The 138,790-nt window shown below is 35.6% G+C and overlaps 7 protein-coding genes, 1 long non-coding RNA gene and 1 other non-coding gene across 11 annotated transcripts; 5 read left to right on the top strand and 4 right to left on the bottom strand.

Annotated features, from left to right (window-relative positions):
- The first annotated feature begins 33,937 nt into the window (after window positions 1–33,937).
- LOC122274767 (RNA demethylase ALKBH10B) lies at window positions 33,938–41,595 on the top strand. The gene is made up of 7 exons (XM_043083789.1): window positions 33,938–34,641; window positions 38,565–38,695; window positions 38,837–38,954; window positions 39,483–39,599; window positions 39,733–39,848; window positions 40,025–40,179; window positions 40,669–41,595. The coding sequence occupies exons 1-7, from the start codon at window positions 34,113–34,115 to the stop codon at window positions 41,147–41,149; spliced, it is 1,647 nt and encodes a 548-aa protein (XP_042939723.1). The 5' UTR covers window positions 33,938–34,112; the 3' UTR covers window positions 41,150–41,595.
- A 22,180-nt stretch (window positions 41,596–63,775) lies between these two features.
- LOC122319023 (BSD domain-containing protein 1) lies at window positions 63,776–65,637 on the bottom strand. The gene has a single exon (XM_043136878.1). It carries the CDS (start codon window positions 65,467–65,469, stop codon window positions 64,003–64,005), a length of 1,467 nt encoding a protein of 488 aa, XP_042992812.1. The 5' UTR covers window positions 65,470–65,637; the 3' UTR covers window positions 63,776–64,002.
- Window positions 65,638–83,168: 17,531 nt separating this feature from the next.
- Window positions 83,169–87,749, top strand: LOC122318856 (exosome complex component RRP4 homolog). Its single transcript, XM_043136551.1, has 7 exons — window positions 83,169–83,457; window positions 83,611–83,712; window positions 83,814–83,859; window positions 84,561–84,650; window positions 86,391–86,456; window positions 86,542–86,607; window positions 87,038–87,749. The coding sequence occupies exons 1-7, from the start codon at window positions 83,303–83,305 to the stop codon at window positions 87,494–87,496; spliced, it is 984 nt and encodes a 327-aa protein (XP_042992485.1). The 5' UTR covers window positions 83,169–83,302; the 3' UTR covers window positions 87,497–87,749.
- A 1,002-nt stretch (window positions 87,750–88,751) lies between these two features.
- On the bottom strand, window positions 88,752–94,239 carry LOC122318857 (auxin-binding protein T85). The gene is made up of 5 exons (XM_043136552.1): window positions 94,081–94,239; window positions 93,068–93,174; window positions 92,568–92,771; window positions 91,639–91,706; window positions 88,752–89,060 (listed from the first exon to the last, which is right to left on the bottom strand). Exons 1-5 carry the CDS (start codon window positions 94,160–94,162, stop codon window positions 88,955–88,957), a joined length of 567 nt encoding a protein of 188 aa, XP_042992486.1. The 5' UTR covers window positions 94,163–94,239; the 3' UTR covers window positions 88,752–88,954.
- A 3,318-nt stretch (window positions 94,240–97,557) lies between these two features.
- Window positions 97,558–101,480, top strand: LOC122318172 (transcription termination factor MTERF4, chloroplastic). The gene is made up of 3 exons (XM_043135353.1): window positions 97,558–97,765; window positions 98,679–100,377; window positions 100,979–101,480. The coding sequence occupies exon 2, from the start codon at window positions 98,707–98,709 to the stop codon at window positions 100,279–100,281; it is 1,575 nt and encodes a 524-aa protein (XP_042991287.1). The 5' UTR covers window positions 97,558–97,765; window positions 98,679–98,706; the 3' UTR covers window positions 100,282–100,377; window positions 100,979–101,480.
- A 4,960-nt stretch (window positions 101,481–106,440) lies between these two features.
- On the top strand, window positions 106,441–110,988 carry LOC122318173. The gene is made up of 4 exons (XM_043135354.1): window positions 106,441–107,627; window positions 109,819–110,026; window positions 110,219–110,348; window positions 110,551–110,988. Exons 1-4 carry the CDS (start codon window positions 106,741–106,743, stop codon window positions 110,826–110,828), a joined length of 1,503 nt encoding a protein of 500 aa, XP_042991288.1. The 5' UTR covers window positions 106,441–106,740; the 3' UTR covers window positions 110,829–110,988.
- Window positions 110,022–118,009, bottom strand: LOC122318174 (sugar transporter ERD6-like 7). 3 transcript variants are annotated; one of them, XM_043135358.1, is made up of 20 exons: window positions 117,629–117,793; window positions 117,320–117,541; window positions 117,002–117,064; window positions 116,553–116,642; window positions 116,410–116,469; window positions 116,234–116,299; window positions 116,031–116,096; window positions 115,765–115,840; window positions 115,543–115,607; window positions 115,267–115,359; window positions 115,099–115,179; window positions 114,892–114,976; window positions 114,629–114,672; window positions 114,473–114,535; window positions 114,284–114,343; window positions 113,807–113,860; window positions 113,619–113,678; window positions 113,418–113,532; window positions 112,702–112,829; window positions 110,022–110,365 (listed from the first exon to the last, which is right to left on the bottom strand). In XM_043135358.1, the coding sequence occupies exons 2-19, from the start codon at window positions 117,503–117,505 to the stop codon at window positions 112,711–112,713; spliced, it is 1,446 nt and encodes a 481-aa protein (XP_042991292.1). In that variant the 5' UTR covers window positions 117,506–117,541; window positions 117,629–117,793; the 3' UTR covers window positions 110,022–110,365; window positions 112,702–112,710. The 3 variants fall into 3 exon arrangements, with proteins under 3 accessions (XP_042991292.1, XP_042991291.1, XP_042991290.1); XM_043135357.1 differs by lacking the exon at window positions 110,022–110,365 and adding an exon at window positions 117,867–118,009 and having other exon boundaries at window positions 112,549–112,829; window positions 117,629–117,728; XM_043135356.1 differs by lacking the exon at window positions 110,022–110,365 and having other exon boundaries at window positions 112,549–112,829.
- LOC122318175 lies at window positions 112,775–115,292 on the top strand. Its single transcript, XR_006244735.1, has 2 exons — window positions 112,775–112,907; window positions 115,250–115,292. It is a non-coding gene; the product is annotated as an uncharacterized LOC122318175 (long non-coding RNA).
- Window positions 118,010–124,270: 6,261 nt separating the features above from the next.
- On the bottom strand, window positions 124,271–124,377 carry LOC122274897. Its single transcript, XR_006228434.1, has one exon. It is a non-coding gene; the product is annotated as a small nucleolar RNA R71 (small nucleolar RNA).
- Window positions 124,378–138,790: the final 14,413 nt, after the last annotated feature.

Genomic DNA, 138,790 nt, shown 5'->3' with positions numbered 1-138,790 from the left:
TTGTTCCATTCGATTCAATCCAAATATCAATCGGCCCACATATATTTAGGATTGAGATTTATCAGTTCCAACTTCGGTCCGGTTCAAATTGGACCAAGTGGGTTTCTTCAGTCTAGATCGACCGGCTTACGGCCTTACATGTGAGGACATATGGCTTGAACATGGATTTTCTTTGATTTTAAGTTCTTTTTAATTATGCAAATAAGGTTTTTGTTATAAATATATATCGTATTTTTGGAAAAACATTTAATAACTTTTATAAGAAAAAAATTAAATTAACACGTGGCTGCGTATTAATATGAACAAAAGGTTAGGAAGGCTACGTATATTATATTGTGTTCTAAACAGTAAATTCTAATTACAGAAGGTAATGGTAGTCTTGCCAATTACTCTTCTTTTCGTTTCTAGAGATTAAAATTTGAGTGAGAAATTGGTTTCATACATTTTAAGATTTTTTTTTTTTTTTTTTTTTTTTTGGTGGCAGGTTTTAGGGATACTTGGAATATTTAATACTTGTGAATGTTAATGAGATAGTTTGAATTTATACGTTTTATTAGATTTTAAGAAGGAGAGATAAAAAATTGAATAAAAGTTTTATAAAGTTAACAAATTATTTGAATATAAATTTTGTTTTTAAAGAAAAAAAACTATATTGGTTTTTATGTTTTGTTTGGAACTTTGAGAAAGTTGTAATGATTATGTAAAATTAAATGAGAATTAAAGTTGAAAATTTAAAATTGAAAAATATTTTACAAACATTACTCAAACACAAAAAACTTTTCTATTTTAAATATTTAATTTTTTTTGTATAATCATATAATCATTACAACTTTTAACAAACTTAAAAAAAAAAATCAATACAAATTTTGGCAAACTTCGAAATAAGAATAATATTACAAAATTACATTTAAACAACTTTTTAACTTTATAATATTTTTATTTAATATTTTCAGGTTCATTTCCTAAAATCCAATAAAATATTTTAATTTAAACCATTTCACTTAGGCCTGCACATTGGCCCGCCGAACAACTTTTTGGGCCCGACCCCATCTGGCCCGCTACTCATTCCCAACGAAAACAAAACAATCCGACCTAGACCATTCGGGTCGGGTAAAAAAGTTATTAGCCCGCAACTCTCTCTCTCTCTCTCTCTCTCTCTCTCTCTCTCTCTCTCTCTCTCTCTCTCTCTCTCTAGACCTTTCCTGAACCTTTTGCTTGCTGTCTATCTAATTCCATATATTTCTTCTCAACATTTAAGCTTTCGTCGCTAACCAATCAAAGAAGCATAAGAAGAATTAAGCAGAAAAAGAAAGATGGGAATTGTAAGACGCCGCTGCTTTTTGTTTCGATCTGAACTTCGGATTTCTTCTGATGCATTACATAGAAGAAAGAAAACACCTTTTCCCTCTCCTCTCTTTTTTTTTTTTTTTCTCTCCTTGTGATTTCTATGTGTTGGAATGAATTCAAATGGGTGTTGCAATATTTCTATGGGAAATGTTGTGGGTGTTGGCGTTGTTCCTTCTCCGAGAGTGATGGAGAGAGGTGTGAGCATGAAGTTTTTGGCAATGAGAGCTTGACCTTGAAGAGGACCTCTGGGTTGGTGGTATTGGTGGTGGCCAAGGAGGAGATGCTAGAGTAGCACGAGTTCGGATACTAAGTCACGCCGCACATCGTTTTAAGTGACACGGCAGGAGTCAACTCGCTTGCCGGAGCCGGGCTATATGAGTGCGATGAGTTGTTACGCCTGTGTATCCAAATCCCGGAAACAGCACCAATGACCACAGTCAACAAGACGATGGAGGAGATAACGAGGATGAACAGACGCCTACGCGTCCTTTTCCGAAAAGCTTGCTCTTCAAGCTCATCTACCTTGCCATAGCCCTTGAAGGACTTGACCGGATTGTCCATACTTAATTTAGTTTCGTGTGAAGACTGAAGAGCTTTCTTTCTGGTTTTCTAGCAGCAAGCTAGCAAGGAGGCCTTAAAAGGTAAAGTGAGTGGTAGGGCTAAAAAGGAAAGAATGGAGAGTAATCTGGGAGGTTTTGGAACTCTTTTGCAGTGCTCTGAGCTAAGGAGAGGTTAGGGTTTGAGAGAAATGGAGAATAACTCTGAGCATTGAGTGCATTCGTATCTTTTCTTCGGATCATCGGTTTCGACCGATGTTATGCTTAATAAACCTGGTAATGGGTTTGACCCGCTGACCCCGATTTTAGTCGGGTGGGCCCAAGTCGGATCTTTCGGATTGGTCGGGCCAGGCCATTTTATGCACAGGCCTAATTTCACTACTCTTTATAAATTATTTTATTACTAGTTACATAATTCTCAATACTCCAAAGTGTCCTCGGCCTTGAGATTGGTTGCGTTTGCATGGGTAGTGAGGTGATATTAAATATTCTATAAAGAGTAATGCTATACACTACACCACTATCTCACTATATAAGATGTGGCATATTTATCATTATTGAATGATAAAGAATCATTCAATAAAGGATTATCTAATGATGATAAATGTATCACATCTTGTATTGTGGGATGAAAGTATGATAGTTGTATGGTGTATAGAATTTTGCTTCTATAAATAATAATGATAGAATATTAAATAGTAGTAAAAAGTAATGAAAATTAAATAAAAAATAATGATAAAATAATAAATAGTAGTGAAATATTTTCAAAATACTCTAGTACCCAAACTAGCCTGTTTAAACAATGGTTAACTATTGAGAAGTGGGTTGGGAAACAAGCAACATGTGAACTTGAAAATAGAGAAAAAGTAGGTGTTGTGATAGAATCTGAATACTGCTCGAACCTAAATAAAAGTCTCACAGCTAAAATGAATGAATAAGAGGCTTTAAAATATGCACGATGATCTTCTAGATTTCACACTGTATATTGTAGCAATTACAACTGCGGTTTCTAGTTTGGGGGCTTCTAAATTTGCAACTATTAAAGAACTTTTGGGAAGCATATAACCAAGGTCCACAAAATTTTAAGAAAAAAAAAATGATTTGTAAAATCTTTTTTTATTCAACTTTTTGCTCTCTTTTTCTAAAATTCCATAAAAATTTTAACTCAAAGTACTATTTTACTATTATTTATAAAATATTTAATTATTAATCACAGATTTTTTATTTCATCTCATTTTATCTGTATAACCTGATTATGTCTTATTATAAAATATATATTTCTATGGTGGGTCTCACTATTTTTTAAAGAAGTTGTACATCCAAAATTTATATTTTTACGACTATATCTAATGTTACTCTAAAAAATATATGCTTATGAGCTTTTGCAAAATGATTAGTGAAATCAAGCTTTTTGGCGTGATAGCATTACTAAAAATGATAGAACATTAATGCAGCAAAAGCGTTTTTATATGGCAAAATTCAACACGTACATACACTGGAATGTGGAATCCAATACCCGACAACACGATGTTTGTCGGAAACATCTCTCCCAACTTCTCATAACAGAAGAAACTAGCTGTGGTTTGTGTACAAAGGGCAAGAGAATTCTCCAATCAGGTCATAGCTTGTGTTGTATTGGCTGTACTTAAAGGTTGGAATATGATCCCAAAACATCACACTACACTCCACTTGGAAAAGAAAATGAGAAAATGAGGAAAATGAGGAAAGTTGATCTTCCTGTAATTAGGAATCTTAGCCTAGTTTCTCCGTGCAATTCTCTGTAAATGAAAATTCGTTTCAGACAAAGTTGCTCCCAATATTTTAATGGCACCCATCTTACTGAATTGATTAAATAAATAGGTAGGGGTGGCAAATTGTGTTTTCGGGTCATGTGAAGTCATGAACATTCGATTATATAAATTAACACAAATCTAACCCGTTAAACTAAACGTGTCAAGTTTTCAAATCTTAATCCAACCCATTTAAAAAACGGGTCGTTTCGTGTTATCTATTTTGATCCGTTTAATAATTAATTATAAATATATTAACACAATACGACTCATTTAAAATCTTTTATTTCATGTAAATTAGTTGAACTAAAAACGCGTAAGTCATTTGATTTCATTAACATAATTTCACATAAAATTTAAAATTTATATTTATTGATAACCACAATATCTTAAAAGATATTTTTCAAATTTTAATATATAATAAAATCAATATTATAAATTATACAATAACAAATATGAACTTAGGTCTAAAATTACAATTCTAATAATAAAAATAATAAAAACATAAGCATACTAAAAAAATAATATTATAACTTAATAATAATAAAATTTTAATTTTGAAATAAATTTTAAACGGATCAAAACAGGTTGATTTTGTATTAAATATGTTGACTCGTTATTGACCTGTTTATAAATTATGTTTTAACAGGTCAATCTATTTTAACCTGAATCTTTTAAGACTGAACTCAAACTTGCTGATTTTGTATTACATCTATATTGAATTTACAGATTATGTCACGCGTTGTCACCGGCTCTTCCCTAACCCAGATATCCTCACAGGCAACCAAAGATATAAATAGGGGCTCTTCCCTAACCCAGATATACTCACAGGCAACCAAAGCAAACAACCCACCTTACAAACTCGTCTTTCCTCAAAAGTAAGCCATGGAAGAGAATCAAAATGGCCCAAAATCTGTCGGAATATCTAAGAAAATCCTCAGTGCATTTACTCATGTCTTTCCCGTTTTCAGAAAAGGTCGTCGCACGTCATCTCGCAGCCAACAAGTTCCCAAACCTCCATACCCTGCTCCAAACCCAAAAACCATTGAAACTCAAAACCAAGCTGTTCCTGAACATCCCAAGTCTTTACAAGGTTTCCAACGCCTTGAACACATTGAAGTTCCCGTCGAGTTTGACTACTCAAGCCTGCACTCTCCAGACGTCAGAGCCAAACCAGCAACAATACCACATTTTCCCATCCAAAACACCAGTACTAAACCAGGTGTAATTTCACTGGAGGAGAAACCCAAGCTCAAGATGCAGAATACTGGCCAAGGAGACAAGGCTGCTTCGGAAGATGAGGAGAAACAAAAGCCCATCATAGAAGCACCGGAAAAAACACTCGCCGGTGAGGGGAACCCAGAACTGGATATCGACGTCAGGTCTTCCGAGTACATTAAACGTGCGAGGATGAAGATTATCAGAACTTGGTCGAAGGTTGGAGGGGGGAAGAAAGTTACCGGAATGGATGATGACGCTCAAGATACAGAGAAAAGAGATGAGGGTGCTAAAGATCTCTTTTCCGAATACATCAACGGTGCAAAGACAAGGATGATCAGAACTACGCCGAGTATGAAAAGTGGAAGGATCGTCTCCTTCAATCGAAAGTAAGAGAATTCAAATCAATTGGATACGGATATCATCGACATCTCATGCATGAAAATTATTTTTAATTAATAATACATGTTACGAAAGATGAGAAATACGGCCTATTGTTCGCCCTTCAACCTCCTACTCTGATTATCTCCATCTTTCCTGGTAATTCCAAAAGCTGTTGGAAAATAACGTACGTTGGTGTTGGCTGTCTGTCTGGCTGACTCTGTTTCTGGTGTCAACTATTCTTAGAGGCCAAAGATGGAAAGCGTGTGTTTAATACTGTGAATGGTTTGGGTTTACTCTTATCTTATACTTGTTTTGATTGCATTAATGTACTAAATCCTCTTAATATATTTTCTTTACTATGTGGCCTGTAAATTATAATCTTTTTAGCTGCGATGGAATATACTGATTATATTTATCCAGAGAAGAAGGATGATCAAGATTCAAGAGAAATCGATCAAGATCTCTATCGAGAGTTCCTTGATAGTTGTTGATATAGGCCATCAATATAGAGAATATTGTTGGGAAAATATGGAAAATATAAAAGATATGTGCATACAGTTTGTAAGAGAGAATAAATAAAATAAGTTATAAGAACAGTTTAGAAAGAGAGAATTTAGTGATGAGACACATTGCGATGAATCTTTTTTTAACATGTACTAGGCTTCTTGATAGTCTACTCCTAAAATACAATAACGTCAGTTTCCGTTAAAATCATTTTCAGTGCACACATGAAAAGATCTTCGAATTCGATATAAAACACCAAAATCCAAAAAAAGAGAAACACAAAATGAAGTAGGAAGTATTTTCTCTAAATTTTCAGAGAATTTTGATTATATAAAGTCGTGGGTGAGATTTTTTCTTTTTAAAATTGTGAGAGGGTACTGCTACGTTGCCCGAAGGTGGTGACGGAGGCATGTGACCGAACAGTGTATTTGTTTTTTTTTTTTAATATTAAAAAAAGCCAAATACATTCTTCAGTTACTAGGCGTGCAACCATTTCCCTTCATAACTTTTCAATTTGCTGATAATACATTTAACATGTGTTAAGTATAACCAAATAACACAAGGTTTTGTATAGCCCAACCGTTCATGACATTGTGCACATATTAACACTAAATATTGTTAAAATGTTTTAAACAACTAACTCTGAAACCAACAAATATTTTCTAAGCTATGGTTAGGTTGTTTTATTCTATTTTGTTAATTTATTGTGCGTAAGAGAGAGAGAAAAAGTGTTAGATAACCATTTATTTCCAAAGTTTAAACAAAGAGTAAGAGATAAATTTCATTATTGAAATTATATTCTAGAAGTACTGCCCTTACATATAACTTAGACTCTCCTTAATAAGTGAATTAAATGTTGATAAAGTTTGGAGTCAAGATTTAAATTCAATACCTCTACTCTGATGCTATATTAAATCACTATTTATCATGAAATTAAGCTTATTAACAAAAATGCCCTCCAATTAAAGCATGACTCTCAAAAAAAGTTTATAAAAGGTTTTTTTTTTTTTTTAATCATTTTCTTTAATATTATTGTAAGGGAATTTTTCCTACATATCCTTGAGGCCAAGATGGGGTGACCACATGGGCTAGGAGTAGAGCCCAAGGCCCAGCAGAGAGGAGTCCCGTCATACTGATTCGTGGGCAAGACTCGAGGAGCTTGCCTTGGCTGTCCAGCACTTTGGGTGCCGCCCGACCCTCGATCGCTTATCAGCATGGGTGAACGTGAAGCAAAGAAAAGCCATTCAATCTTTGACACTACTTCATCGACAGACCAAGGGAGACACCAAGATGGCCATATCAGATGGAGAACCGCACCGCATTAATGGTACATTTGTCGAAGCACGCTGCATTTATGGCAATTCAATTTGAGCCAAGTGCCGTAATAATAGAACTGCCGCTGAGGCACGGTGCATTAATGAGACTAGACCAAGAGTCATGATGGGGACGAGGGACCCACGAGGATAGAGAGGATCTGTCCCACTCCTCGGACACCAGTATAAATACAAATCCCTAGATACGAGGAAAGCTCTCTTGCTCTCACTACACTTTACTTCAGTATTTTATTTGCTATCTTCTCAGAATCCTTACTAACTTTAGCATCAGAGTTTCCCCTGGCCCCCAGGCTGCCTTCCTCTAGCTCCATCTTCATCGAGTTTTACAGGCTCATTAAAGAATATTCGAGTCCCTGCAACTTAACCCAAGGGTGTACGATGTTAACAATGATTCCGTTTGTGGGATCCTTGTAAAGATCCTTATAGATCTTATGTGTACTTTGTATGTTTGCAACAACTCATTCATAAGTGACTCGAGGCCAAGATGAAATCGCCATGAAAGCAAGGCTGCAGACCATGGAGGAATGGGTGACCAAGATTACTGCTGAGGTACAAAAACTCTGCAAGGAGAACGAGGAATTATGAAAGCCTCACCAGGAACGCACCGAAGAGATCGACCTTGGTGGTGGTGAACATAAAGAATCTTGGAACACGAGAGCAAGAACAAGTGAAGTGCAGGAAAGGAAGAATATGAAGGATGAGATTCACAAACTTTGGGGGAAATACAAGGGAGATTGCAAGAAGGTGGGCATGTCATCATCCGTGGACCAACTACTCGCATGCACGGGCTTGCCTTACAATGAGGAGATCATGGCCGTTTCCCTGCCTCTAAAGTTTAGGGTCCCCACCATGGAGGTATACGATAGAGGACAGGACTTTCCTGAGCACTTAGACACGTTCAAGGCTCACATGACGCTGCATGGCTGCCCCAGCCAAATAGCATGTAGAGCATTCCTGCTGACCTTGAAAGGCCTGGCTCGGGTATGGTTTGGATCCCTGGCGCCCAGTTCTATAGACATTTTTGATGAGTTGGCTAGACTTCTGATCCAATTCATGTCAAGCTGAAGAAGACGATGCCTGACAGCTTACCTCCTCACCATCAAACAGATCGAGGAAGAGAGCTTGAATATTTACTTGGCAAGATTCAACAAGGAACACATGTCCAGGATGATAAAATAACCTTGGCAGCACTCTGGGGCGGGGTCTGGCCTCGATCCTAGTCTATGGCGAAGTTAGCCAAAAGAACCCATTGCGACGTTGCGAGAGTTTATGAATCAAGCTTATAGCTTTATCAATGTCAAAGATACTTTACGGGCCTTAACGGAGCCAAGGAAGAAGGAGTTGGAAAGGGCTGACCAGAAGGCCAAAGCCCTAGCGAAGGCCTGGGCTCCTAAAAGGTGGAAAAAGCTTCCCACAGTAAGAGGAAGGAGGACGCCCCCAAGTGAAGACCTGGACATTACTTCGATTGACCCACACTCACCATCACCGAAGCCGATCACCCTACTACCCATGAAGACGATGACCGAAATGCGGGATGCCACTATTGCATATACCACAAGTCTACCTCCCACAATACTAATCAATGTAGCTATTGGCATGAAGGAGGAGATTGTGCTGAGTGGGCTAGCATGCGACATTCCCATCCTTGAGGACAGTATTAGGGAAGAAGGGACAGATTGAGGGATAGAAGCTCCGACCGAACCAACCAACGTTGGAAGAAAGTCCGCACAGATGACCACCCGAGCGAGAGCAGCCACGCAACCATCCCCAATCGCCACCACGGTAGGGCCCCCTTCTTAGAGAGATTCAGATTATTGTTGGAGGTTTCGCGGGTGGAGGCACCACATCCTCTAGTAGGAAGGCCCATGCACGGTGAGTTTGGCACCATGAGGTATACTCAGCAGACTATCGCCCAGCCAAGCATCGAAGAAGTGAGCCGGCTCTGATTGTCTCCTTTGGGAGAACAATGAAGAGGGGGTGCTATACCCCCACAATGACGCGCTGGTCATAACCATGCTGGTGGCCAACTTTACCACCGAAAGGATTCTCGTCGACAATCGTAGCTCTACGGACATTCTATTTTGGGAAGTTTTCACTCGGATGGGAATTGATGTTACACCACTACAACCGACCTCGACACTGCTGAAGGGATTCTGTAGGGATATGGTGCATCCGAGGGGACAATCACACTGTCAGTCCTCATAGGCACCGTTGCCATCGTGGTTGATTTCCTTGTAGTGAAGGCCTCATCGTCCTACAACTCTTTCATTGGTAGATCCACCCTCAATAGTCTGTGGGCAGTGACCTCGACTTACCACCTCAAAATGAAGTTCCCAACTCTGTGAGGCATAGGAGAGGTCTGAGGGGAGTAGGTCACGATGTGTGAGTGTTTTGTACAAGAACTCAAAAGCCCATGCAGGCCTTAGCTAGTGGCTTGCCCTGGTGGCCTCGGGGGAAGGAAGGGAGTACATGAAGGGAGATGCAGGGTGCCAAAGACAGAAGTTGCGAGGAGAGACTCTGAAGATCTTATTCTGCTATTCAATTTCATTCTTTTTGAAAATTTTCAGACACTGTAAATCTGCACTGACTAATGATGGGATTTCTTCGTGTTTTCATTGTGTTTCACAAAACCATGCCACATTCACCTTAGAAAAATAGGATTACCTGTTTAGCAAAGTTTGCAATGGACAACAACTTTTTCGCCCAATATACCTTCCCTGCAATGCCAATGAGAGGAGCAGGTCCAGTCTCAAACTGCTTGAATACCTATCTACCGTAGCAAAGAGTGGGTCTTGACCCTCCGGCAGCCCAAATAACCTAACCCGACTCCCATCGCAACGAAGAGCGGACTAGCAGCATTGCAGTTTGAAGAAGTTACCTCCCTATGAGTTACAAAATGGCGAACACAGCGGTGAAGGCCGCTAAAACCCTTTCTTGTGGCAGAGTGTGGGTCGGCCCTCGGCCACTCGAAAACAAAGATTACATTCCTTGTGTGCGTCAATAGGTGGGAGTGGGTCCAGTATCAGACGGCCAGAATACTTACCTCTATGCAGGGCCTCGTAGTAGAGAACGAGTCCAGCCCACGAGCGGCTTGAATAATTACCCAGACCTCTGCTACAAAAAAGAGTGGGTCCAGCACCAGCCTGGCATAAATCTTACATTTCCTGCGATGTCAACGAGTGGAAGCAGGTCTAATCACAAACTGCTTGAATACCTACTTCTCCCCCAGACCTCCCGCGGTAGAGAACGGGTCCTGCCCCCTCGATGGCTCGAATACCTACCCCGACTCCCATTGCAGCGAAGAGCGGTTAGCCGTGTTGTTGTTTGAATTGACCTTCCTGTGGGGTACCATAAGAATGGGTGTAATGCATAAAGCTGTTTTATCCTTCCCACAACAAAGTGCAAGTAAGTCTTTAGCTGCCCAAAGAAAAAGCTGAAGTTACCTTCCTCACAAGTGTCAACAGGCGGGAGCAGGTCCAATCTCAAGCTGCCTGAACCCTCGTGGTAGAGAGCGGGTCCAGCCCCCGGGAGGCTCGAATACTCACACTGACCTCCGCTGCGAACGAAGAGTGGGCATAGCTCCAGCTTGGCCAAACCTTACCTTTCCCTACGATGTTGACGAGCAAGAGTGGGTCCACTCCCAAACTGGTCTAACCACCTACCTCTTTTCAGAGTCAAGAGAAGAGGCTAAGCAAAGTTACCTCCTCATGGGAATCAAAGAGGCAGGCTGGTTTGAGGCACCTCGACTCTCCCTGATGGGTATGGGTAGGTCCAACGACCACTCGAAGTAAAGTATTGGCCTCAGCAACAAGACAAAGGACTATGGCATAAAAGTGCCCTACGAATGAAGATCTTACAAATAGAGAGCTGATGACCAATCGAATCACGGTAAGTCACAGGCTATCAATACAAAGCAAAAAAATAAAAACAAAAAGTGAAACAGAGGCACAAGGAAGAGAATGCGAAAGAATGTGTAATTCTGACAACACAAAGGCAAAGAAGTTTTATTAAAGTAACAAGATACAATATAAAGCTCCAAGATACAGCGGCAAGATACAACGTAAAGCTCCAAGACAAAGAACAGAGTACAACTTAAGACCCTAGCACCAAGGGCTACCGGCTGGGAGCACAAGCTAGCGGGGTGGGAATTGGACTAGATCATATCTCATTAAAAGTTGAGAGTTAGCAGCCACGTCAGTCGTTCCTTCCTACAAAACTAGTCGGGGGACACGTCATGGGGGAGTAACGTCGACAAACAGCACTTTGGGGAAGGCAGTGGATAGATATCTCTATCACTACGACAAACCAACAGTGGCTTCAAGGAAGTCTTCTGCAACCCCCTACTCGAGGTCGCTCGAAAGAAAATCAACTAAAAAGCACCACCAAGAGAAGAAAGTGCCAAGAATAGGAAGGAGGTCGTTCGACTGAGTCAAAGAGAGCTCCATTAATGTCCCAAAGCGTGAAGAAAAAGAATGCATTTCTGTAAGAACACGCTACCCGGGATAAGGAAAATGAAGAAAGAGAATGCATTTCTGCACAGTGAAGAGGAACAGATTGCAACCATTTGTGAACCAAGCCTGCGAGGTCGAATAAAGGGATAACAGTGAAGCATTTCGGCACAGAAAAGCTGAAGCATGGAGGTATCCATAGAACCTAGACTCAGTGGCCTAGGGATGACAAGAAGAGACAAAGGAATTATCACAGAGCAGAAGATGGAAAAAATGAGGAAGGGAAAGCCCTATATATAGACAGATGCGACGGTTAGAATCTAGAACAGCTGGAGCCTACTCGCTTAGTCCAATCCCTATGATTCATGCAATTTGAGCAAAGGGTGTCCAATGAAAAGACATGGGAAGGGAAACCGTCAGATTCTTTTATGATTACAGAAGCTGAACAGTTGCCCAAGATTGCACGGGATACGAGGGACCCTATTATCATCATAAAGTTCTGGAGAGATGACACGTGGGAGGTACTGAAGGCATGACTATATATCCGACGAAAGGAAAAGGCTTGGTAGCTTTGCTGGGTGAAAATCTGCCTAAGAGCTAGCCAGGAAAGAAGGCACATCCTGCAGCCTAGCCTAACAAACCATAGTAGGAAGGCAGGGGCATAGTTAAATTCTCATTGCGGGCACTTGAGAAGAATTGATGGGAAGAAACTAAAGTAAAGCGGGCATCAGGAATCAGTAAAGTCGTAGTCAGAAATTAGTCAAGAGATTAGTGAAGAATAAACAAGAGATCAATCTAGAGCAAATAGATAGACAAAGCACAACAAATGATGAAGAAGTGTGTTCATTAATGTTCGGGTATGTATATATATAACACATAATGTCCACTCTATAAAGAAAATAAAAGAAAAGAAAACTAAGGCCCGGGCACATCGGGTTCCAACTAGGACCCTCATCCTCTGAAGCACGGGCCGAAGAAGCATGTAGGTCTAGGTCAACAGGTCCTTAAAGGCATCCGGCATCAGATCCATCCCCAGCCAATGACCGCGCTTGAAAGCATCCTTATCAACTGGAACCTTGTTGAAGTCAAGGTTGTTCAAGAACTGCTCGCACTCCCTCAAGAATGGCTATAGATTCTCCAAAAGATATTCTCACAAGGACTTGAGGCCTTCTACACCCATCGGCCTAGGCAATGTCGCAGACGTGTGCGACCATCTTCAACTAGTTATCCAAGCGAGAGGCGACCCCTCGAACATGAGCAAAACTCCTCTAAAGGTCCGAGACGAGCGATCCCTCAGCTAAGAAGTTCTTCTGAAGATCCACAACATGTCCCTTTAGCTCTTCTATTAGTCTGGCATCCTTCTTCGCCCTCTTCTTCAGATCTTTCCAACGGGTTTTGAGCTTGGCCAACTTCTTATTAGTCGCCTCCAGAGCTGAACAATCAGTGCCCAACTCTTACTCTAGAAACTCTCGCTCCTCCCTCTCACCACCAGTACACCCTAGCGCCGTTCGGCTCATCGCACGAAGAGTCAGATTTTCCTCCACTATGGCCTCTTGACTATATATGATGAAAGCCACCAAGGAAGAGCAACCTTGCTAGCAAAAGATGAAAAGCAAGGTAAGCCGCCGTACTCGAAGAGCTGACAAAGGAAGAAAAGTGGAAGAGAAAATGGGATGGTGTACCTCGTGGAATATCACTGACAAGTACGTGACCGCCTGGCCAATTGCTTCTTTGCGACGCCCTTCCGTGGGCCATTGGCTTAATGGAGGAATGACCTTGATGGAGCTTTCTCAGCTGGATCCCTAGGTGGCCTCCTCGACTCGACGAGTGTAATCGTCATCATCCCTAGGTGAAGGACCACGGGACCGATCCCCAAATTCAGCTGCATCTGATTGCCCTCCCCCCTCAGTTGGCAAACTCGGACCCTCCAGGTCACCGTTGACTATCTGTAGCCACTTCAATGGGGATAGTCCGGCAAAGGAACCCCGTTAAGCTTGGCAAATCAGTTAGGTGCACAATCTTAGCAATAGCTAGCACTCGCCCCTCGAGAACTTGAACCTCTAGCGCGAGATAGCTATTTGCCCCTTGTTCTCGGGACGAGACTTCTTTCCTTTAGTAGGAGCCCAGAGGGTGCAAAGGCTGCTTCTAGATGATGGTGGTGCGCAAGTGGGCTGGGATGACCTTCGGGCTAGGGCTAACTCCCCCTTAGGGAGAGAGGAAGATCTGTATGTTCTCCTTCGAGAGGAGAACCTCCAATCGAACGTCCCTGGCATGACTCTTCACCCACTCCGCGACAATAGCAATGCTCTTGTCCTTGGCCAGGGAGGGCTCTGCACGGCCCTCAAAGGACCTTGACTCGAGGACAAATATGAAAAAAAACTTGGGAGACCAGTCCTTCACTTTGTGATAGTTCGTCTCCATAAAAACTAAGGGTTGCTTGCTCTAAAGCTGCAACGGTGACCATGAATATCCAGTACATTGTGGATCAAAAGGAACTTACAATCAGGGAGATTGGCGAGCCCAGGATGCGTACTTTGCAAGGCTTGGCTCCAGAGAATACAACAGCTCGTCAAGTGCCTCCATGCGTTAGGATGAAGCTGGGATGGAGCCAGGCCAAGGAGATCCAGCACCTCACGGATTGGTTGGGAGAAAGGCAACCTTAAGCCATTGGTGAACATGGCAGGGAAGAGGGCCACCTTAAAAGAATGGTCTTAGGCATCGACAACCCCTTCATTCAGACCTGGAATCTCGAAGGTTACAGTGTTAGAGACATGGTAGGCGGCAAGTATGTGCTCTAACATCTGACGGTCAACGGTTGAGCGCCAGTCGCTACTGACAAAAGGACTAGTGTAGTTACTCTTTGCATGGAGTCACGAACTGTGCAGTTCTTTTTAGAGCCATTGGATGAGCGAGAGGGACAGGGAACAGGAAGTGACAGAGGGTAAGGTTCAGCAAGAAAGAACCAGTCAGAAAATGTACTATGAAGGCAGACGATAACCCCCTTTAGTTTATAGACTAGAGGAAGAGAAACCGTTTCGAAGAGACACTTGGAGAAAAAGATGAAAGGGGGTGGTTCAATTTCTGAAAGTGAGTACTGCAAGGTAGCAGGAAAGCAAAGAGTCATCTGATGTGATTGAAGGGACACCAACTGTTGCCACCTTCGGGAAGAATGCCTATAGAGGCTAGAGCCAAGCCATCATTTGGGAAGTATCAAGGAGTCTTTCCCAATCATAAAGTCGGTACCTATCCCAATGCAAAACTAGGGGTATGATAGTGGGAGCAGAAACTGAATTGAGTTCCCATTGGCCTTGCTTGATGCAAATTAGCGGGATAACTGTAATGAAATTTTCCCAACATACCCTTGGGGCCAAGATGGGGTGACCACATGGGCCAGAAGCAGAGCCTAAGGCCCAGTAGAGAGGAGCCCTGTCAGACTGACCCACGGGCAAGACCTAACGAGGCTGTGTCGGCCGTCCAACACTTTGGGCATTGCTCGACCCTCGAGTACTTATTAGCATGGGTGAACGTGAAGCAAAGATGAGCCTTCAATCTCTGAAACTACTTCATCAATGGACTAGGAGAGACACCAAGATGGCCACATCAGTAGGGGAATCGCACCACATTAATGGTGCCTTTGCCGAAGCACACTGCAGTTATGGCATTCCAGTCCGAGACAAGTGCCGCATTAATGGTGCCATCGTTGAGGCACGCCACATAATGAGACTGGATTAAGAGTCATGATGGGGACAAGTGACCTACGAGGATAGAGAGGATCTAGCCCCCTCTTCGGACGCTAGTATAAATATCAATCCCTAGGTGTGAGGAAAGCTCTCTAGCTCTCACTACTCTTTACTTTAGTGTTTTATTTGCCATATTCTCAGAATTCTTACTAACTTTGGTATCGGATATTCCCTTGGCCCCCAGGCCGCTCTCCTCTAGCTCCATCTCCATCAAGTTTTACAGGCCCATTAAAGAAGACCTGAGTCCCTAGAACTTGGCCTAAGGGCATACAAAACACGACGTTAACAATTATCATTTACAATAAGATTTCAATTTAGAGTCACTATTTTAATAGCATGTTAAATAATTATTTTTTTTTCAGATAATTAAACTAATAAAAAAAGAGACAAATCTACTAACTTAAATCAATTAAGAATACGTGGACCTAACAAAGAGAAGATACCAACACTCCCACCAGTCACCGTTTGAGAAGCCTAAGGTCTCAATTCATTTTCTTTAATCACTATAATTTTTTCAATTTGTAATTAAAAATATAATTTTTTTACATTTTAAAATAAAAATAATATTAAAGAATAATATTTTAATAATATTTTATTCAAATTTTAATTTTTATCTCATATTAACTCACTATTTAAATAGAACGAGTCACTACAAGTCGAAATCACCCCAACTAGCCACACTCGACGACAGCCATCAAGGTTGTCTGAACATCCGATGACTTCGTATGCATGGCTGCAAAGCAATTCAAGATCAATTTTTTAGACTTCAAGTTTGAAAAAAAAAATAAGGTTTTATATTTTTTTTATAAAAAACCTAATTTCTTTTACCAATACCTCACTAATCTCATTTATTTAATCTTGAAAGAAACGTGTTTTTTCATTTTGAGGAATATGATAAGATATCTATGGTAGGCCAAATATTCCCCAAGGGAATTGGATTGGACCCTCCAATATAGAGTCTCATAGGTAGGGGTGGGCTTCAACTCCGATAGAGTCGGAATGCCCACATATGACTTTTGACTCCGATTGGGATCGTAGGTCAAAATATGCTTCAATACTGACTCCGACTCCGACTGGAGGTTGGAGCTCCGATAAGAGTTGATTTAATGTATAAAAATATTATATTAAAAAACAAAATAATGTAAAAAATTAATTAAAAAATCTAAATACTGTGAAAAATAAGTTAAAAAGCTAAAATTTAAATACAATGACTAAATCATGTACAATACAAAAATATGTGATTTAATGTGTGCAAACGATAAATTTAAATTTAAAATTAGAAATTTACAATAAATTTAAATTTACAGTACCAAAATATTAATAATGTCTCTGCATCAGTCCTGATAGTCCATGCATTTGAGTCGATGACTCGATAGTGATTTTCAATTTTCCTACATGAAGTTTTATTGATTAGATGCACTATATTTTCTTTAGTAATTTAACTATAGACTTCTAAACTTTCAGTCAAGTGATATATTACATAAAATAGGACATATTATGAACTCACATCCACCTTTAATTATGACAAGTTTTGCATGATGGTAATCATGGTAATCATGGTAATCATGATTACCATGATGGTAATCATGATGGTAATCATGGTAATCCCAGTCATCCATAATGAGTCTGGCGTACAAAATCGTATAAATTATAAATTAAATAATGAAAACACTAAAAAGATGTAAATAACATTTAAAATCATAAATTAGTTGATTCTAGTCTATAGCTCTCAGCATCAACGGTATCTACTCTAATGGGCATTGAAGTTAACCAGTTCTGTGTGCAACTGAGGCCCTTGATGGTGGTTGGAGACAATGAACTTTGGTAAGCATCCAAGACACGACCTTCAGTGCTAAATGCTGACTCAGAGGCAACTGTAGTGATAGAAATGACTAGTACATCCCTAACTATTCGAGAAAGGACTGGAAACTTACCAGAATTCACATTCCACCAAGTTAATATATGGAATGTTTCACTAGGTACCTCGACATCTTTCATAAAGTAATGCTCAAGCTCAAATTTACACTGCATAATATTCCTTGATGCACAGTTTTGATAATATTGTCGTAGTTGTAATAAATTTGAACTCTGTGCATGTGTGTCATCTTAGGAAGATGTCGAGGCAGTCAGGCATGAAGAGCTATCACCTTCAGTTAAAAACTGATAACTGCTATTGTAATGGCTATATAAATAATCAATATTACATTTAAGCGATTGAATAAATTGATCAGAATCCTCATTATGAAGGACGTCTCTAATTCAAAATTTTACAATTGCCAACTTCCATTGAAGTCAAGGATCGTAGCCATAAATAATAATTTATTTATCTTCTCTACATCTCCTAATATTTATTATATTTTTATTTCATCCTCATAGCCATTGAGTTCAACAAACCCACACTATTGGCACAACTTTGTTGCAAGTGATCTTAAAGTCTCGAGAGTTCCTTGAAGTATATGTTCGTAGTAGGATATTTTATCCCAGAAATCCATATGTCATAAAATAATTTCAAAAATTGAACAAAATACTTGACATTAGTCCAATCAACTATGTCCGACGCATCGAGCCCTCTTCTCCCTTAAATTGACTCTAACAAAGCATACATCATGCCCCCTTCCTCAACCTCCATCTGCTCGATTGTTGTTTGGTACATCTGCGCTATATCCAACATCATGTATGTAGAGTTTCATCAAGTTGAAATGTCTAGTTGCAACAAACTGGCTAATGGGATCTCAAGCTGCCTGGCTATTGCCTTAAACTGGCGAAGTTGTTGGGTGGAAGCCCTCACATATCTCACAAGGTTTTGAACTTTAGTAGTGGAATCATCAACCTCCTTGAACCCTTCAGAAACTACGAGGTTGATGGTATGGACACAACATCAAACATGGATAAATTGATTCTCATGAATGATATCCTCATTTACTATCGTATTTCACTTGAACCAATCAATGGCAGTGTTATTCGCATTGGCATTGTCAATCATAATACAAAGCACTTTTCTAATCCCCCAATCCTTTATATAGTTATCCATCTCCTTGCCAATGGATGAACCCTTGTGATCAAAAATTTCTTTGAAGCCGATAATCCGTTTCTGTAGTGTCTACTCACTGTAAATAAAGTGGGCTATAATACACATATAGCCCACATTATGTATGGAGGTCCATGTATCAGTTGTAAATGACACCTTCTGGTCAGTGGCAACAAACATTTCCTTCATTGCTACCTTCTCCTTGGCATGTCTCTTCAAATAATCGCACATCATAGTTTACCATAAAGGCATGGGAAATCGTGGCTCTAAAGTGTGCACAAATTTGCAGAAGCTTGCCTTGTCAACCGTGGTAAAAGACATCTCATTAGTGATGATCATCTTCACAAGAACATCTCTCAACATCTTCTCACTGTATTGATGGATTGATAGCTTCTAAATCTACATGCCATTAGTGGCCTTAGAAGTCTCGTAACTCAGCTTCGTCTGATCAATTGTCACCAGTCCTTTGTGTATATTATACCATTGGCAACCCGTAAGATGTGCTACTAATAGTAACGTGCCTTATTTCTTCAATGATAACCATATAATTGCCCATAGTAGTGGCATTGAGCCTGCGGGTTCTCACGATCACAGAGAACTTTGGTGAAATGTTCTCATGTTCATGACCTTTTTTTACTAGGTTGTTTTTGTCTGTCGACCTTTTTATCTAGATCTATTGGGATCCAACTACTTGCAAAGGAGGTAGCTGCTCTAGATGAGAGTCTACAGCCCGAAGGATCAGTCGATGATGCCAACTGTTGTGCATCATCCTCTTGTGGAGAATCGCATCGAATCCATAATTTGTTATGCAAATAATCTGAAACAATTAACAATTAACCTTCATTTAATATGTTATGGAAATTATCTACAAATTAGAAACACATTGAAAAGGAAAAGCATATGTGTCTAGTCATGTTTGTTGTTTTAAAAATAAATAAAACACAAAAAAACTAAATGCCCACTTGAGCCACACTTGAGTAAAGGCTCGAGCAAACCGATGTCATTCCTCTTCAAGTGAAACGATATCGTTTTGATTATATAATTTTTTTAAAAAATTATGTCGGAATTCGGAGTTGGAGTACAGAGCCAACATAGGCTCTGGATTTTAACTCCGATCCGATTAGGGGAGTTGGAGTAACTCTGACTCTAATTTTTGAAAACTTCGACTCAGTTAGAGTTAGAACCTTGTCAAAGTTCGGCTGGAGTTGGAGTTTCAAAGTTTTTGCCCACCCCTACTCATAGGCTTGAAAACCATGTGCCTATCCAACAAAGACTAAGGTTGTGAACCGCCAAAACACAAGGACATACAATTCAAGTCTAGCTGTCATTAGTTAGGACTTAAGGATGTAACAACAACCATGGAAGTCAACGACCCCAAGCATGATGCTCACCCATTGAATTGATGCCCCTAGCACACTACTCTCTCGTGCAAGCAAAATTAAAGTCCCAGCAGTCGCATTCCAACAAGGACCAGGGAAAATCATGCCTAAAGACAAACTCAACCATATAAAAAAATCCATCTCTTATAAATAGGATCGAGGTAGGTATCAAATAGATTCTGTCTATAAGAAGGAATCCACACATTCGCTATCATTGGCTCAAGTATCGAAGATATCGCACACCACACCAAGCCTTCCTTTTCTTTTAGTTGCAGGTTGCTAAAGACTATTAGTAAGAAAACGAAACACGTTTTCTGGAATCAAACATTGTTCTAAGTTCTATTACCCAACTAATAATAATAATAATAATAGTGATGATGATGATGAGTATAAACTTCATTTAAATATATATATTCGATATTTGCGAGTCTTCTTTGCTCACTATACTTTCTACCACTTTTGAAATGTAATAAAGGAACATATTTTACAAAGTTTATACTTATAATTTCAAAATAATTTTTAAAATATTTTTAGTCAGGTTTTTTTTAATCAATTACAGATATCAATATTATGAAATGTTGTTGAAAAAAAAATATTTTTCAAATTACTTTACTGGAAAGATACAAAATTGATTTATTGGAAAAACCGTTTACATGGGGCAGAGGAGAAGTTCATTGATAATCATAATTTACAAGTTTTCATTGCTTAGCATCCACATGCCGGACAAGATAGATGCGGGTTCTGCTGCTGTATTTTGGTTTGTTCCCTTTCCTCTTATTCTTTTCTTTTATGTTTAATTTTTTTATCCAAAAATATAAAAAAAAAAAAAGTTTTTCAAATCACAAGATTTCTATTTTTCCGACTGTTAACTAATTAATTTATTTTTAGAACAAGCATATAAATAATATCCCTAAAAATCATTTTCCATTTGACCCTAAGCATTGCTACTAGAATTATTAACTAACTACTTTATTTTTTTCTATAAGATTTTTCCACTAGCTCTAAAATATATAGATAGACATATAAAGTTGATTTTATATCTCATATCAGACAATGAAAGTTATCCAAAAAATTCAAATAAGCATTGTGAAGGGTACGTGCCTAGTGTTGGGCCAAACCATATGAGCCTGGCCTTGGAGGCATTGATGGGTCTAAGGATAGCTCGACAAAAGCAAATCAACATGAAAGAGTAGAATGGGTCGGGCTGAGCCAAGAAGGGTAAGGTTTGCCTAGGAAGCCTAGAAAGAAGCAGCAAAGTAGGATACACAGAACACAGACCTAAGTCAGAAGACCTGACACTTTTATTGGTCGACAATCCATACGCACAAGGCCAGGGACAAGTCAACTCTGGCCCCTAGGCATCGACAGCTGGATAGACCTAGAAGGTGGGCATGCCTGACCAAGGTCACACCACATTTAATGAAGAATAGAGACGAACACACCACAACATGAATCCTAGACTATCAATAGTTGCTACGATCATGCATAGATAGCTTGTTGCATGGCAGAACATTGGAAAAGGCACGGCCTGAGTGCGGAGCGACACCACTATGATTGACTTACCAGGGGCCTGCCTCTACCAAGTATTATGCTCCCCTTTTCAGGGGAAAAGTCTCTGGAAACGCTTTCATTTGAGCTCCCTTAAATCCTAGATGAGAATCCTAATTGACTTAGGTATCAGAGGTATCCTCCATCACCCCAAGCCCTTATCTCCTATATTCGCAGGATCAGATGAAGCTATAGTGGATTTGGTCCGGTTACGAAACATGACATCAAAAGTGGCGCCATCTATGGGATATTTCCTATAGAAGCGTGTCCTTCGCATGCTGGCAACAATGCATTCCTAGACTTCACTCAAGGAAGAAGATCAGCTTGGAACAATGGAAGCAAGACTCACAAAAATGGGAGACACAATAAAGAAGATGACGAGGAAGGTGAGCCCTTTGCCAAGAAAATGCCATGTTATGGAGAACCAATAAAGAACTGTCGAGAGAAGAACCCAGCCACAACAAATATGCCGAATTGCGGCACATCCCGGAGTTCACCACTATTGAAGAAGAGAGACGCAGAATGCACTTTGAGTTCCGAGAGCTCGGGGATAAGAAGGGCCAAGCGAATGGGAGCTTCATCCTCTGTAGACCAATTGTTCACTAGCACAAACCTACCATACAACACATTAATCATGGCAGTCTGACTCCCATTGAAGTTCAAAGTCTCACAGATGAAAGCAATTGAAGGGCCCATGGATCCGGTAGAACACTTTGAGATGTTCAAATCCCACATGGCCCTTCACGGGTTCTTGGGAGAGGTCTCATGCTAAGTCTTCTTACTAACGCTAAAGGGGGTAGTGAGAGTTTGCTTCGGATCCCTACTGCCAAGGTTTGTTGACGACTTCAGTGAGTTCGCCTGTCTCTTTTTAACATAGTTTATTGCGCGCCAAAAGAGGAGGTGCCTGACTGCCTACCTACCTCCTAATGGTAAAACAATGTGACGAAGCAAGCCTGAAGTCATATCTCTCCCAATTCAATCAGGATCTCATGACCACTTATGATTAGGATGAAAAGATGACCTTGGCGGCTTTGCTTTTTTTTGGGGGGGGGGTCTGGCCACAGAACCTGTTCATGGACCAAACCGATAGATTTATCAATGCTAAGGACACCCTCTAGACTTTGACAGCCCCTAAGAAAATTGAGCTAAAACAAGTGGATAAGAGAGTTACAGGGCAGAATAACGGGGTGAACCGTGAAGGGAACAAGAAAGGTGTGCAAGAAGTCAAATGAAAGAATGAGGCTCCAGCTTGGGCACGAAATGGACCACGCATGCATACAAGTATGGCTGTGGAAGACAAATGCACCTCGAGCTCAAAGGAGGAACGTTAAAAGGGCTAGGAGAGCCACAAATATTGCATATACCACTGGAAAAACTAGCACCGAACCTAGGACTACTATACCCTGAAATGGAGGACGGAAGAGTTGGCGAGTCTACTGGACCAGCGATGACAGGTGGACGAATGGCCAGCATGACGAGCAAACGATCGCCCTAGGCCTCGATGGAGTGAGAGCCTGCGACATAAGAGCATGCTAAGGATGGACAATGCAGTTGGCGAGATCCGCATGATCGTTGGAGGATATGCAAGAGGAGGGCCCACCTCATTGACACAAAGGGCCCATGCTCGTAGAGCTCAGTATAAGGAAGTGTTTGCGAGAAGGAGGGCCGCTGCAGTGCCAAGAGGTACACAAGGGGAGCTACCATAACATTCAGGGAGAAAGACAAAGAAGGCATCCTCCACCTCCATGACGATGCCTTAGTAGTCATTGTGTAGATTGCCAATTTCACAATGTGGAGAATCTTGATTGACAACTGCAGCTCAGTAGACATCCTATTCTCAGAGGCCTTCATTAGGATAGAAATCAGCTCTGACCGACTGCGTCTGGCCCCGATGCTGCTCAAGGGTTTCATAGGAGATATCATCCAGCCAATGGGAGGAATTACCATGTCTGTCTTGGCTTGGAAGGCCCCTAAAACTTCAGCCATGATAACTAATTTCCTAGTGGTGACGGCCCCCTCCTTGCACAACGCGATATTAGGTCACCCGATCCTGAATAACCTAAAGGCGGTGACATCTATGTATCACCTCAAGATGAAGTTACCTACCGACTTGGGGGTGGGCAAAATCCAAGGCGAGTAGGTGCTGGCTCGGGAATGTTATGAAGGGGAATTAAGGCATGAGGGGAAGGAAGTCAGGACCATTGAAGCGGGGTGCTCTCTCATATAGTTAAGGCAGAGGAGGGGCACCCGGAAAGGCGAGTGGCATCACATCCTTCCCAAGGGTTTGGAAAAACTTGAAGGCTCAAGGGTGAAGCTCAAGGGAAGCCAGGTTTAGAGTACTAAGATTAATTGCGAGGTGCTCTCTCATGCAATCTCTTAGCTGCTTGAGACCCTCATTGTAGCCATATCCCTAGGCCTTGTCTTGAACAGCTTTGGCACCCTTGATTTGGGACATGACCACTCCCCAGAAGGAAATCAACATGAAAGAGTAGGATTGGCCGGGCTGATTCAAGAAGGGTAAGGTCGACCTAAGAAGCCCTGAAAGAAGTAGCAAAGTAGCACACTCAGCACATGGACTTGAGTCAAAAGACTTGACATCTCTACTGGTCAGAAATCCATATGCACAGGGTCAAAGACAACTCTGGTCCCTGGGCACCAACAGTTGGATAGACTTGGAAGGTGGACATGCCTAATCGAGGCCACACCATATTTAATAAAGGATAGAGATAGACATGCCACGACATGAACACTGGACTATTTGTGGTTGCCACAATTAGGCATGGATGACTTGTCGCATAGAAGAACATTGAAAAATGGCACGACTTGAGTATGGAGCGATATCACTACGATCAGCTTGCTAGGGGCCCGCTCCTACCAGGTATAAACACTCCCCCTCACAGGGGGAAAGTCTTTGGAAGCACTTTCATTTGAGCTCCCATAAATCGTAGATGAGAATCCCAACTAACTTAGACATTAAAGGTATACCCTACCACCCCAAGCCCTCATTTCCTATATTCGCAGGAGTAGACAAACCTACAATGGAGTTCCTTGGGCTGCGTAATACGACATCAACAAGTATACAATAATATTGTAAGTCTAGAAATTTTAATCTTCCTAAACTTTTCATTTGCATGGCTCGAACTATAGCGTTATATTTTTAAAACACCAATAACTCCAAAAAAAAAAAAAGATAAAGTATTTCTTTTACAAATTCTTACCATTGGTGATATTAATTCATTTCTTAGTGAAATTCTATTTATGTCATTATTCACTTTACAAATCCAAACCCATTATATCTAAAATTAATATGATCGATGTCATTATTATTTTTATTTGTCACTTTGTACAGTATTTATATATATGAATGAAACAAACAACAAGAAAAATAAATATGATTGTGGTCACCACACAGATTTCTCTGCAATTGAGTTAATTAATTAAAAACTTTAGATTAATTTATTATCATACTACTTGGTGGATTTCGAACCTATTAATATTTTAATGCTTGTTAGGTTATTGCAGGCTCTCCTTCAATTAATATCTTATTTGCGATTTGAGAAATCTCAAGCTTCACTGAATGCGTGACTTGATTAATTATTATTTTTCAAGATTCTGAACAGCACCTGATTCATATCAGTCATAATATTAGAATAGAGAAATACTTTTTGCAGTCGGAAAATGCAGTCGGCGTGCAGTCAGATGTAAAAAAGTGAATTAATACATGATCTACATGAAAAAAAAATTATTTTTATAACTTTTTTTTATTCATGTAGGTCTCCCTGAATATAAAAATATTTTTTATAATTTTTTTTATTCATTCTGTACAGCCGACTGCACGCCGACTGTATTTACCGACTGTATATAGCAAAGTCCATTAGAATATTCCAGTTTTGTTACGTGCAACCGCCCATGCAGAACCGATGCGTAACCGAGTGATGTAGTAATTTGTCACGTTAGCCTCTGACAGAAAATATAGAAATAAAAAAAATGACTACTGAGAAAAGCAGAAGTCCGTCTTCCGGTACAGAGCTCCTTCATCTTCTCCAAGCACAGAGAAGCCAAATCCCCTTTCCCTTTCGTCTTCCCCATAGTGCTGCTTAAAATCATCTTTCACTCGTTCAAGAAACACGAAAGGCACACTCCTCCCAACCGACTCTGCATCCACAACAAGAAGAAAAACTGCATGCCCAAAGAAACGAATTCAACTACACACGTTGCAACCAGAACTAAAATCAAATTGCCTAAAACAACTAAAGATCAAAGAACTAATTGGCCAAAGCAAAGCAATCGGTTGCTAATTTTAAAGAACTACCCGGAGGCTTCATTTCTATTCCTAGGAAATGTCTGTCAAATTTAATAAATTGACGATTCGAACTCTAGACTTTCAAAAAGCCTATTCAAATGAGCCTGGCATTGCCATTTTGACTTGGGTGAGCGAGATGGGTTTTTAGTTTTCTCGGCATGCAAACATATGATAAGGGAGATAGGAATCAAGATCCAGAAAATCAAATTGACTTGACTTGAGTTTTGGCAGGATTTTTAACATAAAGAAAATTTTCATCTGATCAAGAAAAGTGGTAGATATCGGTGTTTTTTCAGGGAGAAGGAAGTGCCGGAGAAAAAAGCTTGGGGAAGGAAGAAAGGAAAATAACTTAGAAGGAGAAGGGAGAAGATGGAATGAGAAGAGAGTAATAACAGTGTATTCGACTTTAAAGGAGAAGACTATCACGTGATTGCTCTCCTTGCCTACTGCCAGCTTCAACTAAAACACACCATTTTATTCAAAGATAAATGATATTTACAATTATGATTGTGCAAGCGGTATGTAATTGCTTTAAAAAAAATGAATTAATATGGAATACATATGAAAAAAAAATTAACTTTTTAATCGTAGATTCTACTCTTTTTCAAAGCGATTGTGCGGTATTTGTAATTCCACGACTGTATGTAGCATTGCTTTTATTTAAATAATGTGAAGATTACCTGACAGTTGCACCAGCAGGTTGAACAAAACTCTTTTTGTATTCTCTTAATAGAAATGATATTTATAGTTGTAGTTATGCAAGCACCGCATAATTTAAAAAATAAATAAATTAATACGAAATTCATATAAAAAAATTAATTTTTTAATAGTAAATTTTATTCTTTTTTAAAATAATTGTACAGTACTTATATATTTTACAACTGTAAATAACATTATTCATAAAATATTAAAGAACTTGTTAAGCAAATTTTCTTTTATTAATTTGCAAACCAATTTCCATATATATTGAAAATTGAAACAATATCCATCAAAGCTTGCCTTCAAAAAATAAAAATGGGGTCTTTGATATTTAAAAGACAAAAAAATAAAATAAAATAAAATAAACTTTAAAAATCTCTTTTTTTAAGCTGACCCCGATGACTAATTTTTCCACTTTTTTAAATTTACATGTTCAATTTGTCAATGAAAAGGGTGAGCTTCCGCCGGTTTAGATTAGAAAAATGGTCCGTTCAGTCTAATTTTGGAAAGATAAAATTCATTCGATCTAGTCTTGGTCTAGGAGTTTTTTTTATCCCGAATTAGATCAAATGAAAAATATATATATATATATATATATATATATATATATAATTTATATAAATAATTATATAAATTAATTATATAATTTTTATATAATTATTAACTAACATTAATATTTATAATTATATACTAATACTAATAGTCTAAAATAGTATAAAAAAATAATACTAATAGTCTGATATAGACTATAGTTATACTTATAATAATATAGTTATACTAAATCGCTGTAATTAATACTAATATATAGGCTTATAGTTATACTGATAGTCTACTATTAATATTATTATATAGTTATACTAATCACTATAATTAATATTAATATATAGCTATACAATATATTTATACAGTTGTACTAATACTATTCGTCAATTATATAGTATAAATTCTAATATAGGCTATATAGCTAATACTAATATTTATATTAATACAAATACTCTAGTGTCTAATATAGTAATATAAAATATAATTATACTAAATCACTTATTCACCATAATTAATATTACTAATATATAGCTATACTAATAGTTTAATACTAATATTATTATATAGTCATACTAATCATAATAACTAAATCAATATAAGTCTATATCTATATATATTTAATATCAATGTATTTTTATATCCTTTAATGTATAACTATAATATATAGTACTAGTATATATTAATATATTAACATATTATAAGAGTTATAGTATAAATTATAATATATGTATAAATTTATAATAGTATTAGTATAGTTAACTTAATATGTTGTATTAAATCACTATAACTGCATAGATTATTAGTAATAAGAGTATTACTATTATTTAATATACTATTACAAATTTATTACTAACATATAGCATTTTTGTAATACTACTAGTATAGTTATTAGTTAATATATTATAGTATTAATACTAGTGTAATAGTGTATTATTAATTTATTAGTTATAGTAAATAAGTTAATAACTATTACTATATACTAATGGACTAATAGTATTATATTTATACTAATATATATTAATATTATATTTATGATTAATTTTATTTTTCTTTCAAGTTTTTTTTTTTTTTTTGTTGGTATTTTTGGCTTAAAATTGGATAAATTGTTAATGGGCTTTCACTGTTAGGCTGAAAAATATAGGATATAAAAATTTTACCCATTTAGAACATGGTGGACCGAACGGACTGGACCGTTTCTAATAATACCGGATTGGCCTGGTTCTTAGGTTGTTAGGTCCGATTTAAGATAGGAAAATCTTAGACCGAATAGGTTTGGTCTGGCCACAAAACCTCTCGGGACCATACTGAACTCCCCGTAGTCAACGTATTATTTATGAGATTCAAGTAGTGCCATTGTTGGGTTTGTGGAACCTAATTTTATTAGTGTGTTGGTCCAATAATCTGACATGATAAGGATGCATTATTATTTTTTGGTGGATTTTCAAAGAGGCATGGGTTGCAAGGCCCAAGCCAAAGTGAATATGTCCAAGCTTTATGGTTGCCCCCGAGGAAAATCTTTAGCACTATTTGCGATTAGAAAAAGTGCTAGTTAGAAAGTTCGCTTGACGTTTGCGTGATAGGGAGTCGAGTGAAGCTCATGCAAAGAGTTTGCTTTAGCAAAGCTTGGATAGAGAGTTCGCCCGAGTGAATAACGTAAAAAAGTGAAAATTAGGACTTCTATTGTATGACACTATAAATATATATTTAACGAACAATTTAGTAGGTTCTAAGTGTTCTAAATAGTGAGATTTTGCCCAAATTATAGTTTGTGATTCCTTAACATAATAACATCTTTTGCATCTTTATAGATATAAGTATTTTGTCAAACCACGTTAATTTGTGTCGTGTGATTAATTTGCTTGTGTGTGCTTTACTTTGTCTGTCGTTATTTTTCACAACAACTATTCGAAAGCCTTTGCATCACATACCATCTACATTGCATAATTTGATTGGTAAGAATTAGATTTTAAAATTTATACTTCAAATTAAACTATAGTACATAAATGATGTATGATGTAAAAACTTTTAAATATAATTATTAAATAAGACTCATTATATAAAAAATTAAATCACTCATATATATTTCTTATAATTATAGAATCCACGTCAATAATAATAATAATAATTTTTTTTTTGATTTCCCGATTTGGGTCATCCAGTATCCAAACGGGTGGCCACCATAGATGAGATGGTCCGTCCATGGGGTGGGTGGCTTTTATATATATATATATATATATATATATATATATATATATATATATATATTTAATTTTAATTTCTATTTTTGTTATAATTTTTAATTTTTTCCAAACTCTACACGGGTGTAGATTCAGAGTTCTTTGGATACACCTAATTAGATTTGGATATATAATAATATCTTTATACCTCATTTATTATTATTATTTTATCACACAGTTATTTTTTTCTATTACTCTTTAAATCTAGATTAAAAATATAAGAACATGACCTTCTTATATAATTTAGAAGAAAATAAATCTAATCAAATAACATAATCATGTAATTTAATAAAAAATAAATTTAACTTTATAAAAATTGACATTCCTTTGAATCAACTTTTATAAAATTGAATTGAATTTGAATTAATTTACATCATTATTTCAGTTGATTGAATTTATTTTCTTCTAAATTATGCAAGAACCCCATTTTTTGATATTTTTAATCTAAATTTAAATAGTAAAAAGAAAAAAATATAAATAATAAATCAATAATAAAGAAGGTGTACGAGTATGATAAGGTGAATATATAATGTAAGGTGTACATATGATTCTTCAACCTCCACTACCCAAATCTTCCCAAAAGGTAGGGTTTAAGCAAACTAACATAAAAAAAAGGAAAAGATATCGAATTTGAAGTGAGAGAGATAAATATTTAATAATATTATAAAACCTATTTATCTCTCTTTCACTTGATTATTCAAATGAGAGGAGAGATTCTGATTAAGAAAGAAAGCGACAGAGTGAACAATAGAATTGGGAAGTTTCTTGAAAAGCAAGAAAAAGGGGAAAATACCAAAAAAGAGATGAGTCAAACTGAAAAAGACAGGTATAATCGGCCACAAAAAAGAAGAAGAAAAAAAAAAAAAAAAAAAGAAGTGAAAAGACGATATATCTTGGTATTAAATGCAATATTATTCGTAGTGAACTTCTCATCAAAGAGATAAGAGGCATCAGGGATATCCTATAGGTATATGCTTCATCTTAAAAAAATAATAATAATAATATAAAAATAATTTTATAAATTGATATGATTTTATTTAATTTATTAGATTTATTTTATAATAAAAATAAATTCATAATACGAAGAATTACATCAAATTATATTAATTTATAAGATAGTTTTTATGTAATCTATTTGTGACTATAAGTATTAATATTTATTATGAAAAAAGTAAATAAATATAATGTCAATATGACAAAAAAATTAATAATAAATTATACTCTTTTTCTTTTTAAAGAAACTTATAAATGCATAGTATTTACACAAATCATAATTATATTTAATATTACTCTATAGAAAATAATGTTCTATTATGCCTGGTGTTTGTGTTCTGGAAGAAAAGAAAGGCTTTATGACTCTAAGTTTCAACATGGTGTTTTGCCCCGAGGGGTGCGGTGTGTTTTGAAATAATGTGAATTGATCTTTGACGGATTTTTTTTTTTTTTGACTTTTTTAAGGGTTTATTTTCAACATGGGGCCCTCATGTGCACCCCAGGCTACGGGTGTAAGCTAGTCGGTCCAGATTAAAAAAGGCATCAGGATATCTTATAGGTATAGGTATATGCTTCATCTTAAAAAAATAATAATAATTATATAAAAATAATTTCATAAATTAATATAATTTTATCTAATCTATTAAATTTATTTTATAATAAAAATAATTTCATAATAATATAAAAAATCACATATTAAATTATATCAGTTTATAAGATAATTTTTATATAATCTATTTGTGACTATAATAATTTCCTTGTAGATATAGAATATGCAAGTATTGACATTTATTATAAAAAAATTAAATAAATATGATGTTAAGATAAAAAAATAATTTTTAAATAATAAATTTTAATTTTTTTTAAAAAAAATATTACTCCGAGGGAATGTTCTATTATACTTGGTGCTGGACGAAAAGAGAGGCTTTATGACTCTCAAGTTTCAACATGGCGCCCCCACGGATGCGGTGGGGTGTGAAATAATTCTCTAACAGATTTTCCCACTTTTTTAAGGTTTATTTTCAACATGGGACCCTCATGTACGGTGTAAGCTACTCGGTCTAGATTGAAAAACGCGATTAGACCAAATTTTAGATAGGTCAGTTTTAATCTAATAAATTGTAAATCGAGACCATTTAATCCAATTTTAAGGTTTATAAATTTTGAATTTGACCGGACTGAATAAACCAAACTCCTATATATTTTTTAAAAGTATTTTTAATAATTTAATATATTATTTTTATATAATAATTATTTAAGTTAATGATGTAATTTTTATCTAATTTATTATTATTAACTATATAAAATATTTTTTAATTAGTTAGTTACATAATCTACATTAATAATTTACTTAATTTTAATTTAGTAATTTAAATAAAATTTTTATTAATTTATTTGAAAAAAAGAAGAAGAAAAAAATTGAGCTAGACTAAAGAGACCAATCGGGCTGGACCGGATTGATTGCTACATGTCCGATCTGGTCCCTATGAATGTTTGGTCTGGTTTGGTCTCAGGAAAATGATGGACCATTTCGATCTATCACAACTTGGACCGAACCAAACCGATTTACACTGCTACCCTTGGCTCGCTTTTGTCCATTTATTTTATATCCAATCACTTTTATATAATTTTTATAGATTTTATTAATGTGATTGGATGTATCACTTTTTTAAATATTAAATAACTGTTTTGATTAATCACATCATTAAAGTATGCACAAGGAATAAGAAAAAAATAACGATACATAGCAGACTTGTTGTCATAATAGAATTTTCTAGGAAAAGGGTTTAATTTTGAGTTAAAATCCTTTCCAATTCCATCATTTTGAGCATAACAAAAATTGATATTTATTGAATATGTAATACAGGTTGAGAGTTTTATAAAGATAGTCTACTTTGCGTAACTATCTTTCTTCCATTTAAGATTTTAGTATTTGATAAATAATCCGAGTTTCGCCACATTACAGAATAGTTTTTTTTTAAACTAAATTTGTATGAATCTGGCTGTCAGCAGAGAGTGTGGTTTGTTCTCTCGTATTTTAAATTTATACTGGCAGAGAATCTTGTGAGGCTTAAAGGTATTGTAATGAAAAAGAAAGGGTGATCTTTTTCTGACAAAATTCTCTTTTGTTTTGGCAAAGTATGACAAAGTTGATAGAACAAAAAGTACACAACATTGTATTATTGTATACAGCTGCTTTTGGGAGTTTGAAGAAAAAAAGGGCCAATTTGTTGATAAAAATCCGAGAATTTTCTAAACTTTTAAGATTTAGAGCGACGAAGATAGACACAAGTGTCTCATATTAAGTAAATAACTTCCAGGAGTCTTATAGTGTAATTATCACAAAGTTGATGTCTAATTCAAGTTTTGGAACTCTTACATAGTTTAAAAGAAGAAGTTTTTAACGGTCCATTTGGATTCTGAGATGAGATGAGATTGTTTTAAATGAAAGTTAAAAGTTGAATAAAATATTATTAAAATATTATTATTGTTTTAAAATTTGAAAAAGTTGAATTGTTTATAATATTTTATGTAAAAATTTGAGAAAATTATAATGATGAGATGAAACATTTTTTGAATCCAAATGAGCTCTTTAAATAAATATCTTATGTACAACTGCCTAAATTCCTAAACAAGTCCAAACAAGGCTAATTTGCCTAATCAAATTGAGGAGACCTTTCTATTCTTTGAAAGATATTTAGTAAGCAAATGCAAAACTAATAGAAATTATTATTGTTCATGTAGTTGTGGGATTTCTCATCACCAACAAATAAATGAGAGCATATATGGAAGCGAAAATCAAGGCACTTAACCGGAAATTTTAGACATCAAAAGTGTTTCACTCGCAGAGATGTATATGATTGCATAAGATGGAACAAAAGTCAAGTGGAGAGGGAAAGAGTAAGCATGAGAGTGGACAGATAAGAGGGTTGGTTAGGGTATTTTGGAAGGGTATGTAATATGTAATGTAGGCATGTAAGCAATGCAGCTGGCTAGGATGGACACAACAACTCACACAGCAACCCTTGTAGCCAGCGGCACCCCACCCATACCATTCATACATTACACACACCTTCCTCGTCCATTAGCTAACAATAGAGTCCTTTTTTGTTCATGCCTACGGCTCCATCTTCGCAGGCTTCAATTTCATTTTCCTTCCACCTCAATCATTTTGGCATGTCCTACAGCTACTTCATGAGCTCTCCACTCATCGTGCTCAAACGTTATTAGATATTCTTGATACATAAATGACGCGTTATTGTTATCTTATCATAACATACTATATTAATTTTAATTGATATATCGTCTTATGATAAGATAAAAATGCTATGTGCCTATATTCTGATAATATCTAATAATTACTCCATCATGCCACGTTTCAAATTGATTTTTTCTCTTTTAATTTCAGTTAGTTTTAATCTCATGCTTTATTTTCGCATGTAAGACTACTGTGATCAATACGAGTTTTGCTCCAAAATATTCTTAAGGATTTGGGCAATTTATTTAAAATTGAAGGTGGACTGTTTGGTTATAACTTATGGGTAGCACTTTAGCTCTTCATTTCGGCATGTTTTTTTTTGGTCACTCCACCAAAGAAGACAGACAGCATGTGTCTTCATTGTCAAGACTCAAGGCCTCTCTATGTTTGTCGTTGTAATAAGTTGCAACTTGTAACATGGCATTTTGGTTAAGTGGATCCCATTTTGGTAATTTCCCTACCTTCCCCTCAAAACTCGACACTTTCTAACCAACTTTCATCCCCCGTCCGTCTTGACACCTAACCACCCTCCCTTATACGACACGTGGTCAATTGACCCACTTCTACGGAAAAGGCGTAGATTGTATATATATAATATATAAAATCCTTGCCACTTCGTGCTTGAAAACACAGGAACGCATCGTCTCTCTCCCTCTCCCCCACTCTCTCTCTCTCTCTGCGCGTCCGATTTATACAGAATACCGGCCGGTATACGGCACACAGCTGGATAAGTTCCAATTAGCACTTAACGAACGGGAACTACTAGAAATATTGTCGGTCTCGAACCGCACTTACAGTAATATGCCAATCGAGGCAGGGGCAGCGTCGCCGTCCGATAGAGCTGCTAAGCCTGCCGTGCTGCCCACGATGATTCCGATACAGAACCCGATGATGATGTCGGAAGACTTCGCCCGTGACGCGATTCTCGCGTGGTACTGCGGCGAATTCGCGGCGGCTAACGCTATCATTGACTCGCTGTGCGGCCACCTGGCGCTGCTAGGTGGAGCGAGCTCCGAGTACGACGCCGTTTTCTCAGCGATACATCGCCGGAGGCTCAACTGGATCCCCGTTCTCCAGATGCAGAAGTACCATTCCATCGCCGACGTGACGCTGGAGCTACAGCGTGTCGCGGAGAAGATGAATAAGGAGGACGCCGAAGCCGAGAGAACGCAGGGTGCGGAGGTAAAGGTGTCGGAATTCGATGAGGAAAATCGGAAAGTCGATGAGAAAGAGAAGATGTACGAGAAAGTGACGGAAAGTGATGCAAATGGTGAAGGTGAGGCTGGTGAAGAGCACGATTCGTCACCGGATAGTGATATCACTGATTCAGGTATGTGTGTTTTTCGACTTTCATCCTCAAAGCTCAGATTCTTACTCCTATTCCTATCGACTTTCATCCTCAAAGCTCAGATTCTTACTCCTATTCCTATCGACTTTCATCCTCAAAGCTCAGATTCTTACTCCTATTCCTATGGTTTTGTTGGTTTCTGTTGCATAAGAGAATAGGATCAGTGACGTTACTGGAAAGTTCTGCATCAAAATCAGGTTTTTTTTGGCCAGTCATATGATTCGAAATTTTTCATTTTTTCCGGTTATACGATAGTTCTGAATGCGAGGAGATACGGTGCTTAGTTCGGTCTTCATATTTTAGCAGAACTTAGAGAGATTAGGTCCCGTTTGGTTGCTGAGAAACGGTTGGTAGGACGACGAAAGAAAGTTTATTTGAATCGATTTGAGTGTTTGGTGGCCAAGAAAATTCAAAACCACCCCGAATAATTCTAACAGACGTCCGAGCTGTAAGCTCTTGCTGACTCGAGCTTTAACTAGTAGGCAGATTTACGTATTCGTTAATTATTTTTATTCTTAAAACCCGTCATCGTGTCATCCATTTTCTCTATATCCAAGCAGGAAATATGATTCTTCTTACACGGGATCCGATAGATTCAAATCGCGATTTGAAGTTTCTCCCACTTTGAATTCAACGAGAGAATTCGTTTCCAGTTTTATGGGTTAATCATTTTCACAAAAATATCAAAATAAATTAGGAGAAATTCAAGAAAATGTGGTTGATATGGTCCCGAGGTTTAAGTGCCGGGTGTTTTACAATTCCGAGGTGGGCGATCTATTTAGGTGTGATTTGAATAGAGAGATAATATTGATAGGAAAATTTTAGTTGTAATTATATTTATGTATTAATTTATTGTGATCGGTTAAAAAATAAATTTTATTAAAAATAATATTAATTTAAATTTTAAGTATGAAAGAATTAATATTGATATAAAGATTAGTACGCGATTTTATTTATATGAATAAAAGTCATACGGATAATTTGATAATTTTATATATAATTAATTTTGAAATAAAATATTATTTTTTGATATTATTAAATTATTTATTATTTTATATTTAAAATTTTAAAAAAGTTATAATAATAAAACGAAACGGTGAATGCGTTCTTTAGGCTGCACTCGGCAGTAAGCGAATATCGTGATTGCCTCGAGATGCGTGCTACGATTTTTTTTCGTGTTATTGGCGGCGTGCGAGCACGGGCTTTGCAATTTTTTTTTTAATTTAAATTTCTGTACATTATTGAATAAATAATAGAAGTGAGAAAAATTATATTAGTAAACCAGTTGCTAAACTACCCCGTATTGTTGATATAGTCAAATTTGTTTTTTAAAAAAATTTAAAATTTAAATCTTTTATAAATTAAATTCTATTATATTAATAGTGTAAATAATATTTTTTTTTTTATATCTGACTTATAAGTAAAATAATTCAATTAGGAAAATAATTTTTTAGAAATGCTATATGGAAGCTTTACCGTATCCTTCGTTGAATCATGTGACTTATTAATTTTGTTATTCTATTTAAAGTAAAAATAACAAATTATTTTTACAATTATTTTTATTTACTTTATTAATGTAATTTTTTAAAATAATTATTTTATATTAGTAAAAATTGATGTAACTAATTACATTAATGGAATATATAAAGAATTAATAAAAATGAGTGAATATAAAATTTTTCTTAAAAATATCAGTTAATGGAGGTGTGACATATAAATAATATAAATCGTATAAATAATATAGAATTTTATATCTAGGGTGGAGAAAAAATTGTAGGGCTTTGATTTATATGGGTTTCTCGTCTAGATTTTTAAAAAAAAAAAAATTGTTGTAAGGGATTTGGTTGGTAGGTGGTAAACCGGATGTTAATTATTTACTAATCAATGAATCAGCGTGTGGCGGACTCGTTAGACTAGGGACCGAGTAGGCGGGTCAACTCCGTTCCGTGGGATTGGGGGGTTTTTCGGTGCTGTTTGTGATGGGTGGTGGGGGGATTGTGTTTTGTTTTGTTTTGAACATGGTGTTTGAGATGCCGGATGGGGTTCGGATCTTGTTCCCGGATGTGTGTGAGAGAGAGAGAGAGAGAGAGAGAAGAAGGGGGGGGTGGGCAGTTTCTACTTGTGTAGCGGTGCTTTAAAGGAATAGTGGGGACACGGCTTTGGTGGGTCCAAGGAAGTAAAGTACGAGCACGAATATTTAGAAATAATTTTTTTTAATATTATTTTTTTAACATCATTTAAATATAAATATTTTTAAATTAATTATTCTAATTTAAAAAATTATACAAAAATCAATTTAATTTTTTAAATTTTAAAATAAAAATAATATAAAAATTATTATTTTAATTTTATAATATTTTAATTTAATTTTTTTAATCTAATTTCATAAATATTTAATTTAAATTATTTTTTTATTATTTATAAAAATTTCATTCTATCTTATTTTTAAATATCTTATTTCATCTTATTTCTCGAATAACTCGACTTCAGATGGTCAACATATTGTAGGCCGTGTTGCGAAAATCGGTGGGTAATTCAAGTGAAGTGAGAGAGTGCTGACATAGCTATGCGACAAAAGCTACGCTAGAGTCATTATTTGCCGTCGGTGACTTTCGTCCGTATAACTTTTGGGGGCTACTGTACCGTCTCGTGCTGGCGTGACGTACAGATTAATTTTTTTTTCATATTTTTAAATATTTAAAAAAAAAAAAAAAAAAAAAACCAATACATTTAAAATTATTTTTTTAATCATTAAATATATATATATATTTTTTACCAAACAGCATACTTGAGCAGTATCACAAAACGGCATACTGCTTTATACACAACTTTTTTTATACCGTAGAAAACACCTAAACTGGAACAAGTCTTGGACTCTTGATTATTTATTTTGACATACAAAAGTGGCATGCATATTTTTGAAGGGTGTACTCGGTCGGATTCGTTTCGGTTTTATACATGTTTTTAGAATTGATACCGAATTTGATTTATTACTTAAATCGAAATTTCTAATATTTTCATTTTCAATCTGATTTGGTCGGTCCAATTCCATGAATTATTTATGTTAATAATAAGATAATGTTTACCTAAACTAAACTATTAGTTTATATATATTATAACAAATCTATTCATCATTATTTTTCTCATCATCCTCTTATTATTTCGTAATGTGATATTAGATAATTGATTTATAAGTAAAAGATAATAAATAATCTTCAATCATTTAATGTAACAGGATGAAATTATGAAAGAATAATGAAAATTAAGGTGATGTATAGAATTACCCCTTATATTATAATACAATTACATTAATAATATAATGTTTACATATAAAATAAATTTTTCTGTTGAATAGAAAAATATCTTAGTAATAAATATTAATTTATGTGATATCAACTTACATAAATAATATGATATGTTTACATATAAAATTTTCAGTTTTTAAGAACTGGTACCACACCGGACCGAACTTACCATTTCGGTTCAGTTCGGTTAAACTAATTTTCCAGTTTGTTTTGTCTACACCCCTAATATTTTCTGCTGGTGAATAGAAAAATAGTTTTATAAAATCAAAATTTGCTTTTAATGGCATCCATGATTGTATTGGTGAATTGTAAAATAGTTGTACAAAAGTTGTAAGTGTATCATTTCTGTTATACAAATTTATATACTGTTTATAGTCTATAATGTGGGTGGCTCTATGCTAAAGGTAGCAAAAGGCTTCCATGAAAGTAACCTTGTTGCATTGAAACAGAAGTTTACCCCAGCTAAACACTAAAATTACAAGGGAGTTTTAAAGTCTTCCCTTCATTTATTGTATATTCTTATCCCCCCTTCTTCAGTTATGATGGTTAACGAGTTAGTGACTCCCTGTTTGCCTGTTACTTCTAATTATTGGAATACAGGATCTCAAGAAGCTCCGCCCACTGCATTAGACATTAACATATGTGCTAACCATCGAGAATGCGAGGCACGGCCTGACCAGATCAAGTTGACAAAAGGTTTCTCTGCCAAGGAGCTAGTGAAAGGGCACATGGCGAGTTTTTTCTTTCACAAGTTAAATCAATTGCTTTCCCATTAAAAACCTGAAAACAAATAAGTTGATGTCGTGTACTTATGCTATAAAGCAATAGCAGCTCGTTCGCTATTACTGATTGCAGATGATTGCAACTGGCAGGTGAATGTTGTGAAAGGGTTGAAGTTATATGAAGACGTATTCACTGATGCAGAGCTCTTTAAGTTGAATGACTTTGTTAATGAACTACGGGAAGCTGGGCATCATGGAGAACTCTCGGGTGAGTTAAAGCCTTATCCTTCTGATTTAAGAAAAGAAAATTTGAAATTGACTTCCAATTTCATTTGTGATCGAAACATTGTCTTTAAGATAAAGCTAGTAAAATTGACTCTAGAAGAGCCAACCTGAAAAGTTGGATTTGATACCTAGTTGAGTTGGATTGAGTTGAACTAAAAGGCCATATTAGGGTCCTGATCTGAGGCAAAGAAAGAGTTTGAAGTTGAATATAAACCCATGTTTTTAACAATCTATCATTTTTATGGTGTAGCTATTCATGCTAATGCCAATCCTGATCTTAATGTGTTTAATGTTTGAGGCCTTTTCATTTATACAAAATTTTGTTTGAGACTGAGGGGCCTTCTGAATTCAGTATCTTTCTTACTTATTCGCATTTTCTCTGAGATTACTCTTAGTTCTTTTCCCTTGCCTTCTTTAACATGATGGTTGTGGAAAAGCTTGTCCTGCAAACAGCTGGTAGTTTATGGGATTTGTTGTTTACGAAATCTTATTATTCATACCTAATCTACAGGTGAGACCTTTATTCTATTCAATAAACAGATGAAGGGAAACAAGAGAGAACTGATTCAGTTCGGAATTCCAATTTTTGGACAAATAAAAGAGGAAGCTGGAAGTAACAATCAAACTGGTGAGACTTCTATAATCTAACAGATTTTATTTTTTATTTTGCTGTCCAACTTATGCTATGATCCATGAAATCACCATGACATACTCCCCTGCAAATTGTAAAGAAAGCTTGCAATTGTGTTCTATGTTTACAGGCACGATAGAGCCAATTCCAGCTCTTCTCCAAGATGTCATTGATCACCTTTTGCAGTGGCAAATTATTCCAGTGTATAAAAAACCAAATGCTTGCATCATTAACTTCTTTGACGAGGTATTCTTTCATTTTATGTCTAGAAGCCTATCACGTTCGCTCATGTGTTATTTTCTATAGAACATAGCTGCAAAGAGCATACTTCGTGCATTTGGTCTGTGTTGTGAGCCTTGAATTCTTCTTCCAATATCTCCTAGGCAGAGCTAGAGCTAAAATCATGAATATTTGTTGTGTAGGGAGAATATACACAGCCATTCATGAAACCGCCCCATTTGGACCAACCCATCTCCACTCTTCTCCTTTCTGAATCAACAATGGCTTTTGGACGTACACTTGTGAGTGATAACGAAGGGAATTACAAAGGGCCCCTCATTCTTTCTCTGAAGCAAGGGTATGTACTCGAAACTTTGACATTGTTTTACAATCTGAAATTCATGGTCCAAATAGAGAGATGCCCAACCCACTGTAGGATGGTATATGGAAAAAAGATATACTGTTGCTGCTTAACGATGACAAGGGCATCCTTTACAAAAATGCAGAAAAAACTCATAATGTAGTGGTGCAATTTGGATGTAGTCCTACACCATGTAAACGGAATTCCTCATAACAGAATCATAGGTATAAATTATCAATGACCTTTCTTCGTGAACATCATTATGTCATATAGTAATTTCATTACCGAAAAATAAAACAAATAGCCAGAGGACGCAGAGAGGTTGGCACCTTGCTCCCCAATTTGGCTTATCCAGCAGAACAGACTGTAGCTTATCCAATTTAACAATATCACATTGATCTCCTTTAGCATTTATTCATAACCGGCATCTTAATGTATACGCATATATAGGATACTGACAAAATTTTCTTCTAAACTTGAGTGCAGCTCTCTTCTAGTCATGAGGGGAAACAGCGCCGACATGGCTAGACACGTCATGTGTCCATGCCCTAACAAAAGGGTAAGCATCACACTCCTTAGAGTCCGGCTGGAGTCCAACCAAATCCAGTCCCCAACAAGTCCTCCCATGATTGCAGGCACCACGACTCTTTGGCAATCAGGAGTTCCAAGCCCATATGCAGTGACAAATGGGACTCCTAACGACCACGAGCCAATGGACACAATGCTCGGATGGGGAGTCGTTCGTGCTCCAGTGGTCATGTTGGCCCCAGTGCGCCCAATGGTGTTGAGCTCCCAAGGACTTCCTCAAGGAGGGACTGGATTTTTCTTGCCTTGGACCATGGGATCCCATAGGAAACATGCAAAGCATATTCCGCCACGTGCCCAGAAAGTGCAGCCCCTTGCCATACCTTCTCCAGTCGAAACTCATGTAGCGGGCTCCACTTCCGAAGCAGGAATCATTGTTTGAGGAATACTAATGATACCCAAGTCTCTGGGAACGAGCTTGGGGTCTTGAGCAAACCAATGGGGATCAACAGAGGCAGAATTCATGATCGTACTCTTGTTAAAAAAGTGAGGGAAAAAGGGAGGGGGAGCAGTTGTTTTAGAGGAATTCCATTTTCATCGGGCTCTACTTGTTGTCGAAGTACTTTTTATTTGGAATGCCAATCATATATATCATGGCAGGGTCTTTAGTATTAGTAGAGCTTGGAGTTTGAGAAGTGTGAATTAGCTTAAGTAAAGGAGAATTTTGCATCATTATTGCTTGTATTTTCTACTATTTTTTTCCTAGAGGCTAATCAAATCACTCTGTGGTTGCGGTTGTTTAGATTTTCTAGGATTTATGACTTTAAGACTTTCTGAGAATGTTTCCTTGATTTTTGGGTAAAGGAAAATGGTACTTGGCTCCCTCAAGTTTATGGGCTCGAATATTTTCTTTTATTTTTTATAATTTTTTTTAATGGTTAATGAAGTAATTATTAATGAAATTGTATATATATATATATATATTATTTCAATGATTAAGGATGTTAAAAACATGTTTAATGAAAAAAAAATTGCACTAGTGGCACAGGTATGCCCAATAGTAAACATGAGGAAGCCGACTAGCACTACCCTTCGAGTAAATCCAAACCCGACAAAGGAGTTGTTGCATTAAAATCATCCATATAAACCTTCCCAAACCTCTCAATTTTCTCCAAATTTTAAGGCTTTACATTTGGGAAAAATCCCAAATGCATGCTCCATCCACTTCTCCAAAATAGGCATTGGGTTTGGGGATGCTATAGTGGCTCTCCATATATCGAGACCCACTGTACATTCCCAATCCTCATTTCAGTTCATTACACCTGCATAACCTTTCTCTTTGTGTCCTTCTTGCTACCGACCCTCATTTGTGTCCCCATCCTGCAACTCCTCCGGTCGTCTTCTTAGGTAAGTCTCTATACCTCCAACATGCTCACACCCACATACACGTACATGCGCATGTGCGCGCACGCGCATGCACCCACTCTCTCTCTCTCTCTCTCTCTCTCTCTCTCTCTCCGTGTTATCGGAATGCTTTATGCCGATTATATATTTGTTCACTTGTATTGGTTCATTACTCTGGTATTTATTGTGATTTACATTGCTCTGTGATTTACTTGAATGGGTCTCTGATTTACATGGGATCCTTGCCAGACTTTCCCCTATTGAAACTCATGTGGCAGAGTCCACTTCTAAAGCAGGAATCACTATTTGAGGAATACTAATGAGACCCAAGTCTTGGGTCTTGAGCAAACCAGTAGGAATAAACAAAGGCAAAATTCATGATCGTCCTCCTGTTGTTAAAAAAGTGAGGGAAAACGAGGCAGGGAGCGGTTGTTAAAGAGGAATTCCATTTTCAATAAGTTCTACTTGTTGTCACAATACTTTTTCCTTAGAATGCCAATCATATATATCATGGCTGGGTCATTAGTAGTGGTAGAGCTTGAAGTTTGAGAAGTGTGAATTAGCTAAAGCATAGTAGAATTTTGTATTAACTATTGCTTGTATTTCCTACTTTTTTTCAAGAGACAATAATCAAATCACTCCCTGGTTGCAGTTGTTTAGCTTTTCTTGGATGTGTGACTTAACTTAAGCCTTTCTGTGTTTCCCTGATTTTCGGGTAAAGGAAAATGATACTTTGCTCTCTCAAACTTACGACTCGAATATTTTATTTTATCTTTTATTAGTTTTTTCTTGTTAGTTAAGAAAATGACTATTAATGAAATTATATATATAATTTTATTTTTTTCTTAATGTTTAAGGATGTTAAAAACATGTTTAGTGAAAATAAAGTTTGCACTAGCGGTTCATCCAGCGGTAAATGCTGGGCAGCTGACTAGCACCACCCTTCGGGCAAATCGAAATAGGCAAATGAGTTTATGCATTAAATTCATTCAAATTCACCTTTCCAACCCTCCACTTTCTACAAATTTTATGGGTTTACACTTGCGTAAAATCCCAAATGCATGCTCCATTCGCCTCTCCAAAATAGGGCTTGGGTTTGAGGATGCTACTGTGGCTCCCCATATATTGGGAGCCACTGTATATCCTCATTCCCCATTTCGGTTCATTACTCCCGCACAACTTCTCTCTTTGTGTCTTACTTGCTACCGACAATCGTTGGCATCCCCATCTTCCAACCCCTTTGGTTGTCGTCTCGAGTAAGTCTTTGCACCTTTGGCGCACACACACCCACACCTATAACAGCCCGCTAGAAATTCAATGGTGGAATTTCTATAGATTTTAGGAACCTTGTGAAAAATTCATAAGTTTTCACAAATCGAGTAATCGCATAGATTTTGGTCTGTCAGCGTAGTCAGTGTTATCACTCATTATGATACCAGATGTGTATTTTATTTATTTGAAATAGTTAGAAGTGTCAGAATATATTATGGTCTACGCCAATTGATTCAGTTGATTATTTATGATTTTATGATATAATAATCTCATATTCATTTTTTAGATGATATGTTTATTCAAAAACGCGTTTTGCTTTTTTGAAGCACTTCGGGGAACAATTTTGGTAAACAAATTATATAGTTAGGTTTGTATGAATATTTAAGATTTTTCAATGCAAAGTTTATTTTTCATCTTCTCAAAGTGAATAGTAACCTTAATAGTAACATCTAGCATAGTATTTTTAAAATTATAGTGTGGAATGTCTAAATTATCTTAGAAAAGTTTTATTTGGACACTTGACAAGATCTTAACCACACTTGATGAATAGTATTAGACACTTGACACAATGAAGAACCATTAGATAGATTTGTGAAAGAAATCAAAGTGTGAGATCATGTCACCTAAACAAAACCCTATTCTTTCATCTGATCAACTAAATTGAGTCAGATCAAAGAGGGTTTCAACCCTAGTGAAACCTAGGGTTGAAACCCTCTATGGTTTGAATCCAATTGAAATTCAAAAAATTTAGTTGAAACCGAAATCCTAAACAGTTTCCCCAAACCCTAAAGTTGGTCTCCAAACCATTTTTTATCCAATTTCTAGCATTGTGTTTAATTACTTAATTAAATCACTTTCACATGCTATTAATTCGCCAAATTATTATTATGACATCATTATCTAATCTTTTAAATCTTGAAAAATGATTGGCTCAAGAAAAATTGGATTTGAACTTGATAGCATCTCAAACTCTAACCAAACCCCCTTCAAACCCTAAGTTGAAGCCCACTTGGTTGAGGCCCACCAAGGTTTACGAATTTGGCCACCTTGGCAAAACTTCTTGAAGATGTTTCTTCCCCCACATGGCAGGTCATCCACTGACCTTGGTTGCACCCAATAGTGCCTTGATGTAAAGAAGAAATCTACCTCATCAGCCTCCATACCTCACAGCTTCTATAGGCAGTTCTTGCCCCTCACTATTCTCTCCTTTATGTCACATAGTCAATTCCAATCAAGGGTCATTTAATCTCATACCTCCCTCTCCAAAAGTCTAAAGTCATGTAAGACACAATTCACTCATTTTCATCACTTCTTCACCCCATTTTTAGAGAGAAACCCAAAAGAGATCTCTCGAATCGATTTCTGGATCTTTTTACATGAAGTTTTTCAACCCTTTGTAAGTATTTTAACACGATAACTCCTTTACAAAAGTTGTTCATATTTGAGTCTAGATTTCGTGCATATCTTATTCGTCTCATTTAGTAGTCATTTGATTGGTTAAAAATATTTTTAACCATAAAAAGGTCATTCTGGGCTTAAAACTAGAGAGTATGTTATGTTTTGGAGTTTTGATCAATCTCTTGATCCACTTGATAGCTTTTGAATATTTTGTGGTTTAATCTTACTCCAAAGGCTTTGATATTCTTATGTGATGATCCTAAATCTCTTATTTGCATGTTAGGATGTTATTTTGGATATATTTATTATTATTTTTAAAGATATAATTTTTCTATGCAAGAGGATTTCGGTTAGACCTAAGATTTGATTTTTTTTGGGTTAGATCCATGTTTTATTGACTTTTATCCATGTGATTTCAAGTTTGATGGTTGGATCTTATTTAGGACACATTTTTAAGCCATGTGGTGTTTTAGTTTGAATATTTCATCCTTTTAAGCAATGGATCAAGAGATTGATTAAAACTAGTTAAGAAAAAAATATATGTTTTTGGAATAAGTGTAAAACTAAAAATTTCAAGTGTTATTTTGCGATTTTTGGTGACTTTTTTTTGTTGATTTAAAACATAGTTGATCTTAGGATGATGTTATAAATATGTTAGAAGTAAGATTTGATTTTTTGGAATTCTTAGAGATGTTTTGATTTAGGGTCAAAGCTTGTGATTCAAGAGTCTGCTATTTGTTAAAAAATTTAGATCTTTTTACAAAAATTTTGGTGTTGATGATTAGCTTTTTCTAAATGATTGTTTTAAGTATCGTTTTAAATTTAGGATACGAAGATCTTTGTTGCAAAATTTTGGTTTAAGTATGAGTTTTGAAATTAGAAGGAATTGCAACAAAAATTAAGAGAAATGGCCTATGGATGTTTCGGCCATAGTGTATTTGCCATAATTGTGATTTATTTTAAATTTTTCTAAGTTGATATTTGAGTTTAGAATAAAATTTACATGAGGAATGAAAATTTTGAAAATTTTTGGAATTAGGATGTGAAATCCTTAAGTTAGGGGTAAAATGGTCATTTTTCAACATTTAGAGGGTAAAATGGTAATTTTAATCTAAGTTAGGTTGTTTTCATGCTTCTAATTATTAGTAATTAAATTTTTAATTTTTAGAATAACTATTTTTAGCTCTTTGTGTTTCGCATTTTATTCTCATAGAACGCGATGATCGAGATAAATTAGCTTCTAACTTACTATCAATTTACTGTGTATGTGTGATGGGTAAAAGAACTACAATTTATGTATGTATATTATCATTTATGTCATGTCATGTCATGCCACGACATTACATGTTTATCTGTTACACATGATTTATTTTGTCACGAATGTTTATCTGTTACATAATCTATTTGGTCACGTATTGCTATATATTACAAGTATGTTATATTACGTTATGTCATCTGTTACATGTATGCCATGTCACGTAATATTCACTATTACATGTATGCCATATCACATAATATTCATTGTTACATGTTATACCATGTTGTAAAATGTTATCTGTTATATATTATGTCATATTACAAAATATTTTTTCTCAAGTAAGTCATGTCTCGCAAGTTATATTGAAGTCATGTTATGTGACGTCAAGACTTATGTCCTTTCGTATTCCAGTCACGTTTCGTCTCAAATACAGTTGTGTATTTTGAGAACAGTTAAGTTTTAGTTATCAATTAATTTATACTACAGTCAAGGATGATACACACTGTCTAGTATTACAGTCAAGGTTATGCACTGCCGAGTACTACGGTAAAGGATTATAATCTACCGTACTACATAAGGATATTAAACTTTGCTTGGTATTGCGGTCAAGACTATGCGCTGCCGAGTACTACGGTGAAGAAGTATAATATGGTATACTACAGAATGATAATACACACTGCTTGGTCTTACGATCAAGGCTATGCATTGCCGAGTATTATTGTGAAGGAGTATAATTTGCCGTTATGTTAAGTTCAAGTTCATGTTAAGTTAAGTTTAAGTTCACGTTCATGTTATGTTTCAAAATTAAGTTCATGTCATGTTATGTTCACATTCATGTATGTTTCAAGTTCACATTTATGTCATGTTATGCTTAAGTTTATCTTATATTATGTTCATGTTCACATTATGTTTCAAATTCACGTTCATGTCATTTTATGTGTATGTTCAAGTTATGTTCAAGTTCACGTTCATGTTATGCTATACTTACGTTCATATTATGTCTCAAGTTCACGTTTATGTCATGTTATACTCACGTTCATGTCATGTTTAAGTTCATATTTATGTTATGTATGTTCATGTTCATGCTATGTTTCAAGTTCAAGTTATATTTCAAATTCACGTTCATGTTATGTTGCTAGTCCATGTTATGTTTTAAGTTTAAGTTCATGTCATATCAAATCAAGTTCAGTTTACGTTTCAGTTTTAAGTTATGTCAGTTATGCCATACTATATGTCAAGTTATGTTATGCTTATTTACAACTTTAAATATACATTCATGCTTTTACTACCATGTATGCATCATTAACCTGTGTGAGAGTTTCCTGTTAACTTGCTGAGATTTATAATCAAATCTTACCATGAGAGTCCCACTACTATTCCCCCCAAATGGTAGGTAATGTATCAGGATCAGAGTAAGGAGCAGACATGGGCTGGCTAGAGGAGGTTGATTAAACACCGTAGACACGATGCAGAGCTTGCAACATCCATAGTTAGGTTTTTGAATAATATTTTGGCATCGTTGGTTGAGTTACTTAACGAACTAGCCCAATAGGGTATTTTGGCAATGTAATTATGGAACCCGGTCTCCATTGTTTTAAGATTACAATTTTCTAAGACCCATACTATAATCATGGATGTTTATTTTGTTAAGTATGCATGGATTACGCTTTAACTATTTAGGATATTATAAGTTTGGTGCATAGTATTGCTTAAGAAAAAAATTATCTGCTATGAATATTGCATAATGCTAGATGCATGTTAGGAACTTGCATCTTATATGTCATGAACGGGGGCAGATAACTTTGTATTGTATGTCTCGATGCTTCGAATATCCATCTGATTCCAAATAGAAATCTAGGGGTGTCACAACACCCACATGCACACTCCCTCTCTCTCTCTCTCTCTCTCTCTCTCTCTCTCTCTCTCTCTCTCTCTCTCTCTCTCATTGGAGTGCTTTGTGCCGATTATATATGCATTGACCCGTATTGGTTCATTGCTCCGGTATTCATTGTGATTTACATTTTTTTGTGATTAACTCGAATGTGTCTCTTATTTAAATGAGATCCCATTAGAAACATGCAAAACATGTTCCTCCATGTGCCTAGAAAGAGTGGCCCCTTGCCATACCTTCCCCCATTGAAATTGATGTAGCAGAGTCTACTTCTAAAGCAGGAATCACTGTTTGAGAAATACTAATGAGACCCAAGTCTCTTTGAGCCTTGGGTTTTGAGCAAACTAGTAGGAATCAATAAAGGTATAATTCACAACCGTCCTCTTATTGTTAAAAAAGTTAAGGGAAAAAGGGGAGAGCTCTTGGTTTAGAGGAATTCCATTTCCATCAGACTCTACTTATTGTCATAATACTTTTTCTTTGAAATGGCATGATATATATCATGGTAGGGTCTTTTATAGTAGTAGAGCTTGAAGTTTGAGAAGTGTGGATTCACTCAAGGAGAGCACAATTTTGTATTAATTATTGCTTGTATTTCTTACTACTTTTCTCTACTGACAATAATTAAATCACTCCCTGATTACATTTTTTAAGATTTTCTTATATGCCTGACTTAACTTAAGCCTTTTTGAGAAAGTTTCCTTGACTTTTGGATAAAGGAAAATGATACTAACTTACAGGTCGAATATATATATATATATATTTTCTTGTTAGTTAAGAAGTGATTATTAGTAAAGTTGTATACATTTTTATATTTTTTCTTAATTATTAAGGATGTTAAAAACATGTTTAAAAAATCAAAAATTAATTTTTACTATAATAATATGACCAACGGTAAATGCTGGGTGGCTGCCTAGCACTGCCATTCAGGTAAATCAAGGGGTGAGATTTAGCCAATTCGAACCAGAAAAACTAACCGGATTGGTCATTTCAGTCTAGACCGAACCAACCTGGGTTTGGTCAGTCTCGATCCAAATTTTATAAGACCAATCCTAGTCTAGGGGTTTTGCACCCCAGATCGGACTCAATGAAAATAAAAATATATATATTTTAATATTTATATAATAATTGTATATAATTAATTATATAATTATATATAGTATAAAAAAAATATTAACTATAGTTATACTTAATACTTATACTAATATAGTTATAATAAATCACTATAACTAATACTAATATATAGTTATACTAATAGTCTCCTATTAACACTATTATATAGTTATATTAGTCACTATAATTAATACTAATATACAGCTATATAGCTATAAATAATACTAATATTTATATTAATACTAATATTTTAGCCTCTAATATAGTAATGTAGAATATAGTTATACTAAATCATTGATTCATCATAACTAATATTACTAATATATAGTTATACTAATAGTCTAATACTAATACTATTATATAGTTATACTAATCATAATAATTAAATCATTATAAGTCTATAACTATATATATTTAGTATGAATATATTATTATATTCTTTAATATATAACTATAATATATAATACTAATATATATTAATATATTAATATATTATAAGAGTTATAGTAAAAATTATAATTATAATATATATATAAATTTATATTAGTATTAGTATAGTTTACTTAATATGTTGGTATTAAATCATTATAACTACATAGAGTATTAGTAATAAGAGTATTACTATTATTTAATATAGTATTACCAATTTATCACTAACATATGTCATATTAGTAATATTACTAGTATAGTTATTAGTTATAGTAAATAAGTTAATTACTATTACTATATACCATCAATAGATTAATAGTATTAGTGTATTACTAATATATATATATATTAATTTAATATAATACAATATAATTCATAAGTATTAAACAAAATATCATTGGATTAACTATCATAATACATTGATATATACTAAGTTGGTAACAAAGTAGCAATTAATATCATCAATATAATTTTAATTAGTGTTTTTTCAATGAGTTAATTAAATAATCCACATGAATTAGTTTAATTAATTTTAATTTTACTAACTTAAATAATTATTTTTATTAATTTATGTGCCAATTGCCAACTATATCTTAGAATTGAAAATCACATCTTAGTTATTAGAGAAAACGATATCGTTTAGTGTAAAATTGGACCTAAACAGTGCTGTTTGGGTCCAGTGATTGAGGGAACTTAAAACTGTATTTTATGAAATGGCGTCATTTTACCATGTTGTCTTGGATGTGAAGGTTGTGCTGTGAGGTATTTGCTAGAACTATTGCTTTTGTTCAATTTTGAAAATTTGAATCTATTGGATAACTCATGTTGTTGGTCGATGTTCTATTTGTATATATAGTTTTTATTGGGATTGTCGCCGCATGGAAAGGAAAAGAATACACATCTCCCCTAACACCATCTAACTCAAATCCACAAACTCAAATTTGTTACATTGTTTAAAAATTATTTTGGAATGTGTTGAATTGATACTTATTACCAAAATGCGGCAACCTTGGGTTAATTACCATGATTGTTTATATGTTACAACATCCTAAAAACTTGTCCAAACTTTACAAATTACATGCACAATTACAATGGACTAGTGCCTGCATGGCCACCGCCTTTTGTGGCATGTCCAGATGGCAACCCATATTCAAGACATAGCCAGGTGATGAAAATTAGTTGCTTTTTCTATTTTAGTTTTTAGCAATGGAATTATTTGAAAATTTAATTGCAATTTTTGTGTGGTTTAAGAAGAATGTTGTTTACCCATTTCAATATGGAATGGGACCTCCGACTCTTTTCACCACTACAAGCTCCACTACAAGCACAAAAGTTCTCGAAGAAAGTAAAGAGACTACACTCAAGTATAGGAAAATTGAAGCGTCATGTACCTCGTTTAGATTTGTTGAAGAAAGTAAAGAGACTACATCCAATTATAGGAAAACCGACGATGCCAATGTCGGGCCACCTCAGGTAGTGCAAATTGATGGGGCTGATATGATTGAAGAGCCAAAGTTGAAAATGCAGTTAATTCTTTTGAAGAATTAATGTCTTTTTATGAGCAATATGCTATACAATTTAGTTTTAGGGTGATGTCATAAAGGAGTGAGAAGGGGGAATATAGGATTGTTAAATATGTTACTATTGGTTGTGCTCATGGTGTGAAGGCCAGGATTAGTACACTGAATGTTGCAAAACCACGTCTGACAGGAAAGATGGACTATAAGACAAATATAAATGCTGTAAAAATCGAGGGAATGTTGTTTTGACAATAGTTCATAATACCCATAATCACGACTTACGTCCACAGAAATCTCGATTCTTTCAATGTAATAGATAAGTTAGTGAGTTCGTAAAAATAGTCTTAGATACGAATGACCTACCTGCATCAGAAGGAATAAGAGTTTTGGCTCTCTTGTCGTTGACGAGGGTGGATTTGACAAGCTCCCATTCTCAGAGAAAGATTGTTGCAATTACATCGACAAAGCACGACACCTACAAATTGGGAAATGTGGGGCAAGAGTGATCTGAGAGTATTGTTGTATGATGTAGTACAAGAATGATTGGTTTTTTACATTAATAGATTTAGATGATGATGGGAGGTTACATAATGTTTTTTGGCAGATGCATGTAGTAGGGCTGTCTAGAAATATTTTAGTAATGCGGTAACATTCGACACTACATATCTAACGAATACATATGGAATGTCCTTCTCACCTTTTGTTGATGTAAACCACCATAGGCAGTCAATTATTTTGAGAGCAGGGTTGGTTTCTAGTGGGAATACAGAGACCTTTACATGGTTTTTCTAAACCTGGTTGTAGTGTATGGATGGTAAAGTTTCAAAGGCTATTATCACAGATAAAGGCAAATCAATGAAAAATGAAATTACTATTATATTTCCAGATAGTCGACATAGATTTTGTTTGTGGCACATACTCAAAAATGTCAATGAGAAGCTTAGTTCACATGGTGCATACAAGAGTGGGTTGAAAACTCAGTTGATGAAATGTGTACATGGCACATATAGTATTGAAGAGTTTGAGAGTTGTTGAAAGGCGTTAATTAACACTTACAACTTGCATGAGAATGCCTGGTTGCAAAATTTAGACGTTGAGCATGGGTATTGGGTACCAGTACTCTTAAAAGAGTTTTTTTTTTTTTTTGGCTAGAATGAGTATAACCCAGTGAAGTGAGAGCATGAATACTTTCTTTGATCGATATGTTCATGCGATAACAAATTTGAAGGAGTTTGTGGATCAGTTTGACAGTGCGTTAAGAATGAAAATGGGTTAGACTTTCACTCATTCAACGTCACAATTTCCTGCATCTATAATTCTCCAATTAAAAAGAAATCTTAGAAGTTGTACACAAACACTTAGTTTAGGAAAGTTCAGTAACAAGTTATGGGTGTGCTCGATTGTCCTTCAACTTTGCATAAAAATAATGGTGTAATTTAAACGTATATGATAGAGGATGAAGTTATGTTGAGGATTTCATTAAAGAGGTTACACATTCAATGGATTTTAATGAGACTAAGTGCGATGCAAATATTCATGTAGGTTATTTCAGATGAGAGGGATACTATGTAGGTATATTCTTGCCATATTCAAAGCTAACCGAATACATTCATTGTTAGACAGGTGCATTTTGGATCAACGGAGAAAGTACATAAAAAAGAGATACACTCTAATCCAAAGTAGCTATGACCCAGTTGAACGCAAGCCAAACGCAGACAGATATTCATGTTTATTGAATATATGTTACCATATGATAACCAATGCAGTTGCATGAAATGAGCATATTGAAGATGCAACACAAAAGTTATATGCAATGACTGACTTATATGGCACAAACCAACCCCCATCTCTGACTCAGACGGGTTCCAAAATTGGTTGTACGATAGTTAACACAATTACAATTGAGAGTTTAAAGCAAGTACTTAATCCCCTTGCTGTGAGAGGGAAAGATAAACCCCCATCTCTCAGGTTGGCATCCAGAATAGAGAAATGAATGATGAAAGTTAAAACCACGAAAAATAAAGCTATTGCAAAGGGAAAATGTAGATAAGTTCACGTTTTTAATAATTGTTACTCATAATATTAAATGTTTATATGTTTATATTTTAATTGTGATTTGTGTAAATAATTTTTGTTGCTCAATTCTTAGCGAGCTGGAAGAGATACACCAATATTAGACATGTGCATCTATATTAACAATCACACCCCCAATCCGAAGGTTATTATCATACTAATAATTATGAGATTATCACCATATTGTGCCAGATAGCTCAACTTTGGATACTAGTGGAACCTAGCTCGTACAACTAGTAATTAGAACTTAAGATAGTGTATTAAAACTTTCCTAATTAGACTGGGTTATTGATTATTTATAGATTTTAATAGTAACATTATATCACATATAACATTTTGTATTATTCATTGCAAATGCTACTTGTGCTGAATGAAACAGAACCAGAATGTGTGGATGGGACACAACCACATTGGGAATTAAGTTCTTGAATTGTAATTTATTGGGTGCATTGAATGAAAAGTATAATTCTTTTGTGGATTTTCAGGGTTGATTTATTAGTTGGAAATGTAGTATGACAATGTAAGAGTTGGTCATCATTTTGGACTATATGCTTTGTTTTTGAATGGAAGTTCTGTATATTGCATTGTAATTTATTGGGCGTATCAATTGGACAATGTAAAACTTTTGTATATTTTTAGTACTATTTATTAGTTGGAAGTGTAATATGACAATTGAAGAGGTGATCCATCATTTTGGACTGTATGCTTTGTTTTTTTATGGTAAAGTTCTTTGTATTACATTGGAATAGTCTTTGTTTTTCCTTTCCTAGTTTTATTTATACTTTTGGGGCCAAGAACACAGATTTGTAAGGTTTTTGTTTGTCTCAATTATGCAGTGTTTCTATTAGGTTGCCACCTTTAACCGTGCCTGCAAGTTTAAACTTATATAAAAATATTATTACTTAACTATGTGTCAAAATTTAGCTATAGTATGTCTACACTTTGACCATGCGTTGGAGGTAAGTGTGTAATTATATAGTTTTGGAGGCAAAACTTATGTAGCACCAATGGATTTATGCTTTGTTTTCGTCTTTATAAAATTGTAATTACAGTTTTTTGGAGTCCCTTATTTTCATTTCTATTTACGTAGCCAAGGGATGGAATTACATGATCCAATGCAAATAAAATTGCATATAACTAATTGTAAAGTATATATTACAAACCTGTACATACAATCCAAAATCACTTAGATCCTATCAAATAACATGAAACAATAATCGTAAAATCCCAATACGCCCAAAGTAGTGTGTATGAATGCCACACTTCAAATTGTTGCTCGACAAGCACCAACTCCTTCAGAATCTCTTCATTTCTATTTGATAGCACCATTTCTATCTTCTTGATCTGATCTGCTCTCTTTTGGAGCTCAATCTCCCTCTTTTCGACTTCATCAAGTATCTTGTGGAGCTCTTCCCCCTTTTTTAACAATTTATTTATTTTTTTATATTTTTTGCTCTATGTCTTAATTACTATTTGCCCACCTGAAATATTTGTAGTATGGTAATCCCTAATCATTTTACACAGATAAGGAAAATATTAGATATAAATGATATTAAGAGTGGGACTATGAACACATATATTAAACGTTTTACAAAGGCTGTAAGTATTTGAGTATCTAAGTGTGGCTTTAAAATCATAGAAACAAACTAGTTGAATTAAAGTACATTTAACGAATGATGAAGAAGACATTAATTATGATGATGGCATTCTAACCAAAACCAGATTCAATCATAACATGCAAAAAATGGATGCAATTGAAGTCATTCATTAAATTAAAACACAGAACTCAACATCAGATCCATATATAAATTCAACCAAACGAAATTAAATAATAAAGTTTTAAGCTATCTAGGGACAAAGAAATGATATGAAGGTGACAATCCAAACTAGAAAGAAGAAAAAAATTTCAACTTCTTAAGGGCACTCACAAAAGAATTGCATTACTTCAAAGATCCCGCACACTCAAACTCACAAAAGAAACAATGAATCATCAAATGTGAGGTGTCTCACTTTTAAGAGTGGTCAAATAAATCAAAGAGCTTACTAGACTAAAAATCATTACTTTTCAGAGTTGAGTGAGAGAGCTTACCAATTTTTCAGCTTCTCGGCCAATCATTTGCCTAGTGCCCATTCACAATGAAGGAGAAAGGGAAGGTCGAGAATGAGAAGGAGATGTTGTTGTTTAGTAATGGATAGGGTTTCGGGAAGAAGGAGAATGGGCTAGGTGTGATGCCTCCATATTTTCGCTCAGGACATCTGAAGTATCGGGACATGCAATACAAGGTTACCTATCTCCATTCATGACATATAAAATATAATATTTCTAACATGCATCTAGTATTATGCAATATTCGCAGTGGATAATTTTTTTTTTAGCAATACTATGCACCATTTTATCCTTGCATACTTAACAAAATAAGCATCCATGATTATGGAACAGGTTTCAGAAGACTGTAACCTCAAAACATGAGAGACCGGGTTCTATAATTACATTACCAAAATATATTAATGGGCTAGTTTGTCGAGTAAATCACATGACCCGACCAACAATGCCAAAATACTGCCTGAAAAGAAAACCTAACTATAGAGGTCATAAGCTCTGTGTCACGTTTGTAGCTTCTAGACAACATTTTCCAGTCTGCCAATGTCCGCTTCTTGTCCTAGTCCTGACACATTGCTTATCATTCAGAGAGAATGGTAGTTAGGACAACCGCAATGAGATTTGTTTATAAATCTCAGCAAGTTAATAGAAAACTTCCACAGGTTAATGATACATGCATGGCAGTAAAGACATGAATACATAATCAAAATCAATAATAAGCATAACATAACTTGACATAACATGATATAAACTGACATAACTTAAAATGAAACATGAAGTAAACCAAAAACTTAACATGGCATGAACTTGAGACTGAGAGTTGATTTGACGTGACATGAATGTGAATAACCTGGACATGAACGTGAAATTGAACATAACATAACTCGTAATATGACTTGAACTTTAAATTGAACTAGAACTGACTTAGACATAAATGTGAACTGAAACATGACATGAATGTGAAATACATGGACTTAGAGTCTTATTTAATAAACTTAATTAATAAAGTGACCATGTAGGTGCTGCAAGAGTTCTCTTGAGCCATGTGACCCTGTAGATTACTGCATTACAACACATGTATCTATACCAGCTATGAGTGTGTTAATACGTACTTTACAGTTGTTGTGGCCTCATGTATTCTATGTGTCACAATTGTTGTGTCTCACGTTGTGTATATTTCACAGTTGTTGTAGTCCCAAATTTCATGCTCTACAATTGTTGTGATCCCATGAATTGTTTGTGTTACAATTGCTATGGACACAAGTAAAATAAAATATGACTTCATTGGCATTAGTGCCTGGTGCCTTCTGGTGACTAGTTAGTTAGGCCTCATTCACAACCTGTTGACTTGATTTAGTCAAGTTAGGGAATTTCATACATATTTAGACACTCTAGTATGAATAAAAGAGTTTCACTAAGATATTACTTTATCTTAATACTGAGGATCATGATTGACATGAATAACTTAATATAACTGTTCTCAAAATACACGAACTATATTCAAGATTAGACATGACATGGATACTAAGGCAGAAATATGACGTAACATAACATGACATGAACGTAAGATGACAGACATGATGAACTTTGAGACATAAATATAACAGACAATATTTCATAACATGACATACATGTAACAGACTATATATCGTAACATGGCATACATGTAATATACAACATATCGTAACATGGCATAACATGTGACAGTGAATATTATATGACATGATATACATATAACAAATGACATACATAATGTGAAAAACTTGTAACGGATAGCAACATGTGACAAAATATATTATGTAATAGATAAGTCTTTCGTGACAGAATAATTCATATAACAGATAAATATGAAATGACATGGCATGGCATGACATGACATATATAACAACATACGAACATAAACTGTAGTCCTATTATTCATTACACATACAAAATAAACTAATAGTAAGTTAAGAGCTAATTTACCTCAATGATCGCGTTCTACGAAAATAAATTGTAAAACACGAAGAACTATAAGAGGATATTCTAAAAGTTATAAATTTAATTACTAACAATTAAAAATGTGTCAAAGAGGCAACATAGAGTAAAATTACCTTTTACCCTCTACGTGTAGGAAAATGATCATTTTATCCATAATTTAAAGATTTAACATCCTAACTCTGAAAATTACCAAAATTAACATTTCTCATATAAATTTTGTCCTAAACTCAAATATCAACTCAAAAAAATTAAAACAATTCACAAATATGAAAAACTCACTCTGGCCAAAACATCCATAGACCATTTCTTTTAATTTTTAATGCAATTTCTTCCAACTTCAAAACTCCTAATTAAATCAAAATTTTGCAACAAAGATTTTCCTATCCAAAGTTTAAAACCATACTTAAAACATGTATTAGGAAAAAATTAATCATCAACGCAAAACTCTTTTTGTAAATAGACCCAAGCTAAACTCTTTTTGTAAAAAAATCCAATTTTTTTAACAAAAAACAAACCATTGAATCACAAGTTTTGACTTTAAATAAAACATCTCCAAGAATTTTAAAAAATCAAATTACTTCTAATATATTCATAACATCATCTTAAGATCAACCATGTTTCAAAACATCAAAAAAAGGTCATTAAAAATCACAAAATAACATTTAGAGTTTTCAGTTATACATTTAGTCCAAAAATATAAACTTTTTCTTAACTAGTTTTGATCAATCTCTTTACCTATGGTTTAAAAAGATGAGATTTTCAAACTAAAATATCACATGGTTTAAAAATGTGTCTTAAAAAATATCTAACCATCAAACTTAAAATCATATGGCTAAAAATTAATAAAACTTGGATCTAATTCAAAAACATTAAATCTTAGGCTAACCAAAATCCTCTTATATAGAAAAATCATATCTTTGAAACTAATAATCAAACAAACATCCTAACATGCATATAAGAGACTTAGGATCATTATATAAAAATATCAAACGCTTTCAAGCAAGATTAAACCACGAAATATTCAAACTTTCTTAAAATAAAAATTGTTTTCCACTTCCAATTTTCAAGTTTCTAAGTCTAAGGAAATCTACCATTAAAAGCTTTAGTCATTCGATAAAATCTCAATGAATATTCATAAACACATGCTAACAACATTTCATAAAATATTCAAACTAATATATGTCCATTAGCTTAGTCAAAAACTCCAAAACATAACATACTCTCTAGTTTAAAGCCCAGAATGACATTTCCATGGTTAAAAATACTTTTGACTGATCAAATAATCATGAAATGAGACGAATAATATATCCATAAAAACTAATCTCAAAAAGAACAACTTTTATGAATGATTTATTGCACAAAAATACTTACAAAGGGTCTAAACTCTCCACGCAAAAAGACCAAAAATCTGCTCTAGAGAGTCTTTTGGATTTTTCTTTAAGAATAGAGTGAATTGATGAAATGAAGTGAAATATATCTTGAACGACTTTAAACATCTGGAGTGGAGAGATAAGGGCTGGAATGAACCTTGATTGGAGGTGTTTATGCCACATAAAGTGGAGAATAGTGAGGGGCAAGAATTGTCTACTGCAGTTGTGAGATATGGAGGGTGATGAGATGAATTTCTCATTCACATTAAGATGTTATTGGGTGTAGCCAAAGACAGGAGATGGCCTGTTATATGGGGGAACTTCTCCAAAAAACTTTACCAATGTGGCCAAATTCGTAAGTTTTAGTGGGCCTCAACCCAGTGAGCTTCAATTTAGGATTTAAAGGGGGTTTGGTTAGAGTTTGGGATACTATCAATCCGAAATTCAATTTTTCTTGGCCCAATCAAATTTTTAAGGTTTAAAAAATCGGATAATAATGCCACAACAAGAATTTGAAAAATTAATAGCATGTGGAAGTAATTTAATCAAATGATTAAACACAATACTATAAATTAGATTAAAAGGGTTTGAATGTCAACTTTAGGATTTCGGTTTCAACTAAGATTTTAGGGTTTTAATTGGATTCCAACCATTTAGGGTTTCACTAGAGTCAAAACTCTCTTTGGTCTGGCACAATTTGGTTGATCAGAGGGCTTTGCCTAAGTGGCATGATCTTACACCTTAATTTCCATCACAAATCTATATGATGGTTCTTTTTTGTGTGAAATGTCTAATACTATTGACCAAGTGTGACTGAAATCTTACCAAGTGTCAAAATAAAACTTCTCTAACCTAATTTGGACATCACATACTGTGATTTTGAAAACACTATGCTAGGTACTACTATTGAGGTTATTATTTAGTCTGGGGAAGTGAAAAATGAACTTTACACTGTAAAATTCTAAATATTCATATATATATATACTATACAATTCGTTTATTGAAATTCAATTCCGAAGTGCCTCAAAAAAATCAAAATGCGTTTTCTAACGAGCGTATCTTCCGAAAAGTGAAAATGAAATTGTTACAGTATAAATTTCTAAATAATCAACTGAGTCTAATGGCATAGACTATATAATATTCTAACACTATCTCGAATAAATAAAATCGTGATTCTAGTACCACAATGAGTGATAATACTGACTATGTTGACAAATTAAAACCTATGCAATTTGTCGATTTGGAAAAACTTACAGGATTTTATGAAGTTCCTAAAGCCAATAAAAATTCAACCATTGAATTTCTAACAGGCTATTACACTTGGTTAGGGTTAGGATTTCAGGATGAAGGGAATGGAGGAGAATGCGCTAGGTTTGGGTTATTACATTTGGGATGAAAGGGGAAGGGACTAGGTTAAGGTTAGGGTTAGGGTTTTGGGATGAAGGAGAATGGGCAAAGTTTTGTTAGGGTTAGGATTATGGTTAGGGGAGAAGGGGCCTTGCCAAGATCTCGAAGATTTGATGGAGAAAATGAACACTCGAATGTTGGAGAAAACTCAAATGAGCTAAGGAAGAAGATCAGGCCTTGGAGAGAAAGGGGAACATGAAGGGGTGAATGAGAAGATTCATAGAATAAAGGGGAGAAGGAGATGGGGGAAAATGAAGGGGAGAATGAACAAATCAAAAAATGAATGGGAGAAGGAGATGGGAGAAAACGAAGGGGAGAGACTTTGAAAACGCATGAGCTTCTTTTCAAACAGTGCGTTTTGATTTTTGTGAATGAAATGAACCGATTCATTTTCACCGCTTGTGCCGTTGTTCCCCCATTCGACTGCAAGAAGAGGTTTCTTTTTTTTTTTTTTAATGGTGGACTTGTGTACTCTATTTTTTTTCAAAAGGAGTGCACGGAACTTACACGCCTTATAATTGTATTTAGTATTACTCTTTTTCAAATTGGTCCTTCCATTAGGACTTTATTAGTTCAATAATAAAAAAGAGAGATGATATGTGGAGTCCTAAGGTGTGTAAGTTCCACGTAATTCTTTTAAGAAAAGTCGGTAAATTTAGGATCCATATGAAAAAATATATATTTTTTAATGGTAGACCTTACTTTTTTTCAAAAAGAAGTGCGCATGAGACTTGCATATTCTAAAATAGTATCTAGTATTAAAATACTGATGTGGAATATGACTACCACGAGCATAAGTGATCACAAGGGGGCACGTGTTATACTTGTAGTGAGCTTATAGAAAATTTAAAAACTCCCGATCAACATAAATATGAAAAATTTGCTATAGATAAGAAAGAAAAAGGCAATAGGGTGGCTCCTAAAGTGGAGTGTTGGCTGTTCATTGACACCACTTTGGACAGCCCAAGGTGGCTGCAAATGATCACAATAGGGTAGTTGTTGGTGGACACTCCTTGGGCAACAACATCAGCTACCCTTTAGGCCTCTCAAAAAGGTGGGTGGTTAATCCATGGGTGGCTTGATTGGGTCACAATGCTAGATACAGTCGTGTATTGCGCAAGTATCGCACAATTGTTTCGAAAAAGAGTAGGGTCCATTATTGAAAAATTAATTTTTTTCATATGAATCCCGTATTTATCACTTTTTTCAAATGACTGTGCGGCGCTTGCACACTCCATGCAAATATCATTTCTCATTTGTCTAATGGGGAATTGTTACACAAGTATGAGCTTTAACTGAATAAAAAGACACGTTACATTTGCATAGTCTCTGAGATTCATTATCATTAATTACCTGGTTTGAATACAAGAAATGTTTAATCTCATCTTATCATTACAGCATTTTTAAATTTTCACATAAAATATATTTTACTTTTTCAAATCACAAAACTATAATAATATTAAAAATTAATATTCTAACAATATTTTATTCAACTTTTATCTCAACTTACTATCCAAATGGCACCTAAGTGAATATTTATTTTTGTTGAGCATGCTGACTGTATTTTTATTTTTGTATAAGTTGACTATGTATAGATATGACACGTATCCTATTTTGATTGGTTATTAATAGGCTTGCACGCCAAACCACCCCAGCTAGATTTTGGTTTGACCTAACCAGACCCAAAGGGAAGCATGAACCATCACACGACCTTACTCATAAAATTCAGGTTAAGTCGAACTTGTTCTTCTTCTCCTTGTTTGTTCCGCCATACACATTGGAGGGCAAAAAGACCCATTCTGGACCTTTAGGTTGTTTTTAACCATTCTGGATCTCATGCCGTAGTTTTATCGAGAGGAAGAATAAGATAGACCCTACTATAGCCATTGTTGATTAACCTTTTGGTTTGTAATGCCTCCGGTACAAGATAAATAGATGAATCTAGGTTCTCCGATCTTTGGGGATCATAACTTTTATGCTATAGACAAAAGTAAAGCATACCCAGAACAAGATCATAGTGGTTCTGGAAAACACAAAAATAGACCGAAAACCAACCAGAGAGTAAGTAAAGGAAAAGGGAGAAAAAAAAAAAGCCATTTCTTGAAGACAGATCAAAGGGGAGTAAACGAAACCGTTCCAAACTCCTAAAACGATCACTGTCTGTAAAAGAAAATAAAGGGGGAAATTGATGAAAAAATAATAATAGTAATAATAATAACATGAGAAAAAGAAGGAAAAAAAACCCATGTAGTACCGATCTGTTAGTTTTGATTAACTTAAAAAAGAAAAAGAAGAAAAAGAAAACAAGTCACCTGTGGAGTGGAAGAAAGCCCATTAGAATGATCTCCTTGCCCTCGATTTTGCTAAAATTCGCTTGTTGTTGGGATCTGTTTCAAATCCTCAATAGAAAACAAGAGCCTCACACCAGTACCACTCTCTTGCACCCCTTGAAGAAGAGTATTATTCCTATACCCACTTTCAAACACATCGAGAGAGAAATTCAGAGTATTCGGCTTGAACTCTTGCAAAGGAAATCTAACTGTTCTTACGGATGCTACTGGCGTGCTGAGGATAAGTCTTGGAAGCTTAGGCGTCAGCCTTGGACTCGAAATGATGCTCCTCACTGTCAAACATGGCTCTATGAGCTAAGGAGAGGTTCGGAGACTATGTTTGGAGAGAGGCTAGGGTTTGAAGAGAATAACTTTGAGTAATGGGCACTGCTTGTCATTTTCCTCAAGTGATCGATTTCGATTGATATTAGGTGTATTAAACCCATGAACTGATGAACCCAACTTTAGTCAAGTGGGCCCAAGTTGGGCCTTTTGGATTGATCGGTCTAGACTTTCTATGCACAGCCCTAGTTATTACATGCCTGTTAGGTGCCATATTAACATTTTTCCTGACTGAAAAAATATAGTTGCAAGCATAATTGTGTATTAATCTGTACACCAATGTAATGTGATTGGTCAAAAAGTAAATTTATTGAAAACAATGTTAATTTAAATTTTAAGTATAAATAAATTAGTATTGGTACACAGATTAATTCGCAACTGTGCTTGTATATAGCAAAACTCTTCCTGATTAGACTAACATACCTTTGATAGAGGGACCAATTTAAAGTATCACTTAAATCACAAAGACAAGTTGGAAACTTTTTAAATGCACGTACAAGGTTGTAAAAAACCAAAACCCTAAGGGCCTTAGCGATAATTTCCCTTTAGAAAAACAATAGTACTGTCTTGTATCATATCATCCAGTTACTATGACACATTTTATCGTAACACATTGTATCACATTACTATTTTTTTTACGAAAAAATAATACGCGAAGGTAATCAGAGGTGGCTTCCCTACCTCGGCTTGACCATAATAGTGCTCTACCAGCTGGAAACCGATCAAGAAAGACCTAAATGACTAGAACCACAGGCGCTCTACCAAATCGGGTTTATGCCATAGATTAGCTCCAACCCCACTAAAGAATTCAATAGATCAGTCGGCTAATGCCAATAGTCTAAAGTAAATCTATAAGATTCGAGCCCAGGACATGCCAAACCACAAGAGAGTAACCCAAAGACTACTTAGCTACCACCCCTTGGTGGTAACATATTGTGCCACCTGAACACATTTTGAGTGTAAATTAACGGCCTTACAATAACGCATCCAATGTCACACAAGGAACCATACAAATTAAAAGGACGTACTCCCAGATCAACAATCTTCACTTATCCATGCAAGCATCTAATTGAAGATGGGGGAGAAGGAAACAGAAGAAAACACCACATTAGAATTTTGGATTAGATGCAGATCCAATCTGATCAATAATTGTACCCCAATTCACTCAACATTTTCGGACTTACAAATGAATGAGAAGTAATATCATTATAAACAGCTGCTTCAACTGCATACATTGAAAGAGACACAATCACAGTTTCCATTAAAGAAGAAAAGGAGAATCGTTCCCAACCTATATCAGACTTGCATAAACATGGGAACCTATATCAGACTTGCATAAACATGTACAGAGGAAGACACAACGGAATGGGAAATGGGTATATTTATAACATAAATGTATACGTTGAATCAAGCTTTAGCAGGCTCATCATCATCTTCAATATCCCAACTCAAGTCTTCCTCTTCATCTGCAGCACTCAGCCGCTTTCGCACATCAGTTCGGTTGGGGCTTTCACCTTCACCATGATTCACTTTCTTTTCATCGATGCTGCTAAGGTCCTCGATCTCATCCCACCCGAGGTCTTCCTCCTCAGGCATTGAGTTCTGGGTTGAAACAACCGAAAACTCACTATCTTTACAAGACTCACCGGAGTCGGCCTTCCCTTCTGAAGTCACATTCTCATCAGATTTAAATGCCAAATTCTTATTCACCTCACCATACTCTGTAGAAGGTACTTTCTCATCAGACACATTATCACCGCTCGATTCCCCAACACTTACCTCCCTTCTCTCCTCTAGATTATAACTCTTCTCTCCCACCTGACCTTGCAAATCCTCAACAGGACTCTCCTCTGATATTTTCTCACCACCTTTGCCATCCAACTCCCTATCCTCTTGACCTTTGATCACTACATTACCCTGTCTGCCATCATTGTCCATCTCTTCGACATTCAAGCTCTTCTTCCCAATCTCAACATTCGACACCTCATCCCTTGCAATTCTCCTTAAATCTTCATTACCCACCTCCCTCTTTTTCATTATCTCTGCATTTGGCACTATATCACTCCCCTCCTCCTCTTCATCGTCATCAACATCCCAACTCAACTCTTCCTCATCTCTGGAAATGGCACGCTTCACAAGATTGGCCCTCATATTCTCAGCTTGCTTGAGCTTATGAACCCTATAGAAATACCTACACCAAAATGTCTCATTATCGACACTAGTGGGAACAACCCGTTTGTAGATACTCTCCATAGCCCCATTTTCTTCAAGCAATCCCTCAATCTCCTCACTTTTCTCTCCGAAATCAAACCCTGATTTCCACTTATTGTAATCATCCAAATCCTCAGGTTCCTCACAGTAGGTGCCATCCTCACTCTGAATGGCACGAACCTGAGCATCAAACCTACTGTACGGCTTAGAATTTAAGCTCTGTTGGGTACTATAATAATTAGGGTTGCTACCACTGTTGTTATCGGAATCGGATTCGAGATCAACAGAAAGGATCGCGTCCTTACCTTGGGAGATGATCTGGGCGGTTCCTTTCAGCACAGTGCTGCCGAGCTCGTCAATGACTTGCCCGACATTCTGCAAGGAGCCTTGGCCCACCTCGATCTCCTTCTTCAGACCCGTACCGAATTCCTGGAGGTCGCGACGGTAGGTATCGATGACCGACTCGGATCTGGTCTTTAGGGTGTTGATCAGAGCCCCAAAGCTCCACCCACCAGAACCACCAGCAGTGGGTGCCTCTGGGCTCGGGTCTAGTGGGGTATTCGGATTCTGATCTGGATCGGATTCTTTAGCAGCTTCGGACGCGGATTCGGAGCTAGGAGGATCTGGTGGGTCTTCGGCGAATACAGATTTGAAAAAATCCATGACGGATCTGATCGATCAATTGGGGTTCCTGTCTTCTGAGTAAAACACACAGAGAGGTACTAGGAGAGAGAGAGAATCAAATAATCTTAAGAATATCGGAAAACGCGAAAATAAGATTGTGGGTTTGGGGGAATTATAAAGTGTGAGGGTAAAGCCAGATTAATGTACGATGCACCATGATGCGTTGTGCGCACTAGGACGCTAGGTGGTCATTTTCGGACAGGGATGAAATTGAACCGGACCGGGTTGATGAATTTACAGAGCGAACCGGCTATAATTATTGTTTTTTAAAATATTTTTTATATTTAAGTTTGTAAAAGTGAATAGATAAAAATAAAAAGACCTTTGAATATTAATTTTAGGAAAATGTTTATTTTCATTTTTGTGAAGTTGAAATAGATTTTTTTTTTTTAATTGAAAGATGATTGGATTAAAGTTGAAAAAAAAAAAAAAAAAAAGAATTAACCAAACATGGCCTTCAACTTCTATAGGAACTGTTGGGATAAAGTCCATAACAATAATCAAGCCCAAGAATAAAGCCGAGAATCAAGCTTAAACGCAAGGCAAGTTGACTAGGTAAAAAGAGAGGATCTCTTAAGACAGGTGTGACTTAATTATTCTAAGAGTACTGGTATTGAATTAGCTAAATGTCAATATTTTTTATATTTTAAAGAATATTGATGAAATTGAACCCATATTGAATTAGTTAAACACTTTTTATATGAAATTTTAGTTACAGTAAATTTATCCCACATTTCATATATGAAAACAACTATAACTTCTTCAAACTAATATTTTATTATTTCTTCTCACATTCATCCCATATTTGATATTATTATATTATATATATGGAATTTTTATAGATTATACATATGAAATTTTTATTTATATAATATGAGATTTCACCATCTATGTACATATGAAATTATTATATTATAGATTGTTGGATTGTGAAAATCAAAATGAATATGATTGTTAGAAGTTATTGAAAATTATGAAAATAAAATAAAAAAGTATTAAAAAATTGATTAAAGAAATATAAATAATAAAAAATAATAATATTCTATTATTATAGAGAATATGATGACTGATTCAATGTAAATTTTAAGTGTTGAATGATTAGTTAAAAGTTAAAAAGTAACATATTCTTCAAATTTTAAAAATTGAGATGGCCAATCCAATACCAATGCTCTAAGGAAGGAAATGTGACTCTAAAAAGAGGGGGAGTCTCCTCAAATTTTAAATGGGTTCATTAGTCATGATGAATCCTCAAAGCTCCTTTCTTGGTAAGCAAATCATCTTCTTTAATCTCAAGATCTTTTGAAAATTTTTCTATTTTATTAAAAGATATGCAAATTTCTTTATTATATCGAGAGATATGTGAGACCTGAGAAACTATATAATCACCAACATAGATTTCTCCCCAACACGAACCAAATCCATGTCTCATCCTTTATTAATATATTATTATTTATTGCTTATTCTCATGGATATACATTTGAGCACCATATTATGCCCAAACCACATCAGTGGGCTTTTCGACTGCACTGGCGTCACCCTTATTACCTTTGTAAGCTAGGGATGACTCTTTTTTTCGTTTCGACTTGTTGAGTATTTTGAGCATAACATTTGCGTCATTTGTGAGATCTATTTATTCTCTACACCAGAAGTGAAAAAATGATGATTCTTCTGCTTATGAGATTGTCTCTAAAGCAGTGTTTTAAATTTTGTATCGTACCGGCCACTGGTCCGGTATAAAAATTATACCTGTTTATTCACACTATTGATCGATGACATAGTCTTGACTACTCTGACAGTTGCCCCTTAAAGTTGCGTACCCTTTTACTCGTATGACAATTACCACCAATGAGTTACCTTCAGGAACGAGCTCCCAAGCTCCACAACCTCTTCGAGTGAGTTACGTTTGAGAACAAGTCAACGGGGCGCGATAACTACCTAAGATGGACCTAGGAGGTCAATGGGCTCCCTAACCATTTAGCCCAGGTTACAACAAACGAACTCTAACATAGAAAATCGCTTCAAGGGGCAAAAAAATCCACTAACGCCAAAAAAAAAAAAAACATTACAATCAACAGAAATACGTGCTCATTGCTCGCAATAAACAGTCACATGCAACCATCTGAACACTCGATTAACAGTTATTTTTTTAAGCAGAAAAACTTCCTGGAATTTATTTTCTCTGCAGATTATTGGCTTAAAGATTCTCAAGACTCTCTTGTTGAATAGACGACCTTAAGAATCGCTGGCATCTATTGGATATAAAGTCAATAGCCAGGAATCAAGCCCAAGAATAAAAACAAGAATCAAGCCCAAAGATAGGGCAAGTTGCCGACGTAAAAAGAGTCTCCTTGAATTTGAAAAGAGTCCATTAAGCATGATGACTCCTCAAAATTCCTCTCTCTAGAAGCAAGCCATATTCTTTAACTTCCACATTATCTAAAAATTCCTCCATTGTATTGAGAGATACGCGAGGCTATGAGAGACTGTATAATCACCAATATAGTGGATTTCTCCCCTAAACGACTAGTAGACGTAAGCTTTTATACATGCCTCACCCTTTATTTATATTTTATTATTTATTGCTCATTCTCATAGATGTATGTATGAGCACCGTATCGATGCCCAAACCACATTCATGGACTTTTCGATCACACTAGCATTGCTTGAATCACTTCCATGTGCCGGAGATGACTCTTCCATCCGTTCTGGCCTGTTGAGTGATTTTATGCATTAACAACAACCAAGTCCAAATCACAAAAACAAAAACAAAAAAATAACAAATATAAAATATAAAAAATAAAAACTGAACAAAGTAGATGATTTGCTCCTCTTTCTCATCAACAAACTGAACAAAGTGCTAGGCCCCTTTCACCAAATTTCCACTCTTCCAACTCCTAGGCAATACCCTCCCAATTAACCAAACCAGATTCGCGTTAGGAGGAATTGGAATTTGTTGTAGCATGGGTAACTTAGTTGTCTTCCTTTGTCAATATTTATCTCCATCTACCTTTATTTTGAATCTGTCCTTTCTCTGTGTCCATCCTCCATGGTCTGCACTTTTTCTGCCTTTATCTTATTCGGAAGTTTTAAAAGAAGAGTGGAAAGATATTACTATTATGCTATTTTTTTAAAATTAGTTTTATTTTTATACGTGAATTGTATTTTATTCATGTGATGGGCTTTAAAATATCATTTTCATTAGAGAATTATTACAAGAATAATGCTACTAGGTCATATGAAGTTTACTAATCAGATGACCCTCTTGATGTGGCACGACCATGTGATTCATTTAAAAAAAAAACACACACACAAACACAAAATGCATAGAGGAAACCTAGAGTTTCAGTTTTCCTCATTTGTGTTTTTGGACACCCTTTTGTTTTGAATATCTATTTTTATAATAATCCTCATGGCACCACACGTCAATAGGGTCATTTGAGAGGTAAGTCTTATATTGAATAACAGCACTCTTGTTACAATACAATTACTAGAATTCAATAGTTTAAAATTCTAATTTTGATAAATATATAGGGGAATGAAATTTGAATGAAATCTTTAAAACAGAAGGAAAAAAAAAACTCTCTTATTCCATCCGGCCCACAATAAGCTGTAAAAGACAACGAAAAACAGTAAAACAAGCTGATTCCATGATTGCTTTTACTTAAAGATAAGGAAATAAGATTCTGCCTTAGAACAATGAGTATCTAATTATAAAACAGACATGCAAACACTTTGTTAATGGTTCCCCAAAGTTACAACCAGGTTTTGTAGCCATGACATTGAATCTCATTTACAGCAAATGCCGATCCACAGAGGTCCCATGTATCAAGCAGTTGAGATTTATAGCTAGGCTGCATGGGTCTGGAATAAATGAACTTGAAGCAAAGGTAAAGTTCTAGTTTCTCTTTGCACTCCACGGTCTCAAATGAATTTTCCCTTGATATTCTGGGAGGCTGCCTTCTGCTAGCTTTCTACTAAAAAAGGTGAAAAGAAGAAGAAGAGACAATCCCTCTTTGGGTTAAAGAGAGAGAGAGAGAATCCTTCCATCAAGATAATTTTCTCAGTACTCTTTCTTTACCCAACATCCCAAGCATGGAATCAAAGATTGCAGTACTCCATTCATTCAAATAGAATTCTCCCATCCTGCTTTGACCCATGAAGCCAATTTCCAATTTCTTTTCTTAGCCTGCACTGTTTCTGAGACAGCCATTAATGCTGGAGAAGAACGATAATTCCCTGCCTGTGGCAATGCCTGTTGGCATTTGCCACAGGCTCTTCAACTTCATCAAGAACAGCCTCATTGCTGGTGGCTTTAAGCGTGTAAAGTATGGTTCCATGGAAGAGCGGCAACCCCTAAATGCCACCCTTCCCAATGATTTAGACTCAGAAATTCAGATCCAGTTCTTGGAGACCGATGATCAGTACTTGGAGAGCTGGACTCCGGTTGACGAGATCGTTCTTTCGGTCCATGTCTCGGAAGATAAGGATACTGGTGCTCATGCACAAGAGATCATGAACAATGAACAACAGTATCAAACGGTGGGAAGCTCAAATGAAATAGAGTCCAAGAAAGGCCAAAACAAGAAAGGGAGCAAGGAAGATGTAGCTGCAGATGAAGAGAGAAGGAAGCAGAAAGGGAAGAACATAGTGAGTGAAAATTTGAACATATCTCATGTAGAGCCCGCGGCAGGAGAATTGAAGCCTGCTTCAACAGATCGCGCGAGGCCACGTATCAGTTTGGTGACTAATATAAATGAAATGTCTGATGCTTTTATTAGGAACAAGAAGGAAGCCATGATGAATTCTATCTTGGGGCCAAGAAATTCTTAGTCTATATGGGAAGTACATCTGGTAGCTCGTAAGGGTTGTGTAAAGTCAGTCCCAACTTGCTTAGTGATGAGGAATTATATGTCAAAATATTGCTTAATTCCTTAATAAATGTTTAGAGTTTGGACTTTGGAATAATAGGGTACTTCAATATTGGTTGTTATCAGACTAATTTTTGTGGGTTCATTGTGATTGTTATGGTTTCCATTTAGACTTGGAAATATCATTGAGTATTTCGGAGAGGGTAACCACTCTTGAAGATTTCTTCTTTTCCGAGTGTTAAGAACTTATTCCTTGGAGCTGAGGATTCTAAGAGATCACTTGAGACTTTCAAAGGCAGAGTTTCAGAGAGAGAGAGAGAGAGAGAGAGAGAGTTGGGCCTTGGGGGAGTTGCAGTTACAAAAGAGGGGCAAATTGATAAGGATGTTTCTTTTCACATTACCTCTAAGTTGCACCCAACATGCAACCATCCTTTGGAACTAACAAGATTTGAATGGATATTGTCCCCTTCTAGGTAGGAAGTGACCATCAAATCAGGAAAGCCAAGCAATTGGCATTCTTGATTTGAGAATATTCGGATACAACCCACGTATAAGTTCTTCGTATCCAAAGGTGAAGACTGAAGATGGCTTCGTAGAGGTCATTGATTAGGCTAGAAAGATGGCCTGATTTGTTATCATGTTTTTAGTTTTCACCATGTCATGAGAACAAGCCATATGATTGTACGTATATATATTTTTGTATGACACTTACCTTTCTAGTCATGCGTTTTCAAATTAGTTATATGTATTCTGTTATATAAAATCGGTGTGTTAACACGCCACTTGTTATGAAACTCATTACAGTTTTAAAAAGTTAAAAATACTAACGATTTTTTAAGATAGCTAATGTGAAAAACGTTCATATAAGCAATATGTTAGATATGTAAATAAGCATACTTGCAAATAAATTTTTTCGAAATATATATATAGCACAATTTAGTGACGTTTACAGCTTTTGTCGTCATCTAGTTTAATGAGAAATACTTTAACCATAAATGAAATATATAAAAATAAATTCACAAAGTGACATGACTTAATATAATTCATCTATTCTAAAGTTACTTTTATCCTAAACCATATCTAAAAGATCATATGAAATTATATTTGTTTGTGAACTTAATTTATTTAATTACTCAGCGTGTCGTGAAATGTGCAAAAATTACTGATGAATTGCATGGAATAATCAAAAGAAAAAAATAATAATAGAAATCAACACAGAGATTTAACGGAGTTCGGCAATGTGCTTACATCCACATGGAGCAAGCGACGCAGAAATTCACTATCTGTAAAGTAGGGTTACATAATGTGTATTTTTACTAACCCTAGACGTACAAACGTATTTAAGGAAAATTACATAATGTTGCTTCACTCCGCTATGGTTCACTCACTCTAGCATCTACCTACTTTCACTGTATGAGTCATATACTTCAACACAGCGTCTATAGCATTTCTCAATAATTTTGGAGGTCAATTTTGAATAGATCCACTAGTTGACAAGTAGTGCTTGTACAAGGACCAAAATTATGTAGATGTTTCTTATTGACTCTATAAGATCTAAAGATATACTTATCCCTAGAATTTTCTGAAGATATACTTATCCCTATAATTTTGTAATTATTGTCCTTATAAGTCATAAGGATTGTGCCGTGATCCTTGTGTCTCAAATGATCCTTGTGTCATAACAAGTTTCTACCTTCATACCAATGGTGGAGAAGCTTATGCTACCTGTCAAATAAGAACTTCCTATTCTTATAGGCCCACTAGGCATCAACATGGGGTGTAAGAAAAAACTGACCGAGTCGAGTTTGATATCGATTAAGTCGATTTTGATTTCGGTTTTGGTTTCTAGAAATCAAAATCGACTTAAAATCAGTTGGATATTGATTTTCAAGATTTGAAAATTAAATTGGATTGAATTGAACCGAAATACATATATATTTAGTTTTTTATATTACATATATTATAATTTTTTTAATTTTTATGTTATATATATTCCATATATTATAAAATTAATATAATATAAAATTTTAATCTTATTGTTTATACTTTCTTGATATAAAATTAATCTTAAATATGAATATTAACATTAAGTTATTAACATGTTATTATTTATCTTTATATGTTAAGTTACATACTAACATATATAATAGGGTATAAGTATAAGCATAACATTTTATATATATATATATATATATATATATATATCTAGGTCAGGAGCACGTGTAAGACACATTTGTCTAGTTGGGTTAAACATGTTTTTAACAAAAATAATATGTTTTTTTTTAAAATTGATTAATGAATAATTTAATGCATAGAGACAAAAAAGTAAACTTTGGCAAATATATTTGGATAATGATAAGTTGGTAAGTATAATAATTACATATTTAGATATATTAGAAAACAAAAAAATTAGTTCAAAATTAAAGTCAAGATATATTAGAATAATATAGACAAATAAAAATAACATTATTACCACTACAATAAATACTACCTGTGACGCCCCCAAAATCCCCACGCCCGAACACGGGGAAATTGAGACGTCCGGATGGTGACACCCCGGGTCACCATCCCATCGACGGGTGCCGAGTGTGTGCAAGGCAGCAATTGTGTACAGAGAGACACGCAGCGGATAAGAAAGTCATAACTAAGTACCAGAATTTTTCTTAACATAATACAAGCTATTTAAAACGTACATAGATAAAATATTACATATACCACAAATACAGTTTTAAACAAAAAAAAAGATAACATCAGCAACCCGGCGGAGCCGCATCCTCGGGCTCAGCCTCTTCCTCCTCAACCTCATCTCCTGCACCAAAAGCTACGGAACCACGAATGGTACCGCAGGTAAGTAAAACTCAAACACTACCAGATAAAAACACATATAACTCAAACAAGATGCATGAAACATGCCCAATGCACAAACCCGTAAAACACAAGTTTTCCACGCACGCCAAAAGACACATTTGACATCTCAAACCATTATCCAATTTTAACCGTATGCACCATGACCTCCCCTAGGGGTCATCCGCACACCCTGGCTCCAGTGTCACACCGCGGAGTACCGCCACGCATGTGACACCCAACGAGCGATGCCCAGTTCCGCGCCCCGCGCGTGCGTAGCCAAGCATCCTCTAGCCCTCGCCAGCGAAGGGCCACGGAGTCGGTGAGTAGGCCGATGCCCGGTTCCGCGCCCGGCGCGTTCGTAGCCAAGCACCCCCTAGTCCCGCTCCCATTATCGCTTTCGATAACTCAGGGGACATCACTCAGTTTATTCCGCTCCCGAGTGACCAGAGGAGCTCCACCGAGATAATAACCCATCCCGGCTTGGGCTCGTGATACACACGCACCCGCAACACACTCACGCCAAAACACAGGCTTTTCTCATAAACCCACAACCCACGTGCATGCATCATGTAATGCCATAACAAAGCACATTAAAATGATCCAATCACATAAATCAAATAATCAAGCAACTCCATCCTCCATCCATCCGACCCCCGAAACTCCTCGGACTCAGTCCGGAATCAACAACCAACAACAGATAATAAATAAATGAGCAATATATATTTAAATCTGAAAATAGGGTTTGGAAAATACTTACAGCGCTATACGGCAATTTTAGAAAACACGAGGCGTTGCAAACGGCGGAAAAACAGCAACGTCACAGTGAAATTTCACTGTGGCCGTGGGTCCGAAAAACCCACTTTTGAACGGGGACAAACTAGGACACGGGATTGATAGGGAATGGTCTAGAGGTGGTTGTGAAGCTATTGGAAGTGACGGACGGCCGTGGGTGGCGGCGGAATGGCCGGAAATGGCCGGATTACCCAAAACGGAAACTAAGCTCGTAGGAGCTGTTCCGGTGGTCGTTGGAGGCCGGAAATAGGTGGGTTAGGACGGCAAGGAGTCGGTGATGAAGTGGTGAAGAAATGGTGGCCGGAGGTGGAGCGACGGCGGCGGTAGGGCTTAGGGAAGGTGACGCCGGCGTAGGGAGAGAGAGAGAAGAGAGAGAGAGCACGGGGGGGGGGTGACCGGGTCGAGCGGGAGAGAGGAGAGAGAAAAGAAAGAGAAAAAAGAAAAAGAAGAAAAAAGAAAAGAAGGGAAAAAGAAAAAAGGAAAAAGAGAAAAAGAAAAAAGATGTGAAAAGAAATGAGGTCCAGTCCTCACTCCGGGAAAAAGAAACAAACCGCCAAAAAGATTAAAACCACAAAAACAACTAAAAGAAATAAAACACAACCTCAAATAAATTAAAATAAATTAAAAACCGACTTTAAAAACGTAATTAAAATAAAATAAAATATCTGATATATTAATTAAAATAAAAACAATTATTTCAGCGAAAATACACTTAAAAGCGGGTCATCACATCCTCCCCTCCTTAAAAACAATTTCGTCCTCGAAATTGCAAGATCACCACCAACTTAAACCAAGCCACACAAACGCACATGAACCAACTGAGAGCAAGATTAAAATTACATACCTTCATCATTCAAACAAATATGGATATAGCTCCCTCATGTCCGCTGCTCGCTCCCAAGAGAAGTCTTGAGCTAACGGATCTCCCCAAGCCACTTTAACCAACGGTATCGTCTTGGACCTCAATTGTTGCTCCTTCCAATCCAAAATCTGCGATGGAACAACCTCGTAAGTGAGATCCGGTTGCAACTGAATACCTGCTGGGTCAACGAAACGTGGCTCTTGCTGCCCAAAGCTCTTCTTCAGGGATGATACGTGGAAGACATCATGAACATCCCCAAAATAATCCGGCAAAGCAACTCTATAGGCGACGGACCCTACTCTCTCCAGAATCTGAAAAGGGCCGACGTACCTCGGATCTAGTTTCCTTTTCTTACCAAAACGCTTAACACCTCTCATGGGAGAGACTTTAAGATAAACCCAATCACCAATTTCAAATGACAATTCTCTCCTCCTGGTATCAGCGTAGCTTTTCTGGCGACTCTGAGCTGCCGCCATTTTTTCTCTGATGATCCGGACTTGGCTTTGCATTTCCTGAATTATTTCGGGTCCAATTACCCTACTCTCCCCAACTTCATCCCAACACAAGGGCGACCTACACTTTCTTCCATAAAGAGCTTCATAGGGAGCCATCTGAATGGTCGCATGGTAGCTGTTATTGTAGGCAAACTCAATGAGAGGCAAATGATTTTCCCAACTCCCTTGGAATTCCAGGGCACAAGCTCGCAACATGTCTTCCAAGGTCTGTATGGTGCGCTCTGACTGGCCGTCTGTCTGCGGGTGATAAGCAGTACTGAACTTCAACTTAGTACCCAAAGCTGCCTGCAAACTCTTCCAGAACTGCGACGTAAACCTCGGGTCTCGATCCGACACTATAGTCTTTGGTATGCCATGTAGCCGAACTATCTCTTTGACATACAAACGGGTCAACTTACCCAAAGAGTCGGTGTTGTTAACAGGCAGAAAATGAGCACTCTTCGTTAACCGGTCCACAATCACCCAAACAGAATTCTTCCCACTAGGTGTTCTCGGCAAACCCACTACGAAATCCATCGTGATGTCATCCCACTTCCACTCAGGAATAGGGAGGGGTTGGAGCATACCTGCAGGTCTCTGATGCTCGGCTTTTACCTGACGACACGTGTGGCATTTCTCCACATATAAGGCAACGTCCTTCTTCATTCCATCCCACCAGTAAATTTTCTTCAAGTCTCGATACATCTTTGTACTGCCGGGATGAACTGAATACGGGGCCGCATGAGCTTCCGCCATGATCCGTTCCTTGAAATCTGAGTCCTTTGGGATCACTCTGCGATCTCGGAACCGAAGTATTCCATCACTATCCATGCTATAGTGCAACGGCCCTCGAGATTTTCGGACTCTTTTCCTGATGTTCAGCAGCTTCTGATCCTTTCTTTGGAGAGCTTTCAATTCTTCAAAATCTATTACCCGAATGTCCAGAACCGAAGACAAAATCTCTACTTGCTGCGAACTCTCTATAAGGAGCCTTCTCATCCCATAAAGTAACGAATCCATTTCTGACGGTTCGGCTTCATCCTCCAAATGAGACTTCCGGCTCAAAGCATCAGCAACTATGTTAGCCTTCCCCGGGTGGTACTTGATCTCACACTGATAGTCACTGATTAGCTCTAGCCAACGCCTCTGCCTCATATTCAAATTTTTCTGGGAAAACAAATGCTTCAAGCTCTTATGATCAGTAAATACCTCACAAGCTTCCCCATACAAGAAATGCCGCCAGATCTTGAGTGCAAAAACGATCGCAGCCAACTCTAGATCATGCGTCGGATAATTCTTCTCATGGTCCTTAAGCTGACGAGATGCATAGGCTACAACCCGTCCTTCCTGCATAAGGACACAACCCAAACCGAACTTAGACGCATCACTGAAGACTACAAACGGCTTATGCGGTTCTGGGAGTGCTAACACTGGTGCCGTCGTCAGCCTGTTCTTCAATTCCTGGAAGCTTCTCTCACATTTCTCTGACCAAACAAATTCTGTATTCTTCCGAGTCAAAGCTGTGAGAGGTCCGGATAAGCGAGCAAAACCCTCTACAAACCTTCGGTAGTAACCGGCGAGCCCCAAGAAACTCCTGATCTCGCGTACTGTAGTTGGGCGTGGCCATGACAAAATGGCTTCTACCTTACTGGAATCAACTGCCACTCCACCCTGGGAAATTACATGCCCAAGAAATTTAACTTCTTCCAACCAGAACTCACACTTACTGAGCTTGGCGTACAACTGGTGCTCTCTCAATTTCTCAAGTACCAGACTAAGATGATACACATGCTCTTCAATATCTCGGGAATAAATCAGTATATCATCAATAAATACTACCACGAAGGAATCCAGATAAGGTTGGAACACCCGATTCATTAAATCCATGAAAGCGGCAGGAGCATTAGCTAGCCCAAACGGCATCACCTTAAATTCATAGTGTCCATACCTCGACCTGAAGGCAGTTTTCGGCACATCCTGCTCTCTGATTCTCAGCTGGTAGTATCCTGACCTCAGATCAATTTTAGAGAACACCGCTGCTCCTTGAAGTTGGTCAAACAAGTCATCAATCCGCGGGAGAGGGTATTTATTTTTGATGGTTACCTTGTTCAACTCCCTATAGTCAATGCATATACGAAGGGTTCCATCTTTCTTTTTAACAAATAAAACTGGAGCACCCCACGGCGACGTACTAGGCTGAATAAACCCCTTCTCTACTAATTCTTGCAACTGAGTCTTCAACTCTTTCAATTCAGCCGGTGCCATGCGGTAAGGAGCCTTATGCACAGGAGCCGCTCCAGGTTCCAAGTCTATAACAAACTCCATCTCTCGCACGGGGGGTAGTCCGGGCAAGTCATCCACAAACACATCGGGGAACTCTTCCACAACTGGAATGTCTGCCAAGGACTTCTTCTCAGACGGCGTGGACACCATCTGAACCAAGAATGCATCCGCTCCCCATGCAATCTCTCTTCTTGCCTGTATCGCCGATATAATCATCGGCTTTTCTTTTAATCTACTCCCCGCAAATTCCAGACAATCACCATCCGGAAGCTGAAAGCTAATTGTCCGACTTCTGCAATTAATAGTCGCAGAATATCGGTATAGCCAATCCATCCCGAGGATGATATCAAAACCCAACAGCTTGAATACCACCAGATCAGCATCCAAAAATCTTCCCTCAAAATTTAACGGGCATCCCAAAGCAACCTTGGAACACCACACCATCTCGCCGTCGGGCAGCGCCACTACCATAGCCTTCGGCAACGGTTCCGTGACCAAGTTACACACCCGAGCAAATGTGGAAGACACAAACGATCGTGAAGCACCAGAATCAAACAAGGTACAAGCATAAAACTCATACAAACGGACTCTTCCTGAACCAAACACACAACCCATGAAATCCAAAAAAAAACAACGAAGAAACCAAATATACCAAAAATAGATCCAACTTAAAAGATTAAATTAATCCATACCTGTGATTACTCCAGCATCATGGGTCGCTGGTGCCTCATCGTCCACCTCTCCGGGCGTGACAGCATAAACCCGGGCTTGCACTGCTTGTCTCGGGTTGGTTCTTCCACCGTGTCTACCTCCACGGCTTCCTTGAGCTCTGACGGGGCAATCCCGAACTATATGTCCCACTTGACCGCACCGATAACACTGGGGTCCGCTACTCGTGCGACACTCGCCCTCATGAGCTCTATTACAAACCCCACAAACAGGCATACGTCCTCCCATGCGAACACTGGAGGATGCTTGAGATCGGGTTCCAGTCCGCTGAACAAACTTCTGAGGCGAACCCGAGCTGCTTCCTTCACCAGAAAAACTCCGCCTCTTTTGCCCTGAAGGGGATCCCATACACAGATTATTTTCCCGCTCTATAAGGGTGGCCACATCCACTAACTCCTGAAAAGTGGATATCCGATGGCTGACCACCAAACGGCGTATATCAGGGCGTAGTCCCTCCTGAAAACGCTCAGCTCGCAGCTCCTCTGTGGCAACAAGATGAGGAGCAAACCGCTCAAGTTCTATGAACCTCCGGGCGTATTGTTCCACTGTTGCGCCCCCTTGGACCAGATTAGAGAATTCTCTTGCCTTTTGCTTCCTTACCGATGCGGGAAAGAAGCGGTCATTGAACTCCTTCTTGAAACGCTGCCAGGTCACCGCAGCGAAAGATCCCAGTTCAGCTTCCAACATCACCCTCCTGGTATCCCACCAATCAGAAGCGATACCTTGTAAGAGGTAGCTGGCATAGAGTACTTGTTGTGCTTCAGTGCACCCACTCACCTCAAAAGTCTTCTCCAAATCTTTGATCCATTTCCCAGCCTGAAGTGGATCCTCATTCCCATTGAAGTGTGGAGTCCTATGCGCCAAGAAGCGCTCATAGGTGCACCCAGCTTGCACCGTGCTACTGGACCCTCCTTGATACATCCAAGGCCCTCCCTGATATGGCCAGGGACCTCCTGGTTGTGGCCAATACATTCCCTGTGGCGGACAAGGCTCTCCTGACGGTGGATAGGGCCCTCCTGATGGTGGATAAGGCCCTCCTGATGGTGGCCAAGGTCCTTGTGGTGGCCAAGGCCCTGCCTGTTGTGGCCTAATATTCTGTTGCATGAACTCCGTCATCTGCCGAATTGCTTCGGCTATGGAGTCATCCCTGGATGTATTGTCTTGCGGTTCCTGAGTATTTTTCCTTGGTCTACCTGGTCTCCCCATAATTCTGTCACAACACCACCCTTGACCCTCCTTTAAGAAAACAAACAAAAACCATCATAAAACCAACAAAACAAAACAGCACCACGCAACAAGAAACAAAAGAAACCCGCGTGCCAAAACATAACTAAATAAAACAAACAAACAAACATAAACAAATAAAACAAATAAAACAACTATACTTAACATAATTTTAAAACACAACTTTAAAAACATTCTGGTACTACCTACGGGACTTGTGGTTTTACCCAGAGCCAAACCGCTCTGATACCACCTGTGACGCCCCCAAAATCCCCACGCCCGAACACGGGGAAATTGAGACGTCCGGATGGTGACACCCCGGGTCACCATCCCATCGACGGGTGCCGAGTGTGTGCAAGGCAGCAATTGTGTACAGAGAGACACGCAGCGGATAAGAAAGTCATAACTAAGTACCAGAATTTTTCTTAACATAATACAAGCTATTTAAAACGTACATAGATAAAATATTACATATACCACAAATACAGTTTTAAACAAAAAAAAAGATAACATCAGCAACCCGGCGGAGCCGCATCCTCGGGCTCAGCCTCTTCCTCCTCAACCTCATCTCCTGCACCAAAAGCTACGGAACCACGAATGGTACCGCAGGTAAGTAAAACTCAAACACTACCAGATAAAAACACATATAACTCAAACAAGATGCATGAAACATGCCCAATGCACAAACCCGTAAAACACAAGTTTTCCACGCACGCCAAAAGACACATTTGACATCTCAAACCATTATCCAATTTTAACCGTATGCACCATGACCTCCCCTAGGGGTCATCCGCACACCCTGGCTCCAGTGTCACACCGCGGAGTACCGCCACGCATGTGACACCCAACGAGCGATGCCCAGTTCCGCGCCCCGCGCGTGCGTAGCCAAGCATCCTCTAGCCCTCGCCAGCGAAGGGCCACGGAGTCGGTGAGTAGGCCGATGCCCGGTTCCGCGCCCGGCGCGTTCGTAGCCAAGCACCCCCTAGTCCCGCTCCCATTATCGCTTTCGATAACTCAGGGGACATCACTCAGTTTATTCCGCTCCCGAGTGACCAGAGGAGCTCCACCGAGATAATAACCCATCCCGGCTTGGGCTCGTGATACACACGCACCCGCAACACACTCACGCCAAAACACAGGCTTTTCTCATAAACCCACAACCCACGTGCATGCATCATGTAATGCCATAACAAAGCACATTAAAATGATCCAATCACATAAATCAAATAATCAAGCAACTCCATCCTCCATCCATCCGACCCCCGAAACTCCTTGGACTCAGTCCGGAATCAACAACCAACAACAGATAATAAATAAATGAGCAATATATATTTAAATCTGAAAATAGGGTTTGGAAAATACTTACAGCGCTATACGGCAATTTTAGAAAACACGAGGCGTTGCAAACGGCGGAAAAACAGCAACGTCACAGTGAAATTTCACTGTGGCCGTGGGTCCGAAAAACCCACTTTTGAACGGGGACAAACTAGGACACGGGATTGATAGGGAATGGTCTAGAGGTGGTTGTGAAGCTATTGGAAGTGACGGACGGCCGTGGGTGGCGGCGGAATGGCCGGAAATGGCCGGATTACCCAAAACGGAAACTAAGCTCGTAGGAGCTGTTCCGGTGGTCGTTGGAGGCCGGAAATAGGTGGGTTAGGACGGCAAGGAGTCGGTGATGAAGTGGTGAAGAAATGGTGGCCGGAGGTGGAGCGACGGCGGCGGTAGGGCTTAGGGAAGGTGACGCCGGCGTAGGGAGAGAGAGAGAAGAGAGAGAGAGCACGGGGGGGTGACCGGGTCGAGCGGGAGAGAGGAGAGAGAAAAGAAAGAGAAAAAAGAAAAAGAAGAAAAAAGAAAAGAAGGGAAAAAGAAAAAAGGAAAAAGAGAAAAAGAAAAAAGATGTGAAAAGAAATGAGGTCCAGTCCTCACTCCGGGAAAAAGAAACAAACCGCCAAAAAGATTAAAACCACAAAAACAACTAAAAGAAATAAAACACAACCTCAAATAAATTAAAATAAATTAAAAACCGACTTTAAAAACGCAATTAAAATAAAATAAAATATCTGATATATTAATTAAAATAAAAACAATTATTTCAGCGAAAATACACTTAAAAGCGGGTCATCACACTACCACCACACTTAAATAACACAAAAGATTTGAGATTTTTTTGAAATGTTGGACGATAAATGCAAATCATGTGTTTTGATATAATTTTTTTTTAATCTCGACATATTTGAACAAATCTTGTTCAGATTTGAGTGTTTTTCTTTGTGGGTTTTTTTTTTTTTCGTTTTGTACTTATTATTCTTTATTGCCCATTTTTCCTACAGATCTGAACATTTTATACTCAGATTAAAATCTAAGTGTTTTGAGAAAAACATATGAGAGGGTGGGTTTGAGAGAAGTAGATAGAGAGGCAAACATCGGAGAGTAAGAGAGAGGTTCGAGATGAGAGGAGAGAGGGAATCGAGAATGAGAAAGACAAGTAAAAAAATATAATTGTATATCTAAAACAAGAAAGTAACAAATTTAACGGAAAAATAAGAAAAGTTAATAGGAAAAAAAAAGTTGCTATAAGTCACTTATTATAATAGAATAGATATGTAATTATAATTTTTTTTTTTTAAATTTAGATAGTTGGTAATCAAATTTTCTGTATCTTTTTCTTTTTATTTACTTTGGAGTTGGACTTTTACTTTGGTGGTTTCATTTGCAATAAATTTACTGTATTTTTTCTAGATTTTATTTATTTGGTTAATTAGTTATATGCATGCATGATGTTTTGAAATTAGTGTTTTGGGCTCTATCATATTTGGGGTAAACAAAAGCAGACTTATTTTGGTTCAATTTCAAAATATATCCAAAATTGGAAAAAAACCAAATTATTACATCCCTATTTGTACTATCAAAAATCTGACCTAATCTTTTTTTTTTAATATATTGTTGGATGTCTAGATTACCTTGCGCGTAACTTGACTAATCTTATAGAACCCTAAAGTTAATGGTCAGATAAACCTCTAGTAGCCTTGAGACGACTCGAACTAGTAACCTCTGACTTAATCTTTATACTCACTTGTACAAGTTCTTCGATAGTCAACGCAAACCGGCAAAAATAAATGGTAAGTATTTGATCTATATATAAATCTAATAACTTATAAATTGATATAACTTGATACGATAGATTTATTTTAAAATAAAAATAATTTTAAATTTAAAAGAATTTAAAAATTAGAAGATTCACATCAAATGACATCAAAATCATTTTGTAAAATCTCTCTACAAAACTAATCCTCAAAATGAGAACAACGTCTCAATCTTTCTTAAAGTCCTGATTAGTTATACAGAATTAAAAATCTTATTTTATCTCAATTTATCGTTATAATTTTTTTAAATTCTCATATAAAATATAATAAATAATATAATTTTTATAAATTTTAATATAAAATTAATATTAAAAAATTATATTATAATAATATTTTATTTATTATTATTTAAAATATTTTATTTTATCTCATCTAGATATTCTGAATTTCGATATCTGCGTTATACCAATTTGGGCTTCAACAGCTAAAATCCCACACGCGGCCCCCCTAAAAGGGCGCAAAAACACCAATTTAGAGTTTAGAGGCCTAGGGTTCAGGGTTTTTCTTCACCCTCTCCCCTGTTCCAGTGTTCATCAGCAGAGAGATTCCGCGGACAGACGGAGTGAAATGAGAGAAATACAGCTCTCGTTGAACAAAACCCAGAAAATCAGGCTCCAGAGAGCACTGGAAAAGCTCGAGTCTTTGTCTTCAAAGGTGAATTCCCATGCCTCTGTCACCATCGCCGATTCCATCCCTGTCAGCTACGAAGATGGCGTACTCAAGTATCATTCTCTTCTCTAAGAGCTTCTTATATTCTGAAATTCGATTTCCTTTTCGAGGCTTCACTAATACATATCATCTATGCATGTATATGTCTCTCTTCATATATGTGCTTTTTAACAATTTCCTTTTTTGTTTAATTTTTTGGATTTAAGGGGTCATGGAACCTTGGACTTCAATGGAGAAGTGATTTCGACGGTCTGTGGCGTGGTCGAGCGCGTGAACAAGCTCGTATATGTTCGCACGTTGCGGGCCAAGTAGTAGCACACATTGCAATTACATTTCGATTTTAGTAGTACTGTACATTTTTCTCCTATCTAATTGTCGAATTTGGTATGATTTTTCAAATTATAATTAGGTACAAGCCAGAGGTCGGAGATATCATTGTGGGGCGTGTTAGCGAGGTGAAAAAGAAATCCACACCTCTAATTTTTTTGGGTAGTTCTGATGATTAGCTTTAATGAAGCAAACATGCCCATTTGTACCTTTATAATTTATTCATGTGAGGTATTGCTGTATTGCGCTGCGTTTTTCGTTATAGAACATTGTGCTTAATTTGTGGAAGCCTAGATGAGGCATATAAGCCTAAAATTGCCTCTAGCAGTCTATATTTGTACATCAAGACAAGCAATGCAGTTAGGGCTCACTTTTGGTTACTATTCACAATTTTGTCGCAATCCAATATGTAAAAGGTTATGGCAGGAAGTTACCCATAAATTCTTGAGAACATGATTTTCCAATCTGAAATATCCCTGATCAAGTTCTTCCCAGGTTAGGGTTCCTAAACGTGGTCAAATATTTTTTATGAATATATTTAAATAAAAATAAATAGCAGGAAAAGTTGGTCATGAATATATTTTTTTTTCTTATAAGTAAAATATTGGTTATGAATATGTATTATCATGACCTGACTGCTTTCATGCTGCTATGCTCATTAATGAAAATATATTTATTCTCTTAATTTGGTGAAACATATATAGCCAAAAAATCAAATATCACTCATTCAATCAAAGCGCATATTGTGTAACCCAATGCATTTTTTCACTTTTTTATGGATGCATCTTTTCCCGCCTTTCTCTGTTTCTCCTAACTCGTACTTGCTCAGGTTGCTCAAAAGCGATGGAGGTTGGACATAAATTATAGCCAGGATGCAGTTTTGATGCTTTCTTCAATGAACTTACCAGATGGTATCCAGGTATTCTCTTAGTGGCAAAAACTCATAATGTGAATCTTTCGCAATGGTTTTCCTTCATAAAGTATGCAATCCCTTGATATTAATGTAGTTTTGCCCAAGCATAGCACATCTAAAAGATACCACAAAATTAATGTTTTAGTTCAGTTTCGGTGATCTTGCTACCCTTACAGCTTTTCTCAGTGTATTTGCTTGTATGTGACCACTAGGGGTGAGAACGGTCTGGTCCGGTCCTTGGGGCGGGGGGGTGATGGACTGATTTTCCCTGGACCAGACCGGTCCAGTCCATTCGATCCAACGTTGTTTTTTTTTTAATCAATTAATAAAAAAGAAATTATTTAAAATACTAAATAAAAATTAAGTGACTTGTTAAATGAAAATTGCATAATAAATTGTACAATTATTAATATATACCAGTATTATATATTATAGTTATACATTAAAGAATATAATAATACATTGATCTAAATCTATATAGTTATAGACTTAATACGAATACTATAACTAATAGCTATACTAGTAGTAGTATTACTAATATACTATATGTTAGTGATAAATCGGTAATATTATATTAAATAATACTCTATGTAGCTATAGTGATTTAATACTAACATATTAAGTTAACTATACTAATACTACTATAAATTTATACATATACTATAATTTATACTATAACTCTTATAATATGTTAATATATTAATATATACTAGTACTATATATTATAGTTATACATTAAAGAATATAATACCTATGTAATATTGTGATATATTAATAATTAATTATATACACTTATTTGTATAAATAATATATATATTTTTATTTTCATTTGGTCTGGTTTGGGGTGAAAAACCCCTGGACTGGGACAGGACCCAATGAACCGGACCGAATCGGTCTTGTCGGTTTCTCCGGTCTGGACCGGCCGAATCTCACCCCTATCGACCAATGCTAACTTTGAGTTATTTTTCATCATCATTCATAAAATGGCACTGTGGTTAACTTAGCAATAGTTAAACTTACTTTTATGTGTATCCTTTACTTAGAACTCAGCTGTCAGATATTGAGTCAGATAGCAACAGTGCTAAGTGGCTGTTTTCCTGGTTTGCATGAAAGATTCAAGGCTTCTTCTTATGAATTCTTAGGGGACACAAATTTTGCAAATGTCGAAATATTTTGATTGGCACCAGGTGTCCAGGAACAGCATCCTGACTAATTCCAAGGGTGCACAAGCCCTCGCCAAGGAGTTTCCCGCAAGTATACCTCGGGTAATTCAAGGGGAAAATCCCAGTCCAATGGCCCATAGAGATTGTTTGCACCTAAGGGGATTTGAACCTTAGACCTGGAGGGAGCATACCCACAAGCCCAATGCCTTTATCACTTGAGCCAACTCCTAGGAGTTTGAGAATGTTGAAATATTAATGCATGCTGATCCGACTGATAAAAAAATTATTGGATACTGATCCTAAAATGATGTTCTGTGTATGGTGGTAGACTAGCATAATACTATATGAGTGCAGGCAACGAGAGGGCACTATTTGTTATTATTTAGATATAATGGTTCGCATCAAGGTGTATCAACTTCCTTCCGTTGTATGCCTCATGTGTACTTGGGCTATGCCTATTCTTTCAATAAAATTTTATACTTACATAAGAAGGCCTTCATCTGGGCAAAAGATGGTGTACATCTGGGCTGTTTTGGATACAGTTGCAAGCCTCACTCTAACTTTACCTCTTTTTTTTTGGTAGAGACGACGAACTGCTTTGGATGAACTCAACATGCGCAGTATTTTTGAAGAGGATGATGTTATTTGTGTAAGTTCCGTAATATTTATTGACCCATTCCAGAATAAATAAATTAATAATAATCTTTTAAAACAAGTGATCCTTCTTTTTCCAGGCTGAAGTCCGTGGTTTCCAACATGATGGCTTACACCTCCAAGCAAGAAGTCAGAAGTACGGGAAGGTTTGTTTTCTTGTGTAGCTTATAAACCTCTATATTCAGATCCAGAAAAAAGAAGGAAACAATTTTTATACTGGCTCTTTTCACCTTGAGATTTATATGCAAGGAAATAAAGAAATTTACTCAATTTTTTGATAAGACAATTCCTAAAAGTTAGGTAGCAAGTACAATCTGTTGGCCACTGTTATTGGCGGAGTTAGGTTGTTGCGTCCAGAGCAATTCCCAGAAGCATCTCATTTGATACTCATGTGATAACTATGGATGCAACTAAAGGTTCTCATTAAATTGGACTCGTGTTGTTAAGTAACTGGCTCCTTCAAGCATCTTTTGTGTTATTGTTCCTGTTGTTTGTACAATGTCATTGCCTTCATCCCTTAATGTTTGCTGCAGTTGTTAATATTAATTGTATTAATGGTAGTGATTTGCATTACAGCTTGAAAGGGGTCAATTGCTCACAGTTCCCCCTTATCTAGTGAAGAGACGCAAACAGCATTTCCACCATCTAGAGCAATATGGGGTTGACTTAATACTTGGCTGTAATGGATTCATCTGGGTCGGTGAGCACGTTGAAGCCAGAGATGATATGGTAGGGGATCAAGAGAAAAAACCTGAATGGCAGAATACTAAATCTCAAAAAAATTCCATGAGTCTTGAAGATCAAGAAAGAACTTATACTCCAATAGAGACAAGGCAGAACATATGTAGGATTGCAAATGCGATCCGTGTGTTGTCTACTTTAGGCTTCAATATAACTGCTGAATTGATCACGGAGACAGTAAACTTGAGCAGCTCCCTGAATCTTGATATTCATCAGATGCTTGGTTCAGAGTTCTGTGTTCTGGTTGCCGAGGGAGAGGCCGAGCGGAGAAGCTTAACTAAAGGGAGGGGGTGATTCTAGCATCCCAATTATGGGCTAAGTTTTTAGAGAAGCTTCGACGATTACTCTCACTCAGTGGAAGGATCAAGCACGTAAGAATTGCCAATATGTGTTAGTTCTGTCCTTCGATTGGATTTGTGTGTTGTGATTGATACGAAAATCAGGTTGCTGGCACGTTGGATCCCATCGAATTTGTTTGAAGCATCTCTCTCAGACCATTATGCTACTGTTATTATGTTAGAAAAAATAAAATCGCTTTAGAACTGCATTGGCAATGTGTTATTTCTGTAGATTTTCCATCAGTTGGAGATTTCCCAAAGAAAATAGGATTAGTCGAACGGCTTACAGTTTCATTCATGACCTAAGATCTCAATTAGTGCAAGAATTTTCACTAAAGTTGAAACAATGCCATGTATTTAGCCATAATTGTCAACCATAAAATGGTCAAGACGCAAGACTTCTAATAAAATATATGGAATTAGTCAGGCACAAAAGAAAGGGGGTTAGAGACTCAACGGTCACCCTCAAAAAATTGAAGAAGGGTGAGACAGGTAAAAAGAAAACAATTCTGGTCCCATGATTTCACGTTGCCTTCATTATCAACAAGAATGCCACTTCTACATGGTGTTATTTTCGGCATTTGGGATGTAAGCCGGACTGTGAAGTTTGTGCAGCATCCGACAAGTTTTGATGCTGCAACAGAGGAGCATTGGCTTTTTAATTAGATGGATCAATCTAAAAATACGTAAACTCCATCTTTGTAAGCAAAAGCATATTGGAGCCCCCTTTTAATATATGGATTGCCAACAATAGATAAGCTGGCTTTGTTGAGTCAAGTCATGAAAATAAGAGACATAGTGGTTGAAAGTGTGTAACAGTAGTAGTGGTGGTGGAAGAAGAGGAAGATGAAAAGAAGGACAATGAGGGTAGGTAGGGAGAGGTGGATAGAGGCAGAGCGAATGAAGGTAAATAGAAAGAGTGTTAGGTGGGGGAAGATGAAGAGAGAAAGAAGGAACGAAAAATACAAGGAAAACTCGCCTTAGGTGGGGATTCTTTCTCGAAGAAACCCTGGAAAGAGAGGAGGTAGGTGGAGGTTGTGTTCATGGAAAGGAAGAGAGAGGAGAGAAATTCTCTCCAAGATTTTGGCTTGACTATAACATTAATGTTAATGAATAAAACATTTCTGTTTACAAAAAGGTTTAGAGAGCTACAATTTTTACAGCAAGTGTAAATTGTGGACAACAAAAAGTAAGATTTTTGACAACTCCAATGTCTATCATATCGCATCTTGCATGTAAAACTTTGAATGTCTGCAATTATCCTCTTTAGTTTTCTGAGACAAGATTACATCAAAATTTACGGGAAGCTCTAATATTTTCTGTTTCCTCGGGAATCTAGTAGCATCAGACATTTTTAACAAGCGAGAGGCCAATCTATTGTATTGGCATTTGGCAATATGTACAAGTCTATAAACTAAAGTTCGTCTTTTGGAGGCGCTTCGAAGCAGTGCTCATCCCAATAGTATGGGAACTTCCATCTTGCTGCAGTGTGGGGCATGAACCAGTCTTCATATATAAACCTGTAAGCAAGAGTTGATGCAAATTTTCCCTCAGAAAAACATGAGAAAAGAAAAAAGGAACCAAGTATCAGGCAAAGAACCATAAGAACACTTTAGGAATAAATTTCAAAGCTGATGCTTCGTCAGTAATAAGAATTCTAGAGAAACTTGTATCCTGCACTTGGGATTAACAGTTTGTAAAATAATATTACTAAGAAGATTAACATGATCCGTTGTGCAGGAACCATAGGAAGATTAGTAGATGGTTCTCAACTAAAACGGTTATGATCACACGATTATAGATCATCCTAATTCCAAAGCTAATATTTTTTAGTCGGTCATAAAAGCAATTTTGGTACTTGTCAGATTTTAATTCCATCACTGAATTATCTAATTTTCAGCATAGTTCTTGAAGTTACAAAAAGTCTCAATGTAACTTTATTCTACCTTACTGTCACTATGTGAATAGTAATTGTGCCTTGAAATAGCTTTATATGTTGATTTGGAGGAACTACACTTTCCACCCTCTAAGTAGCACACATTTTACAAAATTTACCCTAAACTACCAAAATTGACACATTGACCCTTCCAACTAGTGCGGACTGTTCAATTTTTACCTTTAAGATGAATGAAAAACAAGTGGAAATAGGTGCTGGTAAAATCTTGACAGTCAAATCAGAATAGAGGGTGTACATTGCATCCTCATTAAATTACGACTGTTGGAAAAATGAAAAGTAGGTGAAAATAGGAGACTTGGTGTAATCTGATGATTGAATCTGAATATAAGGTGTGCACTCCAAAATGGGGCAGTCAATGGTAGCTGATGGATGCAATATGCCAATTCGGCAGTTTAGGGTATTTTACCCTTTCAGATTTTATTAGGTCAACATATGACCTAATGTACCATGTCAAGTTGTAAGGACGTGAATCAAAATGGTTGCCACATTAGCAATTGACAGTCATATAGTGATTGTAAGGAGGAAGGGCAATATTGAAGCATTTTTTAGAACTTTCAAGGAGTGAAATAAAACAAGTTATGTTTCTAGAATGAAATTAAAATCTCACATAACTCAAGGATCAAAATCACATTTGACCTTTCCCAATATTAGGCTTTTAATTGATAGCTTTTTAAATTTCTTATTTTCTTTTTACAACCTCAAACTTGAACTCATTTTGCAATATGACTACCAAATTATCAAACTTGTAACTTAGGCCCCAATTTGAAAATGAAGTTAGAATTTACTCCCTCGTTAAGATCTAACCCTTAATATGGATGAAAAAAAGGTGGCGTAGCACAACCATAAAGTTGGATCTTAAAGGAGGGGACAAATTGAAAAGGGTGTAGAAGTTTGAGGGGATAAAATGCAAACTTTGTTAATTTGGTGGTTGAAAGTAGGGGTACTCTGAGGGACTAAAGTGTAATTATCCCATTAAACTTATTATATTAAGAATTGAAAAGGAAGATCATTTGCTTCGAGTATTGAAAAGGGGCTGAAGTGAGAAGTTACATCTGGAACCCAAAGCATTGTTTATGATGGAAACTGCAGGATACATTGGATGAATACAAGGAGATTTTGGACAAGATAGATGACGTGTGGAGGGGCTTATCTGTGCAAATTGTGCATGTGTGCAGAGAGATGAACATGATAGCAGACTACTTTGCAAAGGAGGGAACTAGGGGTGTTTTAAAAGTTTATAGTGCTCAAGTTCAACTTCCTAAGTCAAACGTATGGTTCTTCTAGACAAGGTAGAGTGCCTCTTTTGAGATGTAAAGAGTTTTTTTGCAAGTTTTGATACTGTATAGTGTTGATTTTTTTCTTATTGAATTGCTGTCAAGATTTAACTGTATTGGGTGATTGTAGAGGTTATTAGATCTTACTGAACATGGTTTTGGGACTTTTAACTCCCAAGTGTAAAAAGTATTCCTTCGCCGTTAGTGAGAGTTAATCAACAAATTTGGGGTCGTGTCCTCTTACTAGGAAAAAATAAATAAATGAAAAACCAAAGCCCCTCGCATCCCACCCTTGGGGGAGGTGGAACAGAGGCAGAATGGTCAGGAAAAGGATGATGGAGAACGTAATCATCAGGTCAACTATGATTTTTTTGTAGCCATTTCAGATTGGACCGCTTTATTGTTAGATAATAAAAGCTACTCAAGAAGAGAAAGCCATAACAGCAGGGAATTGTATTCACCTGGAAATAAAATCTGTAGGGAGTCAATTTTTTTATAAGAGGTAAATTTACATCTGTGGGGAGTCATAAGGAATTGAATATGAAAAACAATGGTTCCAGCAAGTATCTTCTGGGCCACTGGATATATAAGATGTCAAGAGACAAAGATGTACTTAACAATTATAATATATTAGAAGTTATACGGTGTGTGATATGCTGAAGAACTTGGGCACAACTGGTTTCTGGAGACCAGGTATCTCAACGAAGATTAGCTAATGTGAGAGACACAACTGTTTTGAAGTCCCAACCACATTTACTTTGAAAAACTAAAGCCAGATCTACCCACCCTGGTCCTTGTTTAGACTAGAAAAGCAAGCATTTATTACAGAAATGTAACGATGATAAATATGGAGGGAAGATTACATACACTTTGGCTGGCGGGCGAGATATGACTGCAAGCACCTGCAAATCTTCATGTTCATTTGTATTCCATACCTGCAATGTCACAAACAATAACAATAAATAAATAAATAAATACTGGAGGATGATTGTTAAAAATTCTCAACATGATACAATGAATCAAGACATAAGTACAAGTTCCCTGATTTAAGAACTCAAAATTATTGAATTGACAACAAATATAAAAGATATACAACTGTTGGTACAACAACTACATGCATTGCTTGTATAAAAAAAAAAAAGTAATTGCATTGTTGTTTAAATAATTAAGATATTTTTCTATGCCAATTAAGCAATGAAGTAAATGTTGACTACTTAGACATTGCCCAAGCAAAAAGTCAGCAGTTCCCAAGGAAACTCATATCCAAATCGATGGCATCATCCAAGCATTATGATGTCATTAATCACATCTATGACTCTATGAATCAATCAGTTAATATCAATGTTTCAAATCAACAATTCGCTACCAGCAACATGAAGCCAACTCTAGCATGCCAATCTGTATCATTTCACCTTGAGATGTAAGAACTTCGACCCAGTTTGACTGCAAGATCAGTTAAAACAGACTAACACATCTCAAAGTAGGAGTCTTGGTTTTCGTAATTGGATCATTCCTAGTGTGCCCTGTCTTTAGGAGGTACATAACCATGGAAAGGACCAGAATCATAACCACCCAACTCCAATCTATATCTCGGAGCCTCTTCAATTCCTTTCCATTTTTATGATCATCAAGTCTTATTTTTATGTATTTCATTTCTTTTCAACTTAAAATGACATGCTTTGGATTCATAAAATTCCCTAAAAAAAATTTGTACCCCATATTAGCGAAAACCTGCTTAATCTACATCATTAGATAACATATTCTTAGGCTATTAGAATACATAAAGATTATTTTACCTGATGAGCATCATTTACAGGGATATGAAATGTGCTATTAGAATAGATTCTAAACTCTTGAGGCTTTCCAGGGTGCTTCTCATGTGAACCTGATGCAAGATACAGAGTTCCACTTCCCTTAAGGACAACAAAAACTTCTTCGCAGGAGTGCCTGTGGATTGGTGTGCCTGATCGTGGGGCAAATGTCTGAAGCCATACCTCAACCTGAAAAAGCCCAAAACTTGAGTTATATAATTTGAGAAAACAGATGTGCGACATCTTTAACTTGGTCCTTTAAAGAGACTCATAGACAAGGTCAGTTCAAGCTAATATGTGTACACAGTAAGATAATATCCTTGGATACATTTCAATATGAGATACATCTCAACAATATATATGATGTGTATGATTTTCTTTATACTCACCCTGTTCAAGATTCTAATATTAATTTTGAATTCACAAAGGGAGATTATGAAACTAGAGGGACAAGAAAGAGTAAATTGAACTTTGGTATTAGATACCTCTTTCATTCCATGCATGAATGCACCTGCAACAGTTACGTGGGATAAACCTCCCCTTCCATAATTATCTTGTGGAAGCTCACTAATATTCCTAACCAGTGGTAATCCTGCATCAAAAGTGAGAAAAAAATCATTACTATCTAAGACTAAGCAGTTAACCAAACTGATATGTACCAGTAATTTCACCAAAGAGTTTAATCTAAAAGACATAGTCATAGAGAACTCAAACTAACAAAGTCAGCCACGACTTCTTCATGGTTCTTGTCCAATTCTTTCACTTACAAAAGTTCTAGTCAAATTCATGAATGATACGAACAGAACAAGATTAAACACATGCATAACCGGCATCCTATCACAGGAAGAAATCAAGACATAACAGCATGCCAAAAATCAAAAGGACATTTAAATGAGTGATACACAAAAAAGTCAAGTCAGATTTTCTTTTCTTTTGTTCTTTTTTTCTTTTCCGGTAAACTAGATAAAATTCATGCATCGTAAGATACTTACCTTCTTATTTTTCTTTCTATTATTGCAAATATTCATTTTTCTTAAGATTTCCCTACATATTACTGCATACATAATTTGGTAACCCGAATCTTAAAATTCAAATAACTCCAATAAAATAACAGACCGTTCCAAATAATCAAGAGCTCTAGAATTAGCCTCTAAACTAGCTGTCCAAGGCATGAATCATAAAATCTCATAAATCCAAACACCAAAGCCTAAAATCATAAATCCAAACACCAAAGCCAACCCCTTCCCCCCCCCCCCCCCCCCCCCAAACAAAAAAAAAAACTACAATTCTAATTTCTACTCCTACAGGGCACAACCAATGAATTTCCATCCCAACAATTGAAAAATGATTAAACCAACAAGAGTGAAAAAAGAAAAAAAGAAAAGGAAACTCAGGTTTTTAAGTACAGTGATCCAGATGACAAAGCAATGCAAAGTACGAGTTAATTATATCACGAGACTCTACGAAACTGAAGGTGATAAAAGTAAGAGCTACTCACCCTTGGTTGAGCAGTGAGAAGCCTCAGCCATCGCAGAGACTAAGAGCGACGTAAAGAAGAAAGTGAGCCAATGCCCTGCCATTTTTCTCAAGAAGCTGTAGCACCTGTTGCGTTTATCACTTCTGTGTGACCGCCTCTTCTAGTTGTAATTCGGTCCGGTCCATTTCGATCCATCATTACATCTATAGTCAGACGGGTCCGATATAATCATATAAGTCCAGTTCGATCCAATCGTCCGTTCGGTCTGGTGAATTTTTTTTTTAAATAAATTAATAACAAAATTTATTTAAATTTTTAAATTAAAATTAAAGTGAATTATTAATATAAATTATTAACTAACTTATTAAAAAATATTTTATATAGTCAATAATAATAAATTAGATGAAAATTATATCATTAACTTAAATAATTACTATATAAAAATAATATATCAAATTAATAAAAATATTTTAAAAAAATATATATATATATATAAGAGTTTGTTCCGGTCTAATCCAAAATTTAAAAAACCTAAAACCAGATCGAAGACCATTCGGTCCATACTTTTTAGGATTGAAATTGACCGGTCTAAAATTCGGTCATGTTGGATCCGAATGGATCGATCTAGTCGATTTTTTCCATTCGGACCGACTGGCTTACACCCTATCTCTGCTGTATATAGGATCGGTCATTGGGTGTCGGAGGGAAAGCAATTACGTAGGCTAAAGTCGAATTAACAAATAACATTTCTAAGAATCTAAACTCTTATTACGGCACTATTTTTTCTGTTGGTAATGCTGGGGATTAAACTTCTTTCCTTTGGATCTCTTATCGAAAATTCGAGATGTATTTAAGTTCGCAATAAATGTGAAGAACATGCAGATGCTTTTCTTTTCGAATAGAATCTGTTTGAAAAGGTCTTTTATCTCAGCAGTTAGGCTAGGTTTGGATAGTAATACCAGATAAAATAGTTTTAGATAAAAATTAAATATTAATTGTTAAAATATTAATTTTTAATATTATTATTATTTTAAAATTTTAAAAAATTGAATTATTTATTATATTTTATGTAAAAATTTAAAAAAAAATATAATGATGTGTTAAAATGAGTTAAAAATATTTCTATATCCAAACCTAACTTTACTCTTTGGAATGGTCTGTTTGTTCCTGCACCATTAATAGCCCCAATAAAAATTGCCCACACGTAAAATTCTACACAATATATCATGAATATGGTCTCATATGATAAAACCAATAGCAGTGAAGAAGTGAAGGTTTATTCCCTGTCCTGGATGCCTCTTTGAAACATCTATGAATTACCGTGAACTTTGGGAACCCAGACAGCCGCATGACATCAGGTCTGTCACCGCCACAATCGGACAACGTCATCGTCCACCAAGCTTTGTTACCTCCACCAAGTTCTATCGCCGCAGGAGACCACAACAACCGCCACTTACATTCCCCATCACAACATTTAAGTTTGAGTTAGCCATCATTGTCGATAGAGGTCGTTATCGTCTTCTTCGCCACTTCACGGTTTAATTTTGGCACTGATGTATGGATTCGATCAGTGCACTAATTTTTGCACTGATTTATAATTTTTCCATTCATATGATTCTGTCATTTAGGAAGAAACTTGAAAAATGTTTGCGTATATTTTTTATGCATACATTTTAATGACACATTATAAATCTAAAAATTTTCTAAACTAAAATGATTAAATTTGAAATGGATTTTATTAAAAAATTAGATTTTCTTGGCAAATTAAAATTTGCTAGTTAATAGATGGGAAAAAAAGTTTTTGGAGTGATATGCACATGAGGTAGATTGATTCACGTATATCTTTTCATGGTTAGTAGATTTTTTTTTTTTCTCGTCCGTTTTCGTCTGTTGTGTAGTTATATGGGAGTTAAAAGGGGAGACCTAAGTCGCACTCACCCACTGGAAGGTTGTTTTATTTAGGGGAGAACAGATTGAGTGACACAGAAGTTTTTTTCTTATCTCACACATCATTACAATTTACGTAGTATAATTTAAATTGTTTTTTTTTTCTTTTCATTGCTTTTGAAATAAAATAAAATAAAAAACATTTCCGCGTTAGAATCAAAAAAGATTTTGGTGTATTTTATAAACACCAAAATATGAAGTTAAAAAAAGTTTTAAAAATCTTAAATCCGACTCCGTTCTAACAAGTTAGAGTTGAGAGTCGGAATCAAATCGAAGCCTAATCAAATTGGAGTTGGAGTTCAGATTTGAATTCTAACCATATCGGTGCTCACCCCACTCAACCTAAAAAATGAATGGGCCAAATAAGTTGTGTTGGGTCACCTCGATATATAATCATATCGAATTTATATTGAGGTTTTTGATCCGTTTATCATTCATTTCTGATTCAGAATGACTGAAAATTGAGTCGAATGATAACTCAACACGATCCGACACACCCCTACTTTCTTCCCTTGTCTTGGGCTTGTCGTGGGCTTTTAATACATCAATGGGCTTCTTTTTTTAATAATATGCTCTTACATTTTAATATGCAAATTATGAGAGATTTAAAAAATAAGGTACGGTTTGGCTCAAGAAAATTTTCATTTAAAATTTAAAATTTTCATCTCATCATTACAATTTTTTCAATTTTTTATATAAAATATAATAAATAATTTAACTTTTTCTTAACTTTTTCAAATCTCAAAATAATAATAATATTTAAAAAATAATATTTTAATATTATATCTTAAAACTTAAAATTCTCATCTCAAAATTCTTACTTACCAAACCTAAATCTACTATAGTGTCCACTCTTACAGTTTCATTTGGTCGCTCATAAAAGAAAAAAAAAAATTATTTTCCTTTTATTTAATGATTAAAAAAATAATTTTAAATATATTAGTGTATTTATTACTGTTTAAAAATATTAAAATATATTTAAAATATAAAAACAAAAAGGACAAAAAAATAAACACGTGATTTTGTGCTAGACGGCACACCCAACTATTATTATTGGGCGGTAGCCTAGCACTAGTCTTAAAAAATTATGTCATTTTACTTATTAATTATTACGTGTTAACAACCAAAAAAGAAAGGTAACTTTGGTTTATGACAACATGTTTTTATCATTGTATGTAAATTCTTTTAGATTTAAAGTGACAAAAATGAGAAAATAAGATGGAAGTTGAAAGAGTAATTTATTTATTTTTTATACAATGTCAGTGAAATGGTTAAGTTAGGCGCATTATGACTAGTGAGATGAGGTATGAGAGTTTTATATAAAAATTAAAAATTAAATAAAATATTATTAAAATATTATATTTTAAAATTATTATTGTTTTATAATTTAAAAAAATTGAATCATTTATTATATTTTATATAAAAATTTAAAAAAATTATAATAATAAAATGATACCTTTCATTGTCAGTTAAAACTTAATCCTCTAAAAAATATATTTTTATAAAGCATAAGTACATCGTTGCTTTATTTCGTCGCCCGGGTAAACTCAAGTCGCCGCAACAGTTGCTCCAAAGGAAAATTACGTCTCAAGGCCACGGAACTATTGGCTTAAAGCCTAAAACGCTAAAATCCCTCGAAGAATCTGCTGCTGACCAATAAACCTTACCCTTCTCTGAAGACTGAAGTCGGAACCTGAGCTTCACTTCCGGCTCCTCAACTGCGGCCGGAGATCGCCACCCCCGAGAAACTCGTCGACAGGTCACTATTTCTTCTTCATTCTTATTGTACTCTTTTGGAAATTGGGGTTTTTTTTTTAGACGTAATAATATTTCTCCGCCGAAAATCTTCTGTTTTGTTTATCGCTGAGGAAATGAACATAAAGATGGGGACGTAAGAGAGAAAAAAAAGAAGAAGAGAATTTCTAATATTGGGTTTCTTCATTGGAATCTTCGAAACCGAGAAAGTCTGAACATATTTATCTAATAATTGTTTTTAGCGTCAATGAGAAGCAGTGCTTAGTCTGTTTGCTGAGAAAATGAGTTTGTTGTGGACCTTAGAAAATTCTAAAACTTCCATTTAACTGAGCCTAATACTACTATTTTTTTCTTCGCTGATTTGGGTTTTCCATTTATTTGCTTGTCATTGTCATATTGCTTTGCCGAGGGTGGGGAGTGTGGTTCTTCGTAACCAAATGGATTTTGGTTTAGATCTTATGATTATTCTGTGGCTCTATTCAATTCCAATGCTTGGGTTCACAAATCAATAATTAAGGAAGCAGGAATCCTTAGACCGACTTGATTTGGTTGGTTGTCCCAAAAAATAGAATTGCAACTGGCTAAGGAGATCAGGCAGATTGCTGTCATGGCTACTAGTGTCGTCCTGGATAATAGAAAGTGGTTTTGAGCTTTATCGGTTATTATTATCAGGAGATCATGGTTTAGGGAATTAGCAAATTTCTGGCATACACTCTCTCTCTCTCTCTCTCTCTCTCTCTCTCTCTCTCTCTCTCTCTCTCTCTCTCTCTCTCTCTCTCTCTCTCTCTCTCTCTCTCTCTCTGTGGTATTTTTTTTTTCCTGATCCTAGCAACAACCATTATCAGTTTGTTAATATAATTTATTTGTGTGTGACTAGCATCAGGTTTACCCTTTGCTTATGAATTGCTTCTGTGCAGATTCTCTGGTACATAAATCTTTTGAAATATGACGATCAGAAGCTATGCTGGCATTAGAAAACCTGGTCTTTTGCTTGTAAATTCAGACCTACCTGTTCTGACTGTCCTTAAACCCAAGGTAACTTCTTTATCAACTCTCAAGGTTCCAGGTAACCACGTGAGAAGAGTAGGGTTGGTTACAAGATTTCAGTACTCTGTTGCGGATAGAACATTTGCATCTAGTTCTGTGGATTCGTCACGGTTCAAGCAAGGTACTGGCCGTTTGGGTCGGAAACAAGGAGGTCCCTCATCCCTATATAGTCGTCCTAGTTTATCAGAAATGAAGAATGAGAGAATAGCAAATCGTGCCAGGGTTTATGAGTTCTTGCGAGGAATTGGCATTATTCCTGATGAGCTTGATGGGTTGGAGCTTCCTGTGACAGCTGAGGTTATGAGGGAACGTGTAGATTTTCTTCACAAATTAGGGCTTACCATTGAAGACATCAACAACTATCCACTTATTCTTGGTTGCAGTGTAAAGAAAAACATGATACCTGTTCTTGATTACCTTGGAAAATTGGGGGTCAGGAAATCCACTTTCACTGAGTTCTTGAGAAGATACCCTCAGGTTCTCCATGCTAGTGTTGTTGTTGACCTTGCTCCAGTGGTCAAGTATCTTCAAGGGATGGATATCAAGCCTAACGATATTCCTCGAGTTCTTGAGAGATATCCTGAAGTGTTGGGATTCAAGCTTGAAGGGACCATGAGCACATCAGTGGCTTATTTGGTTGGAATTGGAGTTGCAAGAAGAGAAATTGGAGGGGTTTTAACAAGATACCCTGAGATTTTAGGCATGCGAGTAGGCAGGATGATCAAACCTTTTGTGGAGTATCTGGAAGGCTTGGGCATTCCAAGATTAGCTGTAGCTAGACTGATAGAGAAGCGGCCTCACATGCTGGGGTTTGGATTGGAAGAGAGGGTTAAACCAAATGTGGAATCTCTTTTAGAGTTTAATGTTAGAGAAGCATTACTTCCTTCTGTAATAGCACAGTATCCTGAGATTATAGGACTTGAGTTGAAACCGAAGCTTCTCAGTCAACAGAGTTTGCTTAATTCAGTCATTGATATTGGTCCTGAGGATTTCGGCCGAGTTCTTGAGAAGATGCCGCAGGTTGTTAGCCTCAGTAATGCACCTTTGATAAAGCATGTAGATTTTCTAAAGATTTGTGGATTCTCCTTGGAACAAGTGAGGACAATGGTTGTCGGGTGTCCCCAACTGCTTGCTTTGAATCTTGATATCATGAAACTTAATTTTGATTACTTCCAAATGGAGATGAAAAGGCCTTTGGATGACTTGGTTATGTTCCCTGCATTCTTTACATATGGTCTGGAGTCTACCATAAAACCGAGACATAGGGTGGTTGCGAGGAAGGGGTTAAAATGTTCTCTTGCATGGCTTCTTAATTGCACTGATGTGAAGTTTGATGAACGGATGACCTATGATACTATCGACATGGAGGAGATGGAAACAGAGCAATCATTTGACATGAATACACTAATGGAACCAAGGAGTGATGAGTCAGCTTCTGATTATGATGAGGACAGTGAGGATGACTATCTATAGAATCAGGAATCAGCTTCAGTTGATGGTATGCAGTGGAAAAATTGGCTTTCTCAATGTGGGTCTTCGTTTAGATGGTTTAAGTGCGATATTTGAATGGTATGCTTCTTTACTTGCTTTTCTAGTTTCAACTTTTCTTTTCCTTAACCATGTATATAGATAGAGCGGACGGGAACTCATAATGGATCTAGTGAACTTTCAGTGTCCAAGGGTTGATGATATGTTCTTTATACTTTGGTCAACATTGCTGTGAAAATAATAAAAAAGAAAGTAAGTTAAAGTTAGGTTCACAGATTGGGTAACAGAGGAGAGAAGAAAGAAGAGTGGGTGGTCTAGTGTTAAAAAGATATGGAAACACAATCAATCAGTTGGTTGTTCAAGGGAAAATGAGTGCCACGTGGAAAAGGCTTGATTTTGTTGAATGTGGGGGAAGGACGCTGCCACCAAAATACTTTTCAATGAACATCACAAACGTGATGGGGAAAGACGTTGCTTTTTATATCGCTTTGCACTCCAGGACATGGATTTGGCGATGTATTTAGGCTCAGGTCTGCAGAACTTTACAAGCTATAGTTGAGAAGGATCTGTAGCGGCCAATTATAGCAGTCTTTTTTCTTCAGTTCTTAGTTACTCTCTCTCTCTCTCTCTCTCTCTCTCTCTCTCTCTCTCGACTGACAAAGATATATTCTTGTTTATTCAGCCAGATGCAGATGAATGGTGACTCAAGCTATGCACATACTGGCTATGCGCATGCTGCCTTTGGGGGCGGTTGAGGTTTTTATATGTAAATCTGAAGATTCCTATGGGAGTTTCCTTATTACAATGAATGCTACATTATTTTTTTTTTGCGCTTTTCTCTCCTAGAGTGAGGTGCATCTCCCGTTTAGAACAAGAGTACTTCAAACGGTTAGGAGCGTTTGAAGTACTCTTGTTCATGTAAAGAAACATCTCATAACTTTCAGTGGGGGTCACCATTAGAATTTCTGGACTAGTTCAATCACTCTAGTGCTTTCAGAAATTGATGGATGGAAAGAACTTCACATAGTTTTTTCAGTTCTCCATTCAGAGATCATGTCTACATAGTTTTCACTTGGTGGCCTTTTGTTCAAACTTCAAGATACCATTGTCATTATCTGTATTGATGAAGACATGATGTTGTTCAATCATAAATTAAATAATTAAATTGACTTCTTTGATTTAAAGTTTTGGGACAAATTGGTGTTACTAATACCAAATTAGTGTAATGATCCGAAGATTGGATGAACAACGACAAAAACAACCATCACCACACATGGCATTTATCAAGACACCATATAAGAAGCCTGGACCGCATTCCAAACATGACAAAAGGAAAGGGAAACCAAAAGAAAACATCAATGCAGTCGGAATATGTTTTACCATTACAAATCATCTTCATCTTGTTAGATAATTTGTCAAAAATGGGACGTTAAGAAATTTCTTGTCTGACATGCTTCATGAGCATATAAAATGGATTCCATTTTTTTAAAGGGTGTGCGTGGGATATGCAGATATACAACGGAAGTTCAGCAGCCACATCAAATTCCTAATCTGTTCTGTGTTGCCACCCAAACTGGAGTGACCGAGTGAGGATGTATATTGTTACGGAATAACTCAAGGCATGGAAAGGAACACAGAATTCAACATGCCAGAAGATTACCTTCCTGCATGCATCCCAAAGAAGGCTATCGTATTTGCAGACAAGACAACAGCAAAGACATTTCAAAAGAGGGGATTATAACATAAAAAAACAAAAACAAAAAATCACGGAGAAGGCTGAACTTTTTTAATATTCATTATCAAAAAGTAAGAAAGTTTTGGCCTAATTGCGCGTGAATCCCGTGAATGAATTATTCGAAACTCTTACAACATAGAGGGTGGGATGACTAGACAGAGAGTAAAGAAGGAATCACAGGAACTGACAAACAGATATAAAAATGGCATGTTATGAGTCTATGGCAAACAGATATAAAAAGGGGTGATTTCATTAACAGTTAGTTCATAATTTCTTCATCAATTATAATCTCAACTAGAATCCTTAACGCTTAAAAAACATACATGAATCTAAAATGAGATTTGATGAGATGGATATTCGTGGGTCCTACCAAATTTTTTCCCTCTCTAAGAATGTTTCATATAATATATATAAATATATATATATAATATATATATTAATAGTTAATGCAACACCAAAAAGAAAAATAGAGAAGGATGTGAGATTGGTCAAACGATCCCTGCCCATTCCCATTAAGGGGAAGCCACCATTTGCAATTTTTTAGCAATACAAGATGTGGACTGCATTGCCACAGCTATAAGCCATGATAGGAGGGGGTGTGCTACATTTCTGTTTTGAGTTGGCTGATGGAGAATCTCACTTTCTTAACTTGATGATCCTTGATTAGGAGAAGCAAAAACGAGAACGGAGAAAATGCTACAGACGGTCTAAGTCATTGGTGGTTAAGAGTACTCGTGAGAAATTGTGGCAACATATGTGGACCACACATTGGAGGGGACAGCATATGGGTGGTTGGATATGAAAGAGCATGCGTTTGAGCCTCCTGGAGCTGCGTGTGTCAAAAGAAGACACTTTGCAGTGCGCCGGCGCGTGAATCTCATGCTTAGTCAATGCCTCACATAAACCAAACATGTTGATAGTTTGGCTGGGCTTCTTCTGGCTTTTGAAGGATTGGCACCCAGTGTATTCGAAGGAATGGCTTGTGTAGAGGTCCAAATACCGGAAGGCAGTAGATGGGGACATTTCCAAACATTGGAAGAAAACTCGAAAAAACACTTAAAAGATAAAAACTAGCAGTGGTATGGTGAACATGAGGGAGAACAGGAAGAGGGAGGAGAGTGAGCACCTAAATGGACCACATTACTCGTTAGATATTGATGTTATCTATAAAAGAGAAATGATATTTGTAATCTTATATTTCATGATATTTGCGTACTCGACGATTATATATAATATTACTATAAATATTTATTTACCTAATCCATGTTATTAAAAGTAAGATTTGTCAAAGGGCAAACCATTTTTATCATTTTTTATTTTTTATGCCAGGTCTGTGTGGCAATGGCATACGGTGAAAGTACAAGACTAAATATGAAAGTTATGATCATATCAAGATGTGGCACCGCGATACGACGTTAATAAAATTTAAAATGATATCGTTGACTTCGCACCCAACTAGATAATCCAAAGATAAAGTAAAATTCTATTTTCAATTCAATATATAGAGCACGCCATCTACATAGTTTAAATGATAAAATTTGATTTATAAGATTTAAAATTTAAAATTTATCTTTTAAATTAATTTATGTCATGTAACCATTTTATTAGATATATTATCTGCACCAATTTGAGAATATAATTTTTCTTACTCACTTCTGCCACAACAATTTTTGGGTTTTGAATTTTCAAACAAATCTCTAAAGTATTGAAATTTTCAATATAATATTAATAAGAAAATATTATTATTGTTTTAAGATTTAAAAATTTTGAATTGAGATTTAAAAAAGTTGAATTGTTTATTATATTTTGTGTAAAAATTTAAAAAAAAATTATAATAATGATACAATTGTTTTAAATTTTTACACAAAATATGATTATAATTTTTTTTAAATTTTTATACAAAATATAATAAATAATTTAAATTTTTTAAATTTTAAAAATAAAAATAATATTTTATTTAATTTTACGCCTTCGTTTCTTCCCAACTCATTATTAAAGAATTTCCTCGTTTGTTTATCCACATTCCGTGAAGTAGAAAAGATTATGTGCATTGCGTGAAGGTACCTAATGAGGTACCTTTTTGGCAAACACTGGTGGTGGGGCCTTCAAAAGATTGAGAAACCAATTTCTATCTGCAGAATCCTTTTTTTTTTTCATGGGAAAACTGTTAGTTTGCATGGAAGTTGGATACGCCTTGTTTGTAGCAACGTGCCTTTCCAATCAAGGGACCGCATGACCTCACTACTTCTCCTTCAATTTTCACTTACTTTTACTATTTACAGACAATTTATTTTCTATAATTTTTTTCGGTTTAAAAAATAAAATGAAAGATTCTGTGAATGATTCCTACATCTATAATGCATCATGCATTTTTACAAAAAAAAAAAAAAAATATTAAATCCACTTAAGAAAAATTTATAAAAAAACTTATTTCTTCGTATATCAGTTGTTGATACGTTAAAAATCATAAAATTTAAATTTTAAAATAAAACTAACATAATGAGTTTTGTAATTAAAAATTTAAGTAAAACTGTAAATACATATAATATTATTCTTTTTACAAAGAGTTTACACTAGACTTACGCGCCTTGATCTTGTATTTGTCATTATTTTTCTTGATGTTGAACCCAAAGTTTCAAGTTTCATGTGATTTAAATCTACACATAGATTTTGATGATAACAAATGAATTCAAAGAATAAAGGAGTTTCAAGCTCAAGTTGTTCACACAATGGAATCAAGCACATCAAAGAACCAAGCATGAACAAGAAGGAAACAAGTTCATATTAAAGTCATAGAGTAATATTGTAAATCTCTTGAAAGTCGAAATTAGGATTAATGCTCAAAATTAATATTTTATCATAAAGCAGTAAAATACATTTTCCACATGTGCATGAATATTTTTGAAAATTAAATTTGAAATTTTTGAAAGATGATTGATTGTCATCTTTTGCATGTGCATGCCTTGATTAAAGGGTTGAACTTTGAAAATATTAAAGATGATTGATTGTCATCGTTCACATGTGCATATTTTATTTAAATATTTTCAAAAGTGATTGATGCTTTTTTAGACTTATACAAAAGGAAGATGATTTTGTTTGAAAAATTTAAAAAGTAAAGTGTGCTCATTTTGTCATATGCAAAAAGTAAAAGATTAGGTTTGAATTTTTTGAAAAGGAAAGTGTGCTCATTTTGTCATATGCCAAAAGTAAAAGATTAGGTTTGATTTTTTTGAAAAAAATGAATGATGTTGTCTTTGACAATTGAAAAAGAAGAACCTTTTATTTGAATTTTTTAAAAAAGTGAATGATGTTGTCTTTGACATGTGAATCTTTTTAAATTTGAATATGAAGTCTCATATGCCTATAAATAGATCATTTGAGAGCTTCACATTCACAACACCAAGAGCATACAACATTCATTCAAAGCTTTCATTCTCTCTTCTCTAAGCATTGAGCCTTAATCCTTGTTCATTTTGAGAGATATAGTTTGCGCTGTATTGTTCTTATTTCACTCATTGAGAATTGTTTTCTGATAACCTACCCACTATCAGCTCTTGTATCAGAAAAATGGTGTATATAACCCTTGTGTGTGTAGAAAGTATTCTACACGGGGAATAGTTGAATCACCACGTGTAAGGTGATTGCAAGTGTAGAGGGTGTTCTACACGGATCCTTTGTAGCGGTGTTGTTCAAAGGTGTAATAGGTTTCTATCTCCACCTGAAGGAGGTTGAATAGTGAATTTGGGAATCCTCAAGGGGTAGCTTGAGGCGAGGACGTAGGCAGTGGGGCCGAACCTCGTTAACATACTGAGTTTGCTTCTCTCTTACCCTTACTCTTTATATTTATTGTTATTTCATATTTTATTTATTTTTTATATTATATATTTGATTTATAATTGTTATTTTTTTTATACAACTCAATTCATCCCCCTTTTGTATTAGTCATCTGGACAACACTTGATAATTTTAATTAAAACCATAAATGATAAACGCAAGCATAAGATCCGTTTGAGCTATATTACTCTTAGTATTCATTTTAGAGAAGTGCTACGGTCACAAAGAATCAAATAAAAATAAATTCATAAATTAACATTTTTGTATATAACATATTAAAGTTAATTTATAATAAAAATCGATTTATAATTTAAAAGTATCACATTAAGTGAAGTTAATTTATAGATATGTTTTTGTGAAATCTCTCCGTAGCTAAAACGTTTCTTTTCGTTTTATCATTTTTAATAACATACTAATGATGAAGTATATTTGAAATAGTTTTATAAAATAAAAAATTATTTAAAGTATAATAGTATTAATATATCAACTAATATGAGTAAAGTATAAATTAAGATGAAAGTGAACCCATTTCTATGGACGGGAGTAGTTGGAACTTGGCAATACCACCTGGTCTGTCATACCTCTTTCCCATCCCCCTAAGATATACACAAGTTGAACCCCTAGTTGACTGCCAAGTGTCATCTAGAAGACTTCTACTCTAAAAACAAACCAAAAGCTACCCACCAAACCCTCCTTAAGACCTGCCTGATTTATTTACTTCTGCACAACAAACACTGAACAACACCAAGCAGAGGCAGAGAGTTCTTGAGCACAACTCTGCAAGACTGCACCTTTTTTTTTCCCTCTTTTTCATGCTCCCATCCAGCAAAGATCCTTTTTGTTTTTGGGTCTTGATAGACGCCTATTAGTCTACAATGCTCCAACTCCTCAACGGCAAGTTCCGCCGCTTCTTCTACCACTTCCGGTTGCTCAACTCCAGCCACCCCAAGCCCAAAATTCTGGTCAAAAGTTTCCGGAAAACGAACTCCGACGCTCGACTTGATGCAAAACACGAACCGAGCGTCAGTGGGTCGGCCTCGGTTAATCCTAATGGCGAATTGGGTGATCCAAAATCAGAGAAACCAATACGGGTAGCCACATTTAATGCTGCCCTGTTCTCCATGGCACCTGCAGTTTCTGAGACCGAGAATGAAAAGGGACACACAATGATGGCCAGCCGGGTTTTGGACATGAATTTACGGGCAAACTCAGCCAATGACCGTCCCAAAAGTATACTGAAGAAGTCTCCCCTGTATCCCAATTCCACGAATGGGACAGACAATCATTCAAATCAACAAAAGTCTGGGAAATCCAAGTTAAGGGTATCGATAAATTTGCCCGATAACGAGATTTCCCTGTTGCGGAGTAGACACCTGAGTTTCCATGAGAGGGGGTGTTCTTCTTCTTCTGCTGCTGCTGCAGATTCAAGTAGTTCAAAAAGTAGAATTTTGAGAGGGGAAGCTCCTTTAAAATCCACTGTGCGATTCCTCAAAAGTACGGTAAATGGTGAGGGCCATGGAAGCCATAACCGTAGGACCGTGCTTGAAGTTCTGAGAGAGTTGGATGCTGATATATTGGCCCTGCAAGATGTGAAGGCAGAAGAAGAAAAGGCCATGAAGCCTCTATCAGATTTGGCTGCTGCTTTGGGAATGAACTACGCGTTTGCCGAGAGCTGGGCGCCGGAATACGGCAACGCCATCTTGTCGAGGTGGCCGATTAAGCGGTGGAAAGCAGAGAAGATCTTTGACGATTCTGATTTCAGGTAAAGAGTAATATTATTTTCTCTCACAATCTTTCTTCATTGAATCCATTTTCATGGAATTGTAATCACTCCTTTGTGATTGCTGCTTTCAATTCCTGACAAATGAAAGTGGTTGCATTCTGTTTAGATTTATGTACTTTGCATTCCGGCTTTGATTGCTTGTTCCCAATCGATGCCTTGACATCATTCTTAAGTTTCTTTTTATCGCCATCGATAATTCCAAATCTCTCCTCATAGAATAGCTTTTAAAATCGTTTAGGTGACCATTCAGAGGCCATACTTTATTGAGTATTAATTGTGTACGGATATATATTATTTCTATAAATTTTGAATCATTTTTCTTGTATTTTATTGAATTAAAAAGACCTTTGATTATATTATTTTTATCATCACAATAAATCTACTCGAATTTTTAAAATTAATATTTTAAAAAATAAGTTTAAAGACGAAGGATTTCTTACTATGGATGAAACTTGGCTGGTTTGGATAATAAAATCTAAATTATTTTATTTCATCTCATTTCATCTTATATAATCATTATAATTTTTTAAAATTTTTATATAAAATATAATAAATAATTCTTTCTTTTTTCAAATATCAAAACAAAATTAATATTAAAAATTATATTATAATAATATTTTATTTAACTTTTAATAAAATATCTCATTTCATCTTTACTGCATAACCAAACTATTCAAATTATGGATAAAAACATCTCATATTAATTATTGATTTTATTATCTCTTTGGCCTGCCCACCACTTAACTCTTCTATTATTTTATTTTTGTTTGTTCCAATAAAGAGAAAAGGACTATTCATCTTACCATTGCTATTGACACTTATGGTTATCCATTTGGCTTATTTAGCTCTTTTACTCTTTTACTTTGAACTCTTTATATTATTAATAAGAAAATTATTTATTTTTTTATTATTTTTTTATTATTTCATAATATAACATTAGACGATACGTTCATAAGTAAAATATAATAAATATTTTTCAATCATCTAATGTCAATCACTCTTTAGTCTAGACTCTTTATAATAGAAATTTTAGACGATTGATGCATGATAGTTAGATGATTATACTTGCGGATTGCGCGGATGGCCGACTAGATAGACCTAATACATGGGCAGTTGTGGAGGGGTTGAGTTAAGATACTAATGATATGTGAACAATGTGACTATGTTTGGTTATAAAAAAAACTTGGAGAATATTTTTAGATGTATTGTTTATTGAGTTTTGAAAAATGAAAAGAAAATTTTGAAAATATGTTTTTTAATAAATAAGTTTGGTAAGAGAGTTTGTCAAAAGTTGATAGGCAGGATTGAAAAGATCATTTAATATAATTTTTTAAGATTATTTTTTGTTATGGTATTTGTAAATGCAGTTTTGATTTTTGCGTTTGAGTAATAATTGAATGATAAATTGAAATGGTGCTGTGGTTTAATCTTGCAACAGTTTTTTTTTCCCCCTCTTTGTTGAGAAAATCTGATTTTTCCAAGTAAACTCCATCAGTGGAATGAAGGTACATTTACCATTAAATATACTTCACCTATAAAAAAATATTACGAAAAATCTCAACCAAACAAAAAAAAAAAATTGCAAAAAAAAATTTATAAATTGATTGTAGTTTGATATGGTATATTAGATTTTCAAATTCTTTTTATTATAAAGTAGATTTGACGTCACATCAAATTATGCCAGTTTATGAGTTTGTCGGTATCCTGCATTTGAATCTTTTAATTTATTGTTATTGCTTGGCAAAAGCATCACCACCACATAAAGTGATCTCTCAATGGTCTATGGAACCCTTTATCATATGTACTTATTACTACTGATAGCAGAATTAATTGTTAATGGAAAAAAGAAAAGAAAAAGAAAAGAAAATAAAGTGATATCAAAAGGAGAACAAGTAATAAGAGTTGCTTTATAAATTATAGTAATCAACAATTAATCAAGCAACCATAATGGATAAAAGAAAATGCTTGGTCCATTAAAATAACATAAAAGCTATTTTTCAAATTGGCATATCTTGGTATAATACATAATACTGCAATATTCTTTTTATTGTAAAGTAGATTAGTATATCACATTAAATCACGTCATTTTATAAGTTTTTTTTTTTCCTTCGTTGATCTTGCACGTTCTCAATAGATTATGCAACTCCTTTTATGTGTTTTCTGGAAATAGGAATGTTTTGAAGGCCACGATTGATGTACCCCATATGGGAGAAGTCAACTTCAGCTGCACCCTCCTTGATCATCTTGATGAGAACTGGCGGATGAAGCAGATAAATGCCATAATCCAGGCTAGTGATGAACCTCACATTTTGGCAGGAGGTCTCAATTCACTTGATGAAACAGATTACTCCCCAGAAAGATGGACTGATATCGTAAAGGTAAAAGTAGCATTCTGATTGATTAAAATTCATGTCCAATACATTGTTAAGAACATCATGGGAATGTCATGAATACTATAACCCTATACAACTGTACAAGAGAATGTTAAGAGTATTCAACAGCATCTCTACATGAACCTAACAGATACAACATTTTTAACTTTTACTCATCCGTAAATTCATGTGTTGTAGTATTATGAGGAGATTGGAAAGCCAAGACCAAAGGTCGAAGTGATGAGATTTTTGAAGAGTAAACAATATACAGATGCAAAGGACTTTGCAGGGGAATGTGAGCCAGTAGTCATGATTGCCAAAGGCCAAAGTAACAACTCTTATCACCTGATATTTCAAATAATGTTATTCTTCATCTATTTAAATATCAAACATAACAAGTGTGATTCGGGATGATAAAATCTAGAATAAAGAAAAACATTTCTCAATCTTTTAGGCCTAAGATTCGAATCAAATATCATCATTCATGATCATTCTCATTAATCCCATTTGAGTTATGGTTTGATGTGCAGGTGTGCAGGGAACATGCAAGTATGGAACTCGGGTTGATTATGTATTGGCATCCCAGAATTCACCATACAAGTTTGTTCCTGGATCATATACAGTATTTTCATCCAAAGGGACTTCTGATCATCACATTGTCAAAGTTGATTTAGTGAAAGAAATTAGCAGCAATAAAGAAAATGTGATCACCAGAAAGCAGCAACAACCAAAGCAGAAATTTGTAAAGATAACAAAGTCTTCTTCATCAAATGGCATATGGAGAACACATACACTGAGAGAGAGATAGTAATTATTGTTTTCAGTTTTAGTGTTAATATGGTTAATTTCTGTAGATGGGTTTTGGACCTGCTTTAATTTCTTCTCCTTATATGCTTTGTAAATCATTTAAAACTGTACTTTTGTATGTAGATATATATAAGGACAAAGATAAGGTTTGGTTGGTATAACATTTTTTTGTTGTTTCTTAAAACGTTTGCGATTTGTGATTATTAAAAAGATACAAATCAAGGTAAGATATTATATGTGGATTGTGGATGCAGATAAACGTGAAAGTATCAACATATAATACACATTCAATGACTACATAGCATCCAAAACATAAAAAATTTGAGTAATGCTACATACAATCGTAAAGTGTGCAAACGCCTTACTTTGAAAAAGAGTAGAGTCCACTATTAAAAAATTAATTTTTTTTTTCACGTGAGTTTTGTAATTATCCATTTTTTTAAAGTAATTGTACGGCATTTGTACACTCATGACTACAAATATCATTTATCTTTCTCCTTTTTAGATGGTTGAAGGAGGTGGATTTGGAGGAAAAAAGAAGAGATACTGTTGATTGAACTAAAATATTTTTTCTAGTAAATAATTAAATTGTTGGAACCCTTTTAAGAACTTTGCATTTCATGAATAATTTTTTAATTTCAATGTTTATGTGTTAAAATGAGCTGTCAAGAAAATCATGAAAATCCTAGACTGAATAGTTTTTGAAAGTTGTAGGAACCAAGTCATGTTTGGAAGTGGCGAAGGGCCAGGCATGCACAATAGCTTGTCCTTCACATCCATTGCAAAGGTTTTGTAAATTTGAACAACCTCTAATTATATTCTTCTATATTGGATGTGTATTCTTTGGCTAATTGATTGCTTCGACGTTGTTTTGATTTTTATTCCTTCTCCTTCAAAGATTTCCACATCGTTAATAGAGGGTGGTTAGGTAAAATTTAAATTTAAATAAAAAGTTTCAATATTTTTTAAAGGAAAATAATTTATATAGTCTTAAAATGTGTAAGTTTCACGTACTCTATTTTAAAAAGTGAACAAATCCAAGATCTACACGATTTTCAAGTGCATGAGATACACACATTGGATAACTATATCTAATATTACTCATTTTGGTAAAACAACACTAATTAATTAAATATCAAGTGGCTTAAAATGGGTCTAAAATGTCTTCTTTGAAAATTTTTATGCCTTTAACTTTTTTGTAGATATTTTTTCTACTATCTACCACCAAAAGTCCAGGAAAAAAAAAAAAAAAAAAAATTCATGAAGCTCATTTTCTTAGCAATTTTTATGCAATATTATCAAGTAGTGAGATAACTAACGTCTAAATACTTTTTTTTTCAGCTTCAATTTTCTCTTTAATTTCTTTGAAAATTCAATGAAATTTGTAAACCCTTACTACTAATTTGAAACAAAAACTTAGTAATTTAATTCATTATACTATTTTTTCATTCAATATTTTTAAAAGCCGTGCTAGGCTGCTGCCGCCTAGCACATTTGTTTTTTTTTTTTTTTTTTTTTTTTTTTTTTATTCTTTTTGTTTTCATATTTTATAATATTTTTAAATATTTTTTAAAAATATAAAAAAATATACAAATATCTTAAAAATTATTTTCTTAATTGTTAAGTAAAAATTAATAATTTTTTTTTTTTTACTGAGCGGTCAAATAGAACGGTAAAATATGAGAATCATAGTTTATTATTTTTAATTAAAGAAAGTTTAATTAAATAAATTCTTTCCTATTCAATAAATTTAATTTGATAGCATATATTATTCAATAGTGTGGATGCCACCTACTCCACTCTGCCAAAAAAAGCCCCTAAAAATACCTAAATTCAAGGGCAAAAAGCCAAAATCCTTGAACATTTCCACATACCCCACTTCTTTAAGCTGCGTTAATGGCTGCTTGGATCTGTTCCAGAGTTCTGCCCTTTGTCTCAGGTACCACTGTGACCACAAACACTATAGCCAGTGCATTGATCGCGGCATAAAGAATAAAGGTACCTGAAAACAAGTGATACAACAAGTCAAAGTGGTGGTAATTGTTTTCTGGGTTCTTCTTGTTAGGCTGTAAGGATAAAGGTAAGTGAATTTAATTATTGAACTTATTCTTTAACATTCTTTTAATTTGTGGGTTAAATTCTCTCTTAATAAATAAGTTTTGACACTATTTAGTCAAGTACTTGAGGTGGAAACTGAAGCGTTTTTCTTTTCTTCTAATATCCAACGAAGGAGAGGGAATATTTTTTTCATTGGAAGTAGAGGAAAGGTTGAGAAACCAAAGAGTTTATATCACAGGAGATGAGAAGTTTTGTTTTTTCAGCAAGTGGAGGTAAAAGTTGAAAAACTGAATGATTTTCTTACAAAAAAGAATGAATAAATAATAAAATTTATAAAAATGTTTGATGATATGGCTCATTCTTTTGTGAAGACGTTATTTTGGTTTTTATATAGGTAATAGATGTTAGACGTTTAGTTGAAATGAGAAGAAGAAAGAAGAAGAAATGGAGAATAAGAAAGAAGAAGAAATGGAGAATAAGAAAGAAGAAAAAATGGACAAAAAAAAAAAAAGAAGAGAAGAAGAAGCTTTACCATAGGAGCTCCAGCTCATGAGAAAGTTGAAAGTGTAGGAACATAGCCATGCTCCAAACCAGTTGACTAGGGTAGCAAGGCTTCCACCCCTCCCTTTAATATTGATAGGAAAAATCTGCAACAAAAAGCATTTTTCATATTGATGGCATGACCAAATCTTAGTTAACAATGGTATTAATCTTTCCGATCGATGCTAATTACCTCTGACATCACAACCCAAGGAACTGCACCCATTCCTATTGAAAAGGATCCTATGTACAGCTGATATCAATGAATAGTTGTTAAACAACAAAAGGGGGAAGGAAAAGAAAAGAAAAGATTGAACTGATTATCTTTTGTTGATACCAATCTGAGTGCATTAACTGATTTAGAAGAGCAGTTGATATTACCAGTATGCCTGTTACAGCTAGTATGGGGACTGCCTGCAGCGCCAACTCATGAGCCTGGGGCACAATACAATGTTTGCTATTTAAAAACCAGTGTGCAAACATAGCACTTATTTTGTGACCCATTTCAGTTATAAAAATAAGTCAAAACACAAACATCTTTTATGCTAACTGATGTGATAGTCTTTCACATCAATGATGTGTTTGGCATGTCAATAAGGCCTAGTTTGGATAGTGAGTTGAGATGAAATGAAAGTTGAAAGTTAAATAAAATATTGTTAGAATATTATTTTTGTTTTGGGATTTGAAAAAGTTGAATTGTTTATTGTATTTTGTTTGGGAAAGTTGTAATGATTAGATGAGATGAGATGAGTTGAGATTGTTTAAGTATCCAAATCAGGTCTGAGTGGATTTGCAAATATAATTTCTCTTATGTGAACACAGAGAGGAAGCTTTTGAGGTTGACAGTTTAACAATTACCTTCATATAGAATGCAATTGCTGTTAGTATGCAGCCAAGGACCAACCCTGAAGCAGAAACCTGAAGTGAAACCGAAAAAAAAATAATAAATAGTAAAGCAAGAAATATGAACTCACAGAAACCTCTATACATGAATGAGGATTCATATGAGGAGATTCTCAGCTGATGATGCTTGCATAAACAACTTACCAATAAGAGGGGCTTCCTTCCAGCTCTATCTATGAAAGCTGCTCCAAGACCAGTAACCACAACCTGCAGAAAGGAAATAATGTAGAGATATTTCCATTAGAAAAGAGATATCACAGATTTACAAGGAACTGGTGAAATTTAGAGAGAATTGGTAACCTGTAGACATGCATAGGTTATAGTTCCAATGCTTGAAGAAAAGCCTGGGAGATCTCAAATACTGTAGTTAGATTGCAATTATAGAACTAGTTCACATTTCAATTATCTGCTTAAAATTGTTGTATTTAGTTTAATAATGATGAAAGAGATGCAAATAGAGGGAAGAATGTTGTCAAATGGTAAATTTTTCCCATGTTAGGGATTCTACCAAGAGTTTTGCATCCTTATCCTTGTCAAAGGAAATCTTCATGGATGTCTCGTACCTGCTGTCTCAAAAATTTCTCCAGTGTAAAAGCAGATTCCATTGATTCCTCCAAATTGTTGACATACCATCAACCCAACTCCTATCTGTCCATGGTTGATATAAAGAAACTTAGATAATGGATCGTTCCAGAAAGAGTTTATTGAAAAGTGATAATAAAGGAACAAACACGGAGGAGTAGAATCTGTTTAGAGAGAGAAACACTTACAATCACTGAGCGCGAGTATCTTTTTTGAAACAATTCCAGAAATGTGGGTTTTGGGAGTAGTTCAAGAGTTACAATATAATCCTGTCAGGCATGATATCATTCTGTGAATGCTTTGATTTATTGTCATTGTGGATTGAAATGTATATTTCAGAAATCAGAAATTAGAACCTGAATTTCAGCTGCCTCCTGAGATATATCAACATCCTTGCCACGAAGTTTCTGAAGTGCAGCTTCAAACTCTTTTTCACGCCTTGTCTTCGCCTAAATTATAATGGGGGTCATTTTCTATGTGTGCATTCTTTTCATGATTATATCATTTGAGAAAAGCTCATGAAAAATTAGAAGTATTTTCTGGCATATTTCTTTGTGTATATACAAGTATATAAATGTTTTATGAATTCATGTACATCTTCATATATGAACTTCTTTCATCAATATTCTTACCAACCATCTGGGAGACTCTGGAATAAGAAAGAGACCCAAAAGTAGAACAACGATGGGAATGAGACCTGCAAGTACCTCACAAGTGAGCTCTCTATGTCATAGTATCCCTCATTTGTATGTGTCTTCTAAGATATATCACAATATTATTTGTTGCAAGCTTATCCCAATCTCCCTATTCTTTTTGCAATATAACTATAGTGTGACCGAGTAACGAAATTGCACCTGTTAATGCTAAAGCCCTCCATGTTAGTACTGTCCCAATAATGAAGGAAACAGACACTGCAGCACAGATCATGAACTGTGGATTAAGGGGACAAATATCAGAAATCATCATCCCACATTTTTATCAGAAAGGTCTGCATTAAGCTTTTGCTGTTGCATACTCAAGAAAAAAAAATTCCACTTTGGCATAAAATGTAAATAGCCTCGGAAGTTATAGCTTTGTTAAATAAGGTGCTCCACAAATTGATTCAAGTGTACATATTTACCTGATTTATAGTTGTCAGTGCACCTCGAAGATCCTTGGGTGCAATTTCAGCTATGAAAACGGGTACCTTATCGTGCAAAGTGTCAAAGTTAGTAGCTGTATGCACTGGATGATTCATAATAGGGTATGTCACCATAAGGTAAGGTGAAAACTCTTATAGAAATAGCTTGAATTAAACTGTGAGAAAGAGAAATAGACATGCACCACATAGGAAAAGAGTCCCATTCCATATCCTGTAGCCAGCCTGCCAATGTCCAATGCTAAAGCCCCCTTTTTGTAATAATCAAGATGCAGAAAAGATGATCAATTCACGTTTCTAGTGAGATTTTTTGCTTTGTAGATAAAAGCACAAATGACTGCAAGGAGTAAAATATACAAACCTCAGCAAAGTAAATAGCAAGCCACCCTGCAGTGCCGACAGCAGCAGATACTCTCATTGCCTGCATAGATTCCGCAATAGATATGTTGCTACAAGGTGAACATACTCCAAAAATTAAGTATGCAGGACATCTACTTTGCTTACCCCTTTTCGACCAACAAAATCAGCAATGGGCCCGCTTGTTATTGCACCGATCATTGCCCCAAAGGTCAATATGGAGCCGAAGACTGAATACTGCATTAGTACACACACATTGATAATAGAAAACACAATTCAGAAGTCAAAGTCCAAAGACTTCTTGTCCAGTCGCTAATAACCAGTTTATTTTAGATGATGGTAGATAGAGGTTTGCCAGCGTTGGAAGTGACCTTGAATTAGGTGATACAGGATATGGTTTTTCTAATGACAATTGCAAGAAATTTACTAGATTTTGCCCAAGGAGAAATCATGACAAGATGGCACGATCAGTAGTCCAGATTTTTATCATTAATTCAAGACCTGTTATATTTTGCTTAAGAATGGGATATCCTATAAGATGAGCTCAAGGCATCAAACTTGTATAACTAGAGTAAGTGCTCTATTCGGTAGCCTACCTCAGCTAAAGACAGACTGAGATCTTCCCTTATAGCACTCTGAGTAGGTGAGGAATAACCCGCCTGAAAACCAAAAGAGTCAAAAGAACGGAAGAATACAGAACATTTGTCATTGTCAACAAAGTTGTACACTAAATGAAGTTCGGGATTGGAAGCTGATTTTTATTTGCAATTTCCAATTCTCATATCTTTTTCTGCTTCCTCGAAGACCGATGTAGTTTAAAGCTTAAATGAAAACTAAGCACTTATTCAAGCTAGGTGGGAAAACGACTGAAAAGAAAAAAAACACACAAAAACAAAAACAGAACAAGCACTTACGCAGGCTCCAAATTCGTAAGAACCACAAACTGCAACAAATGTGCTGAAGTAAACCATCCAGTGATGCCCTTGGCTGCTTTTCTGAGATGACCTATCTTCTCCATCAGCTAGATTCTTCTCGCCCTGCATAAGCGGCTCTCTTATATGTTCCTGCACACTACTCTCTACATCCTCTTTGATGGCCATGTCTCCTAGTCTATCTGTATCTTTATGAAACTATCTCTATAAATAGCAAAAAGAAGAAGATATAAACAGATGGACTTTAGAACCAAGGAAGTGTATATTAGAAGAAGCTAGGGGAGTTGATACCTATGGATATAGTACCAAATGCTGTAAGCGGAGAAAATTCTCAGCAACCGTGACTTTCTTCAAGTTTTTTGACAGTACCTCCGGTTCCTTTTTTCAATTCCTGTAACACAACCAAGTAGGCATTTCTGTATTCAATTTGAACTTTTCTTTCTCAATTTTCTGCCAAATTTTTGTGGACAAGAGCACAAGGCAGTAATAATATATTAATTTGGAATTATAGAAATATCTTTGTCGGTACATGCAAATTGACTGAGAAAACATGGGCTTCGACTTCCACATGGACACGGCAAAACTGAAAGTGAAAATTAAACTGACTATTATTTTATAAATAAGGGAACTTCAGCAGCTTCTTGGAAACATTTTCTTCTTGTTGTATTATAGTTTTGAAAATGGCTTTTGGGATTGCTGGTAGGAGGTTTTTGCAAATAACCCTTACACTCGTCCAAGGAAAAAGGAGAATGATTGAGACGAAAATGATCAGCTTGAATTGCTTTGTAAGACTAGGAAAAAGACAAGTAAAATGGTGAAAGAAACTTCATATAGATCATGGTATATGGACGGACCTCCATTTACCTTCTACTTGTATATGGAACTGTTTTGTGGTCCACTCGGGGGCTTACAAGAATATTAAAACTTTATGCTTTCCAAGTATCCCAAGAATATTTTAGTTCTTCTGGTTATGGTTGTATTATGCTTAATCAATCACGCTAGCTGGAGTTGTCATTTAACTCCAAAGGAAGACCCCCGCTTTGATTTCGACATAAATGTTACCGATAATGCTCTGTTATAATGTAATGTCGAATCATAGTCAGAAAGCACTGATAATTAGTGGAACCAAGTTCCAGCTACCAAGAACTTGGAGCAACTACCATTCCTTAAGTAATTAATGGGAAACTTGTACTTTGATTGTTAGTTTGAAGCAGTTCCTTCTCATCTCTTTGTACATAAGGACACAAAAAATAACAAAACGATTCCCTTCTTAGGTAATGTTACCTGTCATTTTCCAGGAAAATAGATCAAGGTTTGGCAAACAGTGCCAAAAGGCCTGCATCTTCACTTTATTTTAAGTTTTCAACCACTAGTTGTCAGTTTTATGATGCTTTTCTTGTGAAAGAAGTTCCTGCATCTTAAGGTGTACAAATTAACTATGATATCATATACAATCACTACTTATTCTAAAAACTTAAACTGATAAAAAGAAATAAATTTTATTATTTAATTTATATGAAGGCATGCATGTCAAGAGAGATTGGGCACCAATAAAAACATCTCACAGAAGACAAAGGAAGAGGATGGTTCCCCCACTAGAATTCTAAAAAATTGAGGGAGGGCACTCGCGAGAATATTCTCACAGATTGGGTAATCTCCAATAGATAGAAAAGAGAGAGGGAGAGTGATGTAGTATGTGGCTCATATTGAGTGGAACACATATATAGAGAAAGCAGTTTGATGTCGGAAGTGGAGCAGATGGCTTGTAATTTATTATTTAATTAATACGTTGCCCTTGCGGTACAATACAGGATTATTTGAGGAAATTTCTAATAGCTCTGTACGGTTAGAGTTAGTATAAATACATATGATATAACTTTACTTTTTCTATAGTGAAATTTAGCCCTCGTTCGCTCTGTGGATGTAGGCACACTATTGAATCATGTTAAATCTATATTTTTATTGCTCTCTCTTTAACTTTTTCATACTATTCATCATAATTGTCACACGTTTCACGATAGAGAGCTTTATTTTGCTTTCCCAATTAACTTACTTCATCAATAAGACGTCCATCCTTAAAGAGCCATCATTGTAAAGGCATTATCAATCTCAAAAGTTTTAACTAAATAAGAATAGGTATATTTTATTATTAATAAATGATATTTATAATTATAATATTTTATATTTCTTTTATATGTGCGGTAGACTCTCTTTTAATTAATATGATGAAATATAGAGTCAAGATTCAAAATCTTTATTATAATATCACATAAAATCATCATTTATTAAAAACATTTAAATGGATATAAATATTTACTTTATATTTTAACAACTATATTTGATATGTTGAAGGCATGTATACAATGTTCCAAGCTGTCATCGTTTTATTTTGATTGAGAAAACATGTTAAACATTTTGACATCAGCAGTGGGATCCTGGAGAACAACTTCTTGTGGTCATCATTAACCTTCAAACCACAAATTAGAGCCCGAGATGATGATCTAGCTCATAATGCTTCTATCTCAGCCCGATGTGTGGAATCTGATCAGGACTCAAAAGAGTGCTAAAGTTGTGGGATGAAGACAATGAGGCACTTTCCCCACACCCAAAGAAAGAACCCAAGACAACCTCCACGAAGAGTACGTACAGTCTGAGCTCAAGACAGAATTTGGAGGTTGTTGTCTGCAATTATACGTGTCAGTACTGTTTTAAAGATATCGGGCTGTCTCCCATTACTTAGAATTCTTTTCAACTTGAAAAATGCTATTCCTCCCTATAGTTGGATTCGGCATTTTTTTTTTTGAAAAAAAAAATTTAATGACTAAAAAAAGTATTTTTAAATGATATTGTAACTTTTAAAAAAAAAAATGTTTAGTTAAAAAAAAAAAAGACGTGAGACAACGACACCAAAATATATGGTGTTCTACCATGGTCCATGAGGACGTTGCAATTTTATATATAAGTTTTTATGTTTGCAAGTCGGTGTATAGAATACATCATTTATATTACTTACGTGATAATATTTGATTTATAAGATTTAAATTTTAAAATTTTTCTCTAAAAAAAATTGTGTCACGTAAGAACTTCCTCAATGGGTCATCAAACTTTTATCTATTTTAACTAGCCAAAACATACTTTTCCTATTTTAATTAATGATTTTTACAATATATTATACATTAACGTATCTATTATTTCTTTATATTAAAAAAATGAGTATATTTTGAGTTATTTTCACGCTCGCTTGGACGCCACTCAACAAGAAATAGTAAATAGAAAAATAGCAGGAAGTAAAGAAGGGAAGAGAGACAATGAATAAAATTTTTTTTAGATAGATGAATAGTTCAATTTACATGTAGCGGATTAGTATAACTATTATTATTTGAATATTTCATTAGCTCATTTACATGTATTTCCATCTAAAATACGAAAACGTTCATCGTGCACTAAGCGTTTTCTTATGTATGTTATTCACGCTGGCTTGTAAATAGTTATCAAAATAATGAATATATATATAATGATAGATATAATTATGAGTTATGTAAGTACTGTACACTCTTTTTAAAAAAGAGAGACCTATTATACATAGAGTAATGATAGATATGGTTATATGAGTAATGTTATATATAATTATAGATTATGCAGTCACTTTTACGTATTTTTTGTGGACTCTGTTTATATGATTGGTCAAAATAATTATTTTATATTAAAAAAATAACGTAACTAATCATATTAGTAGAGTGCGTAAGGAGTACGTAAAAGTGACTATATATAGCGTTTTTTATTAAAAATTAATATTTTCATGTAGATCTCATATTCACTCATTTTTTTAAAAAGAGTGTATAACGCTTATATATCTTATAACTGTATCTAGCATTACTATATATATATATATATTAATTCAAATTTGAAGATCGGATTGCTAAAAGTTCTCCTACAAAATAAAGAAAGAAATAGTTAACCAAATTTGTTTGTTCCGATAATTAAAGTCGAACTCTTTTTATCCATAAAGATATATGGGATTCATGTTATAAAAATGGGGCTTATGGATGATGCTTGGTTAGATTAATTACAGCAGTTATTTCCTAGAAAGGTGAGACTGATTAGTTATGAGTGAGACCTACTGAATAATTTTATCCCCACATATTATTATAATATACAAACATAATAGATAGACAGATTGATTAGAACATATGGACAAGATCTTGCCTGCCCATAAAAAATTAAAAAAAAGATAGACAAGATCAATGCAGGAGATCCACTGCATGCAAGAAAAACGTCTATGGTCAGCAGTCACGTTCTACAAAACTCAAAATGTATATGATCCCGAGATATATATGGTATGTGGAGTTGAATCTGGATCTCTGTCTTTGCTCTTGGTTCTATGCAAAGTATAAAAAAAGAAAAAAGAAAAAAAGCACACGCAAAGTAGCTTAATCAACATATTTATCTTTGTTTAATACCAAGCAGATGGTCATTCAAGACATAAATTCCCAAACTTGACACACACAGATCCACATACGACCTAAATAATAAACTCCACTCACGAATGTTTCAAGTTCTCCAGATGTAACTGATGTGGAAATTTATTTCACCCATTTTCTTAGTCTTAATTGTTTTGATTCAGTATTTTGTATGTTTCTTAGCTCATTTGTGTAGAATTTTAAGTGTCATTTACATTTATTTAATTCTTGAGATTTTTTGATATTTTGCAAGTGTTTAATTATTGAATTAAGTTGAAATTGAGATCATGTGGAGAGGCAGAAATCGGGCTAGGCCTAGAGAGCAAATCTTAGTTAGTTTGGTCTAATCAAACCAGAATACTGTTTGGTTTTTAAGTTCTAACTGGAGCTATATACCTCAGTTTTAGGTCTTGTTTGTTTTGTTGGAAAGCTAAGATGTAGGCCTAAAACTTTTATGAAGAGCCCAAAATCCAGTTATTCCGTTTTCAAGTCCAAAACTTAGCAGAAACAGAAAAGTCTGAATCTATCCGAAAGTATACTACAGCCCAGACCCTGTTTCAGTTTTCAGCCGGTATCTAGAGTTCTAGAAGTCAGAATAAAGCAAGCCCAGATGCGTTGGAAATATAAGAACGAGATCTAAAATTTTTGTGAAGGGCCCAACTCCAAAATGTGTCTTTTTGATGCTCTAATTCCATCTAAAATCGGTCAATCAAGAATTCTGAATTTTCAGCAACAGATATGGGGGAAATCTATTTTAAAATTTGAAAAAGGAATTGGTTTTGAATTAATTAGATTTTCAGCTGTAGATATGGATGGTAGATAAAAAAAATATTGGAAAATTAAAAATAGTACAAGGGATGAAAAGGCTACACAATAGTTGGATGGCTAGGATTTTGGGATCTTTTGGAAAATCAGCAGCTTAGCATATATGTGGACAATTGAGTGCCAGAAAACAGTGGATTTGTCCTACCTAAAGAAAAAAAAAATGAGGAAGAACGAAGCTCTACATTTTCTACAATTACAAAGTTCTTTTTTCTTTCTCTAATTTTTTTAGTTGCTGAATTTTTATTAAGAATGTTGAATTTGAATTTATGTTTGAGAAATAATTGGATTATTTTATTAGTTATGGTTTGCCAGTTTTCTTATTCTAGTGCTGGGATGTAGTCATTGAAGTGAGTATGGTATGTTTGTATTGAATATCTTTTATTAATTGCAACTGGATGATTTTGATTTTCATTCTTGCAATACTGGCCATGAATTGCATGCTTAAGATGTTGAATGAAGTAACGAAAGTTAAAGTTCAATATTAGTTCGTGAATTCATCAAACCTTGGCAGTGTAGTTTAGAAATAAATATACACATTTGTGACCTACAGTCAAGAATTTCACAGAGTATAATGAGTTTATATTAATTTATGTGATCACGACAGTAGACATAGGATTAATATAGATATAGGTGTTATACCTTAAAAAGGATATCACATAAAAAAGAAAATTCAGTAATTGTAATTAGCAAAACATTAATGCAAGCAACCAGGTTTAAACTCATTGAAGGAATTCAATTGATGAAATCCAAGCCCTTGGAACCTTTCATATTTAATTTTTCAGGTAAATAATTTACAGTCAGTCACAATAATTTGGGATTGTTTAAATAGTATAGAAAATTTTATAAATTGGTACTTGAATCTCCTCCTTGTGGAAACGATACTTTTTTTGCTCTATTCTATTTGTCACGACCAATGCAATTGTGATAGAGTTTAGGGACTATCAAGTTTTTGGCGCTATTGTCGGGAGGATTGTTTTCAATATTAATAATACAAATAATTTTATGTATTAATTTAGACTGTATTGTTCTGTTTTGTTATTCATTTATTCATTTAGATTGGCCCTACTGTCTTAAGGTCAAATTCTATCGTTTTCTAGAATTTTTAGGCTGTTCTGTGTTTCTATTTGTCAATTTACATTTTCTGTATCTAGTGTATGCCATGTAACTGTGAGCCAATTGAGCTTTTTGATCCAGAAATTGAGAGAACCCTACGTGTGGTAAGGAAAAAATAAAGATTGGAACTAGAGCAAGAACAAGCAGTAGCCATGACAGATAACTAGAATCAGAGGGTATTGCATGACTATGCAGTGCCAAATGTCAATGGTTCTCAACTCAACATTGTGAAACCTACAATCAATGCTAATAATTTTGAGATTAAGCATGGTCTCATCCATATGGTGCAGCAGGAGCAGTTTGGTAGAGAACTTGTTGATGATCCACATGCACACCTTGCCAATTTTTTGGAGATTTGTGATACAATTAAGATTAATGGAGTTAGCGATGATACTATTGGGCTTTGACTTTTTCCATTTTCTCTAAAGGACAAAGCCAATGCCTGGTTGAATTCCAAAGTGCCTAACTCTTTCACCACCTGGAATACCTTGTCACAAGCTTTTCTGAGCAAGTAATTCCCCCAGGTAAGACTGTCAAACTTAGAAATAATATTACCAGTTTTGTTCATTTTGATGGTGAATCTTTGTATGAAACCTATGAGAGGTTTAAAGAATTGCAAAGGAAGTGTCCACATCATGGTCTTTCTGATTGATTGATTGTACAGAATTTCTATAATGGATTAACACATTCAATTAGGATTACCATAGATGCAACTGCAGAATGTAATTTAATGAGTAAGTCAACAGAAGAGGCATATGAGTTGTTAGAAGAAATGGCCTCTAATAATTATCAATGGTCTAATGAAAGAGGTATGCCTAAGAAAGCTCTAGGTATGTATGATAGGGGTGTAAACCGACATGTCGGCGTCAGTTTCGGCACCAAACCGAAACCCCACCGACGTGGGAGAACGTCCCTTACAACCGACCGAAACCGATCGACTGGAGGAGAGAAAACCTATTCCATCGGTCTCGACTAGCGTCGGCAAGGTCTTCGGTCTGCCGTCGGCATCGTCTGGGACAGAGGAGCCGCGTCTGCAACTCTGCCATGGGTGTGCGACGAAGGTCTAAAACAGAAGAAAGTTCAAGAAACCGGAGCTTGAAGAAGAAGACGGAGAAGAAGGAAGGGCCCCTTTTAGAGGGCCGGAGGCTTCGAGAACCGAGAGCCGAGAGGAGAGAATCAGGAGAGAGCCGAGAGGAGAGAGGAGAGAGAAAGGGAGAGGTCAAACAGGGAAGACAGCTGTTGGAGAACCGAGAGCCGAGAGGAGAGAATCGGGAGAGGACCGAGAGGTCAGACGGCGTGGGTGTGGAGACTGAAATTCTAGGTTGCTGGAAGAGTGAGAGGCGAGAGGGCAAAGGGGCAGTTTCGCCCTAATACAAAACGGCACCGTTTGGCATTAGGCCAAACGGCGCCGTTTACTTTATGAATTTGAAACATATAGATCAAAGAACGACGCCGTTTCACTCACTTAAGTGAAACGGCGTCGTTTTATTTATATAAAAAGGAAAAAAAAAATGTATTAGGTTCGATCGGCCGGTTTTTCAGTTTCTGAAGAGCCAAACCGTACCTCGAACCGACCGAAATCGGTTCATACTATTTTCTCCCGACCGCCGATCGGTTCTTCGTCGATTCCGGCATCCTGAGATCGGTTCTGGTCGGTTTAGGTCGGTTTTCTGTACACCCCTAATGTATGATGTAGATGGCATAAACATGTTGAATGCCAAAGTTGATTTTTTGGTAAAAATGTTCGATAAGCTAGATAATATGAATTCTGTTTGTAGTCTTGTATTGAGTTGTGATTGCTGTGGAGGAGCTCACATAAATTCTGATTGTATGCAAGTAGAGCAAGCCCAATTTGTATCTAATTTTAATAGGCAGCAGCAACAGAACAACCCTTATTCCAACAAATACAACCTAGGCTAAAGGAACCATCCCAACTTTTCATGGAAAGATCAAGGTAACTAATGTAGCAATTCTCAACCTTTCCATCCTCTTGGTTTCCATCCAAGACCATCCCAACCAGAAAGTGAGCGGCCTTGGGAGATAGCTATTGAGAAGCAACCCAATGCTAGTTCAAAGAGATTTGAGAGATTGGAAGCAAAGTTTGACCAGTTGGCGAGTTCCAACAGAAATGTGGAGGTGCAATTGGGGCAATTAGCCAATTCCATCAATTCTCGTGGACAGGATAATTTTCCTAATAAGACAAAGGTCAATCTGAAGGAGTATTGCAAGACAGTCACCTTAAGAAGTGGTAAGCAACTTGGTTAGGTAAGCTGTGAGACTGTAGTTGGTGAAGAAGTGGACTATGAAGAGGTGAGCAAGAAGGTCGATAAAGAAGTTGAGGACCTAGCCATGACACCATCTCCACTACCACCAGTCAAACCTTATGTCCCTTCCATTCCTTTTATTCAATGGCGTAATCAGAATAAAATTGATCAATAGTTTGAGAAATTTTTTAAAGTGTTTAGGTAGCTTCACATTAATATTCTTTTTGCAGATGCCTTAGTACAAATTCCTGCCTATATTAAGTTCCTAAAGGAGATCATGTCCAAGAAGAGAAAATTGGAGGATTTAGAGACCATTGCCTTGATAGAGGAATGTAGTGCCATTATCCAGAATAAGCTTCCACTGAAGTTAAAAGATCCAAGGAGTTTTTCTATCCCTTGTACTATAAGTGATGTTAAGTTTTTTAAAGTTTTGTATGATTTAGGTGCTAATGTTTCACTAATGCCTTTATCAGTGTTTAGGAAGCTTGGATTAAAGGAGTTGAAGCCTACTACCATCTCTTTGCAGTTAACTGATTGATCAGTGAAATATCATTTTGGTGTTTTTACAAATGTGTTGATCAAGATAAAGAAGTTTATCATTGCAGTTGATTTTATTATGTTGGAGATGGAAGAAGACACCAAGATCTGTATTATTTTAGGCTGGCCTTTTCTAGCCACATGTGCAAGTATCAGTTCTGGAGTTGAAGCCATTACCCTCACATCTCAGGTATGCCTTTTTAATTGAGAATAATACTTTGCCTGTGATTGTGAGTGTTGTTTTGTCTAATGATTAATTTGACAAATTGATGCGTATTTTGAGATTGAGAAAAAAAGCCATAGGATGGACTATATCAAATCTTAGATGAATTAGTCCTTCATTGTGTATGCATAGAATTTTAATAGAGGATAACCATAAACCAGTTGTTGAAAATCAGAGGCGGTTAAATCCAAATATGAAAGTAGTTAGGGTTGAAGTTCTTAAATAGTTAAATGCATTGATTATTTATCCTATATCTGATAGTTCATAAATTAGCCCAATGTAAGTAGTACATTAAAAGGGTGGGATGATTGTGGTGCATACTAAAAATAATTAATTAATTCCCACTAGAACAGTAAATGGGTGGAGAGTTTGCATAGATTATAGGAAACTGAATAGTATTACACATAAGGATTATTTTCCTTTACCTTTTCTTGATCGGGTGCCTGAGAGACTTGTTGAGTATGCATATTTCTATTTTTTAGATGATTACTCAAGGTATAACCAAATTCTTATATCCCCCAAAAATCAAGAAAATACCACATTTACTTGTCTTTATAGTACTTTTGCATTCCATAGGATACCTTTTGGTTTGTGTAATGCACCTACTACATTCCAATATTGCATGATGGTTATTTTCTCTAATTTTGTTGAAATGATCATGGAGGTTTTTATGGATGATTTTTCTATTTTTAGATCTTTTTTTATAGTGATTTAGATAACTTGTCTTGAGTTTTTTAGCATGATTAAAGGTTTTGATGAAATATTTTCTTAGATTTAGAAACTTAGAAACTGGAAGAGGAAAAACAGTTTCTGTTTTGAGAATGTTTAACTCTTTGGTGGTCTAAATATACATGTTATATTATTGGAGGATCCTAAGCATCTTATATACATGTTATATTATTATTTTAAAGATATTTGATGTTAGTTTCAAAGATATAAAATTTTATGCAAAGAGATATTCAGATAAGCCAAAGTGTGGATGTTCTTGGCTAAATTTATATTTTGGTTAATTTCTAACCATGTGATCTTGAATTAGAAGCTTATATATGTTTTAGGACATCTTTTTAAACCCTGTGATGGTTTGGTTTGAAGATCACATATTTATAAGTCATAGATCAAAAGGTTGATCAAAACAAGTTAGAAACAAAAATTAATGGAAATAGTATATGAGAATTTCGGCCCTATGAAGTTTTAATAGTTGTGATTAGTTTTAAAATTTTCTAAATTGATATTTGAATTGAGGATAAAATTTACATGAGGTATGTAAATTTTGGTGACTTTTGGAATTAGTATGCAAAATCCTTAAGTTATGGGTAAAACGGTCATTTTCCTACATGCAGAGAGTAAAATGGAAATTTTACTCTTTAAGTTAGTATTTTTCATATTTTAATTTATTAGTGATTTAATGCTAATTTTTAGAATCACTAATTACAGTTCCTCGTGATCACGCTTAAGGTTTTATAAGAAACGCGGAGATCGAGGTAAGTTAACTTTTAACTTACCAGCAGTCTACTATGTATGTGTGTTAAGTAAAGGAACTACATTGTATATATATGTGTGTTATCATATATGTCATGTCATGCCAAGTTATAACATAATTGTCTGTTATATAGAATTTATTCTGTCATCAGTTTTTATCTGTTACATAATATATTCTGTCATGTATATGAAAACTGTTATATAATATATTCTGTCATGTATTGCTATACATTACAAGTACGTCATGTTAAGTATGTCATCTATTACATGTATGTCAAGTAATGTAATATTCACTGTTGCAAGTATGTCATATTAAATATATTGTCTATTATATGTCATGTTACGAAATGTTTCTATCTCAAGTTGGTCATGTCTTTCAAGTTATGTTCAAGTCACATTATGTTACGTTAGGGCTTCAGTCCTTTCGTATTCCAGTCATGTTTCATCTTGAGTTACATTCAGTTTCGTGGGGTCCACAACAACTGTGGCACACGAAGTATGGGGTCACAGTAATTGTGACGCATACACTAAGTGAGATACAGCAATTGTGACACGTAGAATACATGGGACCACAACAACTGTGGAGTATGTATTTAACTGTATTGTGACACGTAGAATACATGGGGCCACAACAATTGTGGAGTATGTATTTAACTGCATTATGACGTGTAGAATACATGGGGCCACAACAACTGTGGAGTATGTATTTTTTATGTTAAGTCAAGTTTCAGATCAAGTTCATGTCAAGTCAAGTTCAGTTCACGTTTCAATTTAAGTTATGTCAATTATGCTATATTGTACGTCAAGATATGCTTCAATTACTTATGAATTTGATTATGCATTCATGCTTTTACTGTCATCCATGCATATTAGCCTGTGTGGAAGTTTGTTTTGTTAACTTACTGTGATTTGTAATCAAATCTCACTGTGGTAGTTCCAACTACTATTCTCCCGAATGGTAGATCTTGTTACAGGACCTGAAGGAGGATCAGGAGCTGACTAACTAGACACAGTCAACTGAACGACGGTGCGTCGTTAATGTTAATATAGTAGTTAAATTACTACTTGTACGATGGAGTTGCATCTCCAATACTTTTGGATCATAAATATTTTGGACTAGTGCTGTGATCTTAGTTATTCAATGGATCTTTATATATGAATTATGTTTTAAGTGTTTGGGATATTTTCAGTTTGGTGCATAGTATTGCTAAAGAAAAAAATTATCCGCTGTGAATATTGCATAATGTTAGATGCATGTTAGAAATATTGCATCTTATATGTCATGAACAGGGGCAGGTAACCTTATGTTGCATGTCTCGACGCTTCAAATGTCCGTTCGATCCTAAACAGAATTTGGGGGCGTTACAGTAAGGATCCTCATCAAGCAAAAGTTGGAAAGTTTTTTGATACTTCTCAGCCATATCCAATATAAGAAAAATCGAATTCCATCTAGTACGTACGTCAAGACTCAAAAAACCAGAATATTGAACTTTTGACCTATCAACACAAGACTTGAAAGTTGCAAGTCTTTGAGGAGAAGATTTCACATATTTAATCAAATTCCAGACCCTTATAATTGACTCATCAACCTCTTTCAAACCTTCACTCACAACAAGGTTTAAGATGTGTGTCGTACACCTCATGTGAATAAACTCGTGAGCTGCAACACAATCCGTACTTCCTATTTTCCTTGTTCTCAACCAATCAATAGCGGAGTCATTAGAAGTAGCATCGTCTACCGTAATTGTGAGAATTGTTTCAATGCCCCAATCAAGCATACATTCCTCCAACTCTCTCCCAATCGTTGCCCATTTGTGGTCGCTAATCCAAACAAATGAAATAATCCGCTTATGCAAGTTTCAACTACTATCAATGAAGTTAGCGATCACACACATGTAATTAATATTTTGGATAGAAGTCCAAGTGTCAGTGGTCAGGCACACTTTTTATTTGGTGGTCAAAAACATTTTCTTCAAGCTATCATTCTCTCTAAAAAATAGCCTCATACAATCACGCATTACGATAAATTGAGAAGGAATAGGAAACTTAGGATCAAGGGATTTAACAAATTTCCAAAACCCTTCTCCCTCAACAAAATCTAAAGGGTAGCTCGTCCACTATCATCATCCTAGCAAGAGCAGCCCGGATTTTTTTCTCATTGTATTTAGTCATCCCTAAGGTCTTCTCTCATTCCCCTCCTTCACTTATTGCTTCCTAGACTAAGAATGTTTGGCTCTTGTCCAAATTACTCTTACAGTTTTTGGGGCAAAGTTGGATTTGTGTTTTCATGGCCGAAGTGCCTTGCCTTTTGGGATGGCATTTCCATTGCCTATGGCAATGATTACAAGTAGCTACAGGCTTCTCAAGATCACAACTCTTGTGAAATTGGACCATACCTTAGACGTATTCTTAGGATTTCTACTACTAGGTGGAGGGCGAGGGGTAGAACGGAAGGCACTATGAGTGCCTATCGAAGAGTCTATCGGTCCGCTAGACTCACCGACTATTGGATTGAGAGCATCAATTGGCTGTTCTGGGGCTTGGATGCTAGGACAAGATCCAGCTGTGGATGTAGGAGTGTTTATGCCTTCTATATCCATGATTTAAGAACTATAACTGTAGAACACAACAAACAAGTTGGATATTGACAACCCCAAAATGTTTAACATCCAAAGATTAGCACAACAACATAGAAAAATAAAAAATAAACTTATTCTCGTGAAAAACAACAAATGGATCATCCTCACCAAGAGGGGGGAAACACCTATAAATGGATTTTCATGCAGTACCGAGTTCAAAGATTAGCTAGAATAAATAACTAAAAAATAAAAAATAAACTTATTCTTGTGAAAAGCAACAAATGGATCATCCTCACTAAGAGGGGTAAACACCTATAAATGGATCTTCATGCAATACCGAGTGCAAAGATTAGCTAACATAAATAATTAAAAAGTAAATTGACACGAAAATGTTCTTTTGAAATAAAAGTTTTCTTCAATAAAAAAAAATACTAAAATTCTCTCAATGGGTTATTAAATTTTGAAAGCATTGCATAATCATTTTTTAAGTTCTATCAGAAAAACATGTATGCATGACAATGGAATTTATTCCAATTAATATAAACTTTGTTGTATAAGAAAATTAATATAAGCTTTGCTATATAAGAAAATTAACCAACTAGTAACCAGCCTTTATTAAACAATGAAATCCAAAGTTTTTTTGGAAACCAAAAACGCTTGGTACAATCAGTATTTAAAGGAATAATCAATATTTAAAGTTTGTTATGTTTCAAAGTTTGAATCACTTGTTTTCTATGTATTGGGTTAACTTTTAAGTGAATAAATTTGTTTAACAAACTAAGCTGTTACAATAAAAAATTTACAAAATGATATAGCTTCTTGACATTGCACTAATGAAGTAAAAATACACCACAAGAAAAATTAAAGTGAAAGAAAAATGAACTAAGAACTTACCAAAAGAGAGAGAAGTCGTTTGGTGGGAGAAGAAGTGGCACCGTGCGATGACCCGGGAATCTCCTCTGTGATGACGTGAGGGAGAGGGCAGGCAATGAAATTGGGTTGGTTTGGGACTGGGTCTGCCTTCTTTGTCGATTTGGGAAGTTGGGAACTGGGTCGGGGATTGGCCGATTGGGAGTGGGGACTCGGGGCGACGAGGACTAGGGAGAAAACTCAAAAAATAAATACTTAGGAGTTAGGGCTGCAGGGCATAATGCATTGAGGGCAATAGGATTGAACGGCGCTGTTTGGTCAATTTAAGGAGCAATGGGCTGGGTTTTGAACTTTTGGTTGCCTATAGGAGTGGCCCAGTGGGCAGCAGGCTGGCCTGCTTCTATCCATAGTTTGGGTTTTTTAATTTTTATATTCCCATATCCTAAACTAAACCCTATTTTAACAAATTTTAAATTAAATTTTAATCTTAAAGTTTGTTATCAACTTATCAATTATCATTCAATTTATGATTTTTATAATTATAATTTTTTCCATCACTCAATTTAATTGTTAGTATTGATTAATGAAAGTTATTAATCTTGTAGTTGTACTATAGTATTATTTAGGAACAATAAATAGTTAATACTATTATTGAAATTAAATAACTATATAAGTTTAGTTATACTTATATAGAATATATATATATATAATGAATGTTTTATTAGTCATACACTATTATTAGTCAATTTAGTATATTTATATTATTTAGGAAACAAACTAGGTTATAATAATTAACCCATGGGACCATGCTAGTATATTATTGAATTTAACTAACATTGTTACTGTATAAGATATAGTTATATAAAATCTATATTAATATAATCAATACTTTAGTTCTTATCGATTAGTATTACATGTTATTATATATTAGTATTACAATGTTACATGTTATTATGCATTTTAGTATCTATACATTATTATTACATGTAAACCACATATTTATACATTAGTCATTTAGTTTTACTGTGTTACATGGTAGTAATATTGAAACATCATGAGCCATGATGTGATGTTTACATACACTAAACTATTATTGGTCAATTTAGTCTATATATTATAGTATAAATATATTATTTTATAATAATTAACTCATGTAGCGATACTAGTATATTATTAAATTTAACTAACTATATAAGATATAGTTATATAAAATCTATATAATCAACTTTAGTTATCATACATTAGTATTACATGTTATTATAAATTTATTATTTATATATTAGTGTTACATGTTATATTATACATTAGTATTACAATGTTACATGTTATTAAACATTTTAGTATTTATATATTATTATTACATGTTATTATATTTATATTTATATGATTAATATATAGAAAAACACATATATTTTTATAAAATATGTACATTATTGGAGTCAGAGTCAGAGTTGGATGCGGAGTTGGAATGAGGTGTCGGAGTCGGAGTCGAAGTCGAAGTCGGAGCATTAGAGCTGGATCGGAGTGGAGTCGAAGTTGGCACCGACTGGCCTCCAACTCCGACTTCCTACGGAGAAAAATTCCGACTCCGACTCTGACTTTTTGGAGGTGGAACGGAGCCAGAGTGGAGTCGAGGTCGGTGTTGGATTTTCGAATTTTTACTAAGCCCTACTAAATGTGACGCAAGCCCTCCTTATCTCAAGTTTAATCTTCTTTATTTTTGTCAATTTGACTATTCTTTTATAAATTAACCTCCAAAACATAGACACTATAAGTGCAAGAAGAGAAAACTCGTGGGTCTACCCACCTAAAACCTTCTATATATCTTTAATGTTTTTCATTAATTGGCACTCAAAATGACTCCATGAAAATATTACACTTGTCTAAGATTAATCCAACCACATAAACATGCCAAAAGAAAGACTTAAATGGACATAATAACAATGACATTTATTAATTTAACCGACTCCCTTGAACACATTCCCGTTGCCTCCTATGCCAATTATATATTCTCTTTAGAAATTCTTGGTTCCTTAAGACTTTCAAATGTGAACCTCCAAAAAATTAAAATTAGTATTCTTATTGATAGACTTCAACCCATAACCCAAAACCAGCTCAATTTCATCATGTTGTCCTCTATTCTTCATAGTCATGTTCAAGCCCTCACTTCCTTATCTTTTCTCCTATTGGCAACAAATACCAAATCACACCAATCATGATCAAAACCCTGACACTACAACCAATTGAGACAATCAAGATCTTTACCTTCCCCTTTTGAACATAAGAACATGAAAACTAGCGAGTAGAGACACTTGGTAGTTACTTTATCAGTTGTAATATTGTACCTATTCGCCAAGTAAAATCAAGGGCAGGAGTGTAGTCAGAAACATTCAAAGAGAGGTACAAGGTTTATTGAGAGGCTGGTGGTGTAGGTGGCGCAGGGAGAGTTGTGCTCAAGGGATTGGTTGCAAGTGGAGACAACGTCGTCTAGAGCCTATCGAGGGACTACAACCTTGGACTGGGCTCTGGTGGTGTTGTGCATGCAACCTTGGGAATTCTTATTAGTTTGGAAACCACATGAAGAGCAAATGTTGAAGTTTGTAAGGAAATCAACATTGAGGGCTTGGTAGGAGGACCAGCTTGACTTGGACAAGTTTTGTTCCACGAGAGATTCTAAACGAAAGCCTAAATTACACATTTCCAGCTAACCGACATGTAATTTATTATTATTTCCATTCTATCTTAATGGTTAAATATGTGTGTGTCTAAATTTGGTGTAATGCTTCCTTGTAGATTAGCTCTTATTCCACAAGTTGGTGATCAGTGGCGAAACTAGATTTTTTTTTTTGGGGGGGTGGGAAGGGGTGCAGCTTTCTAAGGTATCACACTTTTATGTAAAATAAAAGGGACAAATCTTAATTTTAATTTTTCGAAAAAATTATAAAAATATAACTATATATAAAAATCAAGTATCGAGAATTTGCTTTATACATAGATAAAATTATAAAAACACAACTTCACATTTATTTCATATTTCTGACACCAATTTTTCATGGATGTATACATTCATCCATTATTATTTTTGCAATGAAATATTTAGAATAGATTTTATTCATAAAAAATATCAAGTAATCTTTGCTAAGCTATCTTTCATTCTAGTGTGTGAATTATCTTATCAAATTTAATGCAAAAAAATCTAGATATTTTAGTGTCACATTAAGCATATAATAAGACAATTAAGATTTTAAATAAATTTTTTCTTACTCGATAAAGTCAATGGGGATCAAACTTCTCAATTGTTTTTAATAGAGATCATGAAACTTAAATAACTTTCTTGAATTTATTTCATTTTGGATTCCATATTAAGAAGCCTAATATTATATAATAAAAGGCCGCTTAGGGATACAAATTAATAAATTTATTATTTCTCATAAACTTAACTTTAATTTAATTTAGGAGGGGCACATCATAGAAAAATAAATAATATATGGAAATTATACAACATTTTGGTGGCTATAGGAAAAAAAAAATTAAGAGGCATTTATTGGTATATAGAAGTTTTAGAAAATTTTAGAGAGTTTATGTGAATTATAATTTTTGTTTAGGAGGGGGGGAAGTTAACGTGGTTCCGCTATTGTAAGTAATGGACAAAGAAATTGCAAGTGTATAAACAATGCCCACTTGGTCTCTATTTATAAACCACAAGCACTAGTTTGCAAGGGGTATAACTATTGGCAGGTGACACAATTGTTTGACTCAATCAAACAGTTGTGTCTCTTGATACTTCCTCAACCAACACCCCTAATGGGAACTATCATAATGGGGAGAATGAAAACCCAAGGGGTATACAGCTTGGTGATCATACCCCTCAAATCTGCATTTTCTACTCGAACACACAACAACAGTGATAAATCCAGTTGAGTAGTTTACTTTGGTGCCAATATAAGCTTTCCACAAATCAACTATCATATACAACTCTTGCATATTGGCATTAGAGCATAAAAAGCCTTTATGTAAGCATGCTTTTGTCATTATCTTATTTAACCACACCTTTTACCATATGTTCTCCCATTGATCACATATTAGGGATGACTTCATTTCACTAAATCTTTAGTGAATGACATCAATTTTCCGTGATTGAATAAATATTCTTGCCACAATTGACGATTTCAGATGAATATATCAAACTGTAGAATTTTTATTAAGTACTTCCTGGAAAGGCTATTCCCGAGACTTTCTTTAATCACCTTATTAGCGACTTTACAAATGATTAACCCTTTACTTGGGCAATCAACATGCACTAAACTTTTGCTAAGTACTTTCTTTGATGTCATTCCTAAGGCTTTCATTAATACCTTATCAGTGACTTTACCAACCCTTTACTTGGGTAATTCCCTATAACTCCATTTATCTAGGTGTCCCTAGAACTTCTTGAGTTATGTATGTTAACCATGGGGGTTACTTTACTTAGGTATCTTTAACCCCATTTTGGCAACATGTTCACTAAATTTCTTTAAAGATAAACTCTTGTTCATTAGATCTGCCACCATCTCGATCGAGAAAACAAAATTAACCTTTTTTTTTTTAAAGGTAGATCATTCATCCATTCATAGAAAAAAGTTTTGAATACAAGGAGGATAGCCTCCATCAAAATACATTCATTTGGACATGACAAAGCATGCTTGGCCAATCCGTGGGCAACTCCATTGCCCTTTCTTGGTACGTGTTTAATGGACCAGCTACTGAATTTAGAGAGTAGTTGTTTCATATCTCTGATCACAAGGCCAGCTGAAGTCCAACATTCTTCTGAGTGTTGCACTGCCTTGACTACCTCTAGCGAGTCACCTTCCAGCAGGATGTTGCTAAGCCCCAGCTCAGCACAAAGTGCTATAGCTCTAAGAGCAGCTGCTGCCTCCCCTATCATGGGGTCCGGGCTCATTGTTTTGCTTGACCACAGAGTGGCTGTCACGAGGCCCTTACAATCTCGAATTGCAACTCCAATTCCCACCTTAGAGTTTGCCTTATTTATTGCAGCATCCCAGTTTGCTTTGTAGAATCCTAAGGGGGGAGGTGTCCAGCGTTGAGGACTCAGGTCTTGTTTTGGCTGCTGCTTTGTCCTGAACTCAGTTTCAGATCTATATAGTGCCAACTCTACTTGGATCTTTTTGGAGATTTTAGAAGGTGAATTAAAAGAGTTCTCAAACACCAAGCAGTTCCTTCTATGCCACACATGCTTAGCTGTTACCGCCATCTCACACACATCTTCTGCAGGTAGTTTTTCCAGCATCAATTCAAGGAGTTCTTTGAAGGACTCTGCATATGTACTCAGCTTCTGAAGTTTCCTCGAGCTTAAATACCATACATCTTGAGCTGCTCTACAGGTCCACAATGCATGGGAAACTGTTTCATCTTCATTGAGACAAATGGGACACAAGGGGGATGTCACCACCTTCCTTTTCCTTAGGTTGAAGTTAGTTGGAAGTGACTCCTTTGCTGCTCTCCATAGAAAGGATTTGGTTCCATTGGGAATTTTGAGATTCCATAGCTTATCCCATAACTTTGAGTCAGGGTTTTGCATGGAGGGTTGACCCATGTTAACCTCCCTTACAGTAACTTGCAAGTGGTAAGCACTTCGTACTGAAAACTTTCCATTCTTTGAACACCTCCAGGATAGAACATCTTGGTTTCTGCAAGGGCTAACAGGCATGTTACAGATTAACTTAGCCTCCTCTTCTAAAAAGATAGAGTAGATTAGGGAGAGGTTCCATTGCATGGTATCTGAGTTGATAAGTTGATCTACTAAAGCCTTCTTGTCTAAAATGCTCACAGGGGATTGTACCATATAGGAAGATGGCCTTGGTATCCATTTGTCAAGCCAGATTTTGATATTTTGTCCATTGCCAACTCTTCATAACAGACCTTCTTCAAAAACATGTCTGGCTGCAAGGAAGCTTCTCCACACATAGGAATCCGAGGTTCTCTTCTTGACTGTGAGAAAGTTTGAGTTGGGATAATATTTAGCTTTGAGAACCTGAGCATCAAGAGAGTTCTGGTTTTGTATGAGCCTCCATCCTTGCTTTGCAAGTAGAGAAAGATTGAACTGTTTGAAGTCCCTGAACCCCAATCCTCCTTTGCTCTTAGATTTTCCTATGGTCTGCCAATTAATCCAGTGGATTTTGGATATGTTATCCTTTTGTCCCCACCAGAAGGATTGTAAGAGTTGGCTAAGCCTTTTTAAGATGACTTTAGGCAAGAGAAATATGCCCATGCTATATGTTGGGATAGACTGTAGAACTGATTTTACCAGAATTTCTTTACCTCCTTGGGACAGCATGTCGACTCTCCAATTTGAAATCTTGCCTTTGACTTTATCAAGTAATGAACTGAAGACTTTTTTTTTGTTTCTACCAACATACGATGGGAGTCCCAAATACTTGTCAAAGGCTCCTGTAGCTTTAATGCCTGCTAGCTCTAGGATGGAAAGTTGAGTGTTTGGCTTAGTGTTGCTGCTGAAAAAGATGGAGGTCTTTTCAAGGTTGAGGCGCTGACCAGATGCCTATTCAAAGGAAGTCAGGATATGATGCAGTCTGCTCCATTCCTCTGGGTTGAATCTACAAAATACAAGACTGTCATCTGCAAAAAATAAGTGAGTGACTCTCATGGCACCTCTTGCCACTGGGATTCCTGTTATTGCTCCCTGAGTTTCTGCCAGGTTTAGACAATAGGTTAGGATTTCTGAGCAAATGATGAAGAGATAGGGAGAGAGGGGGTCTCCCTGCCGAATCCCTCTTGCTGGTTTGAAGGTTGGCTGGGGGATGCCATTTACTAGGATAGAATAGCTAACAATTGTTACACATTCCATCACCAAATGCACCCAGCTTCTGTCAAAACCCATCTTGATCATTGCTGCATGTAAGAAGCTCCACTCTACCCTGTCATATGCTTTGCTCATGTCGAGCTTGAGGGCCATATATCCATTAAATCTGCCTTTAAGTCTGTTCTTCATCGAGTGCAGGAGTTCATAAGCCACAACCACATTGTCAGAGATTAATCTTCCTGGCATGAAAGCACTCTGGTTTAAGGATATAACACTTGGTAGGATG

This window comes from Carya illinoinensis, chromosome 8, assembly GCF_018687715.1.
Source record: "Carya illinoinensis cultivar Pawnee chromosome 8, C.illinoinensisPawnee_v1, whole genome shotgun sequence".
Taxonomy (NCBI): Eukaryota; Viridiplantae; Streptophyta; class Magnoliopsida; order Fagales; family Juglandaceae; genus Carya; species Carya illinoinensis.
This window is presented reverse-complemented; position numbering and strand designations above follow the sequence as displayed.

Excerpts from the sequence above, each read along its gene's own strand:
- LOC122274767 (XM_043083789.1), top strand. The coding sequence starts at position 34,113 with ATGCCAATCGAGGCAGGGGCAGCGTCGCCGTCCGATAGAGCTGCTAAG. Across the intron at positions 34,642-38,564 it reads TAGTGATATCACTGATTCAG|GATCTCAAGAAGCTCCGCCC; the intron begins GTATGTGTGTTT and ends ATTGGAATACAG. Across the intron at positions 39,600-39,732 it reads TGGAAGTAACAATCAAACTG|GCACGATAGAGCCAATTCCA; the intron begins GTGAGACTTCTA and ends CTATGTTTACAG.
- LOC122319023 (XM_043136878.1), bottom strand. The coding sequence starts at position 65,469 with ATGGATTTTTTCAAATCTGTATTCGCCGAAGACCCACCAGATCCTCCT.
- LOC122318856 (XM_043136551.1), top strand. The coding sequence starts at position 83,303 with ATGAGAGAAATACAGCTCTCGTTGAACAAAACCCAGAAAATCAGGCTC. Across the intron at positions 83,458-83,610 it reads TACGAAGATGGCGTACTCAA|GGGTCATGGAACCTTGGACT; the intron begins GTATCATTCTCT and ends TTTGGATTTAAG. Across the intron at positions 86,457-86,541 it reads AAGAGGATGATGTTATTTGT|GCTGAAGTCCGTGGTTTCCA; the intron begins GTAAGTTCCGTA and ends TTCTTTTTCCAG.
- LOC122318857 (XM_043136552.1), bottom strand. The coding sequence starts at position 94,162 with ATGGCAGGGCATTGGCTCACTTTCTTCTTTACGTCGCTCTTAGTCTCT. Across the intron at positions 93,175-94,080 it reads TTCTCACTGCTCAACCAAGG|GATTACCACTGGTTAGGAAT; the intron begins GTGAGTAGCTCT and ends CTTTTGATGCAG. Across the intron at positions 92,772-93,067 it reads TCATGCATGGAATGAAAGAG|GTTGAGGTATGGCTTCAGAC; the intron begins GTATCTAATACC and ends GGGCTTTTTCAG.
- LOC122318172 (XM_043135353.1), top strand. The coding sequence starts at position 98,707 with ATGACGATCAGAAGCTATGCTGGCATTAGAAAACCTGGTCTTTTGCTT.
- LOC122318173 (XM_043135354.1), top strand. The coding sequence starts at position 106,741 with ATGCTCCAACTCCTCAACGGCAAGTTCCGCCGCTTCTTCTACCACTTC. Across the intron at positions 107,628-109,818 it reads TTTGACGATTCTGATTTCAG|GAATGTTTTGAAGGCCACGA; the intron begins GTAAAGAGTAAT and ends TTCTGGAAATAG. Across the intron at positions 110,349-110,550 it reads CATGATTGCCAAAGGCCAAA|GTGTGCAGGGAACATGCAAG; the intron begins GTAACAACTCTT and ends TTTGATGTGCAG.
- LOC122318174 (XM_043135357.1), bottom strand. The coding sequence starts at position 117,505 with ATGGCCATCAAAGAGGATGTAGAGAGTAGTGTGCAGGAACATATAAGA. Across the intron at positions 116,470-116,552 it reads ATTTTGTTGGTCGAAAAGGG|GCAATGAGAGTATCTGCTGC; the intron begins GTAAGCAAAGTA and ends GAATCTATGCAG. Across the intron at positions 114,344-114,472 it reads GAAGGAAGCCCCTCTTATTG|GTTTCTGCTTCAGGGTTGGT; the intron begins GTAAGTTGTTTA and ends GTTTCACTTCAG.